This window comes from Larimichthys crocea, chromosome XVI, assembly GCF_000972845.2.
Source record: "Larimichthys crocea isolate SSNF chromosome XVI, L_crocea_2.0, whole genome shotgun sequence".
In the NCBI taxonomy this organism is placed as follows: Eukaryota; Metazoa; Chordata; class Actinopteri; family Sciaenidae; genus Larimichthys; species Larimichthys crocea.
Window position 1 is genome coordinate 770,778 of NC_040026.1, and position 144,179 is coordinate 914,956.

General features: G+C 41.0%; 3 protein-coding genes across 11 annotated transcripts in view; 2 read left to right on the forward strand and 1 right to left on the reverse strand.

Moving 5' to 3' along the window:
- Window positions 1–9,899: 9,899 nt before the first annotated feature.
- Window positions 9,900–58,673, forward strand: exoc6 (exocyst complex component 6). Of its 7 annotated transcripts, none has more exons than XM_027289373.1 (25): window positions 9,900–10,102; window positions 22,875–23,046; window positions 24,786–24,833; window positions 25,032–25,122; window positions 25,662–25,707; window positions 28,049–28,102; window positions 30,109–30,259; window positions 30,358–30,519; window positions 30,842–30,910; window positions 31,298–31,381; window positions 32,023–32,069; window positions 32,155–32,275; window positions 34,068–34,139; window positions 34,235–34,332; window positions 35,405–35,510; window positions 35,906–36,018; window positions 36,158–36,269; window positions 36,431–36,565; window positions 36,984–37,163; window positions 37,939–37,968; window positions 43,727–43,868; window positions 46,148–46,221; window positions 53,100–53,212; window positions 53,742–53,753; window positions 55,392–58,673. In XM_027289373.1, exons 1-25 carry the CDS (start codon window positions 10,005–10,007, stop codon window positions 55,516–55,518), a joined length of 2,457 nt encoding a protein of 818 aa, XP_027145174.1. In that variant the 5' UTR covers window positions 9,900–10,004; the 3' UTR covers window positions 55,519–58,673. The 7 variants fall into 7 exon arrangements, with proteins under 7 accessions (XP_027145174.1, XP_027145175.1, XP_027145176.1 ...); XM_027289374.1 differs by having other exon boundaries at window positions 9,901–10,102; window positions 35,909–36,018; XM_027289375.1 differs by lacking the exon at window positions 53,742–53,753 and having other exon boundaries at window positions 9,901–10,102.
- A 10,966-nt stretch (window positions 58,674–69,639) lies between these two features.
- On the forward strand, window positions 69,640–73,281 carry cyp26a1 (cytochrome P450, family 26, subfamily A, polypeptide 1). Its single transcript, XM_010743227.3, has 7 exons — window positions 69,640–70,271; window positions 70,653–70,877; window positions 71,217–71,498; window positions 71,621–71,770; window positions 71,870–72,004; window positions 72,411–72,557; window positions 72,670–73,281. Exons 1-7 carry the CDS (start codon window positions 70,083–70,085, stop codon window positions 73,006–73,008), a joined length of 1,467 nt encoding a protein of 488 aa, XP_010741529.1. The 5' UTR covers window positions 69,640–70,082; the 3' UTR covers window positions 73,009–73,281.
- A 35,687-nt stretch (window positions 73,282–108,968) lies between these two features.
- The window catches only part of jmjd1cb (jumonji domain containing 1Cb), a 110,924-nt gene continuing 75,713 nt past the window's right edge, over window positions 108,969–144,179 (reverse strand). For 2 of the 3 annotated variants that reach the window (XM_019271283.2, XM_027289530.1), the window contains 29 exons: window positions 140,586–140,699; window positions 131,866–131,971; window positions 131,573–131,697; window positions 130,794–130,937; window positions 129,454–129,495; window positions 126,472–126,742; window positions 125,587–126,138; window positions 125,153–125,504; window positions 123,441–124,458; window positions 123,109–123,306; window positions 122,512–122,684; window positions 121,363–121,525; window positions 118,732–121,228; window positions 117,312–117,513; window positions 116,084–116,298; window positions 115,843–115,995; window positions 115,347–115,436; window positions 115,087–115,211; window positions 113,411–113,636; window positions 113,078–113,298; window positions 112,592–112,939; window positions 112,307–112,475; window positions 112,092–112,182; window positions 111,808–111,938; window positions 111,436–111,558; window positions 111,068–111,207; window positions 110,799–110,975; window positions 110,569–110,700; window positions 108,969–110,061 (listed from right to left, as the gene is read on the reverse strand). In XM_019271283.2, the coding sequence (XP_019126828.2) occupies window positions 109,969–110,061; window positions 110,569–110,700; window positions 110,799–110,975; window positions 111,068–111,207; window positions 111,436–111,558; window positions 111,808–111,938; window positions 112,092–112,182; window positions 112,307–112,475; window positions 112,592–112,939; window positions 113,078–113,298; window positions 113,411–113,636; window positions 115,087–115,211; window positions 115,347–115,436; window positions 115,843–115,995; window positions 116,084–116,298; window positions 117,312–117,513; window positions 118,732–121,228; window positions 121,363–121,525; window positions 122,512–122,684; window positions 123,109–123,306; window positions 123,441–124,458; window positions 125,153–125,504; window positions 125,587–126,138; window positions 126,472–126,742; window positions 129,454–129,495; window positions 130,794–130,937; window positions 131,573–131,697; window positions 131,866–131,971; window positions 140,586–140,699 (8,391 nt within the window). In that variant the 3' untranslated portion in view covers window positions 108,969–109,968. The remainder of the gene's footprint in view (window positions 110,062–110,568; window positions 110,701–110,798; window positions 110,976–111,067; window positions 111,208–111,435; window positions 111,559–111,807; window positions 111,939–112,091; window positions 112,183–112,306; window positions 112,476–112,591; window positions 112,940–113,077; window positions 113,299–113,410; window positions 113,637–115,086; window positions 115,212–115,346; window positions 115,437–115,842; window positions 115,996–116,083; window positions 116,299–117,311; window positions 117,514–118,731; window positions 121,229–121,362; window positions 121,526–122,511; window positions 122,685–123,108; window positions 123,307–123,440; window positions 124,459–125,152; window positions 125,505–125,586; window positions 126,139–126,471; window positions 126,743–129,453; window positions 129,496–130,793; window positions 130,938–131,572; window positions 131,698–131,865; window positions 131,972–140,585; window positions 140,700–144,179) is intronic. The other variant, XM_019271285.2, reaches the window with a different exon arrangement.

Consider the following 144,179-nt stretch of genomic DNA (forward strand, 5'->3'; position numbering starts at 1 on the left):
TTTTTAGGTCCTATTCAGACCAAATCAGGCGTGGGGTTAGAATCCTCCCATCCCTTTAACAGAAAGTGGAAACTGAATCAACTTTTGATTCCTGCAATTCAGCACAGATTGAATCTGAATTCCATTTCCAGGTAATATTGACTTCCAGAAACACAACCAATCATATTCATATGAATATTTAACACTGATCTCCATTCGGGAATAGTGAGCTAAAAGCTTCTATATACACATACTACTTATACTGTATCATCCATTTTAGCAATACACTGTGTATTTTAATTTGTCACCCTGTTGCTAGTGGCCCATGTCTCTGCCTAGTTTTGTATGTATAACATCCTCCTTTGTACTGGACATTGCACAGCACCCCCCACCCTCCATCCTTCAGCATTCCTTCATCTATTAATGTCCTTTCCTGTCTCTGTGGTCATCACTGTTTTTGCAGTCCTTCGCCGGAAACCAAACAAATTAACACTGCATTGTTCTGGCTAGTCACATTATAGCTGGAAACATCAGCACAGCAATAGTTTCCTGAAACCACACATTAATAAGCAAAGGCCAGCTCTGATCTCGCTCTCTCTCTGACTCTGACTTTAACTTCAATACCTAATCTTATCCTTTAAATTCTCCACCCTGTCACTGGCTTTTCATCCATTCAAACCAATTACACATCATATCAAATGAATATATAACTAAATAATATAAAACAAAAATTTTTAGGAAAGATGCTTTAACTGGTCTAACTAATCTAATTCAGACTTTGGGAACTGTTAAACAGGATTATAGCAGGATTAGTGGTTGCTTGTATCTATTAACACAACCTTTTCGTAACTCAGCCAGGTACTTTTATCTGCTTAAACCTAACCCAGAACTGTCCATGTGACAGGAGCTGCCACAAAATACTCTTATGGATCATTTCTGAAGGCAATGATGAGCAACATTTCTTGTTGTGTATGTTTCTGACTTGTTGTTTGATGACTGAATTAAAATAATGCATGATAGTATTGGATAGAAAGGGATCAATTTACCAAAATAACCGGAGTTATCCTGACCAATGGAAGAGCAGAAGGTGGACTCTCTAATGTAAGCAGTTAAATGAAGGTGTCACTAAAAGATTTTTGTTTTTCAGTAGAAGGAGTAGCATCCTCTCATTCATCTGGGATTATCGCTTTATCATTGAACCCAAACACACCAGCACACCCACAAGCTGCCCAACACATCGCTGTGGACTGAGGCAGTTTTACAAGGGGGCCTGCTGTTTACACAGGCAGTAAAAATCAATGGTGTGGGATGGGAACAACAGTGTGAGCACGTCATTAAACGACCAGCAGCAGATCGATGAAAGCTTATAACTGGATCATTTAGGTCTGTTTGTCTCTATGAGGGGATGATAGGAGCTGCTGTTCAACACTGTAAAACTAGATACAAGCTGCGCCCATCGTATTCACACATAACTGAACACACACAGCACGTCCATACATACAGAGGTTGCATTACAGATACATTATCCAGATATGAACTGATAATGCAACTCAAGATAGGCATCTAAGCCTCTTTGAGACATGCACCATGTTATGTAAACATGACAGCAATTTAATAGGTCTAACATATAAATGTCAATTTTACCATTTTGTAAAATTCTCCAGAGGTCAGATCAGTAATGTTTGTGTGTTCAGATTATCAGCTCTTTGTCATGGTGAACTGGGTTTAGGTTTCCATATATCTAAACATCTGGACTGTGTGCTTTACCCTGTGTGTTTAACACAGCAGTTTTTAAAGTGTAACTGCTGTAATCAGTGCTGGTAAGAGAAAAGTGTGACTGTACAACAATGACTGAGGCCAGGCTGATAAGCTACACTCTTGATCCATTTCCTCTGACATTCCATGACTCCACTCAGACATTACAATATTGGTTCTGTGTGTTTATAACGCATAGAATAAGGCAGAATAAGACTGATGATTTGGTGATTTTTCCCACAAGTTACAGTGTGGCAAGATAACTTACTAGACCCATGCCTCATCCTTATGAGGGGGCTAATTTGGGTTTTTTCCAAACGGTGGAAAAATTTGGGGTTTTTCCCCACAGTGATATCAGTGACTCACTGCTAACAATAGCATTATGATCTGTGTATGACTTCAGATTGATTTGGGAAATAACAAGGTTTCCAGAGGAAAACTGGTGAGAGTCCATATTCTCATCAATAAACTAGTACTGCCTACCTGCCTGATCAGGAAGGATGTACTGTGCAAACATGTACCTCCAGATAATGACATGTTCTTGACCAGATACAGGTCACAGGTGTATTTTAGGGTAAGCAGGGTTGTAGAAATGTTTTTAGCAGCTCATCCTGTGCACACTGCTGTTTCTTACTGGTCAATGAGCTGCCTTTTTAACTGTCATGACTATTTTAATTGACTTAACAGTTCTCTGTTTGACATCTGGGCAGCTGTGCTTGCTTTCCCCTTTGCCAACCAGGCAAAAGGGCAGCTGCAGGGTGCTGTAGATTTAATGCAGCAACATACAGAATTTCACTATGACTGTAATAGATTCTATGTGACATTTACATTGAGTTGAACAGCTTTTAAAGTTATTTAATCATTTATTTGTTTATTTGCTTCTTTCCCTCCATGTTATTATATGCTGTATGTGACTGGTCAATGAGTTACTGCATTGTTTTGATATTTCACCATGCACACACACAAAGAAACAGCTCATTAAAAAGCCTGGCATTTATAATCTTATCACAGTGGGAAAAGTTTATATTTTCCAGGAGCCTCCCACCTTACCACAGGAGATATTTCTTTTATATTGTTCCTAAAATGTCACTTGTGCCCTAATAGCACCTTAATTCAAGCGGATGTTTGCAACATTTGGCCATAACTATTTATTATCAGTGTGTGTGCTCTGCCCGGGCAGCTTGTTTGAGTAGCTAATCGTTCAGATGGACTCTATCTAAATTGGATGGTGAGGCAGAAAATCCAGTAGTCTTTTAACTACCATGTGAATACTTTTAAAACCTCCCTATCTTCCATTTGGATATGGCCTAATTGAAAAGCAAATAGTACACTTGAGTGCACCCATGAATCGGTGAGTGATATCTCCTTAGCTGCCAGAGGAATGAATCTCTGCTGCTGGGCCTCCTCGTCCCCTCTCCTGTTTTCCATTGCTTCAAATGGCCTCTCTCACGCATTATCTATTGGATTATTGTTTTTGGGATTAATGTCTCGATGTGGATCCTTTTCACACACACAGTAAGTGGTTTCTGGGACAACTCCAGGCCTCACTGTTGACTCACCAGATGGGACACTGAACAAAGACCTGGCTGATACACTCAATGTTCAAGGTGAACATAGAGAAGATTTACCTAAATGAAACTGGAAAAATTCATTTGAAAAAAAAAAAAGGAAGTGATGATTAAAAACTGATTAAAAACTAATGATCAAAGTGTTTGATTAAATCATGGTACTTTATTACTTGATGTTTCAGGGGGCTCTATTACAGAAATGGAATATAATATGCAACTAGTTTTTTATTGGTGTATAATCACCTGATAATAAGAATCTGTATAACAATTGGGAGTCCTTTGGCCTTATCTTAGCGCCTGAGGTGAGGGAAAACCTAACCATGATGAAAAATCTTTAATCTAACCCCAAGGCCAGATAGGATTAGCCAAAAATCACTGGTAATCTAGGATTACTCCTGCTCCACAGAGTCATCCCGAAGTCCTTCAAGAAGGGCAGATGACCTATGGGATGGTATTGGGTGGAGTCCAATATATGGTGGTCTGGTTCCCTGGTTTTGCAACTGCTCTCTAGATTTAGTGAGTTGGTCCTTCATCTCAAGTTACACACTACCAAGCTGACTGCAGTGTGTGATCGCCTGCAACAAATATCCTATTTTAAAAACACCTAGTTTCACCTAGTTAACGTCATAACTTCTTGTGTGTTTTCTTACAGAGGTGCAGTAGCTTTATTGTTATTATTATACTTGCATAATAAAATAATTTGTATCTTGTCCGGTTTGTAACTGTTTTACAACTTTCTGCATGCTGATGCCCACAACATACAGGGGCTGCTGTATTACACTGGGAATCAATAAATCCACTTAAAGCCTCTCTATGTTTGAATGACCTCATGCCCTTTATACAGTCAGAGAAGATAAAACACTCACTAAATTTTCTCCATCTGGGATCCAGTTTTGTCTTAAAACCCTGCCTGATACCCTTTAGGATATTTAATCATGTAGACAAGTATAGATAGTTTAACTAACTAATAAATCAGCTTAGATTTGAATTGTATTATTTTTAATATATAACATATTTGTTTGTTATTTGCGTTCAATACCAATTACTTGCATTATATTTATATTTATTAGACGCTCTTTTTCTCATCACAAGGCACAGAAAATGTACTGTCTGTATGTATATTGTATTAATATGTATATTGTATTTATGTGTATATTGTATTAATATGTATGTTTTCTATCTTTCTGGGTAAATGCACTCCACGTTTAGGTTGGTGGGATGAGTGGGTGGACTGGTCGCTTGTTGTATTAAAAAAGGAAAAATAAGTCTGCATACATTTTCACTGTATTCCGAGCTTATCAACATTTATAAACCTAAAGAAGCTGTGAGATAAATATTATAAATGGATAGTAGGGCACCCTGGTGGAGTGCAACTGGCTGAATGTGTGCAACAGAGCAAAAAAGATAAGGAGAGAGAAGATCAAATAAATTAAACAGAGAGAAAGAAAGCAAAGATAAAATAATATATGGCTGGGTGCGATGGTGATGAGGCAGAACAAACATCTTATCCATAGAAATATTTTGTTCTACACTATTTCAGGGAAAACGTGGAAATCTGCACAACTCATCTGATTACAGCTGATGATGAGGAGGAAGGCAGGCAGGCAGCCTCTAGATGTTCTCTGTGGCGCCCTCTGCAGGTCAGCATCAGTCAGTGCTGTTTTAATATATGGTTAATGAGTTCAGAGTATAAATAACATACACACACAAACACCACTCAGCAGGTGTTTATAGCACCAGCTAGGTTAAGTATCCTCATAGCAACAAATGCCAACAAAGATCACACCATGACATTTCATGTACACAGTCACTAATGTGTCTTTATTAGCAGGTTTATAAGGATATTGTTTTAGGATTTGTGATTTTCACGTCAAGTCATGAATGTAATGTTTGTTCATATGTCACAAACTTTGTGTAGACTATACTGCGCTGCAGAGCCTAGTTGTCTTGCTTATGTGACAAAACAATCTACAGAGTCTGCTGAAAGTAAACTTTAAAAGAAGTAACTCACAAATAGTTTGAGCAACTGCACAAAAAAAGATGGTGCCTCTGACTTCGTTGTGCACTCTGAATGAATGAGACAAACCGACTGTGTTGCTGTGTCACTTATATCAGACTAGCTTGGCTGTGACTGTAACTGATCAGCTAAACTAGAACTTTCAGGAGTTTAAACGCAGCCGCATGCTGAGACAAACCTGATCGCTGTTTCAAAATATGCACAGCTAAACCGCAGCACCACAGAATTGTGACTCTTGACTTTGACATTAGTACTCTCTGTCTGGAGTCCAAAATGATACATACATACATGGTCAACTTTGGAGTGAACTTTTAGAAGTTAATAAAATAATCTAAGCTATACCCTTATTACACTGAACTTCAGTTAAACCTGACGTGCAGTTTAAATCAAACCTCAGATTCAGTTAAATCTAGGCGATGGGTCATTTCTTCAGGACACAGGAGCATTTAAAGGCCAAAAGCAACGCCGTGAGAAAGACGAAAGTGAATGAAAACAGCAAAACAACAAATTGTCATGTAATACATTATTATTATCATAAAAATATTGATTATAGACACTATCAATTAACAGAACAACAAACCAGGTGACTCTTGGGTTTGTGTATATTAAACAGGACAATTTCAGATTTGTTAGAAGATGTCATTATTTCTTTAACCATGCCATGTGGCCTTTTCAAACTTTAGTTTTTTCCCAAAATGTCAAAGTGAGCCTTAAAACACGGTCCAGTTGGCCCCTGGCCTTGTCTGAAACATCTGGACAGCCTCCCTGGCTTAACAGTGGAGTGTCTCGATTCCAGGATGTCCTTCAGTGCTATTTGTTTGGAGCATAACTTACAATAGAGGTCAGCAGTTGTATAGCAGCCTGTGCTCCGGACAGACACAGGAAGCTGGCAGGAAGCTGGCAGAGCATGGAAAGGAAGAGCCCATGGAGAGAAGAATAGACATAGTGACAGTTCATGGTAGACTCTCACCACTGTGATCCATGTATCCTCTTTCAAAAGGGACACATGGACATGAGATTATCACCCACACACATGGGATTCAACTTGGCCAAACAAATTCCCGTCAACGTCCTATCGTCACTGCTGCAACCAATTACTTGTTAGATAAGGTTTAAATTCTGCTAGTAGGTTTAAATGAAGTAAACCAAACCAAACCTTAACCATCAGAAAACAGTTTTATGGATTGTTCTGAAAGCCTGATAATAGCATGAAAAGTCGTGCTTGATTCCTTGTTCATTTCTTGCTATTGATATCTTATATAAACCATATTAAAAGGGACTCAAACTCACAGGTGTGCCGGAAGATGTTTGTGTTTCCCAAAATGTATGTATCTATCTAGTATCGTACTAGACCTTATTGTTTCCAAGAATAAAAGTATATATTTTGACAGTGCAGTTCTCTCATTCAGGTGAGCCTCAGGAGAATACAGTACCACCACAGACCACTGTTAAAGGTTTTAGGATGCATTATGTGACACTGATTGATGGGGTGGTGGTGGTAGAGAAGTGTATTTAAATGGTTGATAAATGGATGGTGGTTGCATTGGGCTGCTCTACTGAGTGCTCAAAATGGATGTGAAGCACTGCTGTGATTTAAATTTACATGGAACTGTTGATGATAAACGGGATCGTGTAAAAGTTAAGTCATTCATTTACTATGAGACAGACTGTAAACTACAGAGTTACAGGATAGGATTTATAATTAGACATCCAGCATAGTATGATTGTGCAGAGACTGGAGTCTGGCTTGTGGAGGCCAGATAAATCACTGTATTATGAGGAGCTGTTTAGCTGATGAATACAAACATGAACTCACCACAGATTCCAGACTCTGACATCTATATATGAAGGTTAATTCAACACTGATGGTGTACGTCCAGTGCCAGTGTGTCCTCTATGCTGTGAGGAGGACAGTAAGGGTGTGGAGGAGGCTCTATTCTCCTGCAAGAAAGACACGAAAGCTAAATCTTTCCTAACCTTAACCATACTGTAGTTTCCATGCACTGATATTGCAGAAAGGGACAATTTAAAAAAAATGTTGGCACTGAACGCAGCTTTATATGCATTTTCCATCCATCTATCTGTCATCTTATATCTTTACATACATTCCTGCCTCTCTTTACCCCATTGTGTAGCATCAAGCCATCTGTGTGTCTGTTCCTGCAACTCTGACACATTTCCTATACTACTGCTGCTCTGTGTGTGTGAGTGTGTGTGTGTGTGTGTGTGTGTATGTGGTGGACCCACTTCTTGTTTTTGGTGGAGTAATAAGGAAACTCATAGTCAGGGCTTTTGTTGAGAGCTTATTGTTAACTGCTTTTGTCCACACTCCTAATGGGCCAATCCATTTAGAGAAGAATGACAGGAAATAGAAAGTGGTTGTGTAAGCTGGTCAAGGCCTGCTGCCTAACTCAAAATGTAGTTTCAGAAAATGTGGTAACCTTTCTGTGGTACCATTTATTTTGATCACACCCATTAAGTGGCTCACTTACACACACTGACATAATTTGACAGGTGTGTCAAACGTTATTTATTACACCTTGCAATGACTACACAATATGAGGGAACTGAAGTCTCTTGCTGATTATAAAAACAAGCATGTTCATGGACACACACAATATAATAATAATTCATTATAGTATTTTTTATAAAATCTTCTATTTTGATTGGGGAAGGGAGGAATGGAATCAGCTGAATTACTAGACAAACCACTCTGAGTCACATCCACCATATACTTCTGGTATTCATTTTCTTCAGCTCAAGTTTTTTCCCCTTCACCAAACTGTATAGCCCTTGTACATACATTTGTAGCCATCTGTATGTATCATCCCTGTGACAGACTGGTGACCTTAAGCTCATTTGGAAAGGATAAGTAGGTATAGATAAGATGGATGATAGAGATATGTCTGACCACTACTATATAATGATAGACATTGTTTTAAAATGTACATAAAGTAGTTAAAACTGTCTGCAAACTGACTAACTACAAGATGGTTTTAATACATCCAGAATTCTGAAATAATAATTGAATATTACACTGTATATAACAATGCATCTGTCTGACAGGGCCTTCACGATGAGTACATTTACTCTAAGGGGCTCCTCTGATTCTACACATGAAGGTCAGTTTATTTATCATGAGCAGTGCCTTTCAGCCTGTGGACTTTATATTCTTTGTACTTCAGTCTTTTATGCAGTTTGGCACTTTTTCAATTCACCAATACGTCTTGTGTATTTCTTTAATACTTAAGTGCATGATGATGGTAATATTTCTGTATATGTTTGAATGCAGGACATGTAGTACTTGTACATGGTCATATTGTTATTTTTACTTTGTTAAAGATTGAAGAATTTAATATTTTTTTCCACCGGTGCAAGAAATGAAAGTGCTCTACATATAGTAGGCTATATGTAAATGTATTGTTGAAAGACCTAAAACAGAATTTGGGAGTCATCTCTGATCATAAATAACTGCTTAAAACTCTTCGTCTGCATTGTCCATCTGCAGATTTTTGGCTCCCCCAGTTAAAGACGAGAAGGCAGAGCAAGATATGATCTGACCTTTGCTGTATGTCATGTGAGAGAAAGAGTGTTGAAAGAAAGAGTGTGTTGCATAGTGTTTTTTTCTGGGTTTACAGTTGATGAGATAAATGTATACACAAGGAGCAGCTATGGTCTAGTTTTGTTGGCTTCAAAGTCCAGTGAATCACAAGGTCTCGCTTTCCTGTTGCTCACTCTTTTTCTGCTGACCATAGCAGGTGCCCTGTAATTCACTATGCACACACACTCAGAGAGTTCTTGCTTTCCTTCTCTTTCACATATGCAGATATCTAGCCCTCTTAGATACTTAGAGCCTGGAGAGAGCAATGGCCAGTGACAGGGTCCATGCAGCGTTACCTGCCCCCCCGAGTCAAAGTGAAGACGAGAACAAAAATGAAAAGAAGACTTTTGGGAATATTTTTGCAGAGTTAGAATCTGTTGACCTGCCTCTGGGAACCACTTTAAGGTAAACTCAATTTTATCTGACCACTGTTGATGGTGAGCTCATTAGCCTTCAAAGTGAGGGGTTTCAAATTTGGATTGAATTCAATATGCATGTCAGAAGATGCCATGGAAACATACATGTATTTTATATTTGCCTAAAATGCTGGTGCGATTGCAATTTTTTTCGTGCAATATACTCTGTTGCTTCATGTATGTTTTGGTGAAATGTGTCTATCGATTTTTGACTAAAAAGGACTAGAACTCAGTCCAGGATAGACAGTATCAGCATCACAGTCCTCGTTTTTAGTTAAGATGCAAACACAATATTATGAACCACCTATCTTGGGTCAAGCAGGCCTGTCAACAAAATGAATGTGCATTAATTAAGCAATTTTGTCAGCCTTTCTAATTATTCTGTAACTAATTATCTTCCTTTTGATATAAATTCCAAACAAACAAGCGACGGAGGCAACAGCAAACGATAACTGATTCTGGATGAAACTTTTGGGATGTGCAATTGTGTTGCTGTGGCCAACTTCACTGTAATGTCTGTACAGTAATGTCTGTACAGCTGGGATGAATTCGATGCTGCTCACATGGTCATCCCAGCTGTAGCTGTATTGCGTCCCCCACAGGCCAGACCTCACACTGACCTGTAGCTACAGCGATAGCCGTCACACACACACACACACACAACAATCATGGCGGAGAATGAAACCCTGGAGTGTATAACGGAGCACGAACGGATTTTACAGGAAATTGAGAGCACCGACACGGCTTGTGTCGGTCCCACTCTTCGGTAAGAATACGAGCCTTCTACGGGAGCCCTCCCCGGCCCTAACGTGTCCGTGTTCGGCTGCAGCTGCTCCGTTATGAGACCTTTTGTTCCACAGCTAGCTCAGCTACCCTAGCCACCGGCAGGCTAACATTAGCATTTGTAGCCAGCAGGCTGTATGGTGTTGAAATGAAGCATGAGCCTAGCTGGCTCGGTAGCTAACGGGCCAACGTGAAGCCCTGTGTCAGTCAGCTGGATGCACGTACAGTGAAGCTGTGTCCGTGTTGGGTTGTCCCGGTTCTGTGTGCTGGTGGACGGCTGTCAGGATGTAAACATCATGTGTGGGTGTGGCTGTGGGACTCTTATCATTCTGCAGCTAACGGTGCTAACTGTTGTGTGGCAGAAATGTATGAAATGAACGCTGCTGACATTCCGTTACACGCACGGTTTGGTGCGTCACCTCGACCCCCCGGGGTTTGGCGGTGAAACGGGATGTCCAGCGGCTCAGGCTAACGCTCTTTAGCTCACTGTATTGATTCTGTTTGGTAGTTAGCTACCAAGCATGTTTCTAAGGCCACAGTGAATGACACTAGTGACAAGCTAGTGTGTGTAAAGTGACTTCACACACACACACACACACACACACACACACACACCTGTCCCTTCCACACGCCTCCAGGCCGTGGTTGTCTGTATCATACCTGGGTGAAGCAGTGCCCTGAAGGTAACATTATTCAGCTGGCTGCCTCTCTCAGCTCGTTTCACTTTCACTGCTTGTTCTATGATCTTATCACTATCACTGTCATTCTTTTAACAGCCATGGAAAATGATAGTCATGCTCCTCAGAAAGACACCTTATTATTGTAGTAAAAATACCAAGTAATGTTCTATCGCAGGTGTCTCTGTGGAATGGAAATTATTTCATATAAGAATGGATTTGATGGCAGTTACACTGGCCAAACTTCTGTAGAACAGGATAGTTCTTCAAACCAGCAGGCCTCCCGAACATCAGTTTGTCTTCATGCATTTCATTCAAGTGTCCATTTCTCTTCTCTTCTTAATGCGGGTGACTGCGCTTGCTTCCAGGAGCTGTAATGTGGCCTGTTTTAGTGACAGTTGTTTATATCTCCTTCTGGATATGGACTAAAAGATGGTTAGGTGAAAAGAGGAAGTCATAAAAGATGAAGTCATAAAATAGTTATGCCAGATACATACTGTGTGTAGCTGGGCTGGGTGGGGTGACTGACTAACAGGAGCATTTTTATTATTATTCAGGCAATGATTACCCTTTTAAACTTGGAAACCATGTGACTGTGAATGCTTTTTAGATCATAGTCAGTGTCATGTTTCAGATGGAAGACTCATTTTAATGCAGTTCAACAATTTTGATGATAAAAAACATATTTGCACACAAATAAATAGATTATTTGCTGAGGTCATAATACATATACACACAGAGTAAAATCCTCACAGAGGATGTGATTTACAGTACTGTGGAAAGCAGCACAGAGTAAGAGAAGAATAATTTTTTTTAAGAAAGCAGTCTTGCATAGTCATAACAATGCAAAATCAACACAGAAAAGGTATTTTTATCGTCACCTGCACTGAATCTAAAGTCAAATTTAGTAATGATCAGAATTACAGGGCAGTCTAACTGAAAAACATACTGAAAAGAAGAATGATGAATAGTGTTTGTAACCCAGAGGCCACTACAGGCTGGCTGAAGTTAGCTTCCTGCCCTGACAGGAAACAGGAAGACAGTGACCTTTTTTTTTTCAGCAACCACCTGCTTTCAATTATTAATAACAGGAAGGAGGAACCTCATATGGCAGCGTGGAGGCTGATGATTACTGTGCTGCACTGACGTGCACGTCTCCACTTTGCATGTGCCGTGTCATTAATTACACCAGGCCTGGTTCTAGTCTCCAGTTTCACTTCATGGAGTTCTGTGGTGAGCAGTTAGTCATTTATAGATTCTCTCTGGTCATAGAAATGAAGCACCTCAGGGTTCTATGGCCTTAAGGCAAATAGAATCATTTTTTAAACATTCTGTAGTTTAAAGCCTGTTATGTAACTGTTCTACCGTAAAATAAAAATCCATATTTTAAGTCATGTTGATGCTACACTGACTTATAATCATGTGAATGCTGTCTGTCATTCCCACTCTGTGCCCTGTACTATGTAAATTTGGGCTGGGTATGTATGATCACCCATGAGAAGTACGTAACACTTTATGGCACTAAGTCACACACACCAACTATTTGACTGATTCTGGTGATGCCTGGTGAAATAAAAGGCTGAAAGACCGATGCCGAGCTGGGCTGACTGCTGCTGGACTAGTCAGTAATATTAGCTGCTGCTGGGTCTGCTGTTGGTGACCTGGTTGATGTTTGGCTGTTAGCAAAGTTGTTGTTGATCATAAGTAATGTAATCAGAACAAATACTCGAGTACAGCTGAACATAGTTACCACAGTGGTGACTAGTGTAACGTTCTTTGGACTGAGAGAAAGCTTGCAGTTTGAAAACATTGTCATCACGTTGGGCTCTGGGAACTTGATGTCACTGATGATGTCATCACATATACCTTCCACTTGTCCTCTGCTCTTTGAGCTGAATTTCCTGCAAATCACATGAAAGCAAGAGTGAACATTTGACTAGGTGAGGCAGCATCTGCATTTGTTTAACAAAATGTTTCTATTGGCTTCTGTGTAACTCCACAGTCTAACCGAAACAGTCTCAAAAGAATTAGCTTCAGTTTATTACACAAGGCTGATAAAGCTCTTCCATACAGTAATACATAACTTTTGTTTTTAGATTGTTCAGAACAATTTGGCAACTAACAAGCCAAAGGCGGTTGTATAAAACATTATGGATACAGATTAGGATGGGAGTAGACTATGTGAGGACTTGTATATCAATTTCAGTTTTTGTAGTAACAACAATATACTGGACTGATTACTAAAGGGCCTACCAGAGACAGGCACCTGCCCAGTGCCCATCAGGTCAGATGGCCCCTTATCCAAAGCTTCAATAAACAAACTGGTCATATTTCTTACCTTTGATTAATGCATGCCAATATTCAGTCATAACCATATTTTTTTGTTAGGGCTGTCTCATAATAGTGGACTAAACCATTAGTTGATGAGAAGAAGTCATTGTCAACTTTTTCATTAATCAGATGGTCACAGAATAAAACATCAACTTGGAACTCCATTCAGGAGCTGCGTCTCATCTCCGTAATGAAACTTTCAGGGGATTGTTGCAACAGGACCTTTCCTCTTGTAACACAGAAGGGCATTTACCAGCACTTAGCGCTCCTGTTAACTAACTCTGTCTGTCTCTGTGGTACTTCACAGTTAGAGTTGCAAAGGGGAAGTACATTTCTGGTAAATTTCCAGAAACTTTCCATGGGCAATTTTAGAAGTATTCCAAATTAGAAACTTCATGGGAATTATGGAAATGTATGGGAATTAACTGTGAATTAGGGGTAATTTATCATATCCAAACATAAAATCTAAACATTTTGTTTTGTCATAAGCAGACATGCAAAATAAAACAATTAAAAAACATTTGAACAGATTTATTTGTAAGTAGAACTTTATCAAGTTTGAATTATTTTATTGAACAGTATTATGTAGTCCGTGGCCTCAATAGACCTGCAGTAAGCAGTGTGCTATGTGCATGTGACTGAGAAACAGCAGATGTTCAAGTGTACCTGCATGAAATCTGGTTGTTTTAGTCAAGATTATGCTAAAATATATTTTCCCCAACTATATTTAAGTTCCCTGTTAAGGGCCAACCTTAATTTTTTTTATTTTTTTTTATTCCTGTTAATTCCCATGGAAAGTCTCCAACTCTGAATTATGCCGACTATGAAATTTTTATGTTGACTATGAAAATACCATTGAAGAAGACAGATTGGTCTATGTAATTGACTTATTGAGGTATATTATTTTGACCACATGACTTTGTACACTAGTTATTAATCTTTTCAATCTGATAGATCATCTAGAATGGAGACACTCATTGTTAACAGATGGTCCACTCTGTTAGCCAGCTGTATTGTTAGCAGTGTTTGCTGGAAGGATGGTCAGTCTGTGTTGCAGTATCCTGTACAGCAGTACATTTAGGCTAGTTATCTGTTAACATCCTGCCCGATCACAACTGTGCATGTACAGCTCTAAACAAAGATGACCATACACTATATGTACATTATTTACATAATTTGTCATCTTAGTAGACTGTACTGGACCACTTTGAGGTTGCTTCTGTGACCTGCAGGCTGCCAATTGAATAGGCCAGCCTTAAGGCTGTGTTCCATATCTGGTGCAGGTTTTTCCATCAATTTGAGTGTGGGTTGCGTGTTTTTGTTGTGGGACAACAATAAATTCAGTATAAATAGGACATATTGCAAAATGAATAGGAAATATATCCATTGACAAGGTTAGAAACTGTGATTTTTAATTGAAATAATAATTGTTTCCTTTAAACTTAGCTTTCATCAAAGAATCCTCCATTTCCAGCCTACTTGTCAGTTTGTGAAGGTAATCTGAAGAGATTTCCTCCTTGGATTGGCTTGATGGGCCAATTCGTACGTACCATATGGTCAAGCTGTTCCCACAACAGCTCAAGAGGGTTGAGATCTGGTGACTGTGCTGACCACTCCATTACAGACAGAATACCTGCTGACTGCTTCTTCTTTAAATAGTTCTTGTCCCATAATCTTTTCTTTTTATTGGCCAGTCTGAGATATGGCTTTTTCTTTGCCGCTCTGTCTAGAAGGCCAGCATCCCTGAGTCGCCTCTTCACTGTTGATGTTGACACTGTTGTTTTGCAGGTACTATTTAATGAAGCTGCCAGTTGAGGACCTGTGAGGCGCCAGTTTCTCAGACTAGACACTCTAATGTACTTGTCCTCTTGCTCAGTTGTGCACCTGAATCTCCCACTCTTTCTCAACAATTTGATGTTATTTTTATGGACAAAAAAATGCTTTTCTAAGTGACCCCAAACTTGTGTGTTGGAGGGGCTAAAGGTAGCAAAAAAAAAAAAAAAAAGGAACAAGTGAATAAGAGTGAGGGAGCGCCTGTATTGAGAAAGTCAGTGAATGAAATAAAAAGCTGTTTTCTGATTGTTTGATAGTTATGTTCAGGACAAACAAACATAAACACACCCCCATCTACCGTCCATCACCCACCTCCTGACTGCAACACCCGATGAGGTCTGAATAGGTCTTAGTTTGAATTCAAGGTTATCGACATTCTGTACAGACTTGTGAAGTGTGTGTGGGTGGTTATGTAAAGCATATGTAAAGCATATTTAACAGGAGCTCCCTGCACCTGTCTTTTAGTAGGTTAGTGGATTTCCATGAATGTTTATCAGCAATGACCTGGAGTTCCTGATAAAAACCTGCTGAAATGTGACACACACACATTAAACAGATAGGGAAAAGAAATGAAAACTGTGGTGAAGGTGTGTGTGTATGTGTGTGTGTTCCTTCATGTCATCTACAGACTCAGAGATACTGTATGGCAGTTGGCTTTTTAATAAAGAACATGTAAATGACATCAAACCAGTGAACTGTTGTTGATGGTTCCACAGAACCAAAAAGAGGTTTAGATTGAAACTTCGAATCAAAAAAATCAAATCAAATTGTGGATTTGGGAACTCATAACACCCCTATATTGAATTATTTCACAGTTATGTGGTTATATGATCTATTTTGTCCATATTTCTAAATAAAATTATTTACATTTTGAACAAAGTTATTGGTTTAACGACTGTCTCATCCCAGCATCCCCAGCTCTTCCTGAGGTGTGTTTAATTCTTGAAAACTGCCCCCCGCCTGGGGGAAAAATGGTCAAAATCATCCCTCTTCCAAAATGGTCATCCCTTCTTCCATCCTTTATGGCATTTTATCAATGCATGTGAAAATTACTTATATTTAACACTGGAAATAGAATTACCATTCGACATTTAGGGGGGCTTTATGATAATCAGCCTATTACCTATGTCAGCGGTTTTCAAAGTGTGAGGCGCGCCTCCCTTGGGGGGCGCCAGAGGACTTCGCGGCGGGGGAAAAAATAAAAATATATCTTACGAAGATATGTGTCTCATCACTGTGCGATGAAAACTCGGCAAGCTAGCCCCCAAAGAGTAGCAAAAAAATCCACAAAACGACACAGTATGTCTTATCCTTGCTGTTTCGTGTCAAAAGTTTTATTTCAGCACGAAGGAAACGCTGCTAATGTCTCTGCTAATGTCTCTGCTTTAGTTTGAATCAGTCACGAAGCTCCTGGTTGTTACATAAAGACAAAGAGGCTTTGACAGTGAAGTGAGACCTCTTGCTGCGATACACCTTTGGGTTTACTTCATTCTGGATCGTCATTGGTGGGTCAAAGGTGAATGTGGGCGTTACTAATAGATTCTCCTGACTCTGATTGGTCGACAGGTGACAGGTGTCAATCATCCACACTCTGTGTTGTTTTAGCCTTAGCACCGCTAGCTGCTATCTGCTGCTTCATATTCTTTAATACCGTTAGTTTCAAACATTGCGTCGTCTTAAAATTCAAAGTCTTCTTTCCTCCTCCTTAAATTGTTTTTTTAAGTGAAGATGTTTTTTAACAAAAATGTGTTTAAATGTATTTAAATATGTTTAAAAACACACAAAGATGTTAAAAACATACACAAAGTTGTGTTTAAAAAAATATTTGAGCACATTCACAAATAAAGATATTTAAAATGTTTTTACAAATATGTGTAAAAAAGATGTGAATGACATGATGTCCATAGTTAAGTGGTTATTGTTTCTTTCCGATAAATAGTATTGTCTTGTGCAGGCCATGCAACTGAGAATGCAAGCTATGAATCAGATGGGATTTAGGATTTGCCATGTCTAGCAAGTCACCCTAAAATTGACTAGAATGCAGGAAATTGCATCTAAGAAATACAAAATTTTCTGGGGGAGGACCCCCAGACCCCCCTGCTGGAGAATATGTCACATAAATGAAAAATTTCACCATCACCCCTGGTTTCTTTTTACAACTCGACTACTGGGTGTAGGTACAGTAAACAAGTATTTGGATTTTTTCCATGAACAATTTGACAGTTGTTGCGTGGGTGTGAGACTGTGGTCAGGTTCAGTGTGATTCTCAGTCAAGCATTAAGTAACAAAGTCACAAAACAAACTCAGCAATGAAACTCTATCAAATTATATGCGTATTGAAAAAGTCTTAAGTCCCCATCCACTGAAAGTCTGTTTTATTCACTTTTGCTTCTTCTGCATTTGGATGTTTGAGCTTCACTGTCTGCTGATGACCTTCAGTATTAGTTTAATATGTGTACTGCTTATTATGTTAATCATCACTGTTTTTTCAATTAGTTTTATTGTTTTCAACTAAAACATGTAATCATGACTTTATCATCATGTTTGTTGTGTCTGACAAAGACAAAGAGAATCAGTTTACAATAATACACTTTATATAAAACAGGAATGATTCAAATTCCAGTTATTAAAATAGCTTTAGATTCATTTCTGGTTTATCAATTGTTTCAGCTCTGCCTGCAGGCACGATGTTGTGAAATCACATAGTTTGGAAATCAGTCATGGTTCAATATTAGAGATGCAACGGTACTCTGTAAAATATTAAACCGTTCGGTCAGCTATGCACGAGACAATACACCCTTATGGACCGCGGGTTTTCGGATTTGCAACTATTTCGGGTTCGCCGTTGAATAGAACGACGACTGTCTGCAAACGTTGTTTGAAACATGCCCCATACTCAAAAGGAAACACAAGTAATATGACCAAGCATCTCCAGCGTAAGCATCCTAATATAACGCTTCCTGAACACAGGACAGTCCAACAAAAGGGAACACCAGTGAAACAATTGTCTATACAGTGCTTTTGAACAGACCTACAGTGCCATTTCAGACAAACACAAGAAAAGAACCTGTGCAGTGGGAGCATTTATTGCTGAATATTTTCAGCCCTTTCCTGTGGTCGAAGATGTGGGGTTTCATCATTTAATGAAAACACTCGACCCGCGTTATGTTATGCCCTGCCGCACACATTTCAGCATTGTAATTCCAACCTCTACGACAAAGCGTGCAAAGCCATTGAAAACGATTTGGCTCAAACACAAAGCCTTGCACTGACCACAGATAGTTGGACCTCCCGGGCAACAGACAGTTACTTGATGGTGACGGTCCACTATACTGTATGTCGGATTGGCAGATGAAGAGCACTGCACTCGACCCCTGTATGAAAGCCACACAAGTGTGCACTTGGCAAAGTAATTGAGCAATGTAGTGACTGAGTGGAAGTTGGAACAGCCAAATATGAGCATACCAGTCGCACAGATAACAGCTGAAGTGTTCTAATGTTCATTCAAAATAGGCAAAGCTTTTGTTTCCCAACAATTGTTTTTCAACAATTTGTCAACGATAAAAGTTCACCTTTTCTTCCAAAATTGTTTACCTCTCTTTTTATCCTACTGTATAGTGTACAGTTGTCCCTCGCTATATCGCGGTTCATTTTTCGTGGACTCGCTGTTTTGCGGATTTTTTTAGTGTAATTTTGCATGCTTTTTTTTACAGCGTACTGTACAGTATGAACGTGCATTGTGTTCTACGTCCTAAATTGGCTAAGGGAGAACCGCACATGTGTTCTGCGTCCTGATTAACTAAGGGAGTACTGTACAAAATGCGTGTCAAAAGGTGTATAAAGGTGTGTGGTTAGGGGTTTTACGGCCTTAAAACATGTATAATAATTGTAAAACTTACTTCGCAGATTTCGTATTGCGGGTTATTTTTTGGACTGGACCACTGTATACCGAGAGTCAAGGCTAAGAGGGACTTTACCACTTGAAAGTGTGTTTTTTGTTTACATTTTTGTATGTGTTATACATGTTTTATTACTACTGTATAATGTATACAAGTAGTCAAAGGCTTAGAGGCGCTTTACCATTATAAAGTTTACTAACTGTTTACTTAAAATAAAAAGAGAATTTTGGAGAGAAAAAAAATTGTTCTCCTTACGCACAAAACAAATACCGAAACCGTGGTCCAAAAATGAAGGTACAGACTGTACCGTGGGTTACCTGTACCGTTGCACCCCTATTCAGTATACAACTTAGACAATGTGATGTGGAAACCTGAAGCCTGCTTTACACTGACATGGACAGCAAGGAGCCGAGTCCACACCACAACAGCCACCATGAAGTCAAAGTTCAGTAGTTACTGTCATTGACCTTTTTAGTTTGTTATGTTTTAGAAATAAATACTAAATAAGTCTGATTAATATAGATCAGGGGTCGGCAAGTAAGTTTGGACCCGGGCCAATTTTTTTTCTGACAATTCCATCGCGGTCCATGACCATGACCAATGCTTGCTCAGTGCAGTGCTTGGATAGGGAAAGTAATGTTACCGCATGAAATAGACTCGCCTGTCAAAAAAAAAAAAAAAATTCTACAATTAATCTCGGGTCCGGATGATATGGCGATCCGGTCCGGATCCGGACCCCGGTCCGCGGGTTGGGAACCCCGGATATAGATGGTTATCCTGGTGGTGATTATCCTGAGAAAAGAAAGGAGGCCAAATGAATGTCGTTAGCTGTCATAATGTGTTTGCAGCTCACTAGATAGCCTTGAAGCATTTGTGCTTAACTGGTACAATCAACTGAAACAAACTGAAATGTGGTTTCACTCATAATCTTCTTATCATTGCTTATGTTGAACTGTATTCCAACAGTTGGTTCAAGGTGTTTTGAATAATCTATTTAACAAAAAAAAAAAAAATAACTGCGGGGAGTCCCCCCGGCTGATGAGCAGTTGGCACCTTGCATGGCAGCTACTGCCCTAAGTGTATGAATAGGTGAATGAGATATGTACTGTAAAGCGCTTTGAGCGTTTGGAAGACTAGAAAGGTGCTATATAAGTGCAGTCCATTTACCACAGGAGAGGAGCCTGATAGCTGAAAGCTCTGGCTCCCAATCTACTTTTGGAAACTATAGGAACCACAAGGAACCCAGCATCCTGAGAGCGCAGTGTTCTAGAGGGGTAATAAGGTATTATGAACTCTTTTAGATAAGATGGTGCCTGACCATGAAGAGCTTTATAAGTAAGGAGAAGAATTTTAAATTATATTCTAGATTTAATAGGGAGCCAATGCAAGGAAGCCAAAATGGGAGAGATGTGATCTCTGATCTTGGTTCCTGTGAGAACACGTGCAGCAGCATTCTGAATTAACTGCAAAGTCCTAAGAGACTTATTAGAGCAGCCTGATAACAAGATTCTTTACAGTGGAGCTGGAGGCCAGGGTGATCCCGTCTAAAGTAACTAAGTCTCTATAAAGAGAGTTTCTGAGGTGTTTGGGTCCAATTACAAGAACTTCAGTTTTGTCTGAATTTAACATCAGAAAATTGTAGGTCATCCAACTTTTTATATCCTTAAGGCATGCTTGGAGTTTAGTTGACTGATTGGTTTCATCAGGCTTGACCAATAAATATAATTACATGTTACTATAATAATTACTATAATTACATATCAGTCTTTAATGTTGCAGGGAAGTGTGACATCAGCTCATTTCCATACCTCTATTTTGTCCTTTTTGTAGGTTATCCTTAAATTGATGTCAAACATGTTCATTTCAATAAACTGTATATTATTGATCAAAAATGTATGAAAGGAGCATTTCACTATGATGCCAATAGATGGAGCTGTTACTCCAGCTGAAATAAATGATGGGCGTTGTGATGTGGACTTGGCTCCTTGCTGTTAAATGAGTTTGAGTCTTTAGTCTTTAGTCTTTTGTTTACATTCAGGAGACATAAATGAATATTTAACATGTATGTGTAAGTAGGGTTGCAAAATTCTGGGAATTTTCAAAGTTGGAAACATTCCATGTGAATTAACGGGAATTTATGGGAATAAACTGGGAATTCACAAAATTGAAGGTTGGCCCTTAACAGGGAACTTAAATATAGTTGGGGAAAATATATTTTAGCGTAATCTTGACTAAAACAACCAGATTTCATGCAGGTCCACTTGAATATCTGCTATTCCTCCATCACATGCACATAGCACACTGCTTACTGCAGGGATATTGAGGCCACGCCCCCTACCTGCACAGGTGATTTCTGTACCTGGACCACACTTTAGAGCCCAGAGCACACAGACACTGTTGAAGACATACATTTGAGCTCATGGACTACATAATATTGTTCAATAAAATAATTCAAACTTGATAAAGTTCTACGTACAAATAAATCTGTTTGCATGTCTGACACAAAAACATTTTTATATTAATGTTTATATGTTATACAGTTTACATTACCACCAAATTCCAGTTAATTCCCCAAAATTCACATTAATTCCTATAAAGTTTCCGATTTGGAATATTTCCAAAATTCCAAAACTTAACTTTGCTTAACTTCCCGTGGAAAGTTTCCAGAAACTTTACAACCCTTTTTTAGTAAGTAGTTAGATAGTTTCTTACAATATTTTAGGTCTTTGTTATGTTTTTTATATTGTAACTTAAATGAAGAGTGACTGAATATGGCTCATTCTGTTGGATTCATGATTCTAGATAAATGTATTACTACCAGCATTTGAGCAGTATCCTAGACAGAAAGTGTTGCATGTTCATTACAAATATTGTTTTGTATTTGTCCAATTTAAAAAAACAAACTTTTTAATCAGAGGAATTGTTCAAATATATTTCGACACTCCTGGTAGCAATGCAGCCTTAAAATTAATCTTAAAACATTAATAGACCATCTTCATTTGAGGTTGCTACTGTACACTCAGCTCATACAGTTTCTGAACTGTTTCTGAACAGTGTTTGTTTGGTAGTTCCATTTCTAATGTCCAATCAGTCATAGGCCTGCTTCTACACAAATACACAGTGTGTAGAGACACTCAAACACACACAGATACATATCTACATACACCATCTGTGCCTGTTGAAACAAGGCCGGGATAGGACAGAGAGAAGTGTGTGTGCATGTATGTGTGTGGTGGTTGGATGAGCAGTAGTGTTTCATAGCATAGACCCATGAAGTAAAAATACAGCCCTGATGCTGACATTGAACAACACAGAGAACTCTGATTAATCTACAGCACTCCTCAACAGTAAGCAATGTGTCAGGTAGGCATTAGGTTTGGGTTACAATACATTGTTATGTGACCACAGACTGTATGAAAATGAATGTGCTCTGAGCTGCAGGAGCTGGATCTGCCCTACATGTTGCTCAGTGGAGCTGTTGTAGGGAAGTAGTTGTGAAGATAACAGCTCCTCCCTGCATGTGTTCATGCAGTGATTAAATTCTGTAGACACAGTGGACACTTTCCACAGGGATGCTTGGCACACTTGTTGTAGCTAGGTAGTTTTGCTGCCGGTTTGTTTCCTCTGTAGAACAGTTGACAGGGAGTGTAAATTACAAATAAGATGAGTTGACAGAATTCACTGTGAGCGATACCTTTCACACAAAGTTATTTTATAAGAGAACTTGAATGGAATGAGTGTGTGTATTCAGTGCTATTTGCACAAAATTATGAACTCTCCATGTGATAAATACTAACTGTACACACAAAGGCCAACAGGCAGCCGGGAAAACACAGAGCGCTAAGCAGTAAAATGGAGTGATAGCTTTTCTAGGCTGTGGTGAGGCTCCTCCACCAGGCTGCAGATGGACATGTGCAAAGTCATATACAGAGAAATCATTTTTATTCAGTCCTCTATTTCGCCATCTTTCCCCTCCTCCTCCAACCACGTTTCCTCGCTCGTTTGTGTCTCTCAGGTCCATTTACGATGACCAGCCCAACGCCCACAAGCGCTTCATGGAAAAGCTGGATGCCCGGATAAGGAACCATGACCGCGAGATAGAGAAGATGTGCAATTTCCACCACCAGGGCTTCGTGGATGCCATCACAGAGCTCCTCAAAGTCCGTGCTGATGCAGAGAAATTGATGGTAAGAGAGATTACTGTAAAGCCAGAAGAGGCAACAGCAGGACAGTTTGCCAACTGGACTGTTAAGAGAACCGAATAAAGTATAGACAGCTAGAGTTTTATTTTGATGTAATCCACTACATCACTGCAGGACTAATCATCACTGAAGAATCAACTCTGGTCTCCCCAAAAGAAGTTTCTAAGAGCATTATTCTGTTTAATATGTTAAATATAATCATGTTTCAGATGCATTTAGAAGGTTTGTAACACATTATTTACATGACACACAAACTGTTATTATTAGTTGGAACAGTGCTTTAGTCAAATTCTCTGTTCTTCCTACTGTAACCGTAGAGAGTCATATAACTGGAGTTAAATTACTGAATTACTGAATATGAGACTATTGCTGTGCAGTCACCATGTGAGATATCTCAATAAGATGAGTGTTTTTGAAAAGGATAACTGTTTGTTCTTCACTAACAAAGCCTGTACCCCAATCAGAAACCTGTCGGAGCCACTTAACACTTTTTAATAGTCCTTGGTTTTTGGATACGCATGTTTCCCTTATTAAGATCTCATAGTCTCATCTGATGGGGTTGGACATAACAGGTAGCATTTCTACTGGCTAATTGTTTCCGATGTAATGGGACAAGGTAGCAAATGAGAATACGCAGTGTCTCGATACAGAAGGATCATAGGTTATATACAGCATTCTGTTGTTTTAGATAACAGTCTTGCTTATGTTTCTAAAAAAAAGTCCTGTTTCTGTGGTACTGCATCCTAGCTGAATGATAAAAGAGGCAGTGATTACGTGGCCGGTCCCTCTTGCTTGGAAGCTTCACTGTTGAAAGGACTGTCATCAAAAAGCCGACTGGTCAATTGGGTCATGGCTCTCAGCCGTGTGACAAGAGCCGAGAGTTCAAAAATCCCCATCCAGAATCGAGAAGTTTGTCACTGAATCTGTGAGAAAGAGCCTGTCACAAGCCATTAAACCCCATGAAAGGCCCAGTGCACCGCCGATGGGTTCAGGTCCCCGCTGCCTGGTTAAATCTGAATTTGCCTGCTTTTGTCCTTGCCCCTTCATGGACAATGAGCTGATTACAAGGCTGAGCAGCTGCAGCGAGGGAGGTAGAGAGGGAAAAGAGAGGGCATGAAGAGGGGGAGCAGACAGAGACAGGAGGGATGGATAGACATGTGACAGCATGTATGGCTGAACCAGCATCAAGGTACATTCATGCATTTAAAAAAAGGATTCAACTTTTACAATTTCAAAAACATAAAGGGGGCTCTCCCTAAGAGAATGCCATGGAATAAAGCCTGAACAGTCTCAGAACCCTTAACATCCAACCTGCAAGATGTCTCAAGATTAATATTCTCAAAAACATTCACTTGGATTGCTTCTTGTTTATGCTCCCAACATGCAGCAGTCACCATTTCAACAAACCTCATGAGAATTCAGATCTAACAGTGTTAGTCCACCTCTCACTTCCCTACTCTGAGTGTGGCTCCCCAACATCATTGGTTCCTCCTAATTTCCTAAAACAGCTGGGCATTTTTTGCAAACATAACTCAAACAAGAAGAAATTGTGCATTTGTTAGGTGGATTTATCCACATCTAGTGAGCGAGTAGCAGGACTGTGTATATATGGCACAGAGGAATAATACACATGGGATTTGTTGGAAATGAACAAAAGTTGTCTGACTCACGAGGAGAGAGCTGAGGCTGTACAGTTAAACTGATGTCTGTGTTTGTTTTAAAAGGGTCAAGTGACAGACACTAATCGAAGACTACAAGAAGCTGGAAGGGAGGTAAGTCGTGTGTGTGTGTGTGTGTGTGTGTGTGTGTGCGCAGAAGTGAAAAACTGTCCTTTTGTGCTGTCAGGACATATGCATACTCGTTAACCGCAAAGACAGCTCTGTGTTTGACGTGACCGTTCTTTAACCTTGTCGTTAACCGTGATGGCCTCTTTCTCATTGTCTCCCTCCACCATATGTTCCGTCCTTCAGGTGACAGCTCAGACAGAAGAGGTGATCCGCTGTCGGATCCAGCAGAGGAACATGGCCACCACTGTGGAGAAGCTCCAGCTCTGTATACCAGGTACCACTGCTGTGATAGTCACTTTAATTCTAGTTAATAAGGTATTAGTGTTAGTCACCCGATTTACTTCAAGATACCACTGGAGTCCAAGTACATGTACTTGTGCCTAGAAGATGAGATAAGATAGACACTGTTTATGCATGCTGCCGAACACAAACCTTTTAAAAGAATTCAAAAGTTGGTTAATATAACCTGAAATCTGAGTATATATGTGTATGTATGTATTAATGGAACTAATAGAGCACTGAAGGAGCCATAAGGAGCAATGAGTGACAGAGTGGAGGTGTACAACTTCAGGCCCTCCAGTAACCTGAAACATTTGGTGGTTTGACAGTGTCTTCTAAAAATATTAAATTTGGGTTGGACTGAGGACATTTTTGGTTGATGAAAATTTCTGTCCAGTATGTTTTATTTTACATATATGTTCGTGATCTTTGTATGCACTGTAAATTTGTTCTTTAGAAGCAAAAGTGAGTCAAATGTTTTAACCAACAGACACTGCTATTGATCCTGTTTCCCTGTCTTCTCCTATTTTGCAGTGCTAGAAATGTACAGCAAGCTAAAGGAGCAGCTGGAATCCAAAAGGTATTCATCTCACAAAGTATTTCATCACTGTGTGGCTGATGTACGACATTAAAAACAACTTACAGGAATGTTGAAATGAAAGAGTAACTCAATTTAATAATGTGACCTACTCTGCAAACCCTACATGGTGACAACATGCTTTTCCCTACCCTGACCACAGCCAGCTGTAATGTGTGGTAGCACTTTCTCTACAATACTGCCCAGGTTTTGGGAGAAGCATGTTGTTCCCACAACCTGGCAGGGCAAGATGTTCAACACACTTTCATTTTATGGTGTCCAGAACTGCTAACTTTTTCTTACTTCTAAAATCTAGTGTCTAAAGTCTTGTTTTTTATTGACCTCCAGTGGTTTCACGAACCCAGAAGCATCTAAAAGCACAATATATATTGACCTGAAATCTATCAATCAGTGCTGCTGGCTGTAGTCAGGAGCCAAATGTTTTTCCACTGCTCTGGCTTTGATTGAACTTCAATTTTACCCCATGAACTCCATGTTTGGCCATATTTACATGCCTGTCTAAAGAGGGGAGGGGAGTTCACATTGGACAGTAAAATAATGACCCTTTCTTGTTCATTACCGTGTACCAAAGGAAGAGGCCATTCACTGGCAGGACAATTGACCCTCAGTGTGCCCTTGTTCACAACAAGGCCCCCTCATTGCAGCCCACAGCCAATCCAAGGCAATTAGACCATGCTGGCCACCTTGTGGGATTTGTGTGTGTGTGTGTGTGTGTGTGTGTGTGTGTGTGTGTGTGTGTGTGTGTGTGTGCGTGTGGAGAGTGTGCTTGCACTAATGACATAGCCTATACACTTACTATGAATTGGAACAAGTTTGTATGGCACGATTGCACATTGTTATCCGTGCTGATGCCCTGGTCACATTCTGTTCAATTTCCTGCCACTTGCAGCCTTTGTATGCTTCGTCCTGGTGCTCTGCACTCTGACAAACCTTTTCACTGTACAGTTGATGTGGTTGTCTTCTGCTCATGTGTATGCAGGACATTTTACACTCACTGATCGACCAATTAGATCCCTTCACAGCCTGCCTATCAGCCTAATGATGGGAGCCCAGCACACTGACCCAGAGCTGAACCCTTGTGATGTGTGCACACTATGAAAGACCACAATATCTTTATAACACAGGTGGCTGAATAGCCATTGAGAATAAGATGCAGTAAGCAGTGAATTGCACATATATGTAGCTCCCATATTTTCCCACGTGCCATATTTTAATATACTGATCACAGTTAAAAGAGGTTGCAAAGGGGTGGAAAGTTTTTATGGTAGATTTCTGGAAACTTTCCATGGGAAGTTAAGCTGGGGAATTTGGGAAATATTCCAAAACAAAACTTCTAGGGAATTCTGGAAATTTATAAGAATCTCTGGGAATTAACTGTAAATTGGGGATAATTTAGACAAACTGTATCATATCCAAGTAGAACTTTATCAAGTTTGAATTATTTTATTGAACAATATTATGTAGTTCACAAGCTCAAATGTGTGGCTTCAACAGTCTCTGTGTGCTCTGGGCTCTAAAGTGTGGTCCAGGTACAGAGATCACCTGTGCAGGTAGGGGGCGTGGCCTCAATAGCCCTGCAGCAAGCAGTGTGCTATGTGCATGTGACTGAGGAATAGCAGATATTCAAGTGGACCTGCATGAAATCTGGTTGTTTTAGTCAAGATTATGCTAAAATAATTTTCCAACTATATTTAAGTTCCGTGTTAAGGGCCAATCTTCAATTTTGTAAATTCCCAGTTTATTCCCATAAATTCCTGTTTATTCCCATGGAAAGTTTAAAATTTCACAGAATTTTGCAACCCTTGTCATGTGCTGTAGTTGTTCCTTCTGTTCATACTGGCTGTTAAAGAGCACTCCAGTGTTTTACCAGCACTCACACATTGTCAGACTCACAATGACCAGAGACATCACCTGTTTTATTCTTCTTTCTCGCCCACATTGGTACCTACAGAACACACAATGCTACATGGCATTGATACTCACTCCAGATATTTTCATTTCACCTGATATCACAAACTCTGACTGCCAAAGAATCAAATTGTCTCAGATACACTTATATATATATATATATATATATAATATATTTATATTTTTTTGAGATTTCTATATTTGTTCCCATCTCACTTACACTGCATTAGGATCTCCCATCTGAACAGGAAGAAATTTATACAAGCAAGAAAAAAAGCATTTTACATTCGTGTGGTCATCTGATTTATTTATTTTGTTAAAGACAGATTTAAAAATGTGAACATGGTTTAATTTCTGTGACTAAAGGATTGTAGCCATGATGCATCTTAACTGAAGTTAAACTGTTTGTCTGCAGATACTATGCTGCGTTGAAAACCATGGAGCAGCTAGAGAAGGTCTACATCCCTCGGTAAGATGAAACCAGGTTTCTTCAACCACATTTGTCCAAGGGCCAGAATGAGGCCTAATAACCATGTTATTATCATCATGTTACCGTATTAGCCTATATCAGTGTGAACAAAATTTCAGAAAGAACGCAATCCTGATTGGATATTAATCAACTTTAACCAGTTTTAGTGCTATTATGCAGTTGCAGCATTCATGTGCATGTGACATCTGGTTGATACTACATGCCCCACCAAAAGAACTCTTACCATTTTAATAAAGAATAAAGATCATTCTGGTGTCTTTGAACAAATGTTTTGGTATAAAAATATACAAAATATTTCTTGGCAAACACTTCATATATGCTATCATAGTCAAACTTTTTAAAAGAATTCAAAAGTTAGTTCATATAATCTGGAAGCTGAGTATTAGGGCTGTTTTATTCATGCAACTGGTAGAGCACTTAAGGAGCCATATGCTGCAGCAATGAGGCAACAAGTACTGAGGGACAGTTATTATAGTCAATCACTTACATTTCACATTCAAACCACACCTGCAGCATAGTCCACTTCTTCGTGAAGCTCAGTGTGTTTCAACTGTAACACCACAAAATCAAGATGATGCTCAACTTTACAAATCAGTCGGCCAGATGTAACCACATTTAAATTTGACAAACAAAACAAGACCGAAAGCAGCAGTGCGACGTCCACCACAGGTTTACTTTGGCTCTTGTGGTGTTGCAGGTTGTTGACCAATATGAAACAATGATTGAAACTTCTGTATGTAAATGTCTGTGATGTAATTTTGCAGAATGTAAATGATTAACCCCATGCTGCATTCATCTGCAAAGCCAAACAGTCTAAACCATGTATATTTTTGAACACTTAGATCCCATCAGATCAAACCATATCTCTGTTCCTAACATTGGTTTGCACCAATGAAAATGCTAACACAGTATTTTTTGTGAATATGGTTTGCCGTTTACACCCCTATCACCATGCAGCAATACAGGGTCTATTGACTGTATTGTGGCTTTATTAGCTGGGCCGTGTCCACTGGGTGGCTGCTGAGCACAATTCTGTTCCACAGAGTTGAGGTGGAGCAGACAGGGGAAAGCCAGCAAACATTTTCTCCATAAAATATTATCCAGTTTCACCAAAATCAGTGAATAAAGTTGTTTTGTACAGTAATCAGAGAGGCCAGAACTGTCACTGGTGAAGCATAATGCAAACCCCAAAAAGAAACTGATGCCCTGGTAGTGTTATAAGAAAGAAAGTGCTTCATTGGACGCAAAATTAGTATACTTCCCCAAATGCGGGATCAGTAACATTAACTATTCTAGAACAAATTCTGAAATACCATTAAAATACCTACATAGGGTCTTTTTATCACTGTTTGGTCAGACACTTGACTTATAGTGTGGTCATATGTGATTAAAAATAAAAAGATAGTTGTTTCAACTTCATTGGGAGTTTAAAGCTACGTTAATTTAATTTTTTGGCCACTTGGTGTGAGCAGACCAAGCTGTAAACCTAACAAGGTTCTTATGACGTCTATTTAAGCAAACAACAGTATTAGTATTCACATGTTTTTTGGAACTCCTGAAAAAATAAGCTGCCAAATGCTCCACTATGTTCACCAGCTAGTCTCTAACTGTCTGTCTTGATGCTAATGAAATTAAAACAATGAGCTGAAAAGTTCTGTAGGGCTGTAGAACTGGAGAGTTGGTGATAATTGTCTGTGGGTTTCTTACTATGTGACAGCTTTCACATTACACATATTCATCAATGGGTAAATATTGATTAGTAAAGCTTTAATATCACTTCCTTCTTGTCTATTCTTCTCCAACATGCTTAACCAACAAGAATTACACATTACAGGTCCATTGTGTAAGATTTAGTATTTCTTTCCAGGAATGGAATACAATATTCTTAATTATGTTCTCATTTCATTTTATTTCCAAATGAGCCTTTTATAGCTACAGTACATTTTAAAGTGGACATAACTGGACTTGTGCTGTGTCTCCTGCAGGGTCAGTCAGTACAGGTTTTGTCAGATCATGGCTGAAAACCTGCCCAGACTGAGAGAGGAGATCAAGGAGATCTCCATGTCAGACCTCAAGGACTTCCTGGAGAGCATCAGAAAACACTCTGACAAGGTTGGAGAGACTGCCATGAGACAGGTATGAGGCCTATATTTGTAATAATCCTCCCAATACCTGTGATATGGTATTCATCAGCTCATCGATCTCTGTATGTGTGTGTGTGTGCTTTTCTCTAGGCACAGCAGCATAGGACCTTTAACAGCGCTGTTGCCAAGCAGGCCAGCATGGGCCACTACACCAAGCCTGTGTACTCCCTCAATGGACGAACACACACTCACACTCACAATGGCCTGATGATGGATGATGACACAGGAGATGAGGAGGATGCAGATGAAGAGGTGATCAGACCGAAATAATTCTATGCTTCTTTCCAAAACTAGGTTTTGTTTGTAGCCTCAGGCTTCAGAGTGGAGAGCTTGTTATCTTGTTATATAAATGTTATAGCTTCCTCAGTGTTGAGTCGTTATATGGAATAAATGAGTCTTTAGTCATTCATAATCCAAGCATAAATTCAGCAGCTCCGTATAATGGTTGTAAAAACATTGTTTATTTTCAGTGAATAAGGTTTTTTCTACCTGTTTTCACGGGTTAATGTATTCAGCACTGCTGTAGAGAAAACGTTACAGAAACGTTTCATGTTTCCTCATCTGTGTTTGACAGGTTCTTACAGCTCAGGACCTGGTGGACTTTTCACCTGTCTACAGGTGTTTGCACATTTACACTGTGCTGGTAGGTACCCCACACACACACACATACACACACACACACACACACACACACACACACACACACACTCATCCACAAACAGAATCATAGCAGCTCTTATGAGGCAGCTTACATTGTTGGACATTACAGGACTCAAGCAAAACCAGGTTGATGCAGGTCCATCAGAGCAGAACAGGAACATCATGATGATCCAGTGCCGATTAATACTAAATACTACATTTCTCTGATCAGCTTCCTTCAGCTCTGCTGATACAGTAGCCCCATAGTTCAGAATGTACCGTTTGCTTTGTAGTTCACTGCAGCTACCTTTGAACTCTATTTAAGATTTCAGCAGCACAAAGAGTTTTGTCAGTAACTTTATTGAAGTGTGTTGAATTTCTGTGTCTGCAGGGCGACCGAGAAACATTTGAGAACTACTACAGGAAACAGAGGAAGAAACAGGCCCGGCTAGTACTGCAACCACAGGCTAACATGGTGAGTAACACACAGACACAGACTGGTTCAGAATGCATTACAGCTAATGCTCAATGTAGTGACATGATAATGAAAAATACATGTGATGCATATGTCTGAAATTTAAAGAAGCTCATTGAATTTGTGGATTATATCAGGAATGAACATTATTTTACAGGATGTACAGGCAGAATGTTTTGGCTGAGGCAGCATGAAGCACAGGAAGTTGACCGCCAGCTATAAGTAAATGAATAAATAAGGCAGCAAGCCAGTTCAAGCCAGTTTAAACTTAAAGCCACTATGTGTGGAATTTGAAAATTCCTCTTTGTTTTCCTGAGTGGTAAATTCAGGACAGTTCATGCTTCATGCTGCACTTCATCCACTTGATGAGACTAGATGACTAGATGAAATAAAATACAAAAATATGAATACATAAAAACAAGTACTTTGACAGTCTAGGAGCTAAAACGTATCTAGTATGAATGTTGATATTGTTAAATGTTTAAGTGTATTCTCATGCGTTAATGCATTTATGTAATTATGTACTTAAAGATGGCTTTTCATGACTGTGTGTGTGTGTGTGTGTGTGTGTGTGTGTGTGTGTGTGTGTGTGTGTGTGTGTGTGTGTGCGTGTGCGCGCGTGTGTGTGTGTGTGTGTCCAGCATGAGACAGTGGAAGGCTACAGAAGATACTTCAATCAGATTGTGGGGTAAGATGTTCCTTCAGCACAGCTGCAGTATCTTGTCTTTACAGTCACACGGCGCTGTCCTTTAAAACGGTCTTCATGTCTTCAGGTTCTTTGTTGTGGAGGACCACATCCTCCACGCCACACAGGGGCTGGTGACCAGAGCGTTCACTGATGAACTTTGGAACATGGCCCTATCTAAGATCATTGCTGTGCTCCGCACACACTCGGTAGGCTCGCATTCGGACACATACACAAGCACACACACACACAACCAGCAGGGAGTGGACTGTGAATGAGAAGAGACTCTTGAGAATTAATGGAGATAATAGGGCCTGCTGTGGATCTATTTATACTGGAAGAACTTTTATTCTGTGGCTGACACACACACGTGCGTGCGCACACACACACACGCTTGTGGAGGTCAGTGCACCCACAAACACACTAATGATGTCACTCTCAAGAGAAGAGGTCAAAACACACATACGCATGCAGCCAAAGAGGAGGTCATTGGGGCCTTAATGAGAGACAGATTGCAACAATAACAGCAGATTAAGAAGGCATATTCCTGACGGCTGGGCTCTAGTCAGTTGTAAATGACCCAGAGGATTATGCAAACAGGCCAGAGAATGGCCTGCACAGCATGGGGTGAAAAGACTAACAAAGGCCCTGGCCTCCCCCCCTGGCCTCCAGCCCCTCTGCTGGGCCATGATGCAGGCACCTCCACACTGCCAGGGTCCTGCCCTTCCAACCGCTGTGTGGTCAGCCCTCTGGGATTCATTTTTTCCATGAACCAGGCCTCTTCTAATTCACTGTAAAACTTTCTGCAGTTTGATAGCAGATCATAAAAAGTGTTCATACTGTACATTTTTAGTAATCAAATCCATCACAACACAACTGTTAGCAGTTCTGCTCACCATAATAAATAAAATAAATAATGAAAAGAATACATATATAACAGTACACAGTGTTACACTGAAACACTGTCACATTCACATGGAGCATAAAACAGAGCATGGTAGATGTTGGCTAATAAAACTGTCTAAGCCTGTGACATACATTCCTGCCACTGCTGTGATTTGCTGCTGTTTAGTTCAGTCTCCAGCTGATTGTTGGTGTGTGAGCATGTGTGTGTCTGAGTAAACAAAGAGGCAGGCAGACGCCTCTTTACGTCAAATCTCAGCCTGTGTTCATTTACTCTGTTGATTTACACACTCCTGTGTTTGGCAGGATCCTTGTGTCAGTGTTAAGGGACTCAACTGTGCTGCTTTCAGAGCCATAAATCACTCTGCACTCCAGAAAAATGGAGGGACTTTGTTGGTGTTGATTGACCCTCGGCTAAGCCCCTCCCCCCTGGGGGTGACTAGTCGAGCTTACTATTCTAGCATTTCATTGAAGCAGTTTACAGTGACAAGTTTTGATTTTTAAATCATAACTTTGCTCACTCATTCACTAATTCCTTTTATAGGAAATAATAAATTAGTTTTTACTGAGAGCAAGAAACTCAATAAGCATCATTCTGCATCATAAGTCACAGGTGCAGCATTGTACGGCTGTAGAAACTGTAGCATGCATTTAACATGAACTTTGTGAGCTGGTGAGACAAAGACAAAGCAGCTACCAGTGGCTAAAATTCTAATAAATAGCACTGAGGATTAAGTGCCAGCTCTGAATAAAGCCTTTACCAGTCTAATAACGTAGTTAATCATAAGCAATTCAAGTAATGCGAGGTTAGCAGGTAATGAACTAGTTATGTTAGGTAAGCTAACATTAGGTTTAAATTAGAGCAAACACTGTTAATAATATATATATTAAATAATATATATGCCATATCAGAGCAGAAGCAGTGAGAAGTAGCTGTGTGGAAATTATCTTTTTTTGTTATTATTTTATTTATTAGTGATTTCTTTTTTTTTTCTGACTAAAACAACGCCACGCATTACAAATCTCTTGTAAATGATTAATTTATTATTATTAATTTCATATAAATGATTGTTTGCTGATTGTGTTTGTTGTCCCCAGTCATACTGTGATGACCCAGACCTAGTCCTGGAGCTGAAGAACCTCATAGTCATCTTTGCTGACACGCTACAGGTTGGTTTTGAGCTGTACTTCATGAAGTTTGTAGAGCAACAGAGATGAACACATTCTGTTTTCTGTATGTATGATATTTGCTTATGTGTGCACAGGGTTATGGTTTCCCAGTGAATCGGTTGTTTGACCTGCTATTTGAGGTCAGAGACCAGTACAATGAAACTCTGCTGAAGAAGTGGGCACTGGTTTTCAGGTGAGCTTTGCTGGTGTGTCACTGATTTTCTGCCCATCATTTTACAAGTGAGACCCCCACATGAAATCAAGCTGGTGTTTGCTGTGAAAAGAGTTGTGGAGTTTCTTCAGAAGTTTCTGTGTCAGGGGGTGGCATTTAGCTCAGTTGGTAGAGCAGCCGCCCCATGTGTGAAGGCTCAGTCCTTGCTGCGGAAGCCCAGGGTTCAAATCCGACCTGTGGCTCTTTCCTGCACGTCCGTCCCTGTCTCTCTCTCCCTACATTCCTGTCACTTTTCAGCTGTCTCTATCCAATAAAGCTTGAAAAGGCCAAAAAATAATAATAATAATAAAAAAGAAGTTTCTGTGTCAGAATTGGAAGTTTTCAGCATGACTTAAAAGATTTAAAAATACTCCAGCAGTACTTTTAGGTAAAGAGTCCTCTTTTCGTTCAAAAGCTTGAAAAACTGGGAGTTTCTTTGCATTTCCACAGCAGCTTTAAAATACATTAAAATGTTCTTTTTTTTATCATAAGCCTCAAATGTGACTAGATCAGAAACAGGCTTATTGCAGTGTAAGTTTTTACACACAAGTAATTTGCATTCATGTTTTGATGGGTAATAAACATTGTTAATTAAAAAATATGAGCAAGATAAAAACCCACTGCTAGAAGATATAAATATAAAATTTAATTTAAAACAAAATTAAAATTGCTGTACAGTACAGCACAGGATAGTGCAAAGTATTCACCAGATATTGTGCAAAAGTTCACTCTATGCAGAATATATCATAAATAATATAATAATAAAAATATTTATTAAAATATTATATATAAACATAGCAATCCAAGCAATCCAAAAGATTAAATTGTTCAATATCAACTTGATATTTTAAAACCATGTATAAGTCTTTATATGATTGTGACTGATATTTAAGGGTGCATGTCGAATACATAGAAATAAAACTTTGAAAGAAATCTCATGAAAAGACCTGGACAAATTGTACTGTGAGAACATTAGTGTAAAAGCGAGAACTGCTCAAAGCTTAAATGATTGTAACTGTTCAAACATTACATAACATTGTTTTATTTTCCACAGGGAGATCTTTGAGTTGGACAACTACAGTCCAATCCCAGTGGAGACAGAGGAGGAGTATAAAGTGGTGGTCAGCCGCTTTCCCTTCCACGATGCTGAGATAGAAAAGGTAACATGTTCAAGTTACCATAACTTTACAGACAGATACATCCAAAGCATGATGAAAACATTTTTCTTCTGCAGATCGACACGAGTGATTGCTAGAAAGTTAATCCTCACCAGGTGAAAGTGGTTACTAGACAAAAGATGATATAACACACACCCTTACCTTCTACAATATTTATACTCATAGAATCATAACTAGGGAGATAAAAAATACTCCAAATAATTGTGTAGTTAGAGATAAAATTGGATCTGTCTTCCTTTGACTTTTCTTGACGTTTAATTCCTACAGCACTACCATACCGACTGAAAGTGTTACGAAGAATGTAACTGGTTAGCACTGACCTGTCTGTGTCTGTCTCTGTCTGTCTGTCTGTCTGTCTGTCTGTGTCTGTGGGTAAGCAGCAGGACTTCCCGAAGAAGCTGCCAATGTCCCAGTCAGTCCCGCAGATCTACACGCAGGTCAAAGAGTTCATTTATGCCAGCCTCAAGTTCTCAGAGTCACTTCACCGCAGGTTAGTCTCACCCAATAACTGTTCATTTTCCTGAAAGCTGAGGCGGACAAAGGAACTCTAGTACAGCTCTAACCTTTGGTCTCTTTGTTGTGCATCTGTACAATACATATATATAAATATATTTTTATTTTGTATCAAGTTCAACAGAGATTGATGACATGTTGCGAAAATCAACCAACTTGCTGCTGACAAGAACACTCAGCAGCTGTCTGCAAAACCTCATCAAGAAACCCCACATAGGACTCACTGAAGTAAGGACAACAGTGCTGTTACCAATCACATGTACACACACACACACACACACACACACACACACACACACACACACACACACTCACTCACTCACTCACTCACTCACTCACTCACTCACTCACTCATCATTCAGTCTAAAATTGTAACTGTTTGTCTGTAGCTGGTGCAGATCATCATTAACACCACCCACCTGGAGCAGGCCTGCAGGTATCTGGAGGAGTTTATAACAAACATCACCAATGTCTCCCCCGAAACAGTACACACCACAAGACTCTATGGCTTGTCCACATTCAAGGTAACATATAAGTAAATGCAAGTTTGTTGCTGGAGTGATGTGTCCTGTTACTGATTTCCATTCTTTTCGAAATCACAGACTGGTCCAAGAGATGCTGCATCACACATTATTAGTGTGGATGCAGCATGCCAAAATGACCCCACCAATTTACCTTTTCAATAATCACAAGGCTTAGCATTACATTAGCAACTACGAGCATAACACACCCAAATCTGCAACCTAGCAGTTGGTTTTATTGCATTGTGGGTAATGTAGGCCACAGGTTTTTGACAAGGAAAACGAATAGATGGAATAAAAAATATATGTCTGCTTCTGCTACATCAATTTTGATCCTTTTTTAAGCCTCCATGCTTTTGAGTACTACATTCTTTACTTATATTATGCTAGCATCATGGGGCTTATAAAAGATGTTTTCCAGGATGCTCGTCACGCTGCAGAGGGAGAGATTTATACCAAACTCAACCAGAAGATCGATGAGTTCATCCAGCTAGCAGACTATGAATGGGGCATGGCTGAGTCTGACGGCCGTGCCTCTGGATACCTTATGGACCTGATCAACTTCCTACGTTCCACTTTCCAGGTCTTCACACACCTCCCGGTGAGTCCGATACACCTACTGACCTCTGACCCATTGAACCCACAGCTTTTCTCTTGGAACTTTGGGACATTGTGTTCTTGGTTTTTAGACTCAGCTGCTGTCAAATGGTGTGTGGCCGTGTTGATTGTGTTTTTGTTGATAATAGGGATGTGATAATCCCCTTTTTCACTTTTTTTCCCCTCAACTTCCTACCGTCTCCTGTTGTTTTCCTATATGTTCATCACATCCCTATTAAAACGTGTGTACTGTCTGAAAGTGAATTGTTGTAAATATGAATTTAATGTTGGACTGAGTTTGTCTTGCGTTGGTGATTTGTCCATATGCATTGTAACTGTGCTGTTACTGAGTTGTACACTGCTTTTGCATCTACTGACATTATCTTCTACAAGACACATTTGGTGAAGGACTTGGTCAGTAAATGTGTGTTTTGGCCCGGATAGCTGACAGCTGCAGCCTGATCACTTCCACTCTGAGTGGGCCACTTGCCTGCTCTTCTCTCCAGCATCTTGTGTCTTAAATGAGTTCCTGCTTATTGTGTTTGTTTTTTGTTTGTCCTGGCTTCCCATCCTCCCCCTGTAGTAAACAGTGCTGTAACTAATTTGTTTTACTAGCAGTTTTATTCCTTGATTAATTTTACTTGTCAAGCATGCAATATATCTCTAGTTGAATTGACCTCCTCCTGTCCATTTATTGTTGCCACATTTCTTTTCCTGTCCTTTCCCTCTTTCCCTCCCCCTCTTCCATTTTTGGTTGGTTTGGGGTTGTCTCTGCTCAGAATAACAACAATGACCATGCGTCGATGTCGGTGAGTATTCCTGCCTGGCTGTTACAGTATTCTGCCATTCTTCAGGCAAAGGGGAAATGAAAAGCATGCTCATGTTTGACTGCAGAAGCTCCACTACTCCAGGCTTGTTGGTTATATCCTTTAGTACGAACATTGAAAGACAACGTTTGTATTTGCGTTTTTAACAGTCTCATCCAAAGGGGCTTTAGCCGTGTTGCTACTGCATGGTATGGCTCAGCTCTACTCACCTCGACTCACGTTTGGTACCAGGTACTTTTTAAAATTTAGTTTTCCGCTGCAGATAGTACCCCCTCAACGTAAGCGGAATTCTTAGCTAATCATTGTAGTGATGCCACATGAAAATACAGTGACATCTTCAACATGACACAAACACAGGAGCAAAGGAGGAAATTTGGAAGGGATGTCTGCTTGTCACAGTGAGGAGACAATCAAAACAAGACAAAAGACAAAATCCTACAAGAGCACAGACGAGACATGAAGTAACCATTCTTAGTGATCTGCAGTGTTTTCACACCACCTTTTAGTTTTGGTCAACCTTGCTGGGATAGCAAAACAGTACCAGGTATTATTCACAAGATTTGACAATGGAAAACCCCAAAAGAGCAAGAGTCAAACCATACAGTTGAAACACAGCATTTGAATGAGAGAAGACCAAGCAGCAGCCACCACAGTTGAAAGCTAAAGCCAGATGGGAAAGCCCTCCAATGATTGCTAGATGCTGGCCAAGAAAGTTGATTTACTTGATCTCAACTTCTCACTTGAAATGCAAAGATTCACCGTCAGTTTCCATAAGACATGGTTTCAGTAGACAGTATTACTTCTTTACTGTGTCTTGCTCACATGATTTCAGAATAAAAGGGCACAATTGCTAACTGTCATCGTGTATGACAAAATAATCTCAACTCAAATTGACTCTCTGAGCTTTCAGCTACATCTCACAGTCTTCAATTATGTTGTCACATGTGCTGTTCCTAGTTTCAGAATGACCTTCCATGCTTAACTGAAATCAGATCTCAGTACATCAAGGTCCTGTGTTCAAAGACCTTGATAATTGCACGCCCAGTTGCATGCTTTTGTAACTTAACCTCAGGCATTGTGTGACTAGAGTTTCTTACACACCTCTGGAGCTCTAGTTTATCTGTCACATTCTGACAGTTCATCCCGTCTTCCTGTTTTTTTTTTTGTTGTTGTTATTTTTAGTGACATTTTTGCTTGTAATTGCTTTGAGAAAATGTTAATCAGATGGTGCTGAGAATTTTTCTTTTGAAACACGCCCACTTTACACAGTTTGGTCAGTTGTCTGGAGGTTAGAAGGTATGCAGGTTAAATCTTCTTTTTTCATTCTTCAAACAACTACCTCCACCTTCATGTGTTCAGCCATGTGGAACACACTGAATGCCTCATAGAAGATACAAAGCTATACACCGTCTGACTATAGGTTATCTATCTAACTTGACTGCTATGCTGCCCCCAACCAGGCTCACATCATTGTTTATTCAAAGCTTAATTTTCCACATCCACACTAAAACACCAAACTAGCATTCTGAAGACCATTTTCAAAAGGTTCAGTTTTCAGGTGTCAAAAATGACAACTTATTGTTGATGGAAAGTCAAAACAGTTTTCAAAATTCATTTTCTCAGTGTGGATGTATGAGCAGGTGCTTCTTTCTGTGGGCATTAACAGAGTTTTAAAGCCTTTTCTTTAGCGGTCCCTCAGTTGGAATTCAGTCTATACAGAGTCAGCAATTTGTTTGTGTGATTTAACGAATGTGCAATCACCAGGCTGAAATGCTCATTTAGAGTGAGTGCCACACCATGTATCACTGCTATCTGTCTGCTGGTCAGTTGTCAGCATGAAGGATGTTAAATGGGATGTTGTGGTGCTCAAACAAGGGAAGCCATATATATACAGTACCAGTCACACTTTCTCATTCAGTCGTTTCTCTTTTTTTTTTTTTTAATAATTTTCTACATTGTAGATTAAAACTGAAGACATAGGAACACTAAATAACACATGGAATTATGTGATAAAAAAGTGTAAAGAAAGTAAAATATATTTATCCTCTCAGTCAGCTTCATGAGGTTGTCGTGAGTTGTGGGTGCTTTGCACCCCCACACCAACACAACTCCTCCTCTTCCATGCATCATGGTGGGAGCCACACATATAGATATCATCCATTCACCTTGTCTCTTAAAAACAAAAATCAAATTTGGACTCATCAGACCAAAGTACAAATTTCCACTGGTCTAATGTCTATTACTTGTGTTTCTTGACCAGTTCTCTTCTTTTTGTTGGTCTCCCTCAGTTTGCGGTAATTCGACCATGAAGGCCTGATTCTTTTCCAAACAATTGATTTTAAGTGTCTGCTACTGGAACCCTGTAAAGCATTTATGTGGGCTCTACTCTGAGGTGCCGTTAATTGGCTTTCTGAAGCTGCTAACTGTAATGAACTTCTCCTCTGCAGCAGAGCTAACTCTTGGTCTTCCTTTCCTGGGGTGGACCTCATCAGAGCCAGTTTCATCAGATAATGATGGACTGTTGCTTCTCTTTACTTAGTTGAGTGGTTCTTGCCATAATATGGATTACTACACTAGTTGAAACATAACTGATGGTCTCAGAGGCATTAAAAAGGCCAGACATGACACAACTTTTAATTGAAAAACATTACAGTTGAAGACCTAATGAAGCTGATTGAGAGAATGCCAATTTGCTAAGTGTGCAAAAGGTGGCTTTTTCGTTCATCACATTAATTTCATAAAAGTTCTAACATAGTTCTGACGTCTTCACTGTCAACGTACAATGTAGAAAGTGCTAAAGAAAAAACATTGAATGAGGAGGTGTATTCAAACCCTTGACTGCTGGCTGTGCATTATCCTTGACATTGGGGCCACCACATCCCTGGCTTTGAGACTTTTGCATGAGTATCTGTGAGAATGGATTGTGTTGATCTGCTTTTCTGTTTACCACAAATATTTATTGTAATTCTCAGCTCCATCCAAAGTTACTGTTAGCGTTTCATACACTTGAGGGGAGGTTTAACTTGTAGCAATTACACTTGTTTTATGGTGGATATAAGTTAAAACATACCTGCTCACAGAAGAAGCAGAATCAAGAATACCTCAAGTAATAGAAACGCTCACAATTCTTTTTTTTGCTTTGGAGATGTAAACATGATGCTGTGGGAGTATGTAGAGTGTTCTGTGTATATTTAGTGATTGAACTTATGTTCTGCCATACCTGCATGCGTTGGGGTGGTTTTTGTGTTACGTGTGATATTTTGCAAAGACCATACATTGGGAAATTAACAGCAGAATAAATGGTGTAATACTTTTCAGTAAGAGGTTCTAATTTGATTTAATGGTAATAAAAGCATGTTTTATCTGATATTTACGGTAAGGTGACATGTTTGACATAAAAAATATTTTATGTATGAGGATTTCTATTGCACAGTCGTCCTTTATTAGACTAGATCAGGGGTTTGGAACCTTTTTGTCTTTTAAAGGTTATTGATTACTGTTCAAGATATCAGTGTTCATACTACTTTATAGCAGAAACCAATTCATTGCCTATTTATGTGCAATATGCCGATGACAGTTAAAGTAATTACGAACATTCTTTGAAGACTGTCAGTTGTTACTGAATCACTCATGGTTACTCTACGAAGAGTCATCTCCGCTAGTGTTTGTCAGTCAAGGCAATACCATTAATACAATCAGACTAATGCAAACATAAAGAAAGACATATCAGTCACTCAACAGCATTCAAATCTATGTCAGTTTTTTTTTTTTTTTTTTTTTTTTCTGTACATGAGGTCCGTTCATGCAAACAGCAGTTACTCACTTCGTTACTACCACTTGGTCATATTTAGCCATGCCTCAACTTTACCTTTTATTCCTTACTGTTCTTTGATATATAGCTCCAATGATAAATAAATATTTGACATATATGATATGACTTTGTCATATCATATATGTCATTTTGCAATATTTTGATAATATTAACGCATAAAATTCGATTCAGCTTATGTTGTGCCTCCATTGTATTTGGGTGGCATCACAATCTGTATGGGTAGATACAACTAGGGACAAGTGAGGACATGTATCTATGGGATCTATGGGAACACAAATAAAAGCAAAAAGGGTCAGTTAAATTTGTTGACATCTCTTTCACTCATCAACTACATACATGAGTATTTTCTTCTTAAGAGCACTTAGCTCTGTCATAATGACATTCATCAACAACGTTTGTTTGAAACCAAACACCAAACACCCATATGCTGTCTAAGTCCTCTTGTCCTCTTGTGCTTTATATCAATAATTCACTGTCATAGTTTCCGTTTGTATTAGCATTATGCATCAGTACAAATCATTTCTGTTAAAGCTTCATGTACCCTTTTGTCTGCATTGATATAAACATTAACATACATGCTGGTGCAGAGAAGGCACTGTGTATGCAGTCTTGCCAGTCTTCAGTCTTGTGCTTCTCTTGCTGAGGCAAATAGATCTCACAACATGTTCGCAGCAGCGTTTTCCATTTTAGCATAAAATAATCATCTTGACTGTGTTCATTCTAAACACATCTTTAGTCTTGGTCCCACCGGAAAGTGAGCAAAGTTCATGTGAGAACCCTTGAAAATTGGTGGTGCTGAAAGCCAGTTGAAAAAAATGACTACTCATACTTGGTGAACCACTGTAGGTCAGCCAATTACTATTAACTTTCTCTGGTTTGGGCTCTCTGGCTGTCCTTTCTCTCAAAGGTTAGTACTGCCAAGATGGTTTGCATTGGTTAAAAATGCAAATTTGTATGGCACAGTTGACATAACTAGTCAATGAACTTAACTAAAAACTGTAGATTTATACTCAGCAATTCCAATGGATCTAATTGGTATTGCTTAAAATGTCACAGTATTACATGCTGGTCTGACCAAGCACTCTACACAACAACAAGAAAGATATAGTTGGCATTGAAGAAGTATACATCTATCCAGCTTAATCCAAAAGGTGTGTATTTTCCCAGCCATTGAACAAGCATTGACATTTTGTTAAGAATAACTTTATTAATAGTTGTGTTGCTGTATATCTTGTACCTCACTGCCATGTTATACAGAACTCATTTACATGTTTTCCACTCTGTCCAAGAGGGATCTGGTTGGTGTCAAATTATCTACACTAAAAGACACTTAGGTTGTTGATAATGAAATTGTAAAATGGAAAAATGGAATAATTCAGTATCTTTGAAAAAGCTTTATTGCTCACAACCCATAGGTTCCTGACCCCTGTGCTAGATGGTAAATTGTGTGAAGTACTTGTTCCTTTGCCTGTGCATATTTTCACCTGTGTTTCTGTTTATCCAGAATTCAATACGGAGCTAAGAGTTAATTATTGTTTGCCCTTCTCACTCTTTATCCCCCATATCTATTTTTACTCCTATATCCTTTTCCCTCAAACCCTACTTCTCTTCTTTAACCTTTTCACCATTTAACCTTTTACTCTCTTGCTGTTGTTTTCCACGATTCCTTTCATACCTCTTTACTCTCTTCTTTTACTTGCCTGTCTGTCCTACACACTTTCTTATTCTCCAATCATTTCTGTACATGATCTATGTTTACCCCTTCCACCTCTCTCCCTGCTTTCTCCTCCTTCTTCATTGTCCTCTTCATCTCCATCTTAATATTTCCTACACCTTTCCATCTTTCCTTCCTCTGTTGCATCTTATCTTCCCTGTCCTCCTTCCCTCTGACTATCCCTCATTCTGCAGGGTAAAGTGGCCCAGACAGCTTGTATGTCAGCCTGCAAGCATTTGTCCACGTCACTGATGCAGATGCTTCTGGACACAGAACTCAAGCAGATCAGTATGGGAGCCATTCAGCAGTTCAACTTAGATGTCATTCAGTGTGAATGTGAGTAAAAAGAACTTATGTTCATTTTTGTCCATGCTCTAATATTACATCAATAGTTACATCTACAGGACTGGAAAATGTTCACATAATTAAGAGAAAAATTAAGCCTGTATTCAGACTGGAAATAACAAACCCAGTTCACACAGGAGGACAATCAGATTAAAATTTATTTTTAACATATATAAAATAAAATAATATATAAAACATTTGACAATTAGTAGCAATGTATTGCGTTATAATTGGTGTTTTGTTTTTTATGTTGTAGATCATATTAATTATCATTATTTATAATTTTTCTTTAGCCAAGGTATCAACACATTTCATCAAAACATCAGAACATGACTTCTTTCTTAAACCCCTGTGGCAGCAGCAAAACCAGTTTGATATTAGTTTAATACTTCTTACTAGAGTTGGGAAACGAGTATCCGGTACGGATAAAGCACTTTTACCAAGTCTGAGTATTATACAAGTAATAGGAGTCAATATCAGTGCTGGGATTGAATGTAAATCCTCATTGGGTAGCTGACTGTGTCTGCGTTCTGTGATAGGCTAGTCACAGCCCCTCTCCTACACACATACAGATGTATTGTGTTGCTGTGTCTGCTCTGCTCACTCACACACAGAACAGCTCTCTGTCTGTCCTCAGTCACTCAGGTTAGCGGCTCTCTTCCTTTAACGTTCAGGGTTTCTTCTCGCTACACAAGCTACTCTCTCTCTCTTTTGTTTTGTTAAAGCTTCACACAGCATCACCCGGGGACTGAAGGTAGTAGAGTGCATCACCAAACTGCATCACTAACAAACAAACAAGTTGACCAACCAATGAAACTGTGACAAATAAGAATTTAATACAATTGTGAGATTTCTAAAGATTCCAACCCATGATAGTATAATATAATATAATCCATAATGAAAGTCGATTAACAACTCTTAATTTAAATATAGTACATACATAGTAAACATAGTACAGTTACCAACCGCAATATCACCACAGTCAAATGCAGACATTTTGTAGACCACAGTTTTGTCTCAGAAGAGTTTCTATGCAGAAATCCTAATTTGTCACTCCACATGGGTCCTAGAATAATCAGTGACTCAGTTAATCACTGATTATACTGAAATAAGCTTAAGAGAAACCTGCAAAGTATCAAGACAGAGTGTAGAGTTACCACATTGAAAGATGAGCCTCTGGCATATTGAGAAGTATCATCTGCATAAAAACGTACATATGAATGCAGTGTAGAAGTAGAAGAATACTTGGTTGTGGGAGACTATAAGCTGTGGCTCACAGGCAGAGCAGGTCGTCCATTAATCAGATGATCGGCGGTTCGATCCCCGGCTCCTGCGGTCTGCATGTCGAGGTTGGGCAAGACACTGAACCCCAAATTGCTCCCGAAGGCTGTGCCATCGGTGTGTGAATGTGTATGAATGGTTAGATCCTTAAACTGATGAGCAGTTGGCACCTTGCATGGTAGCCAATGCCATCAGTGTATGAATGTGTGTGAATGGGGTGAATGAGATATGTAGTGTAGAGTGCTTTGAGTGGTCGGAAGACTAGAAAGGCGCTATATAAGTACAGTCTATTTACCATTTACCATTTATTGGGCTCTTTAATGGGCCATTAATCTAACCTAAAAGAATAGGGTTTGTTTATGGTGTTGTTTCTCTAAAATATGGTCAACAGTGTCAAATGATTTTGATAGTTCAATAGTGCAGCTCAATGTGATACTACAGGTCTTTATTCCTGAGGCTGTAATATATTACACATAGACATTTTATATTGTGTGTGTGTGTGTGTGTGTGTGTGTGTGTGTGTGTGTGTGTGTGTGTGTGTGTGTGTGTGTGTGTGTGTGTGTTTGGGTCAACCAAAGTTTAGCACTACGTTAGATGATCCAGGAAGCCACAACATCACAATATCAAATTACCTTTCTGTTTTATTCTAATGTGATTCTGATGCTGTGAATCCCTACAAAGAAATGGAGACTTTATTAGGTCATTGTAGTGTGGACGGTAGTTCATGCACAACAAGAATGGTCATTTATCATTTTTGACAAGTTAATTCTGGAGTTTTGGAAAATATTCTTCATGAAAGTATTTTATATACACCCAACCACCTCAGTGTGGGAACCCTAATATGAATAAAACATTAATATCTACTCATTGTGGTTGTTACATGATAGTATCTAATAATACAGACACATAGCTGTAAATACAGACATACTGTATGTCTACTGTATTCTGTAATTGTAAAGTAATTATTGTCTGGTGTTTTTTCTTTTCAGTGTTTGCCAGTTCAGAGCCAGTCCCTGGTTTTCAAGGAGACACGCTTCAGCTGGCCTTCATTGACCTGCGACAGGTAAACTGTCCTACTGAGCAGTAGTGAAGAAACCTATTGATGTAGCTTGAATCTATTTCCACCTTTTTCCACGTCATTTTTACTTCTGCTGTCCCACATTTCATCTATTTATCTAAATTATCTTTCCAACTACAGTTAAAACAAGAAGTTTACATACACTGTAATATACACTGGAAATTGCACCCAAGGATGAACCAGACTTGTGCAAGTCCACAATTCTCTTCCTGATATCTTGGCTGATTTCTTTTGACTTTCCCATGATGTTACACAAAGTGAACAAAGTGTTTCAGGTGTGCCTTAAAATACATCCACAGGTGTGTCTCTAATTAACTCAAATGTTGTCAATAAACTTTTTAGAAGCTTCCAAAGACATGACATCATCATCTGGGCTTTCCCAAGTATTAAAAAATGGTCTAAAAAAATCCTTCACTCATTATTCTGGCAAATAGAAATAATTTTGGTAATCCTAACGGACCTAAAACAGGAAAAGTGATTGTCTGATTTCATGCCAGACAGTGAGAAAGAAAGCATATGTGTCTTTTTATACAGTGTATGTAAACTTCTGGTTTCAACTGTATATTGTGTTTCACTGGCTGTTTCTTTGCCAGACTCATGTCTCTGTGTAACCTTTTCAACTTTCACCTGACACACACACACACACAAACACAAACCCACTGCCTTCATTTTTGTTGTAAACACCAGTGGTATGTAAAGTGTTGCTGCTTCTCATTAACTCGTTTCAGTGTTGACCTGTTAATCTGAGCCTGAGGTGGAGGCTTGGCTCTGTATAATAGAGCGTTAGGGACAGAAAACCCAACAGACATGACAACTGAGGTCTGGAAAGCTGAGATCATGGTTATAGTAAAAGCTTTTATTAACGTGCAGCAAACATTTCCACACCAAGCATGTCCTCGTCATAGAAAGAAGAGGCAGGAGCGTGCCCTGACAATAGCGGTCTCTGACAGGATGGACAGGTTCTGGCAACCTATTAAGTCTTTAAGTTAGAGCACAGCACATCATCTGACTTTATCCTACAGACAAGCATACAATTCAACATATATTGAGAAAAGGTTTTTCTATAGTTTCACTATAATTTCTACCAAGTTATGTTGTCCTCGCCAGGAAATTTCTTGGAAAAGACCTGAAAAACCAAGGGTTAGTTACTCAAATAATGAACTGTAGAAGGTACATGCTTAAGATCCCCAAATCAACAGGAAAAGAATCCAAAGGACATGGGCCTGTTTTTGAGGAGGTCTTTCCTGCGATGTAGCTCATTAGACAAGATGTGTCCATGTTCCCTTTTATACAGGCTGCTTGGTTGACATGTTAATCCTAGCCTTAGGTAAAGGGGTTGGGAGCCATCCACAGGCTGAGGTTACTCAGAGGTCATCCTTTTACTTTCCCTTTATCTTATGGCTGCTGATTTTGTAGCTTTAACTACCTTTTAGATCATTATCCTTAAGAAAAAATTAGGGGGGCTGGTGTGTACAAAAAGGCTTTAGTTTGTATTATTATGATTATTTTTTCTGTTGCACTGGTTCGTGGGCTACTATGTTCTGTTGCCTGCAACAAAGCTCCTGTTCATGCACTTAAAATGTCTTGATGAAGAGTGTTCTAATGTTATATTGTCATTTAAAAATATGCTCTTATTTCAAACAATGTGAAACTCATCTAGTTATACCATATATTTTTAAGTTGCCATTTTAATAATGTATGTATAAAAGCACTTGAGTTTGAAATTTGCTTTATAATTTATAAATTTCTGCTAGATTTGTACACTATTGTTCTGTAAAGTGCCACAATACAGTCCCTAAAAACACCATCAATACATGTATGAAATGAAGTACATTGTTTCAGATTATATGTAAGGAACTAGCTGGATGTAGAGATTGATGCATTTATACAATATGTCTAAGTGTGGTCATAATCAAGATGCACTGAACAGAGTGGTTAACTTTCTATGGGATGTCATATAAAGCATTGTGGGATAGCAGGTGACACAGGAAAGTTGTGCAGAAGGTCCATGGTAACTTTCCAAAAATCTAAAGGGACTAAGTCATAGAGTCAGAATGTGTATTCTTACCCCTTGTGGATATTTGTGGAGGAGAATATTATTATTTCAGGTTCTGCTTGGCACAAAGGCCATTTCAGACCAAATCAGGCACTGTGGCAAAAATGCAGGTCCTACCATCCATTTGAATAGAGTTAATCAGAGGTGGCTCCAGGGGATGCAAAGAAACCAACAACCTGCGGTGGAAAAGTTGAAATAGTATCAATGTTTGGAGAAATGTAGGCTAACATCACACAGAAGTGGCCAGTCCGCTGATTAGACCAGCCAAACTGGCCCACAGTCAGTTTGAAACATCCATGCAAACATACTGTATCTATTTTTACTCCAGGTAATGCGAGTTGAGGCAGAGCTGGGGTTTGTGTGAGTTGAGCGAAACCAGGATAAGAATCATTCCACACACAGTGTGTGCATTCCTAACTACAGCTAACATCTTGTACAGTGAGTCAGCCAAGACAAGAGGAAGTTGAAAAAAGTGTCCTCTGACATGTAGTGGCTACCCACAGCCGTTGTCTTTGTGTCTTTATGAGTAAACACACCTTACTATGCTCACTCTTGAGTGATGGGTGAAAAGAAATGCTACCAGGTTCTGAGAAGACAAATCCCCCCCCCCCCCAAAAAAAAGTGGTTCTTCACACATGAAACCGACTTCTGTTTCATAGGCTTAATACGCAACTGCAATTAAAGATGATAAAGATAAAGATGTAAAAATGGAGCAGGACCTAGTGTAAAAATGATCTTATCAGACCTAGAGTTTACATTTTCTCACCTCTGGACCAGCAGTGTCTGTTGACAAGCCCAGTAGTGACCAAAGAGAATGGTCTCATCTTCCATTATAACTTCCTCCAAACAATACACGTCAATGAGACAATAGCATCCAACAGGAGACGTCCAAAGTGAAGCTTCATGTGCATAAAGGGAAGGAAAGCAGAGAGGCATTTCTAGAGTTTCAGAACGCCGCCCTGACTTATTGTTTCAATGTAAAGGTAAAACCAGGGAGTTTCACAACAAACCATGAAGTAATGTCACGAGGACATGATTTATCTGACATCGTCCTTTTGGGAAATCACACACTTCCCATTCTCTTCTTCTTTCTCTCAGGCTCTTTCCATTAATCATAAACATTCACCTCAGCCTAACCCTGGACATCAACTGCATGTAGCTTCATCACGTCTTCATTGCAGTTCAAATGTTTACTGAAAGGTAAAGCTGTCTGTCCTTAAGTGAGTGTTAAAGCTTATTGAAAACAGGTTTGCAGTTCATTTCAAATTGACACGGTGACAGATACACTGGCTGTTCTTCACTTGTTTTAATGTCTGTGTGCAGGACATTATATCTAGCAAAAGAAAACTTTCCAGCATTCTTCTCCTGCTTCACAGACATAAGAGGACAAGTTACATAAACAATTTCATATCAACTGGTAATAAATACTACATTCACAGGGGAAATTCAAAGTTATTCCAAGAATGTAGCTGAAAAAAAGAGCTCACAAGCAGGATACTGGTCATAAATTCAATGGACACTGGTGCTGGAATGGCAGATAAAGTAGGACCTTCAGTCTTCCTGTCAAGGCTGGACAATCTGATGATTTTATATAGAAATCATGATCTATGTCATCTACATCCTGCTATCTAATGTCCTCTTACTTCTATTTCCAAACTTTATGCAACCTCTAGTAGATCCATGCTACATGTACAACCCAAGTAGAGGTGACCCAATAGGTCATGCTTGCTTGTAGATATGCACAAAGCATTTTTATTACTTCTTAAAGAGTCATAGAGGAGACCAACATATACTGTATGAGTGGCCAGGACCACCTGTAAATGCCTTGCCACAAACCTTAAAATTTTACAACCATAAAGACCACCTTATAATATTTACAACCATATTTGTAAACCTGCAAGTTTGAGCTATCCACTAATTTTCCAGATCCAGGTTGCAATGGCAGAATGCATTTCCTCACATCTGTAATGGTGAGCCCAGCCACCCTTAAGAACTCATTTTGGCCACTTGTATCCTATTCTTTCCACCACTGCTCAAAGCTCGAGCTATTGAGAGGGGAGCCACTGGAATTTGGAGCAAACATTCAACTTAATGACTCCCAGTAGATCTTTTCCAGGACTTGTACAATTTGACCTTTCCACAGTGACGGTTGACTGACACACACACACACACAGCTTATCTCTATCTCTCTGATCCCAAAAGCTGATTTTTTTTTTCCAGAAGTGTTTACTATTTCACGCATATAACAACATGACTCTGCTTGCCCTGCAGAATTATACTAGATTACGCTGATTGTTGTCTTCACTGGTCATCTGTCAGATTAATGAGACAGAGTGGAGTGGTGTGAATGAGATTCCTCTGAGTCCAACAAGTAACAAGAGACAAATGTATTTCAATGTAGGCCTAAGGGTAAATAGTGCATTGACATGTGCATTGTGTGTCTGTAGGAACATGTGCATGTCAGCATAGGATGAGCAGATACTCAATGTTAAAAACTAAAGCATGCCTCATGCCTACAACCAAACCTGAGGATAATAGAACTTCTGCAGAGTGCATTATTTTGAGAAGTAATCAGTCTATGATTTACTGGCCACTGAAACACTGCAACCGAACATGCACGTCATATAAGGCAAACTACTGTTTGAAGGATAACTTGGCTTGACTTTTGTTTTTGTTGGTTTGGCCATCGGTTCTACTAGTTGTCATTGGTACTCCGCAAAGTAATCAAATCAAGCAAATATCTGAAGAATTGCTACATTCACTTCCGACAGGGCCACAACTATGAGTAGGTCATCGAACAGGTCGCTAACAAGCCAACACTTAATGCAGATTATCTCAACCCCTTCATTTGAGGGTCAAACTGAAAGTGAGGACCCCACCAGCAGACAAGTCATTTCAGCAACTTGTCACAGATATATTGTATGGATATCAAATAACATCACATGAAAGGTCATTAGAGAAACACGGCATTTATGATTGAGGTCACTTAAAAACTGTCTCCATTGCATAGTTTGTCCACCAGAGAGCACTGACAGGTTTATTTTTACACTGTGAAATATCCCACTCTATACGTGTCTTAGTCACTTTGTTTATTAACCCAAATCAATGAATTCTTATCAAAAAGTTTCAATTTTGGTTTCTGTTGGAAAATGAATGATGGCTGACATATATTATTTTAAAAATGACCATATTGGTATTTGTTTCAAAAGTCCAGCATCCATCCACCTCTGGTGAGCACACCTTAAATGTCAATAATAAGCCTTCATTGCAAAAAGAAAAAGAAAACTGTATGTGCCCAAAAATCTGTTATCATAACTGATCTGAAGTTTGGAGTTGGACTTATTCTAGGAATTATTCTACCAAATCAATTACATACTGTTAATTGTGCACTGTAAAGAGTTCTGGGAGTGTCAGAGTAAGATGTGGCACCGTCAACATAGCTGCTTGTGGCTCATCACTTAGCTCCAGGTGAGAATAATGGCATTGTTGCTAAGCCTCTCTCTGTGTGTCAGAGTCTCTCAGTCAGCTGAATAATGCTATTATCATTAAGCTGTTCTTTCACTGCTCTTTCAACATGACCCAAACACCCAGCTGTTTCACCCTATGACATTAGCATACACTGTGTGTGGGTGGGGTAGGGGGGTCATCTCCATCAGGTTATCCAGAGGTCGGGGGGGGGGGCATTTTAAATGTTCCTGTTCACACTTAACAGTCATCAGAACCCCCCTCCCTCCTCCTCCCTTTTCTCCCTGCATCTCTCACTCCTCTGTCTTCTCTCTGTGTCTCAGAGTGGCACAGTGACCCAGGATACACAAGTGTTTGCCACCATCACATTAACTGACCCGGCTCCTGACCTGACTTTAGCACAGCTCATACCCTGCTCGGTTTTTGATGCCAAAGACATATGTTTGCAGACTCTGTAGTAAGTACAGGCACAGGGCTACATTGATTTGTCATACATTTATCCATTGTCTTCCACTTACCTGGGGTTGGGTTGCGGTGGTAGCAGGTCGACCAAGGTGTGCCTTTCACCGCAAAGGACAAAGGACTGCCAGCTCCTTCCAGATGTCTGAGCTCCTCACCTTATATCTCAAAGCTCAAACCCTATGGAGGGAACTCATTTTGACCACTTGTATCTGCAGTCTTCTTCTTTTGGTCACTACCCAAAGCTCATGACTGTAGGTGAGGGAACTTAGATAGATAGACTTCAATTCCCACATCTGCCTGTCCATCTCACACTCCATTCCCCCCTTACAAGTCCTGAGATACTGAAATTATTTCCTTGGGGCCGCAACTCACTCCAAATCTGGAGGGAGAAATGCACTTTTTTTTCCAGCAGAGCCTCAGACATATAACATAACCAGATAGCAGCCTGACAGATGATGCTAGTAAATAGTTAACAAGCGAGGTCCAAACCTAGAATGGACCGTGCAATGGTCCACATGTGGTCACTGTGCTAAACTGTGGCCAAATGTGAGTTTAAGGGCTGTCTGCTCCTCACTGTAAAAACCTCCTGGATATAAGAAAAAATAATGTTGTAATATTTTTAAGTTATATAACATTTTGTAGAACTTGCTGAGTGTACAGTTTTCACAGATTTATGTATTATCTCCTGTAAATGGAGCATTTGACCACCACCTAAACAATTCTGGCCTGAACATAATTCATTATGCCACATCAAATACGCTGTAGGATTTGAATGTGAGTATTATGACATCTGTTTCTTCATAACCATCCCCCATCAAACCCCAACCTTTACAAACCTCTGTTCCGCTCTGAGCTTCTGTTCTATATTTGTGTTTTGTAGCTCCTGGACCTGTTCATGGTGTGGGACTGGTCCACTTACCTGGCAGACTATGGCCAGCCAACTTCCAAATACCTGAGAGTCAACCCAGCCACTGCTCTGGCTCTACTGGAAAAGTGAGTGCCTCTAATATGTACACACTGCCGGTGATGCATGAAGCATTTATTCACAAGTCTGTTTCCATTCGAGACTTTTTCACCTCATCGAAGCATAAAAACATCTTTATGATGCTTTGACTTTATTTCCACTCCAGTTTTTTTAAAAGCACAAATTGAAAATGCAAACAGAAGTGTCTTCACCAGAACATTTTGGTGTTCTGGTGCGGATGCTTACTGCAAACACAACTGAACCAGATTTGGTGATGAGTTCCAATGTTGCTCTTGGATTAATCCAGAACACATCATGATTGTGATTACTTATGAGGAATGACAGAAACAACATCTGTCACTACAGGTACTGTATGTTATTTGATTGTATCTGTTTGTTGTCTCACATTAACAGCTCTTTATTACATTAAATCTCGCAGAGAACATACCAGAACCTTGTGCCTGCTTGTCTGTTTTCCTCTTTTTCTTTTGTTTTGGGTTCTCTTTGCTCTGCTCTTCTTCTAAATCTTCTCTCTGCTGTTTTCCTGCTGCTGCTCAGAGTCTACAGGGGGTAGGTGCAGCTTCCTCACTCCTTCTCGTTGGTCTTCACCATGCATTCTCTGTGCCTGAACCTGATCATTGTTCTACCTCCTCTACAACTCAGAGTTGTAGTTGAAGTTTTTACTCAGTGTAAATAGTAGTCAGAATATTGTTTTATAATATATTCCATTGTTCCATGTATGAAGCTAAAATTTACACACATAAAATATTCAATACACATTAATTTGATTTTAGGGACTTCCTGTCTGAACCTTGCAGCACTTTAATTTACCATAGTTATGTGCTCATAAATGGGTTAAACGGGAAATGTGTCCCTGGAGGGTATCTGCATGCTGTTGATTTTTTCAACTAACTTATGTTGACTCATAAAACTGATTGCATCATGAGAACATATCTCAGCTAATTAGTAATACATTATAATAACTATTTAAATGAACATGTTGGGTCGGGTGATGCAGCCTAAACCAGTGTGTGGATGGTTGTGTGAACCTTTCTCATTCTGCCAAATCATTGTAAAAATATTTCGATATCTTTAAATATGCCTTTGATAACCACTTTTAAACTGCCTATTTTGTAATCATGTATCCTCTATGTCTGATTATGATAATTAACACAGTGTAACTAGTTATGTGCTCAGGGGTGGCTGTGGCTCACAGGCAGAGCGGGTCGTCCACTAAGATGATTGGCGGTTCGATCCCCGGCTCCTGCGGTCTGCATGTCGAAGTGTCCTTGGGCAAGACACTGAACCCTAAATTGCTCCCGAAGGCTGTGCCATCGGTGTGTGAATGTGTATGAATGGTTAGATCCTCAAACTGATGAGCAGTTGGCCTTGCATGGTATGCCATCAGTGTATGAATGTGTGTGAATGGGGTGAATGAGATATGTAGTGTAGAGCGCTTTGAGTGGTCGGAAGACTAGAAAGGCACTATACAAGTACAGTCCATTTACCATATAGACTTTGACCTTCTTCATTTTAGGGCATTTGCCTGTGAAAATATTCCCTCTTCTGTCAAATGAACCTCAAAAGTTATAATCTAGTATGAATATAAATATGGTTTCTGCACCACAAGCACAGATATCATGAAGTAGAGAATGATAGTAGTTTTTTAGTCCACACTGAATTCTAACAAACTACTGAAAGCTGTAAAGCTGAAGTTCTATCATTATGCATCATCATCACCACATGAGCCCTCATGGGGATTCTGGAAACTGACAGCAGGTTTTTCCATGTTCCAGTACACTCTGTCATAAGTGCTGATTGGCCTGTGGAATAGCTGAGCAAAACTCCCCCTCCCCCTCATGCCTTTCCAAGGTTTCTTGCTGAAACACCTAGCTAACACCACCACTGGCCAGCTGTGCAGAGGTGTGAAAGCTGGCAGTGTCGTTTTCGTGTCGACACACAAAGAATTGTAAAAATGTGCACCATTATCCCCATATGTAAATGATTTCACAGCATTGAACTATGTTTCTAATATATTAGGGAAAATCCCATGGTGACATGCACCTCATGGTGATGACTTTCTGAGGAGTTCACAATCAGCAGATAGATTTAAGATTAGTTAAGCTTTTTAATAGCGAGTGCACCACAGAGAGAAAACATGTGTGACTCTGTCTCTTTGTCTGTCTGTCTGTCTGTCTGTCTGTCCAGGATGAAGGACACCAGTAAGAAGAACAACATCTTCTCTCAGTTCAGGAAGAATGACAGAGACAAACAGAAGCTGATAGAGACTGTGGTCAAACAGCTGAGGAGCCTGGTCAACGGCATGTCCTCCTAAACACACACACACACACACACACACACACACACACACACAAAGAGATAGAAAGAATGAAACATGCATGCAGTCACATGCACACACTGAACTGCCAAGACACTCACAGAGGTGAGATTTTCAAACATGTAATAAAGACACACACATACAAACAACAAGACAGTGACACACAGAAGAACCAAACAGGGAGTTTACACACATACACACACACACACACACACAGATGAAGAGCTTATATATACACACTTCACATAAAGGCACAGCAATACACATACTGTACAAGGCATGCAGGGAACGGGCTCCTATCAAACGCAACACACACTCACACACACATACACAGATATGAAGTCATATCCTCTTCATAATGTTTTACCTGACTGAATACTCAATGTAAATAACACACACACACACATACATACTAAACGGTTTACTGGACTCTGCACCTGAGTGAACAGTAAAATGTAATGTATTTTTAATGGTTATGATAAGACAAACTATGTTTTGTATATTTGTGAGAGTGTATTGATTGTAGCTGCAGAGGCAGACTGGTACAGCAGAGGAAGGGACACTTGCAAGTACTGGGACAATGAGGTCAACAAGCATTCACTGTTGAACAAGAAACATATTATATATTCACCATGACAACAAAATGAAATGTTTGAATGTATGTTCTTTTTGTTCATCTACAGAGAACAAGTTGTTGGTAATCTGCTGAATTAAGTTATTCATTTAAAAAACAACCTTTTCTCTTTGTGTCACATTGAACGTCTTTTAGATGTTTTAATAAAACTATGATTGTTTAAAGGCAGAATTAGGAAGCTGTAGCTCAATAATGATCCGTCCATCCAACAACTCCACTTAGACCAGCTGTGCATCTGTTTGACATGGGTCTCATGTTAAAAACAAATACTTTTACACACAAAAGCCCGGTTAGTTACTCTGAAACCTTGGCTGACTTATTTTAGCTTTATTAGTGATGCAAGAAAGAAACTCTCTTTATCCAGGAAAGATGGAGCTGGTTTCCGTACCACTACTGTAGGAACCAGGTCCCTCATTTAAATAACACTAAAGTAGACAGATTACTGTAACCCAGTTTCTTAAGAGCATGTTGGCTTTGGATCTAGGGTTCTAATGAAGCTCCAGGTTGAGTCATTTCAGGTTTGTATCAATGTATTCAGTGCAGCCACTGCCATCAAAGGATTCAGTGACAGAGGCAAGATAAAGTAAATAGCTGCCAAGACTTAAAGTCAAGTTTAACTTTGACACACATTTGCACCGTTGATCAATTGTAAATCATCCATACAGAGGATGGATGATATGGAGAGATGGATGTAGCTGTAGAGTCCAGTATGGACTGTTGCACCATCCAGTCTGAAAATTGAACCGCTCCTGACACTGGTCTCAGCCATAGAGGTTATAAACACATTCTCATGTGTTAACTGATTTAACTTTTTTTTACAGACAGTGTTCACATATGTGGCTGTTTCTTTTATAGTTATATGAATTTAGAGTATGATGCTAACATTTAAATTTTTTGTTTCCTGGTAACATTCTAACACTCCTCTCTGCAGAAACCTACAGAGACATTTACACATATTTTCAGGAGAGTATAATTCCAGCCTATGTAGTCACTTTGTCATCACATCAATATCATCTACATCACTGAACTTTCTAGTGTGATCAAGCTTTTAATCTGGTTTCTCCTGGTTTTAGTCTGATCCTGGTAACCACCATAACAAGTTTCTGTAGAATAATCTCGTCATCATCAACTCAAAGTCATATTGAGCTGGTTTCCATTTGGTTTCCACCTGCCTACTTTCCACAGAATTATTAGTATTGACATGTAGCTATAGATGGTTCTGATAAAGTTCAACTCATTGTCCCAATACTTCAACTATTATTACTGTGTGTGCGTGTGTGCAGAAACAAAGTACCGCTGCGGTCATGGATGGATGGAGGAACAGATGAGTGGATGATGACGTCTTGAAAGACTGATGTTCATGAAAAAAGTGACATTTTGTTGAACTTGGTGGTTTTGCTTGCTGTTTGTCTTCTTTTCTGCCTCATTGTACATTGAAACCTCCCCCCTCAGACAGAGCCTCACAGCGACTGAACCTGGAGGAGTTCAGTGTTTGCTTGAACACAACACATGGCTGTCACAGCCAGTAAACATGAAGAAACTGGTTTACAAAGCGGCCTCAGTCTTTGATACCCAGATTGTTGTAAGAATATTCATGTTCACTGCACGTGTCAAAATGAATGTGAAAATCAAAGAATTATTTCAATGATTTGGTCCATCTGGTGTGCATACACTGGTGGGATTGCATAAACACAACACTTTACTAAATGATACAGTCTGTTACAACAACACACACACTGCAGGTTGTTGCACTGGATTGTATTAGATTGTACTAGTGGACACATCTGGGTTTGTTCAGCTAAGGTTGCAAAGAGCTAATGAGGGTTTTTGGGTTGGAGTGTCAGTGACCACTGCATGAAGCAATCCTAATGGAGGGTTTGCATGTGATGTCACCATGAGAAATTCACCACGGTCACAGGAAACAAATTCCTGGTATTAACATGCAGTCCTATCTGGATATATTTAGTGTAAATGCTAGCTGAAATGATAGCAATCAGGAAGTGATTGGATCAGCCAGAGGTGAAATCTTTAAGAAAAACAAGAGACCATCTTGTGGTCAGAGTACTCAGTATTACATGACACTGAGTCAGTACCCGCGGGTTGGACCACATTTATCTTAATCTCAACTGCGCACCTGTAAAGTTTTGTGACTGCATCTTGCACAGATGTTGCAGACAGACATATGAACCCGCCGAAGTCCTCTGTTAAAGATTATTATAGGCAACTGGACTAGCTGGTTTCTGGAGGCATTTCGCCTCTCGGCTTCTTTTTGGATAAATGGCTAAATGTCCTCAAGACATTTTACTATGCCCTGAATGACTGAGAGTCTTCACAGACTGGCAAAGAACTGAAGATCCCGTTACAGTAGGTATCTCCATGAGCACATTTAACCAGGATGACACACACACACACACACACATGGGCTGAGGCAGAGCGGGTTGTCCACAGATGATCGGCGGTTCGATCCCCGGCTCCTCCGGTCTGCATGTCCTTGGGCAAGATATTGTACCCCAAATTGCTCCTGAAGGCTGTGCCATCAGTGTGTAAATGTGTATGAATGGTGAGCTCCTCAAGCTGATGAGCAGTTGGCACCTTGCATGGTAGCCAATGCCATCAGTGTATGAATGTGTGTGAATGGGTGAATGAGATATGTACTGTAAAGTGCTTTGAGTGGTCGGAAGACTAGAAAGGTGCTATATAAGTACAGTCCATTTACCATTTACACACACACACACAATAGCTCTGATGACCTTATAATCTATATTTTTTTGGCCTGGTGAATGAAGTTTCATCATTAAACCACGTCCAGCTCAAAGCACACCTTCCTGTGTAGACATCCAGTGTCTGTAACTAGTGATTAGTCACTTCATTAGTCAGATCTACTCCAGCTCCAAACAGACACTGAAAGTTCTTTCTACTGCTTTCAGTATGAATGCGCAGGCCTATGATCAGATATCATTATCCAGATACAGAGCACATGTTAATAGCAGGTGACCAACTGAGACATCACTCACATTGTTGTTCTGTTGACCTTTACTTGTACATGACTTGCCGATAGTCTGTTTTCCTCCCAGTATCTCAGCTGTAGACATTGGTGACATCGGTGCATGCCTTCTTCCTGCCTCTGTAAATCCTGTCAGTTGTACGGTTAAGGACATTATTTATGTGATGTAAACTCCAGTTCTGTCTTATGACCCATTCAAACTACTTTATTCATGCTTGCCAGAAAACAAGCCTCTTTTGGGGAGTTGTTATGTTATTAGAGATTACATATACATATATATTTAACAGTTCAATAACTTTCTGCATTCTATTTTTTTTTTGTTCCTCAGGGTGAAATTAAGCTTTAGATCTCATAACCCACATATATCCACAAAGCACAGCAATAATGAATTGGTTCCTTTACAGCCTCACAGGCACGGTGATGCTTACCTAAAACCTGCACTCCTGATGAAACCTTTTCTATCGAGACTGTTTCTATTCTGTTCATGTTTTGGGTCTGTGCTCCACTTTCAGCAGGCATTTTTGCACTGAAACTGATCAAGTTTTTGTTCCTGTTAGAATAATTTTTTGCCTTTTTTAAGATTTGCTTGTAAATGCCACTGTATATACTGCATATTTTGTAAAGAAAATATTACTGCAGTTTGTCTGCTACCAACAGAATTGGAGGTTGACACTGTGATATGCACCTCCATCAGCACCTAAAGTAAATATGTAATTAAGAATAGTTTGAATTTGCGTTTGTTGCTTACTTGGTGAACACAGTTGAGTACAATGTGAGGAGCTCAGTGATTTACATCGGTACCTTCTCTCCACTCATTTGCATGGTTAAGATATAAAAAATGCTACATCCTGTATAACATTCGAACATAAAGTATGTGAATACTGGTCGTATCAGTGTGTAAACTAATAGCAGAGAAGAAGCACTGCATTATTTATAAAAGTAACACTCACCAAAACACCATGTAATCCCACTGAAGACAAAACACTTGAGATCATCTCAGTCTGCTTCCTTATAAATATGATTTTATACATCTGTAGTCATCGAGATGAATGAGATCAATATTTGACCATTTAATGTATCTTTATTAATATAATATAATATAATATAATATATAATATGTCACATGATCTCACAAGAGACGACAAAAGAAATCCTATGAATGTAGTAGATTCAAATCCATACTCATGGAAAGTGGAAAACTAAAGCTCACTCATCAGTGCTGCCAAATCAACAGGTCAACATTCAGAATCATCAACATTTACATCAGACTGTTCGTATGCCAGTGATTATTTCATCAGAATATAGAATGACAGGTTATTTTCCTGTGGAGTGGAGAGAGGGTACATTTTGATATCCAAAGGAATCCTTGCTTTACCTTTGTCATTGTTCTCAGTAGGTACACCTTGACTGAGATGCTGTTTCCTAAATTTGTTGTTTTTATTTTGTGTGCTGTAATAAAAGTTTATTCAACAGTAACGTCTGCGTGTTGTTCAGCATGCTGGAGGTCCGGCACAGCTCAGTAGACAGTAATGTGAATATCACTGCCAGCATTTTTCTCCACAACAGCATGTATCTGAGCAACTACTGTGCGGATTGCCATGATATTTGGCATGGAGATCTCTGAGGATTCCTTCATGGTTTGGTGACTCCATGGCATTGTCTCTAGTACTACCATCGGGCTGGTCCATGACTTGCTATATAAAAACACAATGTCAGATTTTAGAGCAATGTGCTGTGAAATGAAATGATAATTCTAGTTCATTACAACTAGGTCTTAGTTTGTAGTTTGTCATTTCTATGTCTGTACAAACACACAGCAAGGTCATCCATCAGTTTGGAGTCAGCACAACAGGAACATACAAAAGAAAGAGAAGATACATGTTTTATCATTGATTTATTTTAAAAATTGTAAATATTAAATGGTAAATGGTAAATATTAAAATTCTTGCTGCAAAAATGATGCGACTAAGTTTCTGTTATATAAAAGAACACTATTATTAATAAAAAAATGATAAAAGACCTATAGAGTCTTACATATGAAGTCAATTATAATATAAAATGTCTATGAAGGGAAATCTTGTATACTAATAATTTGTTTCTTTCTGATTTACTCAGTCAGGACTCTTCAGGTTTTACACAGCTCCGTAGCTCTCTGTGTGCCTCACTAGATAATTCCTGTACAACTGCAGCGTATCCTGGTTTATACGGGAGCTTCAAACAATGTACAAGTGATAGAATATTACAGTGGGACAAAGCCAACAGGTTGAGCAATCATGGCACAGTTTCCATGCATTCCACTCTTTGTCCAAAGTTGCTTCAGCTTGCTGGGAAATCATAATGTTTCCAAGTAACAGAACTACAATACATTCCTTTCAGCATGTTTTCTCATCTGCATTCATTATATGAACTGTGCTAACAGTAGGTGGTAATTGCGAAAGTTTATATATATTTATTTTTTTTACTGGGTAAACTGACTCTTTAAAAGTGTGAAATGATGCTTCATCTTTAACCGAACCACCAGTCACAGTCTAGATATGGGTTCGCTCCCCCTCCCTCTCTCCCTCCCTCACACAAAGACAGAAGCGTCACTTGTTCTGTAAAGGTTTTCTGTCATCTTGTATCGCCCTCGAAGCCTCACTTGTATCCCACCACACACGCTAACTGGGAAACAGCATGTGAACTTTGGCCTGGGTCAGTGTTTGAATGCGAGGATCCCTGTCGCCGCAGATGTAATGAGGCGAGAGACATTTGGAGAGCTCTATTATCACTGGACAGCAGCAACCCTGCCAACACAGACACACTCAGAAATGTGTTTGTTTTCCTCAGGGTTCCTGTGCACTTTCACATCTACTGTCTACTGTTTACATTCTGTCACTCTTCTTCTTAAACACTACATGGACATACACGTCCTCCATCTCTCTACATGCACAAAGTGAAGGTGGATATATCTCTCAGCACACCTGTTTGCATAGACACTTAGGTATAAACATCAAGACCAATATTTATCAAGTGTCTCAGAGCAGAAAATTACCCCTGACAGAGCAAGCATTCTCAGTGAGGCATATGTGCTCCAGAAGTCCTAAACTGACAGGAGCTCCTCTGAGGTGGAGGTCAGATGGAGACAGTCTGTGAAAATAAGCATATAAAAAAATATCCTGGCAAAATCTGAATATTTGTTACTGAACTTGTGCAAGATGCAAAAGAGCACACGCTGAAAGGAAAGGGGGACAATGTGATGGGACAGAATCCTAACAAGGTCCTCCTACCTACAACTACATGATGGTGGTGTGACCAGTGGCTAAAAAACAGCACCAACTGCATATGTGACATTTGGAAATGCACTTTAATGAAGCATGTAAATGTCCAAATCTACATGAAGGACATACAGATGAGTCCTGAGAACTTCACTCTGATCAGTGCAGATCAGCTGATGCACAATGATCAGATCAGATAAGGAGTCTTGATCCAACTTGTCCAACTTCAACGCCAATCTGTCAAACTGTAGCAATCTCCAAAAAGCACACAGGATTCATCACAGCAGATGAGCTTTATTATCTTCACAGACAAACAAAGCCAGAGTCTCACATAGATAGACTGATTGTACTGTCCTAAAACATCTCCTATTGTTGAGGGTATAATGAGCCTGTTTTCCAGTAAGACCCACATGCCTTTCCTGCAAACTCACACTCTGCTTAACCGGCAGCAGCAGGCTAAGCTTTTTCCTTTTACTATACCTTCTTCAAAGATGACACCATTAAAGTCTAGCTTGTTTCACTTGTATCTTTTTAAAACCTTTTACTTTCTTTTTCTTACACCATTAGATCATAGATGTTTCTTACTGTATTTATTTATTTATTTTACTTTATATCAAGAAATTGTGTTACAATCGTCACATACTTCTTGTTACAATCATCACATACTTTGTTGGTATAGTGCAATCTTCTTTTAACTTGATCACACATATTTCATTTTAATACATTACACACACAACAATGTATTTCACCTCTTAAATCAACTTGGAATCAACTTAAACCATGGTGTCTATTACAACTTGATTAACATCAAACCATATCTTAATTGCGTTCAAATTATACATAATAATGCAGTCTTGATTCCCACACTTCTCTTCTTGAATACTTCAAACTATACCTCATAATACAATCTATACCACCGAACAAGGAGGTTCTGTCTCACCAACAAACACATTCAGGAACTAACAAAAGCTGCACTGTAGTCAGGTGTATGATGTACGATATCAGGGAAACATGGAGGTGTGCAAAAGCTTCTCCAGGAGAAGTTATGCTGTGACACATCAGTTACTTTTTAACTGAGCAGACCATGACTGACTTCTTCAGTGTGTGAAGAAAGCCCACAGCAGCACTTCATTATGAGGGAGAAAGTTGAAAACACCAACTCAGCCAACGGTGTGCAGGGCTTTCCACAGTCTCTGTTAGGTTGAAGTCATTTGACAATACAGTATAGCCATGCTACTTGGAGGGATCAGTAGCACTTAAACCTGAAACTGAAGAAGCACGACTGCTACAGGCCATGTCCCAACCTTCAAGTTCATTGTGCACATGATACACAAGATTCTGCTGCTCGTCAGTCCACCGAACAGGCTAAAGAAATGGATCTGCTCATTGCTGTACGGCAGGCCAAGAAAGAGAACACATCAGCAGAATGTGAAAAGACACTTGATGGTGACTTAAAGAATCGTCTCATCTGCGAAACTGATGTGATGAGTGCACATGGTTTTATATGTAAAATAGGTGGAGTGCCCCTTTAATAATTATATTTTCAAGCAGTAAAATGAAACAGTCAAGAGTCTGACTCACTGTAACACTGTCAGACCGGTGATGTGTGTGTGGAGGTCAGACCATGTGAATGTTTTCCTGGGTCAATGGAGATATTTGTCTCCTCTTCCTCCTCGTCTGCCTGCTGTATTGTTGAAGTGAATGTAGAAGCTGTTTAGTGCCTTGTTAAAGTGTTTGATCCCTGCACTAAAAGACTTTACAGTCCTGCTGACACGCAGGAAGGAAACACTGACCCCACCTCCTCTGACTGCGTTGACACAGGAGCGTAATATCTGCTGCTTTTACCCAGACATCATTAGTTCTAACCCTAAGTAAAGATCCAGGCCTGTTTTTATGAAGCAGCTCAGAATCCCATAGAGAAGGTTTTTCCACTGTGAACAGAGGAGGACTGAGACTGAGACAAGCAGTGACAAAAATTATAGTGACATCACTGTTTCACAAGAAACTAATACTCTGACATGTTGTAGTTTGGATTATTAGTGATGAACTTCAAAACACAGAAAATAACACCACTTTCTTCTATGTAGATTCTAATTATACTGTTATGTATTTAAATAATTGTATCTATCTATCAAACATAGATAGATATCTAAGTGGTGGACTGTCTGTACTTTTCTGGCTTGCTGCTCTAAAAGAAATATTCCGATTACTTAAATAAAAGTAAAAAGACAACATTGCAAGTAAAAGTCTGTATTCAAAGAGTCAAATTACAGATGTATCATCAGTGAAGTGCATCAAACATAAAATGACTAATGATACAATACTGTAGGAACAATGAATGTAAAAATATATTTTTATATATATTTTATATTTATTTACTCTGGTGGATGTAAATACAGTTCATGAATACAACTATTTCCTGTAGATAGAAGGATCATCCAGAGTCAGCCATTGAATTAATACTTACCAGATATTTCAACAAATTAAAAAACAATAGGTCAAATAATATTTAATTTTCAGGCTACACCTCACCTAACACTAAAATCTCTGCAAGATGTCAGACATTATAATTCTCTACGGTGAGACACAGACACAGACACAGAGACAGACACTGGGACAGCGACACAGGGATTCAGTGACATGGTGATGTACCAAAAGTTTAAATATATCATTAAAGTCACATTGTAAGCACACAAACATATTATCACTGTCTGTCTGTCTGTCTGTCTGTCTGTCTGTCTGTCTGTCTGTGGACAGCTCATGTACTATGGAGAGACAAAAACAACAGTATTAGAGTGAAGCCAGAGAACATCAGAACATAAAGATGAATCAAAGAAATGAGCTGTCAAAGAAGTTGTTCAATCATGTCGAGCTGAGGGAGCTGCAGATTTGGCATGTTCTGTGGATGATTATTAAATTATTCATCAATTATGTGAAACTGATATTTGAACTTCAGAGCTCTTTCTCTGTAATATTTACATACACACACAGGTGTCTGCATGTATTAATGCAGTCCATTCTTTGATTACTATACATTAGATTACAGTACATGACCATATAAATCCATATATCTATGATCTTACAGCCTGTGACATGATGAGAAGCTGCTGCTTCTTCTGCTGATAACATGAAGAAATGTGTCCTGTTCTGTCTGTCTCCTAATAGAGGAACTCTTAGAGGAAGTGTGTGTGTGTGTGTGTGTGTGTGTGTGTGTGTGTGTGTGTGTACTCTCAGCACTGACCACATAAACACTGCCTGCCATCTGGATCAGTCTGTGTGCCTCTGACACTGTGGAGACACTCAGCACATTTCTGTCCTCTGTTCCAGTCAAACAAGTTAACCAGTCTGTTTGTTCTCTGATGTTCTAAATATAGATCACCATCATTCATTTATTGTGTTGGTTTATCCGTGTGTGTGTGTGTGTGTGTGTGTGTGTGTGTGTGTGTGTGCGTGTGTTATCTCTCTCTCTGTGTTTGACGGTCAGTGAACTTGGTTGCGCGCGAGAGTTCACCGAGATGTCAGGGTCACAAGCAGGTCAGCCAGAGCGCGCGCGCGCGTAGAGGGACAACGCGCCGCGCGCGTTAGGGAAAACGGAATACGCGCCGCTCCTCTCTGCCAGTGTGTGTGTGTGTGTGTGTGTGCGCGCGCGTGTTTTAATGACGTGCGTGTTTTTCAGTATAAATAGTGATAAGAGTGGAAAATAACTGAACTCATCGTCAGTCTGCCCACCTCTCTGCTAGTAGTCTACTTTCATTTTTATATGAAGTTATTCATGGAGGTGAAATGTTCAACACGCCATCCTGATCATGTATACAGTCCAAAATATAAATGAAGACATCAATTAACACAAATATAAAGCTTTGTACTTTTCCTTTAATCCACAATTAATAGGTAACAAAAAGGTTAAACTGACAGAAAGTACTTACTTCCACTAAAATGTAAATGTGTCCGATTTGTTCCTTATTGTTGTTTTCCACTGTACCAACATTTATATACCATCAATTCCATTATATATGTATTAGTAACATATTTGTACAGTGCCATAAAAACGTATTTGCCCCCTTCCTCATTTTTACTTTTTTGCATATTTATCACACTTAAATGTTTAAGACCATCAAACAAATGGTAATATTAGACAAAGGTAACCCAACTAAATATAAAATGCATGTTTTTAAATGATGATTTAATTTATTAACTCTTTCCAGACTGACAGTTAATCAGTCAATGATTTTGTTTTTTCATCTTTTGTTGAACTTTTCGAGATCACAGCGTGATGTGTTGCTGTTTGAGATCTCTCTATTGAAGTGATTTCTGGTTTCAACAGGTCTGGCAGTAATCAGGCCTGGGTGTGGACAGTGTAATTGAACTCAGCTTTTTCACACAGGGTTTGGATAGCTTTTTTCTCTTAATAACTGAAATCATCATTTAAAAACTTTATATTTATCTTTATAGTTATCTTTGTCTTTGTCTAATATAAAATAATAATAATAATAAAAAACAATTTGTTTGATGGTCTTAAACATTTAAGTGTGACAAATATGCAAGTAAGAAATCAGGAAGGGGGCGAATACTTTTTCACGACACTGTATGTTTGGGGCTCTTTACACTACAAGTGTTTGTTTTAATCTAGATTTGTGTTCCATTCTTCAGATCTGATAGTTCACGCTGTGTTTTCAGCACGGCACATATACAATGACCTCTTGATAGGCCTGCATGGTTAAAATGAACAAAAACAAAAGATGTCACCCAGAGACAATCTGTCATGGAAGGCTGACATGTAAGTTTGACCTGATGGGGGTGCTAGAGGAAATGTGTTAGCTCATTAAAATGAACATAGTAACTTGTAGATGCTGCTAAAAGACTTTATGAGGTGAAGGTTCACTCTCTGGGGTGCAGATTTCACTGAAATTCCAACTTGTAGATGTGATGGATGTGTGAAGCTTTCAACCCAACAGTGTGCAGGATACAGATATATATATTAAAGGACCTTCACAGTCACATCTATTTGTACAGTATGAACTGTGTTCTGCACATGATGTGACAGCAGTGAAGATGTAGATTTGTGATTGGGGGTCCAGCAGGCAACGATCAGCAGGTTTACTGTGTCTTTGGAGAGGTGCATGGTGAGGTGTAGACCGAGGAATAATTTTCTACACTTGAACTTTCCTTCACCCCCCCACCCCCTCCGCCTCCCGCTTTATCACACCTGAGCAGCAGAATCCTGTTTCACACATTCACGTTGTGATGAGAAAAACTCACCAACTACAGCATGACCAGCTGGAAACCCACTCACCCTGAAACATGCATCACCCACTGCTGTCTGTCCGAACACAGAGTCAACAAGGATATGTGCATTAATATTGTGGCTAATGTTAGATCCAGTTTGAACTGGTCTGTATAATGTCATAAAAACAATCAGAGACCTTTTCTGGTATTTTCATCTGGTTGAAAGTTTGTGGAACCTAAAGAGAGAGTGTCTTTATGTGCCACAAACCTTCAACCAAATGAAAATACTGTGAGGTCAGGGCTTATTCATATTACATGTTCTGTTGTTTCTGAATGACAGTTTCTGAGATGAGTCCAAATCCAACATTATTTTCCGCAGGTTTTATTTTAATTGAGCTGTTCTTTTAAGACAATGATCAGCACCAGATTGCATCGTTCCTTCAGTAACAGGAAAATTACAGACACACATGGTGATTTAGCTGAATCAGTCTGCGTGAGAAGGAGCTCTGCTGTCTGCCCAGAAGGTGGTGGAGAGGATGATCAAGAATGTCCATGATGGATAACAGTTTATTCAGTGTGTCCACCACCTTGTCCAGTATGTCCATCATGTCTAAATGCAATGACAAGAGTTTGCAAATTTGAGTTTGAATGTAAAAGCACATAAAACTAATGAGATTTACCTTAAAATTACAGAAAAAAATCTGAAGTTGTCAGTATGGACGTAAACCTTTATATAACGAGCTAAATATTTAATAACGGGCCATTATAGCCATTTTACATAAATTTGTACGTAATTTAAGAAAACATAAAAATACTGTACTGAATACTAAAAAAAAAGGTGTGTGAAAAAAATTAAGATAAAGATCCACTAAAACTGTATTACTAAATGGGCAAAGCTGGAGACTACCCTGCCCCTCTGGAGTTCTGGAGCTCTATCTGACATTGCTTGAGAATATATATATCTCTATATATATATATATATATAGAAACTGTACACAGAGTGAAGTGTGAAGTGAGGTAAACTTGGCTTGTGGCTATTTTTTTGCCCAGTTATTTAGTTATTGGTAACCTAAAAGTAGTCAAACCCACTGAGCCCAAAACAGAAGTCTAAACTCCCAGAAAGCATGTAGATGTCTGGTCCAGCTCTGTATGTTACAGGAAAAGTCCCGAAGTTCTACATGGAGCCCTGACGCAGATCAGAAGATATGTTACCGTGCCTCCCGGGGTGAACCTCAGGGCGCCCTCTTTAAAAAAACGCACACAGTCAGCCAGAACAGACAGATCCATCCATGTAATATGTGTTGTAAAAGCAGAAGCCAAGCTGTCTCACTGTCACTGACCGATTGGCCCTGCCACACACACGCGCGCGCACGCGCCCTGACGTTATGGCACGTCGTAAAAAACAAGAGTCCAAACGCAGAGCAGGGATGTGGGGACTCTGCTGATGAGCGCCTTCTCTGCTCGGTGTTTACTTTTCATGCGGCGTAGCCCGGGGATAACCTTGCGTGCGTGTGCGTGTGCGTGTGCGCGCGTCCCACCGCCTGTCTCCGCTGACCCAAGTTTGAACCCACTGAAAGATATCATTTTTATAACACACACACACACACACACACACACACACACACACACACACACAGAGCAGGTTAAAGTCTTCTTCTAGATTAGGGAGAGCTTCGACCTGAGCGCAGACTGATAGGCGCGGTGGATCAGGCAGAGGGCAGCGCTGCTTTCACAGAGTCATCACAGTCAGTCAGTTCACTGATACATCATGAAGGAAACTGCTCTGAATAAACAGAAATCCACATCATATCTTAAAGCAGCTGCAGACCGCCTACACACTGATCTGAAGTCAGATGAGAATGGCACCGGTGAGAGCCACAGGGAGAGGGATTAAGACATTCTTCAGGCTCTAGCCTCTTTTCCATTTTCTGAAGCAGTTGAAAATGTGCTGCTTAAAAGCTTTTTGCTCTTGAATGCAGGCCGCCCTGCAGGCATGATTACTGATCCTACAAGCGGGGCTTAAGCCAAGGTAATGAGTGTGTAAACTAGCTGCCTGATTGCCAACAAAGGCGTCTTGGGACGCGCTTTCCATTGTCTCGGAGGGAATCATCACCTTCTTCTCAGTGAAATCCGCCGCGGATTGTCTGTGTGCAACAGGAGGTAGGGATTAAAAGATGCGGCCCTTGGAACAAATGGTGAGAGGCAAGTCAGCCAGTACAGGGCGGAGGCGGGGCCGAACGACACCCACAATTAAAGATGAACTTTGAGTGAACTAATTTATCTGAGGGAGGAGAAGGTAACAGGCTGCCCGCAGTCCTGGCAGCCTATAAAAGGGCTGGATGAGCAGCCCGGAGCCTCCATCGCTGACAGAGCTTCACCTGAACTGCAGCCACTTCTACCCAACCAACGAGAGAACTGCCGCTTGTCACTGACCCGCTGCGCCATGGCTCTGAGCACGCTGCTGGCCACCTTCCTGTGCACCATCGTGCTTCCCATCTTGCTTTTTTTGGTGGCGGTGAAACTGTGGGAGATTTACATGATCCGAGGCAGAGACCCGAGCTGCCCCAGCCCGCTGCCCCCCGGATCCATGGGTTTACCTTTCATTGGAGAGACGCTGCAGCTCATCCTGCAGGTAAGCGCACAGCGACAGCGGCTCAAACACTTGATGATGCGTGTTATCCACGCGTGGATTGAGGATGCTGCAGGCACTGTGAGGACATGTGCTGTGGACATTTTTCTTCGTGGTGTTTATCTGTCTATCTAACAACAACAACAAAAATGTTCTCAACTTTGTGCGCTTCCACGAAGCGCGTTTGACACCAACAGAGTTAAAGAGAGTTCAGGAGCTGTGGAATTTAAATTTAAAGTTTTTTTAAAGCCAGTCACTGTGACAGCGTAGTTTAAAAATTCGGGGTAATCTGTGATTTTACAGATGAATTTGAATGAACCGTGTTTAGAATCTCCAGACCTGCGTCAGTCCCGGTTTGTTTATCGTTTTGTTTGGTCTTTGCAGAGGAGAAAGTTTCTGCGCATGAAGCGGCAGAAGTACGGTTACATCTACCGCACACACCTCTTCGGAAACCCAACGGTGCGCGTGACCGGAGCAGATAATGTCAGGCAGATTCTGCTGGGGGAGCACAGGCTCGTGTCCGTGCAGTGGCCCGCTTCTGTGCGCACCATACTGGGCTCGGACACGCTGTCCAACGTGCACGGAGCTCAACATAAGACCAAGAAAAAGGTGAGTTCATTCATCTGAAAACTTCAGCATGAGAGGGGATGTCAGCTTGGAGAGTTATAACTTCATCAATACTGTGCCTAATGAATTCATCACACTGAACGAATAAATAAAAATAAAAATTCATCTTTAGTTATTGATCCAAAAACTATTATTTTCTTAATGTATTGAAAATAAAATGTTAGTTCAGCCTGACTCCAACAGAAATCAGCTTTCCAAAGAAATTAAAGAAATGAATGTTTGTACTCTTAAACTTGTTATTTATTTAGAAATTTAGCTTTTGTATTAAAATAGTACCACATTATTTTTTATAAATTGAACCTCCCTCCTGTCCTTGTCCAGGCCATCATGCGTGCCTTTTCCAAGGAGGCTCTGGAGCTCTACATCCCTGTTATCCAGGAGGAGGTTCAGGCTGCAGTGAAGGAGTGGCTGGCCAAGGACTCCTGCGTGCTGGTCTATCCAGAGATGAAGCGGCTGATGTTCCGCATAGCAATGAGGATCCTCCTGGGCTTCGAGTCGGAACAGATCAGGACCGACGAGCAGCAGCTGGTGGAAGCTTTTGAGGAAATGATCAAGAATCTATTTTCTCTGCCAATTGACGTGCCTTTCAGCGGACTGTACAGGGTAAGAGAAATGTTTAACTTTGAACATGTGGATTAAATTTCAAAATAAATCATGGACATCCATGTCTTTTTTCAGTGAATGCAAGTGTCAGTCTGATTCACTTCTTACATTGTGTCCTCCAGGGTGTGAAGGCAAGGAACTTCATCCACTCCAAGATTGAGGAGAACATAAAGAAGAAGGTGCAGGAATCCGACAAGGAGTCCAAACACAGAGACGCTCTGCAGCAGCTCATAGACAGCAGCAGGAAGAATGGGGAAGCATTGAGCATGCAGGTAGCGACATGATCACATCACATACATTTTGTCAAACAACACAGTTTGAGTTTAAGTTAAAGGTCTAAACTTGCTCTGTGTCTCCATTTTTGTTTCCAGGCCATTAAGGAGTCTGCTACAGAGCTGTTGTTTGGGGGCCATGAAACCACAGCCAGCACAGCCACCTCGCTGGTCATGTTCCTGGGCCTAAACCCTGAAGCTGTGGATAGACTGAGACAGGAACTGATGGAGAAGGTAACTTACACTGTACAACTCTAGGTCTATGAGATGTTGTTGACCCAAAAATTTCTCAGGCTACCTACTATCTTTTATTGTGCTTAAAAACCACATCTCACGGTCTTCCTTAGTAAATCATGCTCAGTTATCTCCAATGAATGCTAGTGTCACGGGCTGAAATGCTCACATCAGTGACAAACATGGGTTTTTACTTTGTTACTTGATAAGTAGATTTGTCTGAACTTGGAAGGCCAGCAGGGCTAACAAGCTGACCTACTGAAACAAGTGAAGTAGATAGATTTTTTTCAGTTTGTAGCATCACCTGTTGGTTTGATTCAGTCAATGAAATCAAAAATAGTAAATCAGTATTCTGTAATTAATAATAATTCAAGTGCTCACATGCCCATTTTGTATGTGTGTTCAGGAGGAGCAAGGGATGGACCTCCAGAATCTGAACATCGAGTCATTGGAGCAGTTGAAATACACAGGCTGTGTCATTAAAGAGACTCTGAGGATCAACCCTCCTGTTCCTGGAGGCTTCAGAGTGGCCCTCAAGACCTTTGAGCTCAATGTAAGTTAACAAAGAACACAATAAATCTGTAAATAGAAGATTGGAACTGAGACACAACTGTGAACTTGTATCAACCTGTCTGCTTACTGATCATTTCCTCTCTCCACTTCAGGGTTACCAAATTCCCAAAGGCTGGAATGTCATCTATAGCATCTGTGACACCCATGATGTGGCAGAGATCTTTCCCAACAAGGAAGACTTCCAGCCTGAGCGCTTCATGACCAAACCCTCCACCGACTCCTCCAGGTTCCAGTACATACCATTTGGAGGGGGCTCCAGGATGTGTGTGGGGAAGGAGTTTGCTAAGGTCCTGTTGAAGATCTTCTTAGTGGAAGTAGTCACAAAGTGTCACTGGACTCTCTTAAATGGGCCACCCACTATGAAAACAGGACCTACAGTCTACCCTGTGGACAATCTACCAACCAAGTTTACCAGCTATGTACAAAATTAAACTGAGGTGGTGGGGGCGGGGGTGTCTCAAATCAAATCTGTGTTTTACCTCTGAATCCACGAGGGAACTACAAGTCTAATCAGGTACATGGGGTTTTTTTAGAAGGACTCTGGTACTTTTAAGGAAACAGAGGCCACATTCACACATGAACTGAAAATATCAATCAGAACTTGTGGATTTTATGGCATGACATAGTATGTACATATTGTAGATGATTATGCACCTATTACATTTTATATTTTGATGTTAATACACTTGGATTTGTATATATTTTTTAAAGATATGAACAAACTAAACGAGAGGCACTATACACAGACATGGAACACTTTAATCAGCTCAGAGGTGTATCTATAGGAAGATGTACATATGTAATGTAGAGTCTGTTTATATAACTTTTGTATCTTACCCCAACTTATTTAAATGACTTATGTTATATTGTATGGGCTTTTTATTTAATAAAACTGTTTTGTGGAGGATCTTTGTTTTTGTTTTGTCAATTCAATGAAAGTCAAACTGTAATGTGTTAAAATCATGCAATGCCAAATTAGTGGAGTACAGTTACTGTGCAGGCTACTGTTTGCACATTTCTCTTTCTGTGCATAGATTAAATCAACTGGATACGACATGCTAATTGTTAAGAGTTAGTGCAGGTGTTTTTAAAGTATTTTTTCACCTCGGACAGAGTCAAGCTGTTTCCCCCTGCTTCCAGTCTAGGTAGGCTAGGATAGCTAACACAATCCTGACCCAAGCTCTGTACTTAACATAGAGAATCAATCTTATCATCTCACTCTCAGTAAGAGACATTTTGTGCAATAAGAATATTCTTAAATTTATTTTCAGGGAACCTGGGAAAACACTGCTCATGTTGATCTGATATCCCGTGAATCAGCAAACACAGAATATCATGAAAACAAAAGGTTCAAATTAAGTCATTAGTGATTTGTTGTTTGGAAATGATAACATAAAGAGCAGCTCTCTGTGATTCATTTGAAAACACCAGGTAAATTTGCTGATGACAGTTAGTGTATTTACTCTGTACACACAGAGGGTGGGTGGTCCTGACACACACACACACACATTCCATTATCTTTACAGAATCAATAAGTTGTGAGGAGAAAAAGGAAAATAGCAGAAAAATCTGGAATCCATAGAAGGAGGGAAAGCAAAGCAGAGGACTGATGACCCTGGCAGATGAGCAGACAGAGGGTGAAACAGAGTTCATACTGATCAGTTCAGTTTCAGGGCACTGAACCCATACAGACCTCCAGTGGAAGTAGGGCAGTAGCATGCATGGTCAGAGATAAGAGTCTTTTCTCTCATTTGGGGTAACAAACAGTTAATGGATGACTGTTGGGGGGGTTTATGTTGAGATGGTTGGTGAACAGCAGTTCAAAAGTGGAGATCTGAGTGTTTACTGCTTTGTTCGAGGAATGGGTGTGTAGCTGGCAGAGAGACCAGCTGATGATCAGATGACAAGGGTGATGAAAAGGTTGAAGTTGAAGAGTATGCTTAAAATATACAAAGTGCCAGGGATTCATTTTGTTTTTTAATAGAATCAAAGAAATGTTGGAAACCATCTGACAATAACAACAAGAATGTGACAACTGACTACTCTTTGGTTTGGTTTGGTCTTCAGTTGGTAGTTTGTTTTTGTTTTTTTCTTTGCTTTTTTTGCTTCTCATTTTTTTGATCACGATCTTTGCAGTAAATTGACAAATGTACAAGTAGTAAGGATTCTGCTGTTTGTCTGTTGGTCCAATTGGCCCAACTGCCATAACCTTTGAATGGCGGCTGCTTAACAGCATTTTTTTTGTGTGTCTGCAATAGAAACAAGCCACAAAAGACTTATTCACTTTTTCTAATAAGATGACCTGAAGTGTTAAAGTTCTGCTGTCACTCAGCAGAGTCTGAAGAGGTCACAGCTAGTCACACCAACACATGTGTGACCTTCATCAGGGTCGTCATAAAACATATTAGAGAGGACAATCAAATATTTTTATTACATTTAAAAAAAACATAACAGGATGGGTATACGGTTGTGTGGCTTCAGGCTGATCAGAGCAGAAGAAGTGCATCTAAGGGGCACTACTTAAAATTCTATTTAATGTGATATACTTCACAACGCTTAACAGTCACAAACTACTACACATGCTCTAAAATGTAAAGCTAAGAGATAAAATAAATGAATGAACAGGGGAAAAGCAATAAAAGCCATAAAAAGAAGTTTGCAAATATAAAAGTATCATAAAACACCACTATAATAACTCATCAGGCGAATTGAGAAGTCAATGTCCAATCCCTGGAAATGAATTTTGAAATTAAAAAAAAAGCATTTCTTTTTTCTGAGTTGACATCTTCACCTCTTTGTCTTGTTTAAGTTTTGTTGCTTTTCATTGAAATCTCTTGCAACAGGACCGGTGCTGTCCAACATTTAAAGGTGTCAGTTGCCCAAGTGGTCAAATTGACAAATAAAACTATTCAGGTGGCGACGACTTTACCGATAATAACAGCAATCCAAATTCCAGTTTCCAACAATCTCCAACTCTCAACCTCTGCAAAAACAATTTGACTTTCTTTTATATATAACCTATGAGTCACATGACTAATTAGGCTAACAGGTGTTCCTGCATATTTACATAAATCATAATAAACCATAAATATGTACATAAGTCAGCAAATACGATATATACCATATAAACACCTATTTACAAACCCATATACCATTATCAAACACCCAAAAATAAATATACATAAATAAACATATTTCCATAATTAGTCAAACACCCCTCCTCCCACTTCCCACTTACACCAACCATGTATATGGTTCACGTCCCTCCTTTGCCGTGGCACCTCTGAAGCACTTAAAAAAGTGGTAGGTCTGCATAACATGCAGTTAATGTTACAATTACTCTTGCAGGGTGTACTTTATAAGTGTGCGAACCGCGATCCCGCTGTTACAAAAAGGCAGAAGTAGTCTTTGGTCTTAGAAATGAAAATGATGGTGTATCTTAAGCACACTCAGCTCTACACACAAAAAGTGATAAGGTAGCTGTGTGAAAAATGACAAAAGAGAACCCATTTTTAAACCTTCACACAACCGACAATCACTGCATTAAAAGGGCATGATGGAAATACTGAGAGTTTCAGTCGCTTTTAGACAGTCTAACAAGAACTTTGTTTGAAGCACACTGAAGCCATCAGACGTTTTGAACTAATGTACAGAAGTGAAAACACAATGTAAATAATGAAATATAAATTTCATGAATTCAGGATGAGGAACATCTTGGCAGCCCAGATTTGTCCTCAAGGTCAACACCGTGACAACCAATCAATCCATCCATTATATGGAGTCCCAGGATGCATTAGGTGAGAGGCAGGATACACCATGGACAGATATATGTCCAAAAAATGACATTTATATTGGACTTTATAAAGCTGTCTTACAGGATGCATCACACATGTAGATTTAAAATTATTTTCATGTACATACAACAGATATGTTGTAGATGAGGATGTACAAGTAACAGATATGTTACAATGAGCCATAGGGGTGTTGGTGCTGCTTCTAGCCTTTATGCTAAACTAGGCTAACCACATTAGCTGTCCTATCTCATATCAGTGGTTACAGCTGATGTTACACATTTATAATAACAGACATGTCGTACCTTTCCTATGCCGTACATTGACATGTCAATGAAAAAAACACCTGAAAAACAGTGAAGGTGCAAGCAGACAGATTTCTTTAATGTTATGTGAACAAGACATCGTAGTCCAGGATTTACTTTGTGAGGAAAAGCTCTGCTCTGTCTGTTAGTCTGTCCTTACTGCTGTCAGTCAGTACAATCAGTATGCCATGCTTTCAAAGCAAGGCCAGTGGTAGGAAAGAAATTTGGTTATGGATCTGTATGCAGGTTACTACAGTGCACGTAACCTGGTTTGTCTGAGTAACCTGGTTACCAAAGTTCATGCAAACACACAGACTGACAGAAAATGTTCTAAACTGTTGTCAGTCTAATCAGCAACATGAAGAACGTATTTGTAACACTTTATAAAAGTCTTCACTTAGCTTGGTAAATGAGAGCCAGTGTTTGTGCAGGCTGATGGCAGCTTTACTGGCAGATGTGCTTTGGCCTCTTTCACAAGTTGTTTCTCTTTCTGGTGCCCTTCTGATTTACACCCAGCCTCCCGCCACTCCACGTCGACTTCTTAGCATTGTGCTGTTGTCCCTGGCCCTTGTTTATTACTGTGCTACTTGCGATTATTGGATCCACAAATGCTGAACTGTTGTACTTATTGTAAGTCACTGTTGATAAGAGTTTCAGCTAAATGGCCAAATTGTAATAGTAAATTGTAGCTGACACCTTTATGTCCGGCCATCCTATCCCTGCTGGTCCAGCCCTCGAACGATGTGAATGAACTTTTCTGAACTTTGCCTCCTCTCCTTATTCTAAAGAGCGTCTGCTTCCCTCCATTGTTCACCATCACCCAGTGGAGACAAAACTTTGCACGGCCAAGGCCATTTTTGTCTAAATTTGTGACCATTGTAGTGAATTTACAACACAGTGTTGAAAGAGGTTTGAAACCAGCTTGCTTTCAATTAGATCCTCAGGCCTGAACATGGTCCAGAGTAAATCATTGTAATAGCTAGTGAAGTAGTGTTATTGAAGGCAGCACTTTTATACACCAAACCACTTTGTTTCCATGAACAGTACATGATAGAAGTGAGGGGTGGAGACTGGAGGAAGCAGAGTCAACCACAGGAATGAAAGGACAGAAACAAGGAGAACAAACTGATCTACTTTCCGATGTTTTGGCTGTGTTTGGTTTTAAAGTTTTATAGTTGTAACAGTGCATTGTGTATATTGTAAACTACAGTATTGAATTGTTTCGGTGCAAATGAGTTCGTCTTCACAGAGGAGAGGAGAGTTTTCTGGTGGACTAGTGGGCGAAACCATTAGTGCATGCCATCACTTCCGCTAGTTCTGTGCTTCTACTGTAGATTCTACTGAAGGTTTAGGAAAATATGACTGTGTACCATTTTACCCAGATTAAAGTCAGATTTATTTCAGCTCTCTGCATTGACTACTGTGGTTCTGGCTTAGTACAAACACACAGACACCATGACAAATAGACAAAGTAAAATAATTCAAAATGCTCCTGAGTTCCGGAAACATTTCAGACTTTACAGCACACCTATAATCTTTGATGTAACATAACGTTATGGTTATTTTCTTATATGCTATCGGATCAAGATTCTTACTCCAAACTATAGAGATATATTGCCAATAGCCTTGTCATACTAACAAAACTGGAATTCTGTACAGAGGATCTGACTTGACTGATTTGTCATGGAAAATCTGTGTAAGTTATGTAAAACATGAGTCACCCCACTGACTCAGTTTTACTTGCACAATTTTGTTTTACTTCATATTAAAACAGCTTCTTTTTGCTCAACCAACCAATTGTTAAACTGGTTGGTTGTTAAGGGGGTTGTCAAGTTGTGCATTTTAAAGTTGGTTGTGGAACGTCCAAACATGAAGGGCCACTTTCCAACAAAATGTAAAGCATTAAAAAAAAATCAATCTTTCATTCAAATGTATGATACTAAACTATGTTACTGAACACAATAAGGCCCGACAACAGGAGCAATCAACGTGGAAATGTAAAGCAAAACCTACCTACCCAGGAGGAACTGTTGTTAAACTCCTTGCAGCAAGTTTAAATCCAGCTTTAGTTCCAACAATAACCTGAAGTTATTATATCATTACATTTAAAAGCCAACAGCTATGATGGGTACATTTAATTCATTACATTTAATATGGTTGATGAACCAAAATGAACTTGGCAACAGATTGGCTTGGAACATTACAGTCCCATATTTGGATGTTATGTTATTATCTAATCTATGTTATGGCGGTGGTTATCATGTGATCAGTATTTAATGCACTCTGATCAGGGCCTACTAACAGCTCTTTACATCAAACAAATGGTCAGCAGAATGAGGAAATCATGTTATCAAATGCTATCACGTGTGTTTAATCAGACACAGTGAGGATGCACTTTAACTTGAATAGGCAGCTATTTGGTCTGATGACCAAGGTCATTAAGAGTCAATCGGCTTATGGTGTCTGTGTTGGAGAAGACAATGTAACTCAGTGAGAGCGTCAATTCCTCAAACTGTGTTTGCACGGCGACTGCTCGGCCCTCAGCCCCTGCTGTGGAGTCAGATGAGTGCCCAATGAGAGATGCTAATGAAATCATTAGCATGGCAGTTGGTGGCTTACTGTGATTATTCATAATTTGAGAGACTGTTGACAAGTTCAGCAGGTCAGATAGAGTTCAGCACCCTGGGAGAGTGGTGCTTATAACATCAATACTTCTTTACCATACAACTGCCCTACCAAGATTTATCTACAACTGTTTGTGGTGAGATCATTTAAATGTTAAAGAGGATCCTTTACAAATGATTGGAGCTTATAATGTAACACATATACACAAATTAATTTATGGGGGCCTAAAATATTGTCAGCATCTATGTCAGATTAAACCTTAGTGCAAAAAGTATCTCAGGTCAGATCTGTCCAGTTCTTTTGAAAATAAATCACCTAAAAAAACAGTGAAGAAACAACAAAGAATCAACAAAAATAATATGTCACACTAATTGTGAAGTAGCCAGTCTTCCTCCAGCCATAAAACTATTGTGCAATTTTATTTATATAGCACCAAATCATAACAGAAGTTATCCCATGACACAACAAACAGAGCTAGTCTAAACCGTACTCTTTATAATATTTACAGAGACTCAACAGTTCCCATCATGAACAAGCAGAAACCTCCTCAGAACTTGGCTCATAGCAAAAGGGGGAGACTAGAGGTCCTGCCAACTAGTGTCGCAAGCAGCAATGTGTATGTGTAGATATTTTTGCTGTCGTCCATGTGGGAGTTGCCATTGTACTCCAATACTGTAGTTTGTGCTGTGGACAGATTAGGGATTTACTCAGGGGTCAGTGTAAAACAACATATACCCGGAGTGGATTACTTTGTACAATGCTGAGCATTTGGTGTTTAGATCTAAGTGTATGAGTTTTATTTGTGGCACTTTTCAACACATTGTTTTTAGTGTGTTCATCCACCCATCACTGTCAAATATAAACCCTGCATGTTGTATCCTGTATATAAACATGTTTAATTCAACTGAATTCAATTCAATTTTATTTATATAGCACCATATCATAACAAAAGTTATCTCATGACACTTTTCATACAGAGCAGGTCTAGACTGTACTCTTTATAATACAGTTTACCACCCATTTTGTGTATATATAATGTTTATTTTTTTGGCACTATTCATATTGTTTAGAATTCACAGAAATGTGACCTGTATGAAGAGTATGTTGTTGGACATCGTTGCTTTTATATATATTTATGTGTGTGTGTACACATACAGGCAATTAAAGAAGATCCTCTTCCATTACTAACCTAGTCTTTCTCTACAAACAGTTAAATTAGTTTGTGAAGTGCTGTGAAGGAGGAGAAAGGATTTTCCCTCTTCTGAGGGAAAGTGTACTCAGAATACAGAAGAAAAGGATCAGACCATGTGGTGCATATAGGGAGATTTAGGGGAAATAAATAAAACTAGTAAAATAAAATAAGGTGCTGCCATAAAATATGTTACCACATCATAATTATCACAAATGAGCTGAAAATGTGCCTTAATATTCTATAAAACATCTCAACAATATAGGAAATGTGTGCTGAAAAAGAGAGTTAAGATGCAGTGGACATGCAGAGTCCAGAGTGTTCATCAGGTCACTCAGGCTGTGCCATCTTGACCAGCTGATAGCAGTTTACTGTTTGTTAGCATCAGCAAGGTCACCACCCCAGTGCTGTCTGCATATCACTTAGTTAGGGATGTGTCCATTTTTATCAGACATGCTAAACTCTTCCAGTGTGAGCAGTCCAGTGATCCAGTCTGTCATTCTAAATGATGTCAAGTTGGAAATTATATCAGGTAATGTGGCATATCCCAGGATGTAATGACATCTAATGGTTCAGATAAACTAACTGAAAAATATAATGTATTGACCATTCCTGCTGATTGGAACTTGTTTTTATTATCATGTTTGCTTCGATCTTCACTTAGCAGGTAACTCACACAAGCTGAGCTACTTACAACTTGTCAGGAAGTCACGTCTCATTTGCTTCCTGTCAGACAGCACAGCCGTAAGGTGAAAGCCCTGCACGTGTTTGCATAGTGTCACTTTTAAATTCACACACACACTGCATGCAAAGTGTCTCTGTTTGATCAATTGTTAGCGGTTCACCTTTCAGAAGTTACATACACAAAGTGCGAGCCTACCTGAGTGCACAAAGACAACCTTATCAGAGGTGTGCTGTGGGGAATGCTCGAGAGGCATGAACAGGCCAAAAAGCTAAAAAAAAGAACCACTGCGCATAAATCAACTTTTCCATGCAGTTTTCCCAGCTCTAAGTCTTTGTGCTAAGTGTTCAGTTACATTTATCTATAAATTAAACTATTTTTTACATTATTTGTTGTAGACAGCTGCTTTAAACTGTATGAACAGTTTATCTCAGTTTATTAAATCCCTGCAGGCCGTGAAGGCAGCAGGACACATATGTTGATGAATAACTGATCAGTATAATGTTGATTGATTGATGATTCTTGAAAATCCAATGCCACTATGCCCACAACTGAAATAGTGTTGGATTTATGTAGTCGTGCTGCTCTGCACCATCCAGACAACAACATGATTTGCTAAAGAAGAGTCTTTCCATTTGTTGCAACAGTGTTGCCATGCTTTACTGTGATTGGCACAGCTGTTTCAGACATTTGAAGCAGCTGATTGGAGCTGGAGGTGTCAGTATGATTCAATGCTTCCACAGTTAGCTGCTATGGATGAGTTCACTGTTCACAGTAGAACGTAAAACATCTGACAGCTACAGAGCAACCTCTGTCATCCTCTGAACCAAACAGACCAACAACACAAATACGGATGAGGGATCAGGGAAAAAATGTGTCAGAACGCGTCATCTCAGCATTCCCATACCAGATGATGAAAACCAAAAGGGAAGCAGTAAGATGTTGCTATGCCACAGCAGGTTACCCATAATCCTAGTCAAACTATGAACACACATCAGTAGCACTCGTAATATTTTGGTAACAATGTGGTAACTGAATAATGAGGTCATTTAAGTTCATAGATTCAAAATATTACAGGCTGCTATCATCGTAAAAAACCTTCAAAATCATAAAAATGAAGTCAAAATTGGTAATTACTGTATTGTAAAGCTGAAATCCAGCCTCTTTCTTGTCCCAACACTCCGTTTTGCTTCTTGCTACCAGCTGTAGCTGCTGTTAGCTAATGCTAGCTCAGTTTGTTAGATGTTAGTCATATTGCCAACTTGCCTACCAGGCTCAGCAGCTTCTATGGACAAAATGGCAGCAGAGAAGGACCGAACAGTACGTTGAGGAGGAAGCTAAGAAGAGAAAAGGAGAGAGTGAGCGAGCAAGAAGCCGCCGGACAAGAGTAAATGTGGGACTGACTTTTAGTGGTTGGTGAGAGCTTGGTGAAATAAAAGGCTGAAAGACAGACGCCGAGCTGGGCTGACTGCTGCTGGACTAGTCAGTAATATTAGCTGCTGCTGGGTCTGCTGTTGGTGACCTGGTTGATGTTTGGCTGTTAGCAAAGTTGTTGACTTGTTAGACAGTGGTAATGCACTCTGGGCTGTGAATCACAAAATACTAATTTATACATAAAACTATCAAGAGGCACAGTTATCTAATAATCCTCTCTGTATCCTCACAGAAATACAGTCAATAGCACTGATACCATGAGTTGGTATCCAGCCTGCAATAAATGTTAGCACACTTTCTAAGAAACCCAGAGGTCAGGCGTCACAGCAGATATAAGACCTGTGAACCATATAGCAAGGGCTTGTTTTCCTGGTACTGTCATACACTGCTACTTTGAACTGTATCTTTATAGAAGGCATTTATCTACCTTTGTGAAATGACAGATTGCCTAATAGGTTAAACTGTTGACTTAAATGTATTGGGCATAGGGTCTAGTTGAAAGCAGCCTCAGATGGTCAAGTCAAACCCAGTTTTATTTATTTAACCCCAAATAAATAGATAGATAGATAGATAGATAGATGATGTGGCAGGAAAGATTTCTCAATTGACAATCACAATTTCCCCCCAACAGACTTTCTCTGGAAGAGCAGCTGTAGATCTTCTCATCTTGTATAGAGTGTGCTCAGTGGAACAAACATGAGTAGTTCTCTTGGTGTCTGAAGGGGAAATCCTCTCTGTTTCACTGCTGTCAAAGTCCACATGGATTACAGTGTGCAGATGTTCCTTAGTGCCGATTGCCTCAAACATACTTCACCAAGTTCAAAAGTTCAGCACAGCTATGAACTCTGTCAGTGATTCTGGAGGCAGGCAGTCTATTCTTCTGCGGTAGTCTGTACTTCCAATAACAGCTATTCCCACTAAGGTTCAGGGAATACTTGGGATACCAGGGGAGTTACATCTTAAGGCCAAGGTGAGGGTGACACTAATGACTTAAGGGAGAGGTCACCCAGGAGGCAGCAACACGCATACGTACACATAACAGCAGTGCAGCAGCAGTTATTTCTACTAAATGAAAACTCAGTGTGAAGTCATAGTGGAGGCTTGTAATTTGAACTCTGTCAGCAGAATACTCTTTAGATAAGCAGCTACATTCTTCATTTGTCACAGCATCACAGCTCTATCTGTTGTAACACTCTATATTTTACCAGATGACACTTTATGTTTCTTGTTCTCATTACTTCTCATGATGGTAACCTGCTCTACAGAAGCCTCATGATTTTTTAAAGAATGTTGTCATGCAACACTTACAAGCACTCAAGTAACTGGGTTACTGTCTGCAGTACTGCAGTAAGATGATCTCTTAAATATAAACTACACTATAAACAAGAATTCCATAATTAGGATCCAAGATGCTGTGTATGTGGGCAACCAGGTTTCTAACCGCTTTACAATAATATATCATCACAGTAAAGGGAAATATAATGTCTGTATTATAGAAAGTTATGAAGTCTCATCCCAAACCAGAAAAATCCATAAATAATCCCATTCAAGCCAATGAAATGTGTTATCAGCATATAAAGATAAGATGGTACAGGGTGGAGCAATGTCTATACATGCATGTAGGCTGTAACATGCAATAGGTGACATATGTTGTCAGATGATAATCGTGTGTTAATAAAATCTGTCCAAAGTCCAAATGTGGTTACTGACCCGCTGCCTGTATATCAGCTGCTAAATGACTAATATTCACAGCCACAACAAAGCATTTCATATTTTTTCAGATCCTTTGACTGAGCCTCCCATGGGTCAGCCTGCCTCCCACTTCTCATCGCCTCAGGTGTACTGGAAACATAATATCTTCTCATGAAGTGTGAGGGAAATTAATATATGAGGTACATTGGTAGGACAACAAGTGTGAGTCCAAATCTGTAACACCATATTAGTACAACTGATTGCACAGCCAGAAAAATGTCACATGTTATCTGAACCAAGCTATCTGTGTGAACCAAACATTCATTTAGTTCACAACAAACTTCTTTTTATTATATTAATCCCTGATTTGTACTTCTTCACTCCTCATAAAGGTTAAAGTTTAGTCAGAAATGTTCATTAACCTTCAGTCCCAGCAGAACACCGGCATGCACACAAACGATTCGTCTATCTCTTTGGCAATCAACTCAACAATAGTCATGGTTCTCATGAACAAAAAAAACTGCCACACTTGGTCCTCTTTGCATGTTGGTTATTGATTCGAACCACACCATTACATTCATTTCAACCATGTTCCATTCTTCCAACTGGGAAATGAGGCTGTAAAGACTTCAGCAAATAGCTGCCAGTATTATTTATGCTTCAGTGAACTATTCACATTGTAGGTGTTGACCGTTGTCAAAAAAAGTTATGAGGCTGTTGTGAGATCATAGTTGCTGTTAGCTTCTTTAAAACCCTCACAGATCCCACTGATTATGTTACCGATCTGTCATGAGCTTAACAACACCGATAAAATATGTTCGTACATGTTATATTATCCAGCATGAATCTTTACTGCAGCTATTCACATCAAGAACGTGTTTTTGTCAATAAAGATCACAGTTCATAATGGTTTTCCCAGTTTGGTGTGGGAACATTTTACTGGCCACAGAGCCTTGACCTCAACCCTATCCAGCACCTTTGGGATGAACTGGAATGCTGATTGTGAGCCAGACCTCATCACATAACGTCAGTGTAGGACTTGGAGATATTAGTGGTGTGATGGAGCTCTAAAATGTCTTTACACTCTACTGCCTGCTGAATACTTGAAGTGATTACGCGCATTTGTTGAATAAGAGTCAAAACAGATAGAATGAAGTTCCAAAGTGCTTTCTGTGAGCATTCATACTCTCTGATTTACACTTATATAAGGCTGAGCCGGGGACTAGAAGACAGGATAGAGCAGGTGAGGAGGTCACAAAGGTCAGATCAGTGAACTTTTACAAGGATTCCCCACTTTCATGAGCCCATGAGCAATCAAACATCTAAAAGACAACAAAAAGGAAATAAAAGACTCAAACAACACTCCTTCTCTAGTGCCGTTAACGTCTCCTCAGACTCATTTACATCCTAATGCAACAGCCCACCTCATAAACACTGATAGACCAGCATAGACCCCCTGATGCCTCTGGTTGAAGGACACACACACAAACGCACACTTACATGATCATACAACAGATACCAAATTCAAACCACTTATAAATGTTATTCCAAAACATGACATTTTTACATGCACACACATACTACATACACCTCAGATTTTCTGATGGTGTGTGAGGAGGCCATGGAGAGGCCACAGGATCTAACAGGTCTATGTCACATTTCAGACACCGTCACTGCTTTGATGAGGAAGAAAAAGGGCCATTGTCTGTGAGCAGACCCCAATATAACTGTTTCATCAACCTGTCAGGAAGGACAGTCACACACACACACACACACACACACACACACACACACACACTGTGTCTCTTTGGTCCTGAAAGTGTTGAATGCACAAAATCAAATCAGTTCTTCGACCTTATTTTTAAGATTAAATTGGAATAAACATTTGTGTGTGTGTGTGTGTGTGTGTGTGTGTGTGTGTGTGTGTATACCTTCACAACAATATACTTCATTATATTTGTATTTGTATGGTTATACTGTGTGTCAATTAAATTTAATTTAATTAAATCTTGCTTTGGTTGTGTTTGTCTCCAAATAAAATGTTCTTTAAGGTGATTTATTTATTGTGATTTATAAACATGTTGCATAACTTGTACAGAGGGAAAAAAATTAATAAATGAGTATATCAGGCCTGCATATTCATGATATCATAATAAAATGTCAGAACCCCGTATTACTGTATGGAGCTGCTAGAAAAGGTTTGAAGATTGTCAATGACCTTAACTTGAACTTCATGACGGGACAAATAATAGGGTTATTTCATTTTCATTTCATTTTCTCATTGTGGTCAAGAGTCAACGGTATATTTGTTTGGGACTGATATTATTTTTAGCACAGAAACGCCCTTTAAACTAAATGGAAAACTGTCTGTGGAAATGGAAATGTATTTCTAAATCACATTTATATAGTAGAAATAGTTATTGCAGTATTGATGTGTTCACTGTGGAACAACATTCTCCCTTCAATATCACAGCATAAGTGGGGGTTCAGACAGGATCAGGTGCCGCGGCAAAAATGGAGGTCTTTCAATTCATTTCAGCGAGGGTCATGTGCTTCCACATCGGCAGGACTGCAAAAAACACACCGATGTGCGGGAGTGAAGTCGAGCCAGATCCAACTTTGGGAAAAACGGAGCCCCATGTCACGCTCCTGCTGCCAATCAGACACTCAGATTGGTCAAACCTCCACAGACAGCCTGAAATGTCTCTGAAGACTATCCAAAGTTTTGGTAGAGACATACAGTATCAATAACAGAGAGCAAGCGCCGGCCTCGATACAGCTGTTATTAATCAGTGAAATAAAAAGTTATTTCCTGATTGTTTCACAGCAGTTACATTCAGCAGGTATAGACACACCCACAGCAACCCACCTCAGCTCCCTTCATCCCCCATACCCAACCCTGCTACGAGTTACCGCAATCCCTGATCCTGTGTGAATGCACGCTAACTGTTGGAGCTTAAAGTGTAATTTCAGGAGCCGAATCACACCTCAACCGCGCCACTTCCCACAGTCCTATAAATACCCTCCTAACCTCTGGTTCGCTCTCATATTCCGCACGCCCTTCCCGCCCACGCCATTTCTTTCTCCTTTTCTCCTCTTTTTCTTAGGGCCCTGAGGGGGGTCCGTCATGCCTGGGTGCTATGGTGGATTCCCTACAGAAGCTTCCCCACACTGCAGCATCAGACCGAAGAACTACATGAGATCACACTTCACTCTCAATCATTCATTTTGTCAATAAATAATTTTAACGTATCTTGTTGATGGTGTGTGGTCCATGCTAGTGAATGCAGTATTGGTACAATGTGTTTCATCACTAACTAAAAGAGATAAAGAATGTGATAAATATTCCAGACATTATTATTACTGTCATTGTTTCAGTGGAACCGGTTTGATATATAATTTTTCTAATTATATTGACAGATAATTTAAGAATGATGCTCCTGACCCTGAGGCCTCAGAACATATAACTTCACAGGCAAGTATTGGATTCACTTGAAGTTTAAGTCTGATGGCACTAGATGTGAAGTCACAGTCAGTTACAATTTATCCTGAAGGGAGGCTTGAAGGTGTATACCACAATTTATAGCAATCCATCTAATGGTTGTTAAGATATTTTAGTATGAACCAAAGTGGTCCAGACCAAAGACTTCCCTCCCCCTTACGTGACTACTAATAGTTTTGATGCAGTGTTAATATTGTTATGGACATTTATGAAAGGTAAACCACAAAACTGTCTTAGTGGAGAAATAAATGTTTTCACACATCTGAATTGTTTATTTGAATGAACTAGAATCTTTATGTGAAGTAACCATAATCATGTCGACATCAGTGAAGAGATGGAATTACAAACTCTCCCTGCAGTCACAAATGAACCTTTTCAGTGGCACAGAGAATAAGTACAACAAAGAGGAGTCACATATTTGATCACAACAAAGTAGTCACTGTTGTGGGGGGAACGTGTGAGAGGGGATGTAAAGGTGAACATCAAATGACCATCATGCATTGAAACAAAGGCTGAAAGGAAGGCAGGGAGGGAAAGACAGAGTAGGCGTGAAAGAATGCCCAGGTCTGGAATGCATTTAGAGGTTACCATCCAAGCACTTTTCACAAAGGCCAGCACTTAGCTACATGTACTGAAGGTGTAAGGGCAGCCTGGTGACAGACAGAGAGCGTTAAGATGGAAAACAAGTCTGGTGTAAGCTTACAGTTCAACCAAGGTGCACAAGCTGAGTGAATAAACAGGTAAAAGTAAGGAGGGAGAGTTCGAGTCAGGCCTAGAACTGAGACATCTCAGATTTCAGAGTTCAGATTTGTAATGGGAAACTATTTCTATCAAAAAGGAAGATATGAAATCATTAGTCAGATTAATGAATATAGAACAAATATATAATATTACTGTGATATTGTAAAATAATCAACATTTGGAACTGAGCTTGTTATTAAATGTTATGCAAGTTCAATTAAGGAGGTTTCATCATCTGATCTGTTTCTATTTCAAAACATCATTTTTTATAATAACATTTTGATTTGAGTTTGTGTTTGTCAGTCAGGAAAAGCATTGCAGAGCCAGTCATCTGATTGGCTGTGGTTTCACAATCACATCACTGGTTTGCAGTGAATGTGTCCATTTGTTTAGGTTGTGTTATCTGATGCTAGTGCTCTAGCCTTACACGTGCAGAGGTTGTGTCTACATCTTGTGAAGTGATTTTGGCTTTTGGCTGGAGGTGTATACTGTATAAACTGTGTATGAAACACTCTGATGCTGGACCATGTTGGCCCACCAGCAGGGACGGACAGTCATAGTGGTATTGTGTGGATGTACCAGTGGGTTTATATTCACCTGATTATTGTCCTAGTGGTGTGATTTCTTTGAAACTTTGTCTGCATGTTTTCTTTAATCAGGGTATATAATTAAAGATATATAAAAATATAAACTAAATATATATATTAAAGCAACACAAAGACTGCTGAGCACCCTTTTCTTTAGCTGAGATCTCTGTGAGGGCACCTCACTGTGACTGGTTTCACTCCAATGAAGTAAAATGGGTCAGAACGTGGCCTAACACCGTTAACAGCTAACCCACAGATACAATCAAGTGAAACCCGACCGCCAGTGGTCACTGGAAACACATTCTGGTGTCAGGTGTGAACTGTGTCAGCTGGCTGTACACACAATCTGGATACACCTGGATACAGGATAATAGGTCTGAGCAGTTTAACATGTCCTGCACACACACATGGTCACGTATACATGCAAAGCCGTCCACCCACACCCACAAATGCACATTTGTGTGAACACATTTATCATCCAGTTTCACTTTCTATTGGCTCTGTGTATTCCTGTGATCAATCATAGTCCCAGCATTTACTCTGCTATTGGCCATCTTTCATTGTCACCTTCAAAGGACTATCTTGTCTTCTTTGTAGAGTGCGTGTGTGTGTGTGTGTGTGTGTGTGTGTGTGTGTGTGTGTTTGAGAGAGACATACAGAGTGTATTTGGCTTTATTCTTACATATAGTTCTATGTTTACTGTGAGAGTAGTGTCAATGTCACTGTGTAATGGAGAAGCCACGGATCTCTTTCATAGCTGAAAGTGTTTAGATTGTGGCCCCATGGTTCTCTAAATGGAGCATAACCAAGCAGTGTTTTCTTCTGTCTGTCAAGGAGACGGAGGGTGGTGTGAGGAAGAGACAGGTGGAGGGTGATTTAAAAGCAAAAGAAGCACTTATTTGTCTAGACTTTCTTGATATTTAGCTTTCATAGTCGCTGCTGAATCATCGTACAGGGTCTGTGTCATGGGCTGTGTCTGGCATGTGGGGAGTCGATGGTTACTACAGTGAATAATTTACTGTTGACAATCAGCTCGGCAACAAAACAGTATTTTAAACACTGTGGACCAATGGATTTGCATTATTAAGTCTCACAGTTGATATCCAATGATTTTTTCAAAGGAGCAGTGTGTAGGATCTAGTGGCATTTAGTGCAGTTGCTGATTGCAACCCTGTTGCCTCTTCTTTTTTTTTTTTTCTTTTATTGATAGTACAGCTGAAGATAGACAGGAAGCAGGGGGCAGAGAGAGGGGGAATGACACGCAGTAAATGGCCGTCCGATGCGGGATTCGAACCGGGGCCAGCTGCAGCGAGGACTGAAGCCTCTACACACGAGGCGGCCGCTTAACCCACTACGCCACCCACCGCCCCACCCTGTTGCCTCTTCTTGTGAAACTATGGTGGCCACAATACACATGAAAAATGTGAAAGGCTCTAGTTCAAGTTCACTTTAATTGTCACATACTGTATAATCATACAGGCACAGTCATAATGAGCTGTGTCTCTGCGAGCTCCTACAACGTGTTCAAGTAAAAACAGGGTAGAATAAGATAGTAATAAAAATAGAAGATGTAGTAAGTAACAATGGTTATTATGGAAGTAATATGAATGGAGTAATGTGAATATGCAAGTAAGAAAAGTATTCCTAAGGTGCAGTCCCAGGTAGGATCATTTAGTATCCAAGGTGGAAGATCTTTCTGAGCAGACAGCAGCAGCAAAACTCAACTATCACCATCACCATCACCAACAATATCTTAAATATACAGATTCATTATTAGATTTTAAACAACTTAGTAGCCATGCTCTCTTCTCTGCTTATCTTCTCTTTTGACTCTTAGCTGTTAACTAACGTGATATTTTCATCTTGCATTGTCAATGACTGTCTATCTAAAGTCTGCATCTGTGACATCTAATACTGGTTGTGTTGTTCTTTGTATGACTATAGGTGTGTACTGTGTGTGCTGTATTAGCTTTTAATACTAAATACAATACGTAATCTGTGCTTCTATTTTTTTTATTTTATAACAGCTTTAATTCAGTTTTAACTTCACAGTAGTATGTGCTTTGATGTTATTGATGTCCCTAAACATAAATGAGTAAAGTAAATTAAAAATGCATGTAGAATTCTCCAAGAGAAAGTGATGCAGTCAAAGCACAACATGAGAGCAGGACTGTTGTTGGAGTGCATCCTTTCTACACGCATGACAAGTTGAGCAAAGCAAGAATCAACAAATTACCACATGCAGGCTTTGAACTGAAATCAGCATTTGTGCTGTAGGGCTTTTGCTGACACAAGTAAAAGGCAGACGCCATGACAGTCCTCCCCATCCTCCCCCTCCCTCCCTCCCTGCATCTCATACTGTCATCTGGCCTGCACATGAACTCTGCTCACCTCCTAACCCCAAAGTAGCAGCATGCCTGGCTGTGTGTGCATGTGTGTGTGTGTGTGTGTGTGTGTGTGTGTGTGTGCGTGCGTGTGTGCGTGCGAGCGTGTGCCTGCGTGTGTGTGTGTGTGTGTGTGTGTTTAGTTTCTCTTGCCTATCACATATAAACAGATTAGACACAGGAGTTGGAGGTTCTGGAGTGAAGAGGTGAATTGCTGTAAAGTAATGATGAACTGGAGACATGGAGTGCGTGCAGTCACAGAGGCCAAATATGAATGGTGATTCCTCTAAAGGACATGTGGCAGTCAGTGAAATAGCTCCCAAAGCCTGATGGGGATCTCTTTGCATTTCCATCACATTGAAAGAACCATTCAAATTAGGCAAATAATTGTTGTATATATCTAGCTGATGTGTCTGATGAGTTGAATGGATTTGATAAATGAAAAGGAGACTTGCAGATGTGAACATTTGGTGACACTGAACAGCTCAGTGATGATCTGCTGAAAGAGTGATGATTATTCATTTCTATGAAACTAGATAGATAAACATTACAAGAAATGGTGATTCATCGTCTTACTAATTCTAATATTGATGTCATACTTCCTTGTTTTGCAAATGAAGAAGTACACAATTATTTATATAGCTGCAGGGAATAGATTTTGCACAAGTAAAGAAATAAAAAAACTAAAAAAAACTTGAGTGATATAACTAAAAAGCAAAATAGAATAAAAACTATGAATATGTGCTCTGTCTAAGTCCCTTTTCATTATTCTTCATTCACTCCAGAACCTGCATCTCTTTTCTCAGTCCCTGGTTCTGTCAGTTAAAACAAAGGTAAAGTTCCTGACCTCCTGGAAAGAGATGTCCCTGCAGGAGACGTTTTAAAAGTGGCCAGTAAATAAGACTACTGCTAAAATAGTTACTGTAGGGTAGGGCATAACACTGCAGAGATCTGAGTTCCTACTCTGATAATGATAATGTTTATATAATGTTATATTGAAATGTTTTCTGTCAGACATAAGTACTGGCTGGATTATGTTCACAGCCAGTGCTTTTTGGAGTGAATGAAGCACTACGTTGATCTAGCAGAGTCTATGATGGCCATAGAAAGGACTGGACATGGACACCACAGACTGAGGACTGTCTATGGTTAGGTTAGAAGGCCAACTGTAGCCCCAGCCTCTTTCTCACAGCATAAAACATGCAGCAGGAGTAGGAGAGTGTAGGAGGAGCGGCTGCATGGCCCTTTGTGAGACTCACTGTGTGGGTACCTGTGTTGTAGCTGAGCTCTGACGTGTCTGTGGAGGAGTAACATTACATAACTGCAGCCAGGCTGTTTGTCACTCTTAACCTTACTGTTCATAAGCTCCAACCACAGCACAGTTATTGACAGGGCTGTGAAGTGCAGGGAAATACGTCCCATTCATAAGTGGCCTTGTTTTTTCTGAAGGCTACAGTTAGGCCAATTCAGACCAAATCCAGCACGGCAGCAGAAACACCTTTTCCCACTCATTTAATGTAGGTGGTGTGTTCTGGCCACAGGGGTGCAGAGTGTGCAGTGGCCAATCAGATGACCAAACTGCTCCATGGTCAGCCCAAAATGTAAACTAAACCTAAACTGCAATCTCTATGAAACAATCAGAAAATAACTATCAACTTCAATTTTATTTCTCAATAACGCCCCCTCCCTCTCATTCACTGTCTATGTCGCTCAACCACAGCTGTCTCTCTGTCTCTCTTGCTCTCTCAAACCATCAGACACAAACCAAATGAAACTTCTTGGTGTCATTATTTTGCAAACACTGCAACAGGTAGAGTGTCAGTATTTAGTTCACGAATCCACATGGAGCGCGCACAGTTTCACTGACAGGCTGACTGTGGAACAGTTTGACCGGTCTGATTGGCCACTACAGTGTGATGTTGGGTTGCGTTTCTCCAAAAGTTCTGGGAAGAATCTGGCTCAACTTCTGCACCACAGGTAGCCCCTGCACCCCACACCCTCTGTGGCCTAAAAGTCGTGCCATCCTTTACTGGTCAGGCTGGTGGATTTGGGGTCTCCATAACTGGAAGCACTTCCTGCTCCTGAAGTACATCAAAAGACTGAGCTACATCACACACACACACACACACACACACACACACACACACACACACACATACCGCCTTTAGGGTCATCACCAGGAAGTTGAGAACAATAGAAGTAACCAGACGACCTGACTCCTGGCTAATGGCTCAGCACTTAGAGCTGACACACACACACACACACACACACACACACACCCGCACACACACACACACACACACGCACGCACGCACACACACACACACACACACACACACACACGCACACACAGGATTCACTTGAAAGATAGACAGGTATCAAATCATTTCTATACACATTTGCTCTCATATACACACGTCAAAAAAATGATTTCACAGTATCTCAGTGATGGTGATCTCTGTGGCTTTTGATCCATCTGTCATCCCTCCACATATCTATCCATCTATTCACACATCCATCCGTGTCCTGTGTACCTGCACTGGCAGTAAGTGTGAGCTGTAGTAACATGGTGTGATGAATCTGCTATAAATCAGAGTTGTCAGGGTTCGAGTGAACTGTGGCCTTTAATGGCCAATAAATACAGGTTAGCAGGACAGAGGTTGACTGCAGGTCACAGGGTGGAGGTGTGTGTGAGAGTGTGTCGTATTTACTGTTGTTAGAGTGAGTTTAGAGGGTTCACAAATAGGGCTTAAAGAGAGCAAATTAGAATTGCTCATTTCAATCACCACTTTACTCAAACTAACTATAAAATAACTGGAATAACTATGTCTAAATAATAAATGTGTATCATATACGCACCCCAATAAGGTGCCTTTAAGTTATACCTTGTCACTGTGTTATTCTACATTTCATAAAATCCTTAATAAAGCGATGTCGGATAGAAAGTTTTCTTTCTCTTCCTTCTATCTCCTGAACTCTCGGTCTTCCTCTCTGACTGGTTTTCCAGCTGGAACCATCAACAGCCTTCTCCTCCTCTCATCTGTCCATGTCTGTCTCAGTGAGACAGCGGTCACCTTTTAGCCCTGTGAAAGGCTCGGCCTTCAGTCCCACCTCCCACGGAGATGATGGGGTCAAAAGCGATCCACCCAGGAAGTGATTTTACGCCCTTCACACATGTGAGGAGCTTTGAAAGAGCAGAGAGAGAGGACAGGAGGCTGGAGGTGTAGTGATAGACACCACAGGCCTCAGATCTTCTAACTACCAGCCATTTCATTGAGAGAGCCCATCTCTTCTGTTCTATTCCATCCCTCCTTCTCTACTGCTGCAATCCCTTTTAATTCCTTTTCTCTTTTATCATCTTTTCCCTCCTCTGTCTGCAGCTGCTTCCATCCAGAATAAAATAAAATAAAAATAATAAGAAAGCAGCTGATTGAAGGTTATATAGAAAATAATGCAATTGAATCACAATGTCAAATGTTATATACTAATATAATACTGTGTCATTAAAGTATTACAATTAATCAGTTTTGACTTTGGTCTTCAAATTCAATCAGATTTTATTTGTACATTTGCCTCAGAGGGCTTTACAATCTGTACAGGGAGTGACACCCTCTGTCCTTAGACCCTCGGTTCCAGTGAGGAAAAACTTGCCCACAAAAACCTTTAACAGGGAAAAAAGGTGCTCATAGTACCTTACTACCCCTCTAGAACATGGTCAACACCTTTAAGAATAGACTTAAGACTTTCCTTTTTGATAAAGCTTATAGTTAGGGCTGGCTCAGGTCATCCCTTAGTTATGCTGCCATAGGATTAGACTGCTCTCTCTCTCTCTCTCTCTCTCTCTCTCTCTCTCGCTCTCATGTCTCATTAATGCATGTTACTAACCAAACTTCCCCGGAGTTTCTGTGCTCTGTCGTCCAGCAGGTTCTCATGGATCGTGGCTGCTGCTGTGATCCTGCATGACGTCCACTACATATATTATTACTGTCATTATTACTACCATATCTCCAGGGTATATTTCATGATTGCATTGACAGTCTCATTTAGTGGTGACTGAGTTGTCATTGATGTCAGTCTCTATATATAGATTAGTGAGGATCTCTAGTAAGTCATTCATCTACAAAATAGCTTTTAAAATCCAGAAACACACTCTTCCTCCTTCATAACTGAACTTTTGAATTCTCCCCTGCAGTGTAGACTGAGCACTGTGGCTATCCATGTGTGACATAATACCATCATTTAGATAACAGAGCGGTGGAGACAGCAGTATTATAGATTTCATGTTGGAGGAGGTCTTTTATCTCCTTTCTTTTCTTCTTCTTCCTCTTCCCATACATCATCCCCCTGCCCCACCACTACCACCCCCCACCCATCCATCCATCCATCCATCCATCCATCCATCCATCCATCCATCTCTCTCCTCTCTGTCCATACTCTAACCCCTTTGTCCAGGGCTATGTGTGTGTGTGTGTGTGTGTGTGTGTGTTCAGACTACTTCAGATTAACCAGAATAACATGTGTTCTCTGTCTCTCTCTGGGTGTGTTTATGTGCCTGTGTATGGGTGTGTATCTGTAACTGTGTGTGTCTGGGTCTTACTATGCACATGTATGTACTGTATGTGAAAGTAAGTGTGGGTGTTTGTGTGTTAAGACAGCAGGGAGCCACCTCCAGACTTAAACCCCTGTGTGACCCCTGGATGATCATCCTAGTGTTTAACACAAAACCTGTGTGTGTGTGTGTGATGGCTCACTAATAACACATTACATCATGTTTAATTCATACTCAAACAGATAAAAAACATCTATTTATGGGTTTAGGGGATGTTAAGTTCCCATCTTCTTCTTCGTCTGCTTGTCGGATGGTCGAATAGCCTTTGGAGGTAAGCAACAGAGGCTCAAAGTTCACAAATGCAATCATTGGTGGTACATCAGTCTTATTACAGCTGCCAGGCATTGTGTGCTGTCATAGATATTATCCAACAAGGTTGCAACAAACATAACACCTCTGTGCATGCTCATAGTCTTCACACGAGTCAGCAAAAGTACCAAAGAAATGTCCAAATAAATTCAATTTAACATATTTCATATTATATCATATTTTAGACACTGAGCTGTCCTGTGCTGTGACAGGTTCTAAGGAGTTTGTTTTCTGTCGGTCCCAACACTCAATTTTGGAACACTTCAGTTAATAGTTAACCTCAGGCTAAATCTCTTACTGTCTTAACTATTTATGGAGTTCATGTAAGGTCACTGTGTATTTTGTTAACATGGATGTATAACAAACTGATGAATGATGTGTGGTGACTGCAGGGTCAAAGCCTCTGCATCAGCAGTGCAGGGCAGGAACTACCATTTGCTGTACACCTAAATTTTCACTTCACATGTACATAACAACTACACACACACACACACACACACACACACACACACACAGAATGTCTGTGGTCATGAAAAAGGCAGATGTCCCAGTGAGGGAACCCCAGAACAGAACATGCACACACATGCCTAAGTGTGTGTGTGTGTGTGTGTGTGTGTGTGTGTGTGTGTGTGTGACTTTTTCATGACCACAGTCATGCAAAGTTCAGCAGCAGTTCACCCGGGGTAACACAGGGCATTCTCTCTTTTTCCTGCTCTTTCTGTCAGACACACACAGAATGAAATATTGAAATGTAAGTCCTGTTATTTGATGAACATTTAATCACTTTTATTGGAAGGTTTGCCAATGTCAAGAGTTTTCTGAGGTGGTGAAACAAGCAGATCAAAATGATTAATGCAAAGGGTTTTTTTTTGCACAAAGTCATAACAGAAGTTATCTCATGACACTTTCCATAGAGCATTATTTACAGAGACCCGACAATCCCCAGAGCAAGAGGCAGAAACCTCGAGCAGAACTGGTTCATGCTGGGTTATAGTTCTAAACTGTTTCTGTTGGATCAAATCAAATCAAATCAATTTTATTTGTATAGCCCAAAGTCACAAAGTACATTTGCCTCAGAGGGCTTTACAATCTGTACAGGGAGTGACACCCTCTGTCCTTAGACCCTCGGTTCCAGTGAGGAAAAACTTGCCCACAAAAACCTTTAACAGGGAAAAATGTGGAAGAAACCTCAGGAAGAGCCACAGAGGAGGGATCCCTCTCCCAGGACGGACAGACGTGCAATGGATGTCACGTGTACAGGACAAACATATTGTACAATGACTGATAAAATGACAATGAATTATAATAAATGATAAAAATGATTACAGTAATAGATATGGTAGTAATAATGACAGTAATAATATATGTAGTGGGCGTCGTGCAGGATCACAGCAGCAGCCACGATCCACGAGAACCTGCTGGACGACAGAGCACAGAAACTCCGGGGAAGTTTGGTTAGTAACATGCATTAATGAGACATGTCCACAGATGGAGAGATATGGAGAGATATGGAGAGATATAGAGATATAGATATATATATATAGAGAGAGTGAGATATAGAGAAATATAGAGAGATATATATAGAGAGAGATGGATATATATATATATATATAGAGAGAGAGAGAGAGAGAGAGAGAGAGAGAGAGAGTTTTCGGTAAGGGAGATGTGTGCATCTTCAACCAATACCGTGCCTGGCTAGGCATAACCCTCGGTGGGGTCCCCCGGCAGTGTAATCCTATGGCAGCATAACTAAGGGATGACCTGAGCCAGCCCTAACTATAGGCTTTATCAAAAAGGAAAGTCTTAAGTCTATTCTTAAAGGTGTTGACCGTGTCTGCCTCCCGAACCCAGAAAGGTAGTTTGTTCCACAGAAGAGGAGCCTGATAGCTGAAAGCTCTGGCTCCCAATCTACTTTTGGAAACTATAGGAACCACAAGGAACCCAGCGTCCTGAGAGCGCAGTGTTCTAGAGGGGTAATAAGGTATTATGAGCTATTTTAGATATGATGGTGCCTGACCATGAAGAGCTTTGTAAGTAAGGAGAAGAATTTTAAATTCTATTCTAGATCTAATAGGTAGCCAATGCAAAGAAGCCAAAATGGGAGAGATGTGATCTCTGATCTTGGTTCCTGTCAGAACACGTGCAGCAGCATTCTGAATTAACTGCAAAGTCCTAAGAGACTTATTAGAGCAGCCTGATAACAAAGAGTTACAATAGTCCAGCCTTGAAGTAACAAATGCGTGGACTAGTTTTTCTGCATCCGCTTGAGAGACAATGCGTCTGATTTTAGCGATGTTACGTAAGTGGAAGAATGCAGTCCTCGAAATTTGTTTTATATGGACGTTAAAGGACAATTCCTGATCAAAAACAACTCCAAGATTCTTTACAGTGGAGCTGGATGATGAATAGTGTGACAGACAGACTAACAATAATTAGTCAGTGTTTGCCACACTAGCCCTGTCGACATATTTCACTCCAAACCACAAATGTCTCAGGACCACCATCATCAGAATCAGTTAATCAGGAGTATCTGTATCAAAATGTATGCCAATCCATGAAGTAAATATTCAGCTATTCCACAGTATTCATGAACATCTTGACCTGTAGTTGACATTTAATGAAAAGTCATTCGGTTTCATCCTCTGGACAACACTGATCCATCCAATCACCACTGAGATTTGTCTTGTATTGGACAACCAAATAAATGACTTAGCTGCTTCAACATCTTGTAGGAGAACAAATGAATTATATATTAGCATTGAACATTTAGCTGATGACTTCCATTATCAACATTTTATAACATACAGATACATACCAACCTTACAACACATGCACATGTTCTCAGTTCCATCCATCCATCCATCCATCCATCCATCCATCCATCCATCCATCTCTTTGTCCAGGGCTATGTATGTTTTTGGCCTTTGGAGGTAAGCAACAGAGGCTCAAAGTTCACAAATACAATCATTGGTGTAATCAACGTTGCAGTACAGTATTACATGTTTTTCTGTCTGTTTGTTTGAACTGTGCCTTTCAGCTGAACCTGATTGTCAGAACAGCATTCATGACTATTTCCAATGGAGATTCAGGGAGCAGTGGATTTGTTTACTGGACTCCCGTTTGATTCTCTCCATTCAGCAACGTGAAGAGGACAACATCCTCTGAGACAGCTGAACAAATATGAGATCTGAAATAAGTCCTTCAATTTGTGCAAGCATTTGGAAAAGCAATGCATTGAATAAGAGTTATGTCACATACATGTTTTAGTATGTAATGCCTCTCAGATGTGTGTGTGTGTGTGTGTCTAACATCATGTCTACAGGAGCCCATTGAGATTATGTAACATTTGAACTTGAGTTACCTCCTCCTCGGTCAAACAGAGTTCACCGTGCATCGCTGCCTAGGCCACGGCGACAGAACATCGCTGTCAGCCCTCCCCCTTTCTTATTCTCTGCTTTACTGTAATCAACACCTCCTCCTGCTGCTCGTCCCCGTCCATTCACTTTACCAACGCATGAGTAAGAGCGTCACTGCTCCTTGTGTTTGGTAAAGAAGAATCCTTGGAGGTATGCTCTTACAATATCTCTTTCTTGCTGTCATGCCTGTGTTTGCTGTCTCTAACTCAAATGTCTTTTTAATGCAGTTTTTTTCTGTTCTTGCTGTATTTTCATGTTACCAGGCACACCCTGAAGACAAACTGCTGTCACAGAGAGGGCAGAGACATGATCATCGTTTTGTGCCCACCCTCCACACATTATTTTGTAGCTTATCTACAGAGAGAAACCAAATTATACAGATGTTTATGTTAAGAAACTTTAATAAATGAAGCCCCCTACACACATGAACTCACACACTTATAACAGGTATAACTTTAACGCCTCCTTGTAGAGTTTCTGACCTGTTAGTGCTATAGATCAATGTTTTGTTTGGACTGTGCACACACACCCAAGACTCATACATGCATGGATGATAAAATACACTCTGATTTCTCAAATGTTGGTGAAGATTGCATCAGGAAACGCAACAGTATGCTAAGAAAGGCAATGAAGAAGAAGAAGACGGCAAGCTGGCAAACACTGGATGTATTTGTTTGTGAGAGCTGAAGGATACACACTGAATGTCAGGATAACTTCGTTTACTAGAACACTCCACGTAGGAGCTTCAGACTGACAGAACCAAGTTCACAAGTATGAAACTCAAACTTTCAAGTGAGCCTGTATGAATGATTTAATATTGAGTTATGATACCCATTTTTTTTCTCGGAAAACTTACTGTCCAAGCAGGAGCACTGAATCTGATCTGTCTGCAGACTGTTGGATCAACATGGCCACGATGTTCTGAAAGGTTGACTCATCTTTTATTTGATCTTTGAAGTAACAGCGTACTCTCAGACCGAAACCTCATCCAACTGAGATCAGATCTGCACCTCCACTCTTCCTCATTCTCTGTCTGACTGTCAAACATTCAGAACACACTCATACCAGACCTTACAACACATGCACATGTTCTCAGTTACATATCCCTGGCCGCTCTGTCTCTCTCTCACACACACATACACACACACAGCCACACACACGTAGCCACCCACACACTTTCTGCCACACCTGTCCTTCCTGGCCTTGCTGCCAGTTGGAGTCAGATTCCTGCAGAATGTTCCGGTAAAATGTTGTGGAGCGTGAAACCGGCAGTCTGCTCCATGGCTGCCAGCCCAGCACTGCAGGTGTTGGTGGGACAGTGGAGTGTGTGCATGTGTGTGTGTGTGTGTGTGTGTGTGTGTGTGTGCGTGCGTGTGTGTAGATCTGTACAATCGTACTATAATTGAGTCACTTCGGTCACAAGATTGAACCTGAATTTTTCAATAAATGGAGAAAATAAATATAGAAAATATCAAATACTCTCCATTAAGTCTCATGTTCAGTTCAGTGTGCAGAACAGCAAACACTGGGTGGAAATGATGCAGGATTTACAAGAGAAAAGAAATCTGATGAAATATTGATGTCAAAGAAAATTCAGAATGTCAAAATAACTTTGTTTGTTTACAAGAAAACTCCACGAAGGAGCTCCAAACTAACAGAACCAAACTCAAAATCTGCAGTCCAGGCAGGAGCTCTGAATCTGATCTGTGTCTCTGCTCGTTGGGACGATTTGGGATCATCTGTTGGCGGTGACATGTTAGTGACATGGAAGACATGTGCCTGTCTTTAAAGTAAGTAAGTTTGCATTGAGAAATCCCCAAAGGATTGGTAAGCATTGAACTCACCACTAGAGTGAAGTTCAGAATATTCAACTGGATCCTATCTGCCACCACTAGATGCCACTAGACCCTACAGACTGGACCTCTGATGTATGCAAAAAAACTTTTAGAGGAGAGATTATTCTGTGGTTCAGCCACACATACGGTATACATGCCACACACAATGCTCTCACCTGTACCCATATCTTCTCTCTTACACACACACACACACACACACACACACACACACACACATACACTTACACATGCTAAGATGGGAGCCTCTCGTTCATGTGTAGAAGTAGAGGGGGTCGTTCAGAGGACAGAAACACACAGGCAGTCTCTCATCTGCCCTTCACTTAAACCCTCACACACACACACACACACACACACACACACACACACACACCTCCTCTCCTCTCTTTCCCCTCTGCCCTCAACTTAAACCTTCACCCCAATCTTACCCCAGCCCTCTCCACGTAGCCTTAACCCCCACCCAACAGACAACGCCCACCGCCCCATTACCCTGTTACCCCCCTCCTTGTATGCTGTCTCCCAGGCTCAGTCTGCAAGGTCCAAACTGGATCCCAGTCCGTCTAAACTGGTTGATGAAACTGATACTCACAGAGCCAGCAGTGATGGACTCCGACTGACATCAAAGCGTGAGTGAAAACACTGATCCAGAGCGGACCGGCTGCAGGGCCATCACACACTATGGAACGTTCTGTTCTCTGTGGTAACCAAGTGAAACCGCTTTTAGAAATATGAAACTTTGAGCTGCAACTGACATTAGACTGATAAACAAACATACGGCAGGTGGACTGTATTTACAGCTTCACGTAGTGTTCTTCACTAGAACACGTTCTTTCCCTTTTAATTTGATGTGTGAAGTTACTGGCTTCACAAAAACATATCTTCTAATTTGTCTTCTCTTTGTTGGCAGTCCTGCCTCTCCATCAGACCTGCTTTGTCAGAAGTGATCCAGTGTAATGTGACATCATCCAGCAAGACGCCGCTTTGTCCAATCACGTCACTCTGTAACATAAACAGAGGGACGGTTCTGTCCTTCGGGTGGTGGTTTGAACTGAAGATAAAATGATTAAACTTTTCAGATTTGTTAAATCCTGTTCGAGGAGTCTGACCCTCGTCCTCACACATCTGATCATCATCTCTCTGAAACAACACCCCCCCACCGTACAGCTGTCTCTGCTGCTGCATCACTGAGCAACCTTCTGTAAACAACAAGCTGCCAAATTCACATTATTCTTCTTTTCCAACATCTGTGCGTGCTTATTTTCTTTACTTCACGTCTGAAGTTCTGATAACACTTCCCAGTCATTTTCAGGTCATGTCTTCTCTGGTGAAATCTCCTCACAGATACAGCTGGCTGTTAACCTTGTCTATGTTTTCAGCCTCTCGCTAATCCGTGCATGCATCCATGCATCTTGTGTATTGAATTGTAAAAAGATGTGGAATGAAATGACAGGCAGCAGCAGTGTGAGGCTGAGGTCAGAAATCAGTCCCGGAGAGCTCGAGGTCTGTTGGAGTGTGAGAGACGAGCACCTGTGGTTCACTTTTACTGGGAGCAAACCTCAGTCAGCCAAATGGAGGTATGCTGTACACACACACACACACACACACACACACACACACACACACACACACACACACACACACACAGCTGTTGTCAGCAAGCTCTGAGCGAGTTCACGTTGGTGAAGACACAGCAGGAGGCTGTGACCTCCACACACAGTGATCTGATGGTGAATCAGGGAGGAGGGCTGTGCGTCTGTCTGATGTTGAACTCTGAGGTCCTGGCAGCAGATACTGTCTTCTGTTAATCATTAAAGGGACAGTCTGCAGGTTTTACATGTCAAAGTCATGAGTAGTACTGCTCGTCCTGTGGTATTGTGTGTTCTGTGGCTGTACAGGAGATGGACTGTAGGGGGTCTCAGCCTGACCCTGAAGAGGGTAAATCTATAACAGAAAGTCTGAAACATGGCTATTCATCAGAGGAGGATTTGTTTTCATTTGTGGATCACAGGCATCACAGTGTGGCAAACGAACCTCCCGCAGCTTTGACAAAGGATGCCCTGCAGCGCTGAAATGGTGTTGCAATGTAGAATTGAAAGTTAGGCATCATCATTTAAAAAAAAAAAATTATTATTGTTGACTGAATGAGACTATTTGGTGTCTAAAATAAGATTGGAGCCTCTGGAGAGCCCTGCTGCGGCTGCTGGGAGAGTCCTGCGTTTAATAAACATTGCATTCCATTGATTCTGAACTCATAGACAGACTATAGATACATGTAGTTGTTGACAGTGGTGGAAGATAAATAAAGGGCGTGTGTTCAAAAAGTACAGAAATATTATCAGCATATGTCGTAAAAGTAAAGCGTCTGCTGTGACTCATCTAGAATTCTCTCTGACATTAGAGTTTACTGCGTCAGTGTCCCTCCATCTAAAGCTCCAACAGTAAACTCAACACAGCAGACACAGTCCACCATGAGCTGGGTTCTGTCTCTTAAAAATAGAAATAATAATATATTTTATTTATAAGCGCTTTTCTAAATAATTGACATCTAAACACTGAAGCAGCAAAGAACATCAGCACTCTAAAAACACATTAGACGAAGCTAAACATGAAAAGTCATTGAAAGTTCTTAAAGGACATTTAACTTGCCACTGTCACCGAGTGTTTGCTCATGCTCAGATTTCTGTAAATACTATAGAGTTCAGTCTAGATCTGCTCTACATAGAACGTGTCATGAGATAACCTCTCCTATGATGCTGGTTGTTGTTTTGTATTATAGTCATATAGTTATTAAGTTGCTCTGCTCTCTAAGGAAAGTGTCATAAGATAAATCTGATGATGATATGGCACTATATTAACAAATGAATTCATGAAATATAAAAAGCCTTCTGAAGTAGCTAATAATATTACCTGTTTATTTTCTATATTTTTAGAGAGAATCATCTTTTTTGTATATACTGTACATTTATTGTTTTCTGTTTGACAGTGTAGCTGGAGGTAGAAAAGAAAAGCAGGAGATAGAGGAGGTGACATGTGTTTACCTAGCAGACTAGGACTCCTTTGTACCAGGTGAGCTGCTGGTGCGCCCCACCAGTGTTTTATCTTTAATCTTTGTCTCTGAGATATTTACAGCTGCCCAGTACAACCACAGCCTGATCTGAGTGGCTGGGGCTTATGTACCTGGCTAAAAGTCAGGTGAGTGGTGGTATTGAGGGAGGGAAAAGTGCTCCACCCAGATTTATCCTGCTGTCTGGAGACTGAACCTGCGACTCACAGGCTTTCCTCTCTTGAATTCATGCGTGCTTTGGTTTCAGCTGCAGGACTTCCAGCTCTCATCCAAGCCTCCATGGCGTATGGCTGAAGCAGTCCGTGTGGTCTGACCTTGTTTGCAGGTACATGTGGGCTTGTGTGCTGCATTGTCCTGGATGTCAGTCGTTCAGCCTCAGACAGGGAGGAGCAGCAGGAAGCTGCCTGCTGTCGACACACACGATTTATGACACCTCATCTCACTCTGCAAAACAGCTTCTGTTTGTACACACTGACTGCAGCAACTTGTCTCACACACACACACACACACACACACACACACACACACACACACGTGCAAACTGAGCAAAAGAATGTTTTGGAAGTAAATTATTGTGTTACACACACATTCACACACACACACACACACACACACACACACACATATATATATATATGTGTCAGTGTATATATATATATATGTGTGTGTGTGTGTGTATATATATATATATATATATATATATATCTTATAATATATATATATACACACACACACACACAATACTGGTGTACAGTACACCATCAACTTTGATAACTGTAATATAACTTAACTATATGACTATATGATATGGCTAATTTTAAAAAACAGTCTTTGCATATTTGTGTGTGTGTGTGTGTGTGTAGGTGGGTGGAGTTACATTACAACTGACCCATGGCTGAACCCTGAAGACACTTCCTTTAGCTGTACTTTGACAGAGAGAGTGGCACACACGCACGGATGCACGCACGCACGCACGCACGCACACACACACACACACACACACACACACACACACACACACACAGTTGTTGTGGTTAAAAAACAAGCAGTCAGCAAATAATGAGTCCTGTTAAAAAGCCATTAACGCTGAGAGAGATAGAAAGGTCAGGAGAAGGGAAGAGAAAGAAAGAAAGAAAGAAAGAAAGAAAGAAAGAAAGAAAGAAAATGAGAGACAGAATCTAAAATAAAATGAAGGGTCAGATAAGCAGAGACAGAGAAAACAAAGAGAGAGGAGGATAAGAGAAAGAGAGGAGAGTGACCTCTGTCTGAACTCACTGCGTGAACTTCTGCCTCAGTGTACTCCAGTTAACCTGTCACACACACACACACACACACACACACACACACACACACACACACACACACACACACACACACACAAACAGTGCCAGGAGGCACAGTTTCAGCTTATATAATGGAGAGCAGGAGGATAATATGTGTGTTTCCAGTTCAGCTTTGGAAGTATGAATGGGAGCTGATCCCAGCATTAGTCATGTCAGCACTGGCTCTTCTCACACACACATGGACACACATAAATGCACAAGCATGCATACACCCAAACATGACCTCCAGTTTTTCTCTGTAAAAACGTCAGTGCAGAGAAAACACGACAGAGAGTCAAAGAGTTTATCAGTGAAGATGGACAACATGAAGCTGACAGACTGCTGATAAAGAAGAAGAATGTTCACATTAAAAACAAACTTCAGTTTATATCTCAGGCAGTTGTTAAGGTCCAAAAAGCATCAATGATCAGGACAGCTTTGGACATTCAGTCACCATGTCTCGATGCATCTCTACACAATCCACACATTCTAACCTGAAGGCTAGGATAAGATGATGGCTTTAGATCAAATGTCTCTATACTGAGCTCAGACACCTCTTCACACAGCTCAGCACCAACCAAAACACACCAGACTCAGGATCAGCATGTGTCTGCCAACAAGAGAACTGTCAGTCAGAACACAGTCGCTTAAAACACCCTGACAACCAAGAGTCACATGATTAATGTAGACCGTAGCAGACTGTATTCTTTGTGTGTGTGTGTGTGTTTATTATTTTTTTAGCATGTATGTTCATTCCTTGGTAACCTCTATGTCAGACACGTGTCTGCTGAGGAAAGGGCTCGAGTGAGCCAGAATCCAGAACACTTTGTAATCGTATGTGACCGCGTGGCCATGTTTCACTGACTGATTCACAGATAATCCTCACAAGGTGTCACTTTTCCTTCCACCTTACTCTCCATTCCTCAGCCTCCCAGAGGAATCCTTTTCATGAAGGTGGAAAGTTTATGAGCAGCAGACACATGATCAGATGTCTGAACACATCTGCAGAAGACCGTCAGGGATGGATCAGATATGCAGGAGATTCTTTGCCAGGTGGATTAGAAGACAGGACACAAAGTGTGATGTGGAGGAGAGCTTATGTGTATATGTGCAGTGTCTAGTTTTGCCTCTTGAAGCCTACTGCAGAACTTCTGAATGCCACCTGTTGTTGGTGTGTTTATTCTTTAGCACATTGTTTAATGTTGCTGAATATGTCAGTCAGCTCTGACAGTTATTCTGCAGCGCCCTCTTCTGGTGAAGTCTAAGTACTCTGAGCCAGACCTGACACCATGTCCACTGCACCATGTCACTGACAACAAAAGGCGAACACAGTGACTGACAGATGGGATGTGATAAAGATTCTTTATGTTTTGAGTCGGAGTCTAAAAAAGGTTTAATACCTGTACAACAAAGTCAGTGAAGGTGGAGGCTTGTTACTTATTAAAGACTTTTACAAAACATCTGAATAATCATTTAAGAAGTTCGATTCAGCTGGCTGACCTTCACATGCCTTTGAGAAAAACCAAAGGGATGAGACAAACAATGATTTCCTGACTTTGGGAACAAATTCAGTTCATCAATGTGACTGATTGGACAAAATGTTAAGAAGCAAAAACTCTCATTCCCATCATCCAACAGCAGATCTACAGAGATTAAGATTACAGACGCTGAATGTCTGTCCAAAGGTGTGTATTGGACCATTCACCATGTTTAGTTTGCATCCTGTCTGCTCAGAGTTTACATTATGTTCTAACTATTCAAGTGTGGAGACATGAAACACAAAAAGCTTCTTCGTAGAAGTGTGTAGGAAAGACACACAGAGGTGTATCACAGACATAACGGGTGTGACTGTGACCTGTTTGGTCTTTGTGAGTGCAGTAGAGCCTCAAACATAACATGGAATAACAGCACCACCTAGTGGTGACGATCACACAGCACGAGTCACATGAACATGTTCAATGCAAAGTTTGGATTCCAAAATAAATTGTGTAGATTTTCTTTTCTTGCATAACAAGAAATCTGTCTCAAACTCATTCTTACTGTTGGTGTGATTTGATGCATCCATGAGCTGAGAGTTAACCGCTTCCAGCACAAAACAAAAGAAGCTAGGAGGAGAAGAGTGTGTGAACTCGCTGAGGAGAAGAGTGTGTGAACTCGGTGAGAAGTGTGTGTGAACTCGGTGAGGAGAAGAGTGTGTGAACTCGGTAAGAAGAGTGTGTGAACTCGCTGAGGAGAAGTGTGTGTGAACTCGGTAAGAAGAGTGTGTGAACTCGCTGAGGAGAAGAGTGTGTGAACTCGGTGAGGAGAAGAGTGTGTGAACTCGCTGAGGAGAAGTGTGTGTGAACTCGGTGAGGAGAAGTGTGTGTGAACTCGGTGAGGAGAAGTGTGTGTGAACTCTGAGGAAGTCAGCACAAATGTTTGATAAATCCATTTTAATGGAAAATGTAAAACCCTTTTGAACTTCAATGTACAAAGCATGTAACACTTGCACTTTAAAATTTGAAATTGAAGCAAGCCATGTTTTAAAAAAATACCTCAGTGAATGTATATATGTATATATTTACACATTATAGTAAACCTTTTCATTCTTTTATCTTTTAACTTCAAAAGTTCACCATAGTAAATCTTAAAACAAAAACAGACAATTCATTCTTTCTTAAATAAATTACATCTTTTTTGTAAATGTCTCAATTTTACAGCAAATACTTTGTTTTCTTAAAATGCTGAAGTGTAGAAGCCATTTTGTTCTTTCTTTACATAATACAACTTTACACAGTCTTTACAATAGTTTGGCAGTTCATTTTCAAAAATGTATTTATGGCATGAGGACTGTAGAGCATCAACATTTCCCAAAGTTACAGGCATTAGCTGGTGTGTGTGTGTGTGTTTGCATGTGTTTGCGTGCGTGTGTGTGTCCCCCATCACAGTAGAGCCGTATTACAACTGAAAATCACATAGCAAAGAAAAAAAAGAAACTGTACAAGTCACATTTACAGTAATGCTTTTTTTAAACATCGCATATCATAGAGCTATAAAATAAATACATCTTCACAAAGGAAATAAAACATGTTCATATGAAAAAGAAAATGAAGAACAAAACAGCAACAGACAGATAGAACTAGAAAAAAAGGACAAGAACAGATTACAGAAGAACAAACAAAGGGAGCAGCAGAGCTCGGCGCTTGCTGATCAAACTTCTGAGATTCTGTTTTGCATTTTTTCACCCTCAGATCTTTTTTTTTTTTTTTTTTTTTAAACAGCAGAAATGACAGTTTGATCCTGATGCTGCTTTGCTGCTGGTGATGCTGTCGTGATCAGCGAAATCTTCTGTCCAAGACGTGGTGTGGGCTGCTGCCTTGATGGGGATTAAACCTCGTGGCCTCCACAGCAGATTACAGAGAGCGGCAGCATCACTGAGCCTGAGTGTACAGGACAGTCTGAGTGTGAACAGGATGCACCAGCAGTCACACTAAAGAGTTCAGGTTTGTAGTGCTGCTTCACTTTTTTTTTAAAGCTCCCAACATGCTGCCTGTTTCCTAGTTCCTCTGTCCTCCCTGTGTTCTGAGTCTATGGAACACACAGAGGTGTGGGAGTTGAGGCTTAATCCCCGTTGGTCCAGCAGGCCCTCTGGTCTTGTGTTTGTGTCCTCTTGGCACTGAAGGTTTGGGGTGATGATGGAGGTGTGTGCGCCTCTCACTGGCCACCAGGATGTGTACAGGTCACAACCGCGAGGTCCCCTGGGTCACATGACCAGCTCTGAACTGACCACCTCTTACAGGTCACGTGACACAGTCCTCCACGTGAGATGGAGATGGGTGTGGGGAGAGCGAGGGGCTGATGGGAGTCGGGTCCCTCTCTGGCAGGTATGGACGAGGCAGAGGGGGTGTCATGAGTTCTCTTCCTCGTCGTCTTCCTCAGAGCTGGACCTCTTCAGGGAACTCACCACCTCTTTCACACAGTGGTACAGGATGTTCTTCACCTGAGGAGGAGGAGAATGTTAGTGGACATTATTCAGACACACAGTACTCAACCATTGTCACACCTGTCATCACACAGTAAACAGTGTAATGAAAGAGAACCTGAAACAGAAAATTCAGGAAACCAAGTCCGAGAGTGTGTGTGTGTGTGTGTGTGTGTGTGTGTGTGTGTCCGACCCACGTGACCATGAGTTCCTCTGCAGGCACATGAAAAACCATCTTTGCAGCACTGTGCTGTGATGCAGAGAGAGACTCCCACCCTCAAACACTTCATAACAGTATCAATGGGTATGAAGCAGCAGCTCTAAGATGAAGCTGGCTCCATCCCCCATCCACCTGTTACTCATCCTCAGAGTAAAACCAAACACACCTGATCTCTGAATGTCTCCTACCCTGCAGCCTGTCAGTGTGAACACCACCAGAGAAGAGACACACACACACAGCTTTAAGATGCCTAACTACATGAACCTGTAAAAGAATAAACCTTATCAGCTCATAAGCTTCATCACCTGTAGTTTATCCTCGTAGTTGACCTCCTCTTTGCTGGGCCGCAGCTCCTGAGTCAGGTGGAAGGAGTTAGCCACGTGCTCGGGAGACACAAAGTCATTGATGACCTGAACGCAGCTGTGGAGGTTCTGGACCTGAGAGACAGGATGGAGAGTGAGAGTGTGTGATTGAGTTGGGACAAAGACATCATTGGCACACAGTGATTTTCACTCTGTGTTCTTGTTTCATATACCTGGTGCATGGACCCTGCTGGTATGAGTACAGAGTCTCCCAGGAATTGAACTACAGTCCATCCCTGGACTCCGTGTTCATCCAGCAGCCGCTGACGCTGCTTCCTGCTCAGGTACAAGCCCTGCTCTCTGACTGGGTCCTGGTCCAGGGACACGTCCAGTCCCTGCTCCTTGCAGAGCTGAGGTGGTAAAAGAGGGAGGTGTTAGTGAGGTCAGTGCATTTTCACCTGAAGCTGCTGCAGTAACTCTGTATCTCTGTCATAGTGCTTACCTTGTGCAGAAACTCCCGGACTTTGTCCATGTCTCTGTTGAGGTAGATGTGCCACAGCGCCCCCGGTGTCTCACTGGAGTCTTTGAGCCTCCTCCGAACCCCCTCATCCAGATCCTCCTCCTCCAGACGCTTCAATACTCCTACACACACACACACAAACACAAACTTGAGTTTGTATTCTTTCCTTTTTTAATAATGGATTTAAAAAATAAATCAAATAATCATTTGTCTTTTGTTTTTTTAGTCAGACTATAGCCCACATCTATGTTGTGCTGACTGTAGAATGCAGCTGTCACTCTTTGTAAATTCATCTGTTCCCTGACTGAGTTAGTCCACCCGCTCTTTAAGTTGATATTTGGAAGCCTCACCAGTTTTGGACAGGACTCCATTGCCTTTGGCTACGCCAACATAGACCAGAACAGAGACCACATCTGAAACTTCCACATGGAGGTTGGCAGTCCCGAAGTCCTGGTCCTGAGATGCAGCCACACCTACAGTGAGACAGACAACTGACTGTTAAGAAGAGGTGCATAAACCATGTGAAACAGAAATACATGGACTCAAGTGGTGAAGCAGAGGGACAGATATTTTACTGTACTTGTAAACACACTGTGCCAGCTGTGCCAGAGGAGAACAATTATTCAAAAGTTCATACTAGCAGTAGGACAAAGACAACATTCAGATGTTTGTCGGGTGAAGATGTAGAATGACAGTTTGAAGTTGAATCCCTGGCTTCGTACCGTAGGCACAGCATAATCTTGGACCCAGATCAGGCCTGACAAAGAAAGATGGCAGGTGGGAGGCCAGGTTAAGGCTGCCCTCTGGATCAGAGTACTCTGGCAGGGGCAGGTTCTTCATCAAGTCATCATATCTGCAAAAAAAAAAAAAAACCTTTAGAATGTTTCACAGTCACTTTATATATCTACACATCTCACCTGTGCTGCTGCAGTTCATTAGCATTTTTAGCAAATGATCAAAATATTTTGGGTTGTAAAGCCTGGCATGAAGTGAAGTGTATGTGAACCTTGAAGGCATGAGGGCCATGAACTCCTCTCCAGACGGCCAGTCCTTCAGTCTGTAGACCATAGGTTCTCCATCCTTGGACTTCGGCCGCTCTGAACAGGTAAGAAGATTTTAGTGAGACTGAATCAACACATCATTTCCAGTGGTTCATGACGACATCATCTTACAGTGGTAATGTGTGTAAGCTGCTATGTAATCACTCAAAGAGGAACTCACTGGTGATGTCCTCAAATCCATCCCAGAACTCCTTGATCCCAGAGTTGGAGACCACCTGGTCTTTACAGTTGAGGAGGTCTCCCTGGTGGTCTGCAAACTCCTGGTTGAAAGAGTCAGCTTTCCACAGGCTGGCATTCAGTCGCTTATGGATCCCTGACACCAGCACCGGCTGGACAAACACAAAACCATTCATACATTGTTATTATCATTAATAACTAGTACTATTAGTACACTACTGTTAGCATGACTACTGCTGCAGCTACTGTGAGTAAGCCTGCTGTGTACCTGTCCTTGTTTCCAGCACTCCCTGAACAGCTTCCAGTTGTTCTGGTTGCGGTGATCTTTGAGCCACAGTAACCGTTTGTTGTTTAACCAGCAATGGGAAATATCTGGATACTGATTGGTTGATTCTTCTGGCACTTCTGCAGTGACGGGCGCTGACTTCTTCCTCTCTGGTTTGACATCCTCAGTCACAGCAGGAGCAGGGTTGTTGTTGTTGCCTGGGGTGATAGACTCTTGTTTGATTGACAGTTTGGTGGTGATGTTCTGGCGGCTGGCAGGGATTTTATTCTCAACTACTGACGCAATGATGTCATCAAGGATATTGGGCATGGTCCGCCCACCTTTCCCAGTCTTTAGACAGAGAGGAGGAAAGTGGAAAACAATATTTAAAATTTGATAAAAAAAAAAAAAAAAAACTCAACGCAATTCCAAAGCATATAGCAGAATATTTAATAATTGATTCCATCATAAATGTGTCAGTGTGTGTACCTGTGAAGCAGTCGAGTAGACCGGTGCAAAGGCGATCCCTGCATCAGTAGAGCCAAGCTTCAGCTTCCCTGCTGTGGTAGTGAGCAGATCTCTGAGAGTGGAGCCCTGCTCTGTACTGTTAGCCACCAGTGAGGTGGTTTTACACTGCTGCAGGACCTCCAGGCTGTCCACCTCCTTGTCCTCCTTCAGAGATTTACCCAGCAGCACAGACTCCTTGTTTTCTGTTAGACAGAGAGGAGGAGGCAGGCGGGCAGGGAGAATGTTACTAATCAGGAACCGGATCATTTAGAAGAAATCATTAAGGAAGCACTGATGGAACTATCCTCTCCTCACCTTTCTTTTCCTCTCTGGATTTCTGCTCTGCCAGGTCAGCCAGGAAGTGCAGAGGTGACTGGGACTCTGGCGGGGTGACAGGAGCACTTCCTGCGTTGCTGCCTGGGCTACTTCCTCCTCCGTTGGTCTCTGCCTTGGTTCCTCCTTGGTCAGAGTTCTGCTGAGAGCCCAGCTCAGCTTTCACCAGAGACAGTTTGTTACTGTGGTTCAGGACGTTCTGTAGAACCTGACAGAAAATGGCGAGAGTTAAAGGTTAACAGAACACTGTGTTCACTTTTTTATTCAAAAAGGCAATGGCTGCTTTGTGAGAGACAGTTAATGTGATCAGCTTCAACATGTGTAACAACTTTATGATTTATTTCATCAACCCTACTTGTATATATGTATATATTTTGCATAAATACTAGTGCTGTCAAAATTAGCGCGTTAATTTTGTCGATTAATTTTAAAGAATTAACGCGTTAAAAAAAATTAACGCAATTAACGCGGTTTTTCTTACTTCCGGTGGCGGCCGCCATTTTGGATGTGGCAAAGATGTGGCAAAGTAGAGCTTTGTTTCCCAGATATATTAGTGTGTGTGTGAATGAGTGTATAAGAGGCATTAACTTAAGCCCTCACGGAGACTGCGCCCTGGCCGGTCGCCCACATTGCCCATAGCTAAAACCGGCCCTGCTTGTATTAGTTTACGGGCAGATCTGCCACATCCAATATGGCGGACTTGTTAACATATCGCAGCAACAGACCAACCTGCTCAGTGAGGCGTCTATGTATATGTCTATGATCTATCCTAACTAAAGGAGAGTCTGTGGTGTAAAGATGGATAAGGACGGACTTTTAGGGGGAACATTTCATTTTAAAAAGTTGCCCGACGGCTCGTTGGACAAAAACAAGGCAATTTGCACAGTTTGCAAAGCCGAATTTAAATTCCACAGAAGTAACACGACTTTAACATATCACCTCAAAGCAAAACACCCAGTCTACACTACAGGAGTGTGGCACTCGTCAGTATATTTCCTCATTCTGGTTTTTTTCTGTTTGCACTGTGCATATGTGCACCTTAAGCCAATAAAATGAATGAATTTAAATATACTTTCTCTGTGTTTATTCTACATTAATTTGATCATTTTACATAAATAAATATTCATTATAAGCTTCAGTCTCAGAAAAATGCATTTAATGTATTGATATATTTATTGATAGATTAATCGCGATTAATTACAGAAATTTTTGCGATTAATTAGTTAATTTTTTTTAATCGATTGACAGCCCTAATAAATACAGAACTTGTATTGGTTTCATTTGTGTCCAGAATTACGACACATCAGAGCATCAACACCACGACTGCCAGCAGTGATAGAGCCCATGGGAATAACATGATGACAGCACACAGTATTAATTGGTTGCAGATGTCACACCATACAATAAGTTCTTCAACAAGGCAACACTCCAGCTGTTTATTAAAGGACAGATGTGGTGTATTTTACTTTCTCTTTTCCCTGTTGGATGAATAAAAGGCTTAAACTGAGTCAATATTATTTCAATTTCCGTTGAGGCCCATTAAGATCTACACATTCGGTGTCTATAGCAGCACAAGACATTCTAACCAGCCCTGGTTGAATATAAAAACAAGAATGAATAATTAACACAGTGTTCAAGCCGAGGAAGTGGAATATTACCTGTGAGACTCCGTTGGTGGCTGGCAGTTTGTTGAGGAGGTTCTGTTTGTTGGTGCAGGGACAGTGAGATTTGATGTTGTGTTTTTCTCTCAGAGAGTGCATGGAAGCCACCAACTCTGTCAGCACTAAAACATCAAGATTAGGCAGAAGTGAAACATTTCACTATTAAATGGAACATGATCTAATCAGTTACACACGTATTCAAGAAAGTCAGACATGGTGTAAAGAGACAGATGGAGAGACTGGAGTGTGTACTATACCTGTGCCGGGTATGATCTGTGTTGGCATCAGGTGCTTGTGATCGTGGGGTTGGCCTTTCACACACTTCAGCCAGCCGTACAGTTCTTTATCTGATCACAGACAGAGACATACGTCAGCTTCTGTAATAACACTTCACTTCCACACCGACCTATCCTCTCACTTCAATTCATATCAGTGGTTCTTAGACCTTAACCTTCACTAAAAGCTGATTTAACTGACTCACAGAGGAGGCCTGCATACACACCCAGTTTGTTTACATGCACATAAGACACAGCAGGGGCTAGCACAGGCCAACAAACAAAAAATAAAGTACAAAAACTTTGTTCTAAAGAAGAAAGTACAACTTGACATTTTAGCTGCTCTGTATGACTTTTAATGTGGGTGCTAGTCACTTCACTAGCTTGAGACTCAAGCTACTTCTGTGAGTGCATGCATGAATCCCTGTGCAGCCTGCTTGTGTGGCTTCCTAACTGTTAAAACATACACACAACTGACCTTTGGAGCTCCTTCTCTCCTTGGCCTTGTAGCAGTCCAAGCAGACAACAAAGCCACATTTCTGACAGACCCAGTGGATGTTAAAGAGTGTCGCCTCGCAGGCATCACACATCTCCCTCACCCCCCTCACTGCTCGCTTCCAAGCCAGCTTAGCTGAAATGTACAAAAAAATGGCTTCAATATAAAAACAGTTTATTTTATCAAAATATGAGCCATTAAAAAAAAACAAAAAACTCTTTACCATCCTTCTTGATCCAGGTGGCAGCAGTACTCTCAGTCACAACCATCTGACAGAACTTGTCTCCTATGAAGCTGAGGATGTACTTGGCTGTGGTTTGGTCCAGGTGGCTCTCCTCCAACCCCCCAGGGATCCACAGGGACAGGGCTTCATCATCAAACTGGTCTGGAGTGGAGAAGCCATCCATCCGGATGACTCCATTTTTACTGTAGGAAAGCCTGGATGGAAAGGATAAATAATGATATCATCTTTCATGACCACTGTGGTCAGCCAAACAAACATATGAACCTGAACTCATACAGCATGTTTGCATGCTGTTTAATGTGCAGTTGGAGTAAGGTCACATTGCTGCTAAATTAGAAAAGCTTTTTCTGCCAAACATCAGCTCACAACGAGAACACCTATGGCTACTTTAGCTTCACAATGTAAAGAAGAAAAGGAAGCATATCCTGCTGTCAGAACGGGAGCCATACACACACAGTGACATAGATTATTATGTCGTAACTGACAAAAAAATCAGACTGAATTATAAATACCAAAATAATGCTTAGTATTTATTTTGGATTCTTGGTGGGGAGATATGAGCGCTGCAGCACACACATTCAAAACATTTTGGACATTGTGCTGCCTCTGTATCCTGATCTGTAGATTTCTAATTACAGCGTGGTGAACTGTGAGCAGGTTATATGACTCAGTAAAGAAGAGGATAGTTTCCTACATGAGTCATCTCTCTGTAAAACCACCATTGTATTTGTGTCCTTCAACACCCCAGTCAGTTCAGGTGAATGTTCCTTAAATCCCAGCCTACCTCAGACAGCGTGGAGATGAGATAGGGTGAGAGAGGGAGAGAGAGCCAGAGAGCAAGAATCAGAGAAGGAGGGGGGCAGAGAGACTGCAGCAGAAGCAGCTCTGCGGTTAGGAGAAAATCCTCTTCAGATATACCCTGTCAGACCCCAAATATGTGTGTGTGTGTGTGTGTGTGTGTGTGTGTGTTTGTGCACTTTTTCCCAATGTGCATTCACATTAAACGTGTGTAATAATCTACTGTGTGTTGTAGCCACATGAAACAAGCAGTTTTTCTGTCCTGACATGCAGCTCCAAGGCTTCCACTCTTTACAGGAAAGAGTAGTGAAGGTAAATGTATGACAGAGCATCATCAGAGATTGTTAGTCATTAAAGGGCAAGAAGGGAACATGAAACATGAGAGAAAGGAAAGTGGTGAGACTTTTACCGTCTGAAATAGTAGAAGCGGCAGAAGACGGGGGAGTGTGCCGGCTCCTCGCCCTTCTTGCTGCGGACCACCCTGCACTCCCGACACTTCTGCAGGTTGGGTCCTATTTCTGAACACGAGTCATCCTGCAGGAAAGATTCTCCCGTCTGCTTCAGCTTCTTCACCTTTCTCCAGTCCTTGAGGACGGAACGGGGGATGCCATCTGAGAACAGGGCACATTATAAGGTCATTAACAGCACCTACATTTCATCATGAGGTCAATAAAGAGTTAAGTTTGTTGTCAAAGACATTAATACATCATCACAACATAGACAGGAAAAACATCACAGGAGGGAAGATGAGCAACATGAACAACGATTGCATAAACACTCGCTTATATGTACAGTAACAGTTCCATGTTGCACATGACAGGAACATTTTTCCTTCTCATTACTGGGGGCAGATGATGAAGTATTCAGGAGCAATCTACTTGTTCTATTTTAGGTTCCTTTAAAATCCAGAAATTCCTCATTACAGAACTCATCCTTCTAAGAACACTTAAAGTAAGCCAGCTTAGACTGGAAGACGACATGTCATGACGTGCTGTGTGGTGAGTACTACATGTATAATGGTTGATAAGATGGTCTTTTAATCCAGATCATTTTCAGTCAAAGGAATTTCATAAGCTGTGAATTTGGTTTACTGAACCCTCCATGATAAAACTAACCACACTCCAACAGTTTCATCTGAACCCCTCTCGTCTTTGGTGCTCTGTTGCAGTGAAGCTTAATTGTCAAAATGTGAGCAGTAGCCCCTTTGTTGTTCGTTAACAGGACATCTTTAATAAATAAAATGTTTTTTTTCTGTGCTTCTGTGTTGATTTGTTCTGTACACGTGACATCCATTGCACGTCTGTCCGTCCTGGGAGAGGGATCCCTCCTCTGTGGCTCTTTCTGAGGTTTCTTCCACCTTTTTTCCCTGTTAAAAGGTTTTTGTGGGCAAGTTTTTCCTCACTCGAACCGAGGGTCTAAGGACAGAGGGTGTCACTCCCTGTACAGATTGTAAAGCCCTCTGAGCCCTCACTCAAATGTACTTTGTGACAAATAAAATTGATTTGATTTGATTTGCTTCACAAACACTAGATTGCTGAATGTGGATTAAGCAACAGATGCACTGTCAGATGCACTACATTATCTTCTGTTTGATAAAAACTACAGTGACTAGCTGTTTTAGGAAATGACTGAGCCTCTTGTAAAAATGAAATATTTATAAGGTGTTTGAATAGATTTATATCTTCAGAAAAAACCAATAGGCTTGGAGCTGAGTCTGAGGAGGGAAGAGGACGACTAAAAAAAGTACAGAACTCTGCCAGTCATTCTTTAATCCTGCTGCGTGCTAAACTATTTCAATAGATTGTCACTTCTACAGTAAAAAGACTTACTGCTGCTGGCCAGTTTGAGTTTTGTCTTCTCTCGGGCAGATCTGAAGATACCATTAGGCTTCATGTCATCTTCGTCCTTTTCATTGTCTCCTTTCTTCTTGGCCATGTCATTCTGTTTCTTCTTGTAGGTTGGTTTCGGCTGACGTTTGGCTCGGCCCTCCATTTTGCTCTCGCTGGCATCAGAGTCATCTCCCCCGCTTTCTGAACCAGAATCGTACGGCCGTTTGTTCCCTCGCCTTGATAAAGGAGCTGCTTTCCTCTCCTCCCCTCCTCCCGCTGCTGCTCCTCCCACCTTCTCCTCCAGCTGCTTCTCTCTCTCCACTTTGCTCAGACTGTCTTTGCTCATCTCCACCTCGCTGGAGGTGGAGGCACTCAGGTTGACTGTACACGGTTTGATCATGTCTGACATGGCTGTGGTGTTACTTGTGCTGGTGGTGGTGCTGGGCAGTTTCTCTGGTTTAGCACTGGTGGAGCTTGTAGTCGCAGTTGTGTTCCTGTCCTCCTCTGAGTGCCGAGTTAACCAGGCTTTCTTCAGCTTGTGGTAGTTACTGGGCGGCCCGCTGCTTGTTGAAGCTGACCCAGAGGTATGGCCATTAGGCAGGGGACTGGACTTGCCTGGTGTTGTGCTGCCGCTTGCCGAGCTGCTACTGCTGTCGACAGAGGATGACAAGGCTTGGCTGGAGGAGGGTGGAGGGGGCGAGCTGTGAATAGGAGTTTTGTTAACTGAATCCACAGTTAGGGAGGAGTTTCCAGTTGTGATAGATGCAGGAGCTGTGGAGGAGTTGCTCCTGGATTGGGCTGCGGCCAAGGCAGCTTTGTGCTTCTTAAGGTGGACAAAGGAGGAGGAGTAAGGCTGACTGGAGCCAGAAATGGAACTAGGTGTTGGGGTGAGGCTTGGACTAGGCTGGAGTGGCCCTGCTGGACTAGAGGGAGGCAGAGACCCTCCTGGAGATGTGGTGCGTGAGCCTAACCCCTCCTGGTGCTCTCCTGTGCCTGAGTGGCTCATCACCCAGGTTTTATGGGCTGAAATATCTCCCCGTGCTGAGACTGAGTAGCCCAGCTCAGGGATAGATGTCACACTTTTAATCTGTGTGCCAGTTGAAACGACAGTCCTGCACACAGAGTTAATTGTACTGGGTCCCATAGTTCCCTGCATGCCACGCATAGTCTTTTTATACTGGACACACATGTCATCCAGGTTGGAGTTGGGTTGGATAATCCTGCCAGCTCCAGGTTCTCTCACACTCTCTCCTAGTCTAGGACATTCCCCCTGAATCTTGGATGGGTAGAACCTCCCCTGAGGGAACTCCTTATGGATCATAGCACCAGGTTTGTTAACACCAACAGGACTGTCGTACTTAATAGATGTCGATGGACGCACGATGACTGATGCCATTGCGGCATGGGGCTTGCCTCTTGACACTGCTTTATCTCGTGAGAACGCGCCTACTCTTTCCTGAATCAAATCTCCACCTCTCCACCCGTCTGCAGACGAAGTCATAATCTCCCCACTGATGGCTGAGGCCACAGATGTGACAACGGCAGTGTTTCCATGACCTTTGACGTCCCTGAGTTCCGGCAGCAGCGTGGGGGGCTTCTGCTGCTCCGCTAATGTCTTGTTACCAGCTGCTGCTAAGCTAACTGGTTGGATGGGTGTGAGTGTTGGTGGAGACAGACGTCCACCATAACCAGCTCTCTCCCTCTCTCGCTCTCTTTCCTTCTCCCGCTCTGCAGCCTCTTTGCGTTCCAGCGCGTGCTGTGTGGGTGGATGGAAGACAGGCGCTCGGTGGAGAGATGGCATTGCCCTGAGCTGCTGTTGCTGCTGCTGCTGCTGCTGCTGTTGGTGGTGGTGATGGTGATGGTGGTGGTTAGGGGCTGAGGAGAAAGAGGACAATGTAGAGGAGGAGGAGGGAGAGATGGCAGGGCTGCGGCGTTCTATTCTGTCTATACCTGGATGGTGCTGATGTTGCTGTTGGACTAGTGTCACCTGTTGGCTGAGCTGCTCAGTTATTTTCCCTGCTAATCCCTCTCCCCCCTCTGGCTGGTGCTTTATGAGGGGAGGGGGCTTAGAGAGGGAGGCTTTGGAGCTGTAGCTGCCCAGGGAAAGAGCTCCCTGGCTTGGCACAGCAGCCCCGACACTGGCCACAACCCCTGGAGCTCCAGCGGACACTTTCTCATAGTAAGAGCTGAGCTCCTTGGAGGGGTAAAGTCTTGGAGGCTCGTTCACCACACTGTTGGACAGTGTGGTGAAGTAGTTGCTTTTTTCTGACTGGATGACGTGGGGATGGCCATGACTGGGCTTGGGGCTCGGGGAGGCGAGAGCTGGTATCCTGACAGGAAAGGCTGGATCTCTGCATCTCTCTCTGTCCCTGTCCATCCCGGGGTCACTGGAGCGCTGGATCTTAGCGGTGAAGGGAGCAACCTCGATGCTCTCTTTGAGGATTTGCCGATTCTCCTCTTTGTATTTACTGCTTCGATCTGCTGCCTGAACTCCATCCTGGGAAAGAAAATGCAAACTCTTAAGGACTGACATTCTCATTTAGAGACAGACGTGAGTGAGTGGTGTCCACCTCCCTCACAAAAGAAAGAAGTCTGATCAGAGGTCATTTGGTAATATATGAGCCACTGTACCTGTGTATTAGCCAGGCGAGCCTTGCTGTGGGGGTCTAGGAAGAGGCGGTGTAGGTGGACGTCTTTCCCTGTGGGGGTTCGACTCCTGTCTGATGGCTCCTGTTTCAGCTGGCCCAGGGTCAACTTCCTTATTGGGTCCACAAAGCCTTTCTTATCCACATCTCTGCACGCAGACAAGTCAAACATTTAAGTCATTACATTTGACACGAATTATGATAAGATAATCGTTACTGATTACATTTCTTACCACCTATTTCATCTACCTAACTAGGAAATGGCAGCTAATTTAATTGTTTATTAGTTCAAGTTATTCAAGCTTGTTTAGTTTTTTCTCCTGGTGTGCTGAAAACATGATGATGTTGAGTGATGTGTGATGCTTCCTCTGTGATGCTGTGTATTTGTGTGGATGGGTATTCTAAATAATGGCTGGTGGTTATACGAGGAATAGCACAGACTGCTGAATGAATGAACAGCATTCCATGTGAGCGGCTTTAATACTGGATTAGTGCCACTTTGTCTGACTGACTTGGCATTGCCTGTCTGCGTCTCAGGGCTAACTTAACTCTCATGCTACTCTGTGTAGGTTCCCTAAACACATGCAGCTCTACAAAGGAGAAGACATGCTGTTCAAATGTACAAAGCAAATATTCTGCTGCCCATATTCCTTTCAGCCAGGCAGCAAAATGTTTTCTTTTAAGTGCCTTAAAAACAAGGAATGCATTGTGTTAACTCCAGGATTTTTCAGAGACTCTCCCTAGCTTCTAATCTATCGAGGAAAACATCAACTGAATGTGTGAAATTATTTGGAAAATATTTGTTAAACTGTCCCTTTATGAACTTGATCCTTCCATCTCCCACATACTTTCTGTCTGGAGTTTGATTCATTCTATTTCAAGACAATCCAGCTCAGCAAACCACTGGACCAAAGAAAGATTTTTAGTTTGAGAGATTTGACAGGTGTCATGTTGAACAGATCATTAAAATTCAAGGTTGCTAGTCTTGACCTATTGGAATTTGAATATCCTGCCATCAAACTGTGAAATAAAACACACAGTTGGCCTACTGGTTGTGTTTGGTTGGAGGACATTCTTAGTTGAAGCCAATCCAGCATCTCAGAGAATTTCACACGATCCTGATCTCTCTACTCACTCTTTATGGATGTCAACGCTGGCCTTTGAAAGTGGAGGGCTTGCGTGTGTGTTGATCTTGACAGATGGGCGGTGGGCGTCAGCGCTGGCTGGCCGAACGGGAACATGGCTCAGCAAACCCAGACTGTCACCAGCACTACCAGCAGCCTGGTGCAGCCACGGACTGGCTGTGTTCTGCACACGCAACACACACACAGATACAACATCATTAAGATTGTAAGACACGCACGTCAAACACAGACCAGGTCACTCCAGATAAAAAAAGTGTTTATTAATGCTGACTACAATTAACACATTATACAGCAGAAACTCAATGTGACAACTTGGCACATTAGCTGATCAGGGATCAGCCTTTCTCATCTCTCTCTGCTGTCACGATACAAAAACTAAATCTGAATGCCACAAAAACAAGCCCTGAATCTGAATTGGTCTCAGGGGTTATTTTCCTCAATCCTCCTTTACTTCTCCATTCTGCCTGCCAAAATCGACTTTCTCCATCCATCCTTGACTATTCACCTTGTTCCAAGACAAACAGGAAGCCAACTATGTGCACATGTGCACGGACAATTCTTTCAAAGCGCACACAAATAACACCCACCCTCCTGAGAGAAGCCTCAGAGTTCACTGTGACAGGATTTTCAGGGTGGACCCACTTAGCTGTGGGGGGCAGGTTGAGCCCTGGGGGGAAAGAGGTTGGTGTTCCATTGGGGTACTGCCAAAGGATGGGGTAAAGGCCCAGCCCTGCTGCCCCACCGTGAGCCTGGGCTAGTAGAGAGGGTGGAGGGTGGCTCTGACCCTGAAAAACAAAGACACATTTTAAGTTGATTGTTGATCTTCAGCTGGTCATTCACTTTCATCCTGTCCCAATGTAACCCCACCACAACCCCCAGAGCTGGATTTTTTCAAATGCAGCTTTAAATGGAGTCAGACCTGTAGGAACTGCTGCTGGTGTGTCGCTGCTGGGTGAGGCATGGCGAGGTGGCCCAACCCGCCGGGGGAGTCGAGCCGAGGGTGTCCCCCAAGGAGAGATGCTGCGGGTGGAGGCATGGCTGGGAGCACGCCAGGGGGTAAAAGGTGAGGGTGAGGTAGGGCAGATGAGTGAGGAGGGGCGAGGAGGTGAGAGGCGGCGTGGGGGTGGGATGCAGGTGTGAGGCAGGGGGAGTGAGGGGAGGGGGAGTGGAGGGTGTGGAGGTGGGGATGGAGATAGGCTGCCACGTGGTTAGAGGAGACAGTGGCAGAGGCGGAGTTCTCCGCGTCTGAGCGGACCAGTGCTGGGTCCCTGTAAACAGTGAAGGTCTCGTTCTTATCGATGATCAGAGGGCTCTTGGTGATGCTGCTGCTGCTGCTTGTACTGACACCACCCGACTCCGACCGCGCAGGCACCGGCTTGAAACCAGATCGCAGAGGTTCTGCTATTTCTACTTTAGTGGACGAACGGGCTGTTGGAGGTGGGGACGTATCAGAGTACCTCGGTATTTTATGTTTAGAGACCTCTGGAGAGGTGTTGGGTTTCGGTTTGGAGATGTCCAGCAGGCCCGGGTGGGGCTTGGCCTTGAGGAGTTCAGCTGAATTTGTGTTGGGGTAAGGATGGCATTGAGAGTTGTTGGGGTGCTGGAATTTCTGTTTCAGGGAGTCGAGCTGAGCTGGACTGGGGTTTGTGTTTGGACTCATTTTGGACTTGGCTAAGTCAGGAGGGAGGACTGTGTTCATCTTGTGGGGGGGTGGTTGTTGTTGGGGGTGTTTTCTCGTCTCCTCAGACAGAGACGGGCTCTTAATGCCGGGGTGGATTGATGTGTAGTGTTGCTGTTGTGTGTGCTGCTGCTGCTGTTGCTGCTGTTGATGATGATGGTGATGATGATGGTGATGATGATGAAGAATATGGGGGGATGAAAGGACAGTTTTCTCCTTCTCCACCAGCACCACGTTTTCAGCCATCGATGTGACAGGCCTGGAAAAAAGTTATATATTTACTTATATACAGATACAATGATCTATTTTTATAAATAAAGAACGTTTGTATGATTTATGAGAGATAATGAATAAATAAACAAAATAACATGTATTGCAGAAAACCACGATCCTGAAAGTAAACTTTATTTTTGTAGCCCATACAGCATGTAACTCTCTGTCCTTAGACCTTCAATAACTTGACCCCAGGTCCCATCTTTCAGGACCTTAATGTAATTTATTGACTCGTCTCTTCAAGTGATCTTTTATTTTTTATTTGATCAGTTTCACTTTTTATTCAATCACTTTTTAAAGGCCTTTTGGTGCTTTTGATGATTCTGCTGCTACCTTCTAACACAGACGCAAGTAGTGGGGTTCTCAGTGTGTAAAATGCTCCTTAAATGTCATGTAATAAAGAAACAAACCTGAGGATTTAGTGCAATTCATCACTAAAAGTTCAAATAAGCCAGCTATAGTTCAGAAATCAGGTCGAGGTCAGGGGAGAAATCTGATTACTGACCCGCTGCATGTACATGTGGATTTACAGTAAGCAGCTCTGTGATGTAACCTGATCTCTGTGAGTAAATGTGTTACAGAAATCAAATGTGGATTAAATCTTTTGAGGACCAGATGGTCTTAGTCATAAAAAAAGTGACATGAGTTGTAACATTCACAAACTGGACTGCTGTTCTTACCTGATGACCTCAGAGGGAGCAAACTCTATCTTGTTGCCTAAGCTCCTGGAGGCTGTCATGCCACCTCCCATAAAGCCCTGCTGCTGCTGCTGCTGCATGGGAGGTTCAATATCAGTCCTGCGGCCTCCTTCTGATGGGGAAGGAGATGGAGGGACAGGAGGCGAGGAGACTGGAGAGGGGTTGAGGGGAAGGTAAGGTGAGAGGGACGTGGACTCGGCCTTCTGGGAGGCGAGCAGTGCCGACACCGCTTCGGAGCTCTCCTGGTGCACCGTCGCCTGGGCGTCATCCGTGATGTCGATGACACTGCTGCCATGGATGTGGGACAACGACGGCGTCTGGGATCGAGATGACACTAGAAAAGACATCAAACTATAAGGATACCACACTTCCTGATGGCCACAGATATGGCTGATTCATACGGCAGTTGACTGTACCTTTCACGTTGTTCTTGCTGCTCTCCAAAATGCTGCCCTGGACGGTGTCCGACGTCAGAGGTGTCTGTTGCCGTGGAGGCTGGGTGATCTGTGTTACTGCAACCAATTCCTCCTCCTCCTTCGTTATCATTTTGCCCGCTTCCTTAACCACACCCTTCTCACTGTCCTCCGTTGCTTGAAGCTCCACCCACGGGGAAAGGCGACCAATGAGAGACGAAGAATCGTTCATTTTGGAGCCCTGCAACAACGGCTTCTCATCTTCCTCCTTTTTGGAAACGCTGCTCGGTTTCACATCACTGCTGCGAGTCTTTAGCTCATTTTCAGAGTTAGGCTCCGACGAGGAGGAAGAGGAGGAAGAGGATGACGATGATGATGAGGAAGAAGAAGAGGAGCATGAGGAGTGGGCGGTCCTCTTGTGTGGGTTTTCTGAGTCGCTGCTCTCTGACAGATCTGAAGTCATGTCGGTTTTCAGCCTCTTTAGACCTGCCTTCTTCTCATCTTCCTCGCCCTTCCTGCGTTTGTTCACCGCCTGCTTAGACTTTGACTTGCAGTCTAGACAAATGAAAAAAACAAAGAAAGTATGCATTTCTGGACACTCAAACACAGGTCCACCTTCACTTTCACTGGTCAATATGTTGATGATCTCACCTTGTTAAAGTTTAAGATATAAATTGTAAATTGTAAATCTGTATTTCAGAGGACAAGGAAACACTACACTTGAGTGGACTGTGTGTTTTTGTTGTTGTGTTGTTTATAAATGGCTTTGTGATAAAGAAGTACTCATTTCAATCACTTGGGGAACAATATGAATTGCAGAATGTTGCTGCAGAATGTCGCGTATGTGTTGTAAGTGTGAATCTTTTGTTTGGTGGTGACCGTCCTCACCTCTCCCTGCGGGCTCTTCCCTCCTGTCTTTGTCCTCCTCTGGGACACTGCTGTCTGAGCCTTTCCTCCTGGAAGAGCGAGAGTTGCGCTGCTCTCTCTGCTCCCGCCCGCTGCTGCCGGGCGAGTTGTGCAATTGGCTGGCTGGCTGCTGGCTTTGCTGTGATTGGCTCTGCTGCTGGGAGGCCAGCGTCCCCTGGGATCCCTTTGGGTTGGGGCCTGAGGAGGTCATGATGGGGCGGGGGCTGTTGGCCTGGGCTCGTGTGTAATGACTCTGTAAGAATAAACAAAGTCATACGTTAGCTCATGCAGAGAAACACACAGAGCTTTAATAAGACTGCATAAACTTGGTTATCATTATATTAAATACACCTTTAAGGGTTAATTAATCACTCCAACATGACAGCCCTGCAATGAAACCTCTCTTTGTGAATGTTACATGTAAACTGGTGCTCTACTGGATTTAAACCACACTATATTTGGTCCATCTAGCTAAAACTGATGTAGTAAGAAGTTTTAATTGAAACTGGTTTGGAAAAATTCAACTACTCCATGTAGTTGAATTTTTGCACAGGATGTAGCTTGTGATGCTGCTGACTTCACGTTATCAATCACTATTATTATTGAGGTCCTGCAGTCCCATCTATTGTTGAGTGTTATACTGAATGGCAGAACAATGGGTATCATCAGTCAGTAAAGAGGCTCAGGTTTCACCTACCAACCACCTGCCTCAGCTCTAAAGAACCAGCTGCTGTGGACAGTATATTACACTATCCTCACATAACCTCTGCCAACTCCACTGGATCTACTAACATGGCACACAATCATACTCCTGACATCTTGAAATAAATAAATGATATGTTAAATCAGAAATATAAAATTTGGGTTTTTTCATTTCCAATCCAATGCACAGTTGCACAGAGACTGTCCAAAAGCAGGGATGCACCGTGTGACTGAGAGAGCAACAAAACACTTGTTATTATAAGATTTAATCAAGTCTAAAAGAGTTCCTATGACACATTAAACTGTATGTGCAACCCTGTACACTTTTTTAGACCTTTATGGGGTTTGCACCACAGATCTCTATTGGACATGACTCCCATTTGTCTTGGTTTTGTATTGCATGAGGACAGTTTTCTACATTTTCCAGTGGATGTGAGGTTTTAAAGTGAAGCAAGATGGATTCCTGAAGCTTAAATAAATAGTAATTAATGTGAAAACAAAGAAATTGATTAAAGGTTTTATATCAATTCTTTGCAACACAGTTGTCATGAAAACCATGAAATGATTTGGAAAGGAATAACTAAGGTCCAATCTGTATTTTCAAGAAACAGCAACATTCATGCTAATATGTGTTTGTCAGATGTGTAGGTAGGAGCTGAGTGAGGTGAGGCCTAGAAGTGTAAGAAGCTCAGAAGGATCAGAAGGAATTTACAACATGACTTCTGTCACGAGTACAGGTATGGTTTCCATGTTCCTCTGGTACTGCATTCCATGGAACTGAGACAGGTCCAGTTTAAAGTAGGTGTGGAGCTTGTTAGTCCCCTGCTGACAGTGCGCCACATGCCATTCTGTTTAATGACTGCCCCACGTTTCTGACCCTGTCTGGGACTTGCCGGTCATTTTCAAACACAAAACCTTAGTAAGCCACCTCGTAGGGTGAACTGTTAAATGAGACAAACTGTGACCTTGGCTAATATCCAGACGGAAATTACTGTGAGGAAGCCCAGAGAGTGTGATACAGTGAGTTTAGTCATTTATAAGGCAGAGCAACACTCTCTCTTGGTAATCCAACCTTTCACTCTGAGCCTGATCCTAAACTAGGCTGTTGAAGCAAATGGATAACAAGGCAATAAGGTGTTTGCTCACACAAATAAACTGCAGCTTCAACCACAGCAGAGAGGTTACCGTTTCTTAGAATTACAAGTTGGAGTTAAAGAGTAACCCCACATTGCGCAAAAGCACTGCTGCAATGACCTGTATGAGCTGATTCACTTCTGTCAGCAGCCATCATTACAGCGGGCAGAGGTCTGCTGTGGTCTGAGTACTGGTGATCACACCACACTGTGATGTAGCATGTGTGGATTGTGAAAGGCTGTACAGTGCAGTGTCAGAGGCAGCAACCACTAGATGGCAGTGCAGGCAGGATTTTTGGAGTGGGTGAAGTTACTCTTTAAGAATATTTCACTTTGACATTTCATCTCCAGACTGTTGCAGACTTTTATGACTACTGTCTGTCCATGTACTTGCAGTTATGTTTAGTGCAAGATTTATATTTCTTTTCACAAATTCTCTGAATGTGTTCATAAATGTTTTTTGTTGACTGGTGTAGAAATATTGCTTTGATCCTTTCAATGTGGACTTTTCTCCACTAATGGCTGCAGAAATTTGAGCATATAAATGTTGAAAGAAACGGTTCATGTCAAAGTGAGCATTGTTTTTATGAGAGGGAAAAAGTTGATGGTTATAAATGAGCTGAAGACATGATGAGTGCTTGAAGAAAGTCTTTTTTATGCACGTCATTCATTCATTAAATGACTGTACCAGCAAAGAAATTCTGCATATGTCATCAGATTACAGGCAGACAGTTGTTTTGTTTAACAGAATGCTCCTCTGATCTAAAGATACCACTGTAACAAAACAGGAAATAAATATTGACTATATTCCAGGAGCACTTGCTCTCTGAATCTTGCTTTAATTACTTCATTAATCATTCCTGTGTGGAGATTTTCCTGCCAATGACTGAATCTGTAGGACGGAACACCTCAGACTGATAACTTCCTCCAAAGCTCATGTATAGTTCAGGTTATTTTTCCAGTCTGTGCATTTAAAAATACACTCTCCAATTGTAAAAAAAATTTTTTTAAATCTTTCAACCAAGCACAGGTCATGTCTGTCAGCTGGGACTCTACACTAGTTGTGTATTGTGGAAGTGTGGATCTGGAGGGTTTGAGGGTTGCAGTGGGGAGGGGGGATTGGGGGTACCTGAGTGTTGCCAGTGGTCCCGCCGGGTCTCCCTCCCGCCATCTTTAATGTGTCAACAACAAGAAAAAAAAAATAACAGAGAAAAATAACAAAATGAAATGAATATAAAGAAAACGTGGGACAAGGAGAGATTTTGTTAATGACTGCGGGACCAGAAGTGACTGGCTGTTTAACGGATTGGTTCACCAATTAGTTCCTTCCATATGTGCCTTGTACAACACAAATTAGTGTTTGCCATGGCTGTCACATGAGAGGAGCGGACTGGTCACCAGTGCGACAGTGTACTATATGTCTGTGTATTGAGTTTTTATGTAGAGCTAAACACAAACACAACAACATATTTTGCTTTGAAGGTATGTCCATTAAAAACTGAGAGGAGGCAGAAAAATGAGACAGCAGACATGGGTCACACAGCTCGGAAGCAGATTTCAAAGACAGAGCTATCTGCCTGATTCAGGAGACAAAAACATCCACCATACGGTTCTCCTGCTCGGCTTTGCATTAAAGAGATTTGGAGCTGTGTTGACCGATGTCTCTGAAACACAGACACACAGACGCAATGCAGACGATGCTGAGGTCACATGAATTGCTGGCAAATTAAAAGGAGCAGTAGTCTAATATGTACAACAACACAAACAACAATAATGAGCACCTATTGGCTGCATTCAGAGAGAGCCCACTTTAATTGGTCTATAAATTGTCATTATATGTCAAGCCCTTTAATGAATAGAGAAAATAGTATCTGCAGGTTCTAATCTATTAGATTAGAACACAACATGTGAAGAATATGAAACATGGAATGCTGATGCCGTTTTCTTTTTTGGGACATTACTTAGGAAATAACTCTTTGATTTTTGATAGAGGAAGGTATCAGAAGTGCTCATAAACCTTCATTTACTGGTTTGTACCTGATGCTGTCTCATCTCATGTGGCTGAAATGACACTTTGCAATGTCCACTATTGTTTTCTGCTTCCATTTTGTTCACATTTTTCAGTCTTGCTGTGGACAGACTGGTTATTATCACAGAGGTGTGACGGTGCTTTGGTGACAGTGACATCACCTGCATGAACTGATGATGGCGTATGAATTCTGTTTGTACTTCAGGGCAGCGTTTTCAATCTTAATCTTACTTCTACCCAGAAACAATATTTCATCCTTTGAGCTCCTCCTGACTAAGTGTGAAGCTACAGTACATCATGTCCTGTCATTTTGAATATATAACACAGACAGTAAAGTACGTCAGTACATTTTGAAACGTGTTCATCCTCTTCACCACCACAGTCAGCGGTCATAAAAGTTGTGTGTTGTTGTGTGTTTTTTTCTGTATGATTGTACTCACGTGGGCAGAGTTATTGTTCTGACTGGATCGTGACCTTCGTCTGGAAGTGATGCCAATGTTTTCTCCTTTCAACAGGGAGTGGACCACGTCATCCAGAAAGGTCATCTGGATCATAGATGGATCTACGTTCTGAGGCTCTAGCACCTGAACACACGTGAACATGATCATTTAGACCTAATGACCTCCTGGTTTCAGTAATGTGTCTGTTCAAACAAACGACGACTGGGTGATATGAAGAGTTTGGAAAGTTTTTGTTGAAAAACTAATAACCAACTAATAAAACATAAAATTTTGTCAACAAAGTTAAACTTAACAATCAAAAAATGTGCCAAAAATGCTAAATGCTCTACAGTATATGGCAGTTTTAGTTTGTCCATTCTGGGCTACCATAGAAACATGGTGCTTCAACATAGAAAAATCTGTGGAAGAGGATTATCTGTTATGTCTATACATATGAAAGGCATTTTAAGGTAACAAAAACATCCAATCTTATTTCCAGGAGATTATACACCAATGAACAGAGTTATGAATATTATTGTCCATTTCTGCCATGCTCTGTAAATGGAGCCCCTTAAATCTGACACTTGGGCCTAAGTGTTAAAATAAACAGTGTTGAGATTTCTTTCAGTCTGAATATAAACCCAGAACAAGTACCAAGTAGACTATTTGTATCTGACTTATCATTCTTCTTTATTATTATACTACTATTTTCTAGGCACATATAAACTGTACACATATAAGAACATTGTATGTGTGTGTGTGTGTGTGTGTGTGTGTACCTGGTCATTCATAACGACCATGTTTCGACTGAAAAGGTCGTGGTGTGTAATGATGCCAGTGAACCACTGGGTGGCCGAGTCTTGTCTGTACACACGCACACGGTAGCCATTTAAGGAATATGGACCTGGAAGGCACAGGAAGCAGAAAGTAGAGCACCTCACAGCAGGTTCCTCATATTGTAAGACACACTAGTTATAGTAATGACATGACATGAGCAGTCACCAGAGCATGATGACCACACTTCAGATTTTTTAACGATGATACAATATAAAGAGGGTGAGAAAAAGCTTACCTTGCATAAAAATTTCCTGCACCTTCTGGTCTTTGAGCCAGCCCTTCACTTCTTCATGGAGCTGATGGTTGTCTCTAATCACTGGGTTCTGACTGTCCACCTCATCCTGAAACACACACATATAGGATCAGCTTGAAACCAGGATAAATAAGACAGATCCAATAGCCGTGCGGTCACACGGTCCTCTTCTTTCACATAACAAACAAAAGAAATGGGATGCAGCCCCACTCTGCTGAGTCTCAGCTGGCCATCACTGACAAACTGGAGTCTGTAGACTACCAAATTTAATAAGTTTGAAATATATTTGTGTATTCTCTCTCTCTCTCTCTCTCTCTCTCTCTCCCTCTCTCTCTCTCTCTCCCTCTCCCTCTCCCTCTCTCCCTCTCTCCCTCTCTCTCTCTCTCTCTCTCCAACAGCATAGGTTCACATGAGGTCATACAGGGTGAACTACTAGAAGAAAGAAGAGGAAATAAAAAAAAATTACAAATACAGAGCGCACACACACACACACACACTGCTGACAATGCTGACAGAAGACAGAGTGAGGAAGAGGAAACCAAACCACACTCACCATACTGGTAGCACACTCAGCTTTTCTGCTCTGTGTGTGTGTGATGTTATTTTTAGGGAGTTTTCACACCACATGTGAAACAAGAATGATCAGAAGTGTTTTTTTCATGCTATCACACTGAATAGAAGGCAAACAGCACTTAGCAGGTTATGAAAATAAATGCACACATTTGCATGGCAACATTTTTTCCCCTCAGCGGCTGAGGCCACAAGTCTGTCACTCTATGATGATGGTAAAAGAAAAGCAAAGTAAAAAAAAAAAAAAAAAAAAAGATGCGTCGACTACTAAATTAGTTGTCGATGATTTTGTTTGTCGACATAATCGTGACTAATCGACTAATCGTGGCAGCCCTAGTTTGAATACTTCAGAAAAATGGGTCATTTTGGGTCATTCCTGCACTGTCAAAAATATTACCACAGCAAACAAAATATCCATCAGGCTCACAATGATATTAAATTAAAGAATAGGATCAAAAAGTGTCTGCAACATTCTGGAACCTAATGCAAGCAGATGACATGGGAAAGCAAACAGCAACAACTATGTACTTCCCATCCAACTGCAGTTATAGCTGGGTGGAATTTGCAGTGTCTTAAAATTTGAAGGCATATTTAAATTGCAGACCGCCTGCTGTCAACATGCCATCCCATGCACCTCATCATAGTCCCCCCTATGGTATGTACTGCCTAGCCTGGAAAAGATTCAAGAAGAAACTGAAAACAGCTTCGTCTCCTTGTGAATCTTTGCTTCTATGGCCTTTAAGATCCCTGTTTTTCCTCAAAACACAACCCTCTGCAGTTAATATGGGACGGACATGAACTGTACTGTCAGGGCGGGCAGAACGTCTTCTTGGGATGCAGAGCTGCAGGAGTCAAACACAGACTAGGAGGCCGGGAGCAGACGGGATGAGGTCATGGCTTTCATTTCACCTTCTCTCCCTCTCTCCCTCTCTCGCTCTCTCTCTCATCCTGCTGCAGTGTTCTAGTTTCATAGCCTTGTTCAGCTCTAAATTATACCAGCATACACACTAAAAATAGCACACTGGAATGCAGTGCTACAGAGGTCAGCATAAACCTCCCAGAGATTCTTACAATTTTTGTGTTCTGATGAGTTCTTTTACCACAGCTAAGACTCTCCATGGATCCAGTCCATTCTACATGCATAAACAACACAAGATTAGAAGTGTAAACAGTATCTTGATGGTTTCATCTTTGTTTGGATTCTAAAAAGGAGAACATGTACATCATTAGAGTTTGCAAAGACCAAATGCTGCGTTTAACCAGCAGCCATACTGTGGTGGCCAACACGCTGCCACAAACAGAACTTACATCATTTACTGTACTTGTAAAATGTGTCTCATCTTTGATTGAACATTTGCTGTGGTTGGTTCACAAATTGTGCATTTTTTTAAGAAGTCTGGGTAAAATGTGAAGTGTGTTTGCAGGTAAAAGAGTCCAATCATTTGCAGCACAGCGAACCAAACAGCATTATATGAAACTATTCAGGAGAAAACACTGGCATGTAAATATATGCTGATCATCATCATTTCTCTAACACTTCTTTCACTGATGGAGGCAGATTATTTTAGGTGAGAGGAGCATGACATCCTTCATCTGAAGGAACACTGTCAGCACTGACAGCAATATGAGTGGAAGCTCTGCAGCCTCACTCTGCTGCTGTCTCTATGTTTAGGTTTACACGGACAGAAAATAGCACACATGTATGTGCTCTGGAGTCTATTTCTACTAGCACCAAGCTATCTATTCTGAATTACTGTTGGCATGTTTAGATGTAATACACACAGGGACTGTGTTACCATGGCAACATGGTCACCATGACCACCGATTGGTCCTTTTTCATCTGTATGGAGAGAAATAGCATATGAGGACAGAATCAAGTGTCCAGTGGCAACAGGTACGTGAAATGACGTGCATGGAGCTTTGTGCTGCGTGCTTCAAAGATATCACAGCCATGACCACAGGCAACCAAGTTGTGAAACCAGGCTCTGATCAGCTCTGAACACACAAGCTGATCGACATTTCTCAGAAGCAGAGTGTAAAGAGAGCCCTTTAATAATAAATGGGATTTATTGTGTGCTTTACAAACCCGATACAGATACTGTATCTGTACTATCTGCATGGTCTACTAATTAAAATACATTATGGATTACAACTGTAATGATGGTCTTCAGCCTTTTCCTCAGACTATCCTATGACTCAAGGCTATTTATTCAAACCCTGCTGTGAGTACAATAAAGGGCTGAGGCAGACACACCACAGCGTGACACAAGGACATCTTGTGCAACAGATAATTAGTAACATAACCACAAATATGACACACATTCACATACATGGAGACAAAGACAGATGGCTTGTTAAAGACTTCAGACACGCTTCCTTTCAGGGACAATGCTCGTTGCTGTGGAGACGGCTCAGGCTGAAGGGAACAAAGTGTGGGAGCGTATTTGATGTTCTTATTCTTTCAGCACCAATGCTCATAGTAATGTGATGAAAGTGTGCACGTTTGGTGTACGTGAGAAAATTCCATGGAGGTATGAGGAGTACAGTGCAGTCCATGATGAGTTTGGATTGGCTGACCAGTGCTCTATATATATATGTGATACACTGTAACTGTGACCTGGTGTGCAGATCAGACAGTGTGGATGTAACACTATGTCCACAGTTCATTTTAGAAAATACATGAGGTGGTCTAGATGTCTGCTAACCAGTCTGCTCCACACACAAATAATGACGATGATGATGATGATAATAATAATAATAATAATAATAAAAAACATAAACAGTGATATGCTTTAATATCCCATCATGCAAACAAGAATACAACTAATACTTGGATTAATGATAATAATTAAAATGTAGTTGAATCTAGACTGTACAGATATCTGCTGAAAACAACCAGCCAGGACTTTCATCTGTCTTCTGGATAATTTATGAAATGAATGTTGACAGTCACCCACTAACAGGTGTCACTTCAACTGGTTAAATCAGTTGGCACCTGCTAAAATGAGAGATCTATTGTTGGAAGATAGAGAGCTAGAAATCACATGTAAAGCAATCCCTCTATATCTGGCATCAGTGTGACCTGACACCACAGGTGTCTGTGTTTGGGTGTGTGTGTGTGAGAGCATGAGATGTTGTCAAAGTAACGTGACACTGGGATGAATATAGAAGTAAGTGACAGCGGAGCTTTGTATTTGGAGCACTGCAGGGCATAAAGGTCCACTGAGGAAGGACTGTCAGCTGAACAGCATTAAAGAAGAGAGAGAGAGAGAGTGTGTGTGTATTTGTGTGTGTGGCAGCTGCTGTTTCCCTCCTCACACAGTCAAACTGCACTCCTCCTCCTCCTCTTGTTAAAAGCTGAAATGTTACAACCTTACAGTAAACAAAGGTGACCAATAACAAAGTCAAGTTTTTGTGACTGAAAGAAAAATGATGAACATTGTAATATTTGGGTTAAAGAAGGGAACAGTGTGTAGGATTTCATGCTATCCAGCAGACTGCTGACTGGCCATTCCAAGCACTAAGGAGAAACTATCGTGGCTGCAAAATGTGTGAAAAACATCAAAGGCCCCATCTAAAACCAGTACTTCATTTTGTCTGTTCTGGGCTACTGTAGAATAGTAGTCTTTATGAATATCATATTCTGTGAACAGAGCCTCCTCAATGTGACACACTGGGCATTTAAGTCAAAGAAAACTCAGTGAAACAGTTTGGAGAGTAGAAAAAGAGAGAGCGTACGGAATGCAAATCACTCTCTTAAAATAGTTTTGATGACTCATCCTGCACCCCTCCCATTCTATCAGAGCTTGTGGGATGTAGTAGCTCAAGGACTGTTTGGATATCGGATGGCAAAGTGTTGTTTACATTGCTGAAGAACAGAGGTGAGATTGAATGGATTCGCTTCTCCCTTGTTCTCCACCTCCTGATCTAACAGGTGAGGGAGGTGTGGGCGGAGGCCAGTGTTACTATGACTTTAGAGCAGGTGGTCCCCGGCTCCAGATCACTGCGGTTCTCCTCAGACTCTGTGCTTGCCAAGCCAAATCCCTCTGGAGAAGATAAGCTATCCAAACATTCCATTTCACATTTCAGGCTAAATGCACAGCTATCATATCAAGAGTACTGTTCAAAGGAGTCAATAATCAGCAGATAAAGAGATCAATCTGAATCATTTCAACATCATTAGGACCGACGGTGTGTGTGTGTGAGAGAGAGGGAGAGAGGATGTCTTTGATGAAGGGTTACTTGTTGTGGTGCTATTCAACATGATTGGAACAATACGTCTGTTCATTTAGCCGAGATCTTCCCACTGCAGTAGTCCTGTGGGCAAGGAGAGTGCTCTGGACGGCTTGTAGCGGCTCCCAGCAGCAGGATCAGCCCCTTGGAGAGTGCCACACCGCTCAGTCTGACATTTGTGCTAGTATAAAGCATGAAATTAGTGGTTTGTGTGTCGTGTCTAGTTCAGGTTGTTAATTAACGGATATTTTTGTGAGTGGGTGGTCCAGATTGGCTTTTGTAATAGATCCTGTGGGCGGGGGTCTTAAAGAACACACATCATTATACTATCACTAGGTTTCCTCTTAGTGGGGGAAAATGTCATGCTTTTTTTTTTTAAGTTTGATAACTCACCACTAACAGCTGTCTGTTTTTAGGAGGTTTTGTACAACAATGGAGCTCGATGACAGAGCTGAGACTATCAAAGTGTCACGTATAAACACACACTTCAGTCTCTTTAACCTGCTGGAGTCAGGCTGATTCTATGTGAGCCTGCAGGACTCTGGTGGTGCTCTAATGGACTGGATTATATTGAATAGTGTTTTATTATTCTATCATCTGAATCACATCAAAGACACAACATCAGTAACAAGGGCAGCGTGTGTTACTGAGTGACAGAATGTGTGGGAAATGATTTGTGTGGTCAATCAGTGCAGATGAGCGACTGCCTTTCATGAGTTCTGTTGAAGCTCTGTGTCACTGTGGATGATCTCCATTAAATGACTCGAGTGGTGGGGTGGGGGTGGGGGAGTTGGAGCTGGCTCAGCCTGCACACTCCTTCAAACACACTCTGCCCTGCAGACACAGCTCATTCTTCAGCCAGAAACAAAACCACTACAACAACTTCAACTGCCCCCTGAGGGCTTTCTGAAGGTGGAGGATGTTTTCTATTAACCTTTATTCTAATGAAGCTGCAATCGGCAGTTGATGCGACAGCGTAATTAAATGTGTTCAGAGGTTATGGATTGCCTTTTAGAACATTGTGACTCGTCAGCCAGAGGCGTCCATGTAGGAACAACACAGTCATTTCATTTGAATGTTTTCACCACTAACACTGTTGGTCTGAAGAAGAAAAACAACTCCGTCTACACAGCACTGTGACAGATTGGAAACTGCTGCTGGTACCAGCACAATACTGTGGAAAACACACTGCTCTGGTACTGAGCTCTGTGTGTGTATGTGTAGATTGGTCAAACTCTTGAGTCAGCACTAAGTTTTATTCTCCACCTCCTGCCTCAACACACATCATAACTTTCTAGCAGCAGACACAGACACAGACACACACACACAGACACACACACACAGACTTGAGCAGCAGGCTGGCCCACTAAACAGTGACTTCATTGTACAGTTTATGCCAAACAGATTGTAGCCCCCTCCCTCTCCCTCCCTCCCACCCTCCTCTTCCTCCCTCCGGTCTTCCTGTCCAACTGGAAAAACAGAGAGGGGAGTGGCCATGGCTTCACTGCTCCGAGTGTGTGTGTGTGTGTGTGTGTGTGTGTGAGTGTGTGAGAGAGGGAGAGAGAGAGAGAGAGAGAGAGAGAGAGCAAAGAGAGAGTGGGACTGTTTTTACTGCTCTGTGGGGTTCAAAGGTCTCCAGAAGAATAGGCGGCTCTGTGCGTGCATGGGTGATTTAAGAATGGAGGAATCTGTGTGTGTGTGTGTGTGTGTGTGTGCGTGTGCATGTGTGTGTGTACTTCTCTGCAGTTAGTATTGCCAGACGAGAGTGAGGCTCCCACTTTCCTTCACTTCAGATGGCTGCCAGTTACTGCTGATGTGGGGTGCTGGGAAAGAGTAGGAGTGGGAGTGTATTCTGAGTGTGCGGTCTGGCAGCTAGTAGTGTGAGTGGAGCTCCACTATATATATATATAATTTATATATATATATATATATAATATTATATATATCTATATATATTATATATATATATATATATGTAAAACATTTGACTACAACAGAGGAAGTGAGAAGCATTCTCTTAGTTCTCTTAATCTGCCCCTGATGTTCTTTGGAGTACAAATACTTTGCAATGATTACACACAGGTACAGGATGTACACACATCATGTCACGGTCTCCTGGACATCAGCTGTAGATGAAGCCATGAGACCCAGGGCTGATGGTCATTATAGGCATGGCTTGACCACCATGCTGCCATGGTGTGGTGTGGTGTGGTGGACTCATGATTGAGATCTGAGATCACCACAAAAAAAGAAATCCTAACTAATACTAATAAATCCTAAAAACGCTAAGTTCAAGACAATTTTGAAACTTCACAAAAATGGTATTTCATTTATATCCAGATAAATACTCATATCAGCTGATATGAGAAAAAAAGTGATCATGTTCTAAATAATTGGAGCCTTTTAGATGACCAATGTGCTGTGGGCGTGTCTATACATGCTGAATTTAACCGCTGAAACAATCAGAAATAACTTTTTCTCTATTTCTTCACTATTTCTCTGATTAACAGCTGTATCCAGGCCGGCGCTCACTCACTGTAATTCTCTCTCTCTCTCTTAAAACTAACTTAAAAATAATATTGGTGCCATCATAGTTCGGCTTAAGTGAACTCACCTGGGCAACTTCATGTAATACAACCAAGCTCAAGGAGTATTCCAACAGAACACAGTGTTACAGTGTCCATCACATCTGTTTAGAGAGTGTGGAACATTTGTGGTACCAGACCATGACCAAGTCAATGCACTGGCCACAGTGGACAGCCACAGAAAGTGCTGCACACATTCAAAGTATGAGTCACGGGAGGACACGGTAACAGTGAACCTGATTTTGATTGGCTGCAGACAAAATAAAAAATAAAAATAGAGCGTCTCTCTTGGTATTTGAACAAACTGATGACTGATGGTGAGAGTGCAGAACACAGTCTTCCCATCTGGTTGACACTGAGTGGAACACAGTGTTCCAGCCAGCACAATACAACAAGCTGTGTTCAGCTGCAGAGCGCTGACAGACACACACACACACACACACACACACACACACACACACACACCCCATAATAACTAAACTATACATCACTGTGAATTGCTGCCAATTTTGAAGCTACAGTGTGTGGGTGTGTGTGTATCAGTCAGTATTAATGTGTGTGGATGCATGTATGAGTCAGTGATGAGCAGTCATGTGTAAAACCACTCCAGACCAGGCCAGACTGCGGCTGCACGTGTTGGCTTTATATTCACATTAAACCCTGGCAGGGTCCGATCCATATGGAACGCAGTGCCCGACCCGGACTACTCTGCGGGGCCAACAGCGCTCCATGGCTGCAGTATCCAGCCTAGAATTAATTGTGAATGACTAATTCTTCATTAGCAAACGAGATCCAGTTACAATATGTACATCGGCCAAAAAGCACCAGATTCATAGCTGCAGAATCTTTTTATGCAAGATACATCAAGACAAGAGGTAGCTTTGTTTTTCTATTTCATACTGTTAGCTGCTCTGACAGCCAAACAGCTTAGCTCTGCTGCATTTCTGCATACAAATTCAAAGAATTCAGAAGCCTTACTGGAAGAAGATATTGAAGTATATGTGCATTTGAAACTTGTCATTTGAAACTGAAATATAATAAACTGTAAAATGCCATTGTTATACTTAAAACCAGTTAAGAAATATCAGTCTGTGATACATTAAGAGGTGTTGGTAGGTGGATTTTGTTACTTTAGGGTGGAGCTTGTCTTGTGCCCCCCCCCCCCCCCGTTTCCAGTTTTTGTGCTAAGCTGCTGGCAGCTTCATACTCTCAGCATACTTCCCCAAATGTCATTCTATTCCTTTAGTTACTTAATGTAACAAAAGTGAGCAGCGATCAAGCACAGCAAGCTTACAGTGTGAGTGTGATTATTACCTGATATGGTTGGTAGGCTGAATGGTCAGATAGGAAGTCCAGCTGTCGGTCTAATAAGAATTCCACTGCTGTAACTGGTGACAACAGGCTCTTCCCCACCACTGGCTTAAACGCCTGCAAAGAGAAAACACAAAACAACATGGTCAGCAACAATTACACAACAACATAATGATATCAGCACAACAGCTCGTTTCTGATCCAAACCTCACATCACAATCAATTCAGGAGTTTGTAGATATGTAACAGAGCTGCAGTGCTCTATAACAAGCAAACGCCAGAGAAAAGAGAGGAATGAAGAGAGATAAATGACAGTAGAAATGAGATTAGAGGGAGGAAACGCTCAGGCAGACAAGGAGAGGAGGAGAGAGGGATGGAGCAGAGGAGAGAAGGAGAGCTCCAGAGTGATGAATAAATTAATGAGTAGAGGAAGTCTGACAGTTCAAAGGCAGTACACTCCACTTTGATGTTGCCTTAATACACACACACACACACACACACACACACACACAGTCAGTGATGCCTGTGTCAGTCAGCCTGCAGCCTGAGCTCAGCTGTTGGTGCACTGTCTTCCTGTCTCCTCCTCATATCTGTGTACTGATACAGTCGCTACAATTCAAACTTGTCTTAAGGTTTCTTCACCACCACACCACACCGCTTCTTACTTCTTGTTTTACCGCCTGATATGAACAGACAGAAGCAGACAGCCACAGCAGTGGGCAAGTGCATGTTTGTGTGTAACGTGTGCGTGTGTGTGTGTGTGAGCAGACGTTGGTGCTGCTGTGATTTATGGTTACATAACAACAAGGTCAGTCTGATAGAGAGATGAGAGATTAGAGGTGAGAAACATGACCGCTGTGAACCCCCTCCCTTACACACACACACACACACACACACACACACACACACACACAGGAGGCACATTGTGTGTGCAAGCAAAACATGATAGTGTGTGTGTGTAGCTCTATTTCTGTGTGTCACATATCACATTTCCAGGCTCCTGTGGCAGCATGCAGCCGGCAGCACAGGCCACACGATCATGGCCATCATTGTGGAAAGCATTTGTGTTGGTTTTAAAAGTCTCCTCTGACCCTCTGAGTGTGAGACCACATTGTCTCACTTGCAGCGAATCATTAGGACAGTTACAGTTCTGATGGTATTATGGAGGATGGTGATGATAACATGGAACATGGAATTTTCATGAGGTTTGTGATTCTGATGTTGGTGCAGGTTTGTCTTCAGCTCCTCCACATCCATCCATCTCTGCATAAACGCTGGATTTACAGGAGCTCCAACAACACAACACATAGCAACATGGATCCTCTGCATTACCAGTGCTGACCATCATCGGATTATTTGGTAAATTATAACCTAAGTTTAGAATGTAGTAGGGATGTAAACAGTTAATCGATTAATCGGTTAATTGTCGAAAAGAATTTAATCGATTAAATTAAATTAATCGGGTTAACTGAATCTAGGGCCATTTTCCACAGAAGTTTTTTTCAGTGAGATTTCATGGTGTTGCCAGTTGAGGGCGCCATTGTTTAATCTAGGCCACAGCGAACGTACCTGAACGCAACGCGGCGACAGACCCGGAGTGAAGTATGGAGCATTTCAAACTAAGCAATGATGACAAAGACGCTCAGTTAAACTCTGCGGTGCTACGTTTAAGTTCAGCAGCTCTACGAGTTCACTAAGATACCACCTTCAAAACCTGCAGCCGTGTTGACGCGCTAGCAGTTAGCATTAGCCAATAACAATGAAATACATGCTAATGCTAACATGCTAATGCTAATTGATAGCCCACTCGTCACTCTCAACATTTCTGCGGGAAATTGTTTAATAGAGGCCCTCTAATTTTACTGTCACCTTCCTCAGGGATGATTGAAGCTGTGTTCAGTACTACATGTTACTGTAAGTGTCCAGGGCTAGTAATCTTACTGTTACCTTTCTCAGAACAAGGGAGATTATAAGTGCTGCTGCTAATGTTTCAAGTACTTTACCAGGTAATTATATGTAGGCTTAATACTGTGTAGGCTAAGCCCATATTGTATAGCATGTTGCTTAATGTTTCACATGCAACAGGTGAGCCAGTGCACAATTATTTTTTTGATGTATTTCAATTTTCTGTGCAGAATTTATTTTGGTTAAATGCCATATCTGTACCATATCCCCACTGGTACAATAAAACATTAGATGAGGAATATAACATGCATTTTTTAAATTCAATATATAAGCAATATTTTGCTTTATGTTAAAAGACACCGTGAGAAATACATGTTCTTAGGAAAAAAGACACTTATCAGTTAACCGTTAATGAATAAGGTCAATAAACTAACGATTAATGAATTAATCGATAATTTGCATCCCTAGAATGTAGACAGCAGATGTGTATAAGATGTTTACATCTTCTATCAAATACTTCTGCTCATACATCCATACTGCTGGATTCACACAAACATTTTTAAAAATATGATAGGAGGTGAATCATAGAGTGAATGCAGGGTCATCCAGCAAAAAAGAAGGGTCATGGTCAATTTTCTGCCAAACCCCAAACAACGTCCAGCAAGCAGCTACTCCTGGTATATCACAACACATTAAAGCTGTAAAATCCTGTCTCACAGAATGACAGAACCCTGTGCATGGACTGGTTTCTAAAACTGGACTTTCATTGTCTCACCTGCACAGGAAGCAACACACTCCAAGATTATGTTGAACACCGTGGTAAACCACATGGTTCTACCATTCTCATATATAAATGAAGAACTGGTAGAGGCTCTGGCAAGGTTTACAGCATGTTAATACAGAACACATGAACTAGGTCTATTACCATGACAACTGTGAAGGCACAATAGGCTGGTAAAGCTCTGTAGAAAGGATCCATGACAGACCTCTGGGGAAGAGAATGACTCAACTCTGCACACACATTTCTAGATTGAAAGGCAGTAGTAAATATACCAGTGAAATCTGAAGCATGGTTAACCAACATTTCAATTCCAGAGGATCATGGTCTCTGCTGACCATTTAGAGTAAAACCAGACTAATTGAAGCCCACATACGAATCTTCTGAGAAAAAATCTGAGAAAATGTACTATTGTAAAAATGTTGTTTTAAGTCAAGATGAGGTTAAGAATGAGGTGACACAGTTCAATATTTCTGGAAGAAGCTTGTTAACCATTTAAAAACATTTTTAGTTGTAAGGCTCTAAAAATGTTACTGAATAATGTGTCAATGTATTTCCAGCAAACACTGAAATATTAAATATGTACAGTGTCACATGCTTACTGATCAGAGCCATTTACATCCAATGAGAGCGGGGTACCTGCATTAAAGCTCCCAGAAAAAGGTTAACAAAGTATGTTACCATAAAGATAGGAAACATGTTTGATACACATCATGTTCACGGTGTCTAGTATTCATATATGCATTGCAATTACTCAATTTTGTACAATGTGGTCATAGATACACTGGGTTACCCCCCAGTCACAATACAATGCTTATTCTAAGTGTACACATGCTAATGCTGCATTCCATTTGCCCACAAATAGCTGACATGTACGTAATTCATGAGGTAAACCAGTGGATTAGGGAGTGTGG

Coding starts and splice junctions, on each gene's coding strand:
- cyp26a1 (XM_010743227.3), top strand. CDS start 70,083: ATGGCTCTGAGCACGCTGCTGGCCACCTTCCTGTGCACCATCGTGCTT. Junction 70,878..71,216: donor AACATAAGACCAAGAAAAAG/GTGAGTTCATTC, acceptor GTCCTTGTCCAG/GCCATCATGCGTGCCTTTTC. Junction 72,005..72,410: donor GACAGGAACTGATGGAGAAG/GTAACTTACACT, acceptor ATGTGTGTTCAG/GAGGAGCAAGGGATGGACCT.
- exoc6 (XM_027289373.1), top strand. CDS start 10,005: ATGGCGGAGAATGAAACCCTGGAGTGTATAACGGAGCACGAACGGATT. Junction 30,260..30,357: donor GAGAGACTGCCATGAGACAG/GTATGAGGCCTA, acceptor GCTTTTCTCTAG/GCACAGCAGCATAGGACCTT. Junction 35,511..35,905: donor ACGATGCTGAGATAGAAAAG/GTAACATGTTCA, acceptor TCTGTGGGTAAG/CAGCAGGACTTCCCGAAGAA.